This window comes from Saccopteryx leptura, chromosome 4, assembly GCF_036850995.1.
Source record: "Saccopteryx leptura isolate mSacLep1 chromosome 4, mSacLep1_pri_phased_curated, whole genome shotgun sequence".
NCBI lineage: Eukaryota > Metazoa > Chordata > Mammalia > Chiroptera > Emballonuridae > Saccopteryx > Saccopteryx leptura.
In genome coordinates, this window is record NC_089506.1 from 64,932,678 (window position 1) to 65,076,856 (window position 144,179).

Genomic DNA, 144,179 nt, shown 5'->3' on the forward strand with positions numbered 1-144,179 from the left:
AGAAGCACAGAGAGTCTCATTAAAGAGAACTCCAAGGAGGCTTACACCAACATACATCATAATTAAAATGCCAAAGTTAAGAAATAAATAATACTAAAAGCTGTAAGAAAAAGCTGTTAATTAACTACAGAGGAGCACCATAAGGATGAAGACATCTGACTTCTCAACAGAAACACTTGAGGCCAGAAGGGATTGGCAAGAAATATTTAAATTAATGCAAAATAAGAACCTACAATCAAGACTACATTATCCAGCAAGGCTATCATTTAAAATTGAAGAAATAAAAAGCTTCTCAGACACAAAAATAAACTCAAGGAATTTATTTCAAATAAACCAGTACTGCAAGAAATGTTAAGGGGCCTGCTCTAAAAAGAGGAAAGGAAAGAAAAGAATTTAAAAAAAAAAGGATTGTAGATTTAAAGAATAAAATGGCAATAAATAAATACATATCAAAAATAAACTTAAATGTAAATGGATTAAATTCTCCAATCAAAAAAACATAAGATAGCAACACAGATAAGGAAACAGGATATATACATAAGCTGTCAACAAAAGACCCACTTCGGAAAAAAAAGATACAAATAGACTGAAAGTGAACGGATGAAATAAAGTATTTCATGCAAGTGGAAATGAAAAAAAAAAAAGCTAGGGTAGCAATACTTACATCTGACAAAGTAGCTATTAAAACAAAGGCTATAGTAAGGGATAAAGAAGGTCACTACATAATGATAAAGGGAGCAATCTAAAAGGAAGATATAATGATTATAAATATTTATGTGCCTAACATAGGAGCACCTAAATATATAAAGCAGATTTTGATGAACATAAAAAATGAGACCAACAACAATACTGTAACAGTAGGGGATTTAATACCCCACTAGTATCAATGGATAGATCCTCCAGACAGAAAATTAACAAAGAAACAGCAGCCTTAAATGACACTCTAGATCAGGGGTCTCAAACTCGTGGCCCACGGGCCGCATGCGGCCCGCCGAACAATTTTGTGCGGCCCGCAGACTAATCCACGAAGTTCAAAATATTTTGGATAAAATTAAGTAAGCCTAGGGGCCTACTTGTATTTTTCATTTCTCTAGCATCCTAGCTAGATATTAGCTTAGTTAACAGCAGTTGTGATGCGAACTACAGTTTCTGGTCATTTTGTGACACTGAGTAAACTGCATGTACGATTGTGCTTGTTGTACTGATTTTTTTTTGTTTTCAACTGCAGTGAGAAAAGTGTTGCGTAACAGTTGCCTTTTGTAGACCTAGTGCGGCCTGCTGAACGGCTGTGATCTTGCTCTGCGGCTCACATGCTGAGTTGAGTTTGAGACCCCTGCTCTAGATCAACTGTGTTTAATTGATATCTTCAGAACCTTTTACCCCAAAGCAACAGAATATACATTTTTTACAAGTCCTCATGGCACATTTTCTAGGATAGACCAAATTTTAGAACTTTGAAATCATATCAAGTATCTTCTCTGATCACAATAGCATGATACTAGAAGTCAACAAAAATAGAAAAACTGAAAAACATACTAAAACTTGGAGGCTAAATAGTATGTTATTAAATAATAAATGGGTTAACAGTGAGATCGAGAAAGAAATAAAATATTTTTCGAAAGAACATACAACAAGAACATACAGCATGAAAATAAACATACAACCATTCAAAATTTATGGGACACACAGTTTTGAGAGAGAAGTTCATTGCATTACAGGCATACCTTTAGAAGATAGAAAAAGCTCAAGTAAACAACTTAACACTGCATCTAAAACAACTAGAAAAAGAACAACAAATAAAACCCAGAGGAAGTAGAAGAAAAGAAATAATAAAGATCAGAGTGGAAATATATGACATAGAGGCTAAAAAAACTATACAAAAGATCAATGAAACCAAGAGCCAGTTCTATGAAAAGGTAAACAAGCTAGAAAACCTTTAACTAGACATATCAAGAAAAAAAAAGAATGAGGACTCAAATAAATAAAATAAAAAGAAAAATGGTGAAGTAAAAACTGATACTGAAGAAATACAAAGATTGTAAGAAAATACTATGAAAATCTTTATGCTAAAAAATTGAACAACCTAGGTGAAATGGATATTTAGAAAAACACAATCTTCCAAAACTCATACTGAAAGAAACAGAAAACCGAAACAGACAGATTACAACAAATGAAACTGAAAAAGTTATCAAAACACTCCCAGCAAACAAAAGTCTTGGACCAGATGGTTTCACAGGCAAACTTTACCAGACTTTCAAACAAGAACTAACACCTATTCTTTTCAAGCTATTTCAAAAAATTCAAGAGGAAGGAAGACTTTCAAGCTCCTTTTGGGAGACAAGCATTATCCTCATTCCAAAACCAGGTAAAATCACTACAAAAAAAGAAAACTATAGGTCATTCCTGACGAATATAGATGCTAAATTTCTCAACAAAATATTAGCAAACCAAATCCAGCAATAAATTAAAAAATTCATATATCATTATCAAGTGAGATTTATTCAGGGAAGAAAAGTGGGTACAACATTTGCAAATCAATGAATATGACTCAACACATAAACAAAATAAAGGATAAAAAGCACATGATTATATCAATAGATGTAGAAAAAGCATTTGATAATATCCAATACCCACTTATGATCGAAACTGTCAGCAAAATGGAAATACAAGAAATATACTTCAACATAATAAAGGTGATCTATGACAAACCAACAGCCAAAATCATACTCAATTGGCAAAAATTAAGAAAAATTCCCTTAAGATGAAGAACAAGGCAGGGATGCTTCCTCTCTACAGTCTTATTCAACATAGTTCTGGAAGTCTTAGCCACAACCATCAGACAAGAAGATGAAATAAAAGGCATTCAAGTTGAAAAATAAGTAAAACTGCCATTATCTGCTGAAGACACGATACTGTACATAGAAAACCCTAAAGTCTCAGTCAGAAAACTACTAGTCCTGAAAAATTGTTATGCAAGGTAGCAGGATATAAAATTAATATTCAGAAATCAGTGGCATTTTTATATACTAACAATAAACTGCATGAAAGAGAAATTAAGGAAACAATGCCCTTCACTATTGGAACAAAAAACACACATAAATAATGTACTCGCAGTAAAGTTAAACAAAGATATAAAAAACTTGTACTCAGAAAAAGATAAGACATTGAAAAAAAAAACAAAACCAGGGAGGTACAACCAAGTGGAAGCAATATACCGTGTTCATGGATAGGAAGAAGAAACATCATTAAAATGACTATACTACTCAATGAAATCTATAAATTCAATGCAATTCCTATTAAAATACCAAAGGCATACTTCAAAGATATAGAAGAAATATTTCAAAAATGTATATGGAAACAAAAAAGAACATGAATAGCTTCTGCAATCATGAAAATAAAGAATAAAGTGGGAGGTATTACACTTCCTGATATCAAAATATACTACAAGGCCATTGTACTCAAAACAGCTTGGTACTAGCATAAGAACAGGCATACAGATCAATGGAACAGAACAGAGAACCCAGAAATAAACCCATGCCTGTATGATCAACTGATATTTGACAAAAGAGGTAAAAGTACTCAGTGGAGTAAAGACAGACTCTTTAATAAATGCTGTTGAAAAAAATGGACCAGTGCATGAAAGAAACTTAAACTAGACCACCAACTGACACCATTCATAAAAAATAAACTCAAAGTGGATAAAAGACTTAAATTTAAGTCACAAAACCATAAACATCTTGAAAGAAAACATAGGTATGGGGGTGCATTTCTTCTTTTTAATCATTTATGTGGTGTTCTTGAGATATATTCCAAAGAGTGGGATTGCTAGGTCAAAAGGCAATTCCATTTTTAATTTTTTGAGGAATCTCCATACTGTTTTCCACATGTTTATGTCAGCATTGTTTATAATAGCCAAGATCTGGAAACAGCCCAAGTGTCCATCAGTGGACAAGTGGATTAAAAGGCTGTGGTATATATATGCAATGGAATACTATGGGGCCATGAAAAAGAAGGAAATCTTACCTTTTCCGACAACATGGGTGGACATGGAAACTATTATGTTAAGTGAAATAAGCCAGGCAGAGAAAGAAAAATATCATATGACTGCACTCATTTGAGGAATCCAATGAACAATGTGAATTGAGGAATGGATTAGAGACATAGGCGGGATCAAAGGGACCAGAGGGAAAGCGAACAGAGGAAAAGGGGATGATAGGATGGGATCAGAAAAGGGAGATTGGTGAAATTATATACACATAACACAGCATTATATAGAGCAGGGGTCCCCAAACTACGGCCCATGGGCTGCATGTGGCCCCCTGAGGCCATTTTTCTGGCCCCCGCAGCACTTCCAGAAGGGGCACCTCTTTCATTGGTGGTCAGTGAGAGGAGCATAGTTCCCATTGAAATACTATACTGGTCAGTTTGTTGATTTAAATTTACTTGTTCTTTATTTTAAATATTGTATTTGTTCCCGTTTTGTTTTTTTACTTTAAAATAAGATATGTGCAGTGTGCATAGGGATTTGTTCATAGTTTTTTTTTGTTGTTGTTTTTTTTTTCATTTTTCCGAAGTTGGAAACGGGGAGGCAGTCAGACAGACTCCCGCATGCGCCCGACCTGGATCCACCTGGCATGCCCACCAGGGGGCGAAGTTCTACCCCTCTGGGGCATCGCTCTGTTGCATCCAGAGCCATTCTAGCACCTGAGGTAGAGGCCACAGAGCCATCCCCAGTGCCCGGGCCATCTTTGCTCCAATGGAGCCTCGGCTGCGGGAAGGGAAGAGAGAGACAGAGAGGAGGGGGAGGGGTGGAGAAGCAGATGGGCGCTTCTACTGTGTGCCCTTGCCGGGAATCGAACCCGGGACTCCTGCACACCAGGCTGATGCTCTACTGCTGAGCTAACCTGCCAGGGCCATAGATTTTTATAGTCTGGCCCTCCACTGGTCTGAGGGACAGTGTACTGGCCCCCTGGCTAAAAAGTTTGGGGACCCCTGATATAGAGAGAAAAGCACATCTTGGAGGGAATGGGGAAGGGTGCTATGAGGAGGGGGCTAGGGGTATGTTGAGGGGAATACAGGGAAGGGTGGGATGAATTCAGGGGGACACTGGAATCTATGTAAATACAATAAATTAAAATTAATAATAAAAAACATGTAGGCAATAAACTCTAATATTTCTCATAGCAATATTTTTGCCAATTTATCTCCATGGGCAAGTGAAATACAGGACAGGATGAACAAATTGGACTACGTCAATCTAAAAAGCTTTTGCACAGCGAAAGACACCATTAACAACAACAACAACAAAAAACCCTACACAATGGGAACACATATTTGCCAATGCATCTGATAAGGGATTAATAACCAAAATTTATAAAGAACTTCTAAAACTCAATACCAGGATGGTAAGCCATCCAATTAAAAGTGGGCAAAAGAACTGAATAGACACTTCTTCAAACAGCACATATGGATGGCCAATAGGCATATTAAAAAATATTCAATGTCATTAATCATCAGAGAAATGCAAATTAACACCACAATGAGATATCTCCTCACATCTGTCAGAATGGGGCTCATTAACAAATCAACACACAATAAGTGCTGATGAGGGTGTGGAGAAAAGGGAACCCTCCTGCACTGCTGGTGGGAATGCAGACTTGTGCAGCCACTGTGGAGAACAGTATGGTGTTTTCACCAAAAATTAAAAATGGAACTGCCTTTTGATCCAGCTATTCCACTTCTATAAATATGTCCTAAGAATTCAAAATCAATTATTTAAATAAAGATATGCACTCCTATGTTTATTGAAGCATGTTTTTTGCAATAACCAAGATCTGGAAACAGCCTAAGTGCTTATCAGTGGAAAAGAGTATTAAGTATACACAATGGAATACTATATAGCCACAAAAAAGAATAAAATCTTACATTTTGTGATGGGATGGATGGACCTGGAGATTATTATGCTAAGTAAAATAAGCCAGGCAGAGAAAACCTAATATCATATGATCTCACTTATATGTGGAATCTAATGAACAAAGTGAACTTAGAAACAGATTAGAGGCAGAGGCAGGGTCACAGAGAGCAGATGGACAGCTATCAGAAAGAAGGGGAATGAGGGGAAGGAATCAGAGAAGGTGAAGGGGTTAGTGAAATTATATATACTGTACATAACACATAGATATATATATAGATAACAGAATAGCAAATCTTAGAGGGAAGGGGGGAGGGAGTTAGGAGGAGGGTGCAATGGGAGTATAATGGAGGACACGGGGGTGGGGGGTGAGGGTGTTATTTTGAGTGGAACACCTGTATACATGTTAACGAAATAAATTAAAACTAATAAAAAATTTTAAAAAGCTAAACCTAAAAAAAATAATAATAATAAAACTCTTACACTACCACAAAAAAGTAATTAAGTTTACAAACTTTAAAATAATAGAATTATTATAAATTATCTGGGTGGGTGCCTTATAATCACCTAAGCCCTACAAACCAAGCACATTCCACCTGGAATTAGAGAGACATGGCATAAGAATAATTCAGAATGTCAGAAGCATAACAATGGCTCAACTTTGTGTTGCTGGAGTGATGATTTGGAAACTGTAAAGAATGAGTGCAGCCTCTAGGAGAAAAAAAACAAAAATTGCCTCCAACTAATAGCCAGCATGGAAACAGGGACTTCAGTCTTACAACTACAAAAACTGAATATGGTCTACACTCTGAATGACTTTGAATATGGATCCTTCCCCAGCATCTAGTAAGAACCCTGACCTGTGGTTACCTTGGTTTTGGTATTGTAAGATCTAGAATAGAAAAACTAGCTAAACTCACCTAGACTTCTGACATAAAGATCTCTAAAATAAAAAGCCTCTCTAAAAAATAAACATTACATCCTCTTTTTTTACACAACATGTTATATGTATATGTTTTTTTGTTTGGTTTTTTGTTTGTTTTTTGTGGCAGAGACAGAGAGAGTCAGAGAGAGGGACAGATAGGGATAGACAGAACAGGAGAGAGATGAGAAACATCAATTCTTCGTTGCGGTTCCTTAGTTGTTTATTGATTGATTTCTCATTTGTGCCTTGACGAGGGGGCTACAGCAGACCGAGTGAACCCTTGCTCAAGCCAGCGACCTTGGGCTCAATTTGGTGAGCCCGTGCTCAAGCTGGCGACCTCTGGGTCTCAAACCTGGGTCCTCGGCATCCCAGTCCGACACTCTATCCACTGGTCCCCTGCCTGGTCAGGCTGTATATGTTTTATTACAGTAATTTGTATATATTTTCTACTCTTGGGACATATAAATACTTTGGTAGTGAAGTTTTTAAAGTTAGTATTTTGATCTTCCTAAACTTACCAACATGGGATATATGGCAGATTTGTTTCCAAAGAGACCCATAACATTTCTCATTTCATATATGCTGCGATAGTGTGATCTGTGACTGCTCAAGTGGGAGATAGGGTGTAATTCTCTTACCACTCAAAACTGGGCGGAGTTGATGACTAAGAAAAAAACAAAGTGATGCTGTGCTGTTTTTAGGTGTACTCCTTAAATTGACTAGATGGCACCTACATCCTGCCTTTTGGAAAACAGACCCTATAAAAGAAATTTAACTTCCCTGAAACCACCAAGTTGTCAGAAAACTTAGAAATCCTAATTGCATGGAAAATCTCTGAATATATTTCTAAAAGTGGGATGGCTTGATTCTAAATCAGTTCCAATTTTAATTTTTTGAGGAATCTCCATATTGTTTTCCACAGTGGCTACACCAATCTGCATTCTCACCAGCAGTGCATAATGGTTCCCTTTACTTTGTATCATTGCCAACACTTATTTATTGATTTTGTTAATGGTAGCCATTATGACAGTGTGAGGTGATATCTCACTGTGGCTGTAATTTGCTTTTCTCTGATGAGTAGTGACATTGAGCATCTTTTCAAATGCCTATTAGAACCTCCTAGACTAAGAGGCTGCTTTCATTCTTTATGTCTTCCTTGGAGAAGTGCCTGTTCAGGCCTTTTGCAAATTTCTTAATTGGATTGTTTGTTGTTTTGGGGTTAAGTTTTATAAATTCTTTGTAAATTTTGAATATGAAGCCTTTATCAGATATATCAATGAATATGTTCTCCCATTCAGTGGGTTGTCTTTTAATTTTATTGATGGTTTACTTTGCTTTGCAAAAACATTTTAGTTTTATATAGTCCCATTTGTTTATTTTTTCTTTTACTTCTCTTTTTCTTTCCTTTTATTTCCCTTGACCTAGGTGATATATCAGGAAAAATATTGCTAGTGAGACATGACTGAGATTTTACTGCCTATGTTTTTTTTCTAGAATTTTTATTTTTTTGAGTCTAACATTTAAGTTTTTAATCCACTTGGAGTTCATTCTTGTCTATGCTGTAAGAGGGTGGTTCAGGTTCATTTTTTTCACTTATCTGTCTCATTTTCCCAACACCAATTATTGAATAGACTAGCTTTTATCTGTTGTATGTTCTTTCCGACTTTGTTAAATATTAATTGACTATAAATGTGTGGGTTTATTTCCGGTCTTTCACTGCTGTTCTATCGATCCAAATGTTAGTTTGTATGCTAGTATCATGCTGTTTTGATTACTATGGCTTTGTAATAGTATAGTTAGATATCAGGTAGTGTGATTCCTCTAACATTGTTCTTCTTTATCAAGATTACTTTTTTATCAAGGGTCTTTGCAGTTCCATATAAATTTTTGAAATATATGGTCTAGTTCTATGAAATATGCCATTGATATCTCAATAGAAATTACATTGGATCTATAGAATGCTTTGGGTAATATAGACATTTTAATGATGTTAATTCTTCTTATCCATGAACATGGCATGTGTTTCTAGCTATTTGTATATTCTTCAAATTTTTCTCCACTGTCACAGTTTTCCAAGTACAGGTCTTTAATTTTAAAGAATATATGCACACCTATGTTAATTTTAGCATTATTTACAATGGTCAAGATTGGAAACAGCCCAAGTGCCCATCAATAGACAAATGGAAAAAAATTGTTATATTTACACAATGGACACTACACTCAGTCATACAAATAAAAATGATTTACCTTTTGTCACAGATATATGGACATGAAGATTACTATGCTAAGTGAAATGGGAAAATCAGAGAAAGGCAAGTACCATATAATATCACTTATATGTGGAATCTAATGAACAAAATTAATTAACAAATAGAAACAGACTCAGATATAGAGAAAAGAGTAACAGCTGTCAGAGGGGAAGTGGAATGGGGCTTTGGTGAAAAAGGTGAAAGAATTAAGCAAAGAAAAGAATTGCCTGATCAGGGGGTAGCACAGTGGATAGAGCATCAAACTGGGATGCAGAGGAGCCAGGTTTGAAACCCTGAGGTCGCTGGCTTGAGCATGGGTTCATTCAGCTTGCGTCAGGGTCACTGGTTTGAGCTTGGGCTTATAAATATGACCTCATGGTCACTGGCTTGAGCCCAAGGTCGCTGGCTTGAACCAGGGGGCACTCGGTCTGCTGTAGCCCCCCAGTCAAGGCACATATGAGAAAGCAACCAATGAACAACTAAGGAGCCAAATAATTGATGCTTCTTATCACTCTCCATTTCTATCTGTCTCTCTCTTTGTCACAAAAAAAAAAAAAAGAAGAGAAAAAAAGAAAAGAAAAGAAAAAATGTATAGACACAATTCACAGGGTGAGGATTCCAGGAGTGAAAGTGTGCTGGGGTTAGGGTAGAAGGAGAATGGATGATGATGGAGGGAAACTTGACTTGGGGTGGTGAACACAATGCAATATATAGATGATGTGTTATAGAACTTTAGACATGACACATATAATTTTATTAACCAGTGTCACCCCAAATTCAATAAAAAGTTTTTTTTAAAAGCTCTGGAAGATAAGATACCATAACTATGGAATCAAATCTGGAGAAAAAGAGAGAGATTAATGAACACAGAAGCAACAGATGTGTGAACGGTGAAGCCATCCTTAGAGCACCTTTCAGACAATTATTACGCTGATACCACATTCCAACTAATCAAAAATAAACTGCTCAGTTTAACCCCTTGCAACTTTCTTATTTCCAAATTGTGAGCAAATAATAATTATCATTTAAGCTACTAAGATTTGGGTATTGTGTAATATAGCCATAGATAACTGAAATAGGTTGATTAAAAAAATAAAACAAAACAAAATGCCGGATATTTAAAAAAGAAAAAGAAACCCTTCAATTCTCTATTTCTAGTGTCAAAGCAGATATATTTTGGTCTTGTGAGTGTGTATTGAGAAGTTAAGTTGCTGGCCTGTGTTTTTTCAGGCGTGACTGTAGACAATTACAAGGTCTTTACTTGGCAGCCTCAGACAGAAAAGCTGCCCTCCCCACACCAGGCTTGATGAGAGTTTCAGACCAGGTCTCAGAACCTCTAACCTGCTATGCTTGAGCATGGGTTCGCAATTGCCTCATGTAGAGGCCTCTATATGTGGGGCCTTTGATAAGACAACCTCTACTGAAATCTAATAGAAGAAGGAAGACAAAAGACTTGAAGACACTTCTCTCCACTCTGACTCACTCCTTAGTGCTTTTCCACTCCTAGCCATTCCTTCTGTTTTCCTTCTGGCCTCTGGGTACATAAAACTGTAGAAGCCTTTTGTTCTAAGCACTGTCAGCAGCGATATCATCCCTACAACTAAGCTGCTGCGATTGACCTTTGACAGGGGAAGCTGGAACAGGGCTAGTCAGTGCTTTCTCTGGTCTGACCTTTTGCTTAAAGTATCATGGGAGTGATTAAAGGCTTGATGATTTCTGTCATTTTGGCTTGTTTTAATTGACAGTTGCCAGCTCAGCTCTTTCTCCCTGACATATGTTAATAGTGAAAATAGTTGATTGTATTTGTCAGGAAATGCTGTGTAATGATATTTTACAGTGAAATTTCAATTCCCAAATATCAGTAACCAAAACAACAAAAACATATTTTTCACCCAGTTAGCACATCTTTCAAGAAGTGACAGAAATCACTGCTAAATACAATTCCTAAGGGACCTTATCTGACCAACAGAACAGCTACCATTTTGGCTTTGCTGGCTACTATGGGAGAGGCAAAGAAAGTCCTGAAGGATGTTAACATTAGCAATTACATATTGTAAGCAGGAAATGGCACTGATCTTTTTTTCTCACATTCAGTCTTATTTAGTCATAAAGCCCATTCAACTCTAAAGGGGCCAAAGAGTACAGACATATTATGTTTCTGGAGTCCATGAATCTGGAATATTTGGCAGACATTTCTTAAGACTACCTCTCCAAGAATGACTTTCATGTTAACATTTATATGTTTTCCTTAACTGTAGTGCCTATTTCCAGACACTACACAGATTATTCAAAGTGAGGTTTCATGGGATTTAGTGAGTTAATTTCAGATTAGATGCAGAGTACAAAGCATCATTCCTATGTCTTAAACCTCACGTTAACGCTGTGTTATTAGCAAGATGTCATGATAATGGAGTTGAGACAGAAAGATTGCTCAAAGTTTCTTGTTTGGGAAGAATTAACTCTAAGCATTTCCTCTTTTTGTCCAGGGCTATCCTGTAAAATCCTTGGGTCCTTAGCTAGGCCATTTGATTGAATAAGCATTAATTATGGCTTGAGTGTAGAGGAAAAGATTGGGAAAAATTGATCCAAGAGAGGAACCTTCTAGGAACTACCCTAGGATTCTGCCCTGTAGGATAGGGACCCAGACTTACAATTCTATCAGGGTTATATGATTTGATGATTTGGGAAGCAATAATTCTCCAGAATGAAAGTAGAATTATAAATTAAAACTAAAAACAACAAATATCAACTATTGCTAGGGAAAAAAAGATTTTTTTCTCAATGCCAGGTTTTATTTACAAGTACAAAGTTGTCCTTAATTTATTTACTGAAAACAGTGTATTCTAAGACAAAACAAATTTAGCATGACCTATTTTCCTTTTCGCAAGGTGAATTGAACAAAGTGATACTCTACAGAAAATTCTCCAAATCCTTGGATGCAGAGACTGCCATGCTCATTTTGGAATATCCTCTATGACTTGCTCACTGACTAAATGCATGAGCCGAAGTCACTTCCTACAATGACAGCAAGTTATTGGCAAATCTCCACAGAAATATCTTCACATTGAGGTTGATACTAAATTAGAACAATGCTATTTGGCTTGATAAAGGTTAAGGTCATTATTCTGGCATACAATAAATTTCATATCTTCAAGAAACTGCCCCAAAAGCATCATCTATATTGTTCTTTCTAAAAACCTGATCAGAGAAAAGAACTCTAAAAGTAAAAGACAAACTTATTCTTTCATTTAAGACAAAATGTGAATCACATATTATTTTTTTAATGTTATTTTTTTTAAGTGAGAGGAAGGCAGATAAAGGGACAGACTTCAGCATGTGCCCTGACTGGGATCCACCCTGCAACTCCATTCTGGAGCTGATGCTCAAGTAAATCAAGCTATCCTTAGCACTTGAGGCTGACACACTCAGATCAATTGAGTCACTGGCTTTGAGAAAATAAAGAGAGACAAGGGGGAGAGAGAAGGGAAGAGAAGCAGATGATTGCTTCTCATGTGCTCTGACTGGAAATCAACCCCAAGAGGTCTACACACTGAGCCAATGCTCTATCTAGTGAGCCAACCCTCCAGAACCTTAAATGTTAGTTTGTTTGATGAAAATACCTTCTTACATTTGACAGAATCCATAATAAGCATAATTGGAAAGCATTAAAACCAGTATGTGGCTGAATATTGATTTAGGACACAGCAGCTAGGTCAGATGGGACTAAGAGTTCATAGCCCCTTGGACCCATAGACACATGTTGAAACTTAGTCTTTCATCATATAATAACCTGAGTGATTTTTAAGGAAGACACTGATTATTGGAGGATTCTGTAGCTTGAAAGAGAATTAGTCTTGACTCTTTCCAGGATAGTTCACATGCATTTTTATATCTGTGGTTGGTTCATTGATTTTTATTTAAAGGAAAAGAATACATTTTTTGTTAATAGCCAAATTTAAACAAAATTAACAGCATGAAGTCAGCCACACCACAGTGAATGGACTTAAATACAAATTTATTCTGATAAAGCAGATCTAGAGCAGACACCTGATTGAAAATTGTCACCTCTGTTATTTTTCCCAGATGCTTCAGTAAACTTCCAAAATGCCACAAAAAGTAAATAATAAACTCAGGATCTGAATGTAGATCTTCTAGAATCTAATCGGGAACCTCTAAATAAGTATAATTTGCAATAATGTATTGGAATAACTGCTTTGTAAAAATATTTATGGTATAAATTATGAGGATGGTACATTATATTTACAAAGACTAATAAAATTAAAGGAAAAAATAAAATTTTGAAACAGATAATCCGGTTACTTGACCTGATTAACTCTCAATTGCCTTCCTACTAAATTGAGCTTTGTGGTATGGAAAGAAATGGAATCATAGGTATTAAAGCATTTCCTTCTCTCTTTTCTTTGATATTTTTTTTCTTTTCTCTTCCTTTCCTGTTCTATTCCAACCTTTGTAAAATTTATATTCTTTACTCTCATTTCCATAGTTGTTACATTTAATTTCAATGACATAACGTACAGTTTAATACTTTAGAAAAAAAATACTTAATCACCTGATAAAAGGAGTAAATACTAAAATCTGACAAATTATATGAAAGTTTTAGTTTTAAAATTGTGTAGCTATTACTTTATACTGACATTTTGAAAGTTTTATTTTATTTATTCTCTGATTTAGTCTATCAACAAACATTTATTGGGGACCATTTTTGCACCAAAGAAACCCTGAATATGGTCCATTACTATATTATATAAACTGAAATTATTTTAATATAAACTTCAATGTGTCCTATTTGGTTCTAATCTACCTGAAAATACTTTCTCTGTTAATAATATTGGAAAGATTGCATGAGTCTTCAATGTTTTTTAAGTTCAAAATATCTCACAATTTAATGAAGTTTATTAAAATATCATACTGTTTACTAAGTTCATATTGACTATTCTACGTCATATTGTCTATACTAACAAAGAAATCTTCATTGAAGTTACCATACAAACATTAATATTTCTTGGATTTTACAACTGATGGAACTCTTATTTATCACTAGATGGCACTCTAAATTTAGACTCTGATATGTTTCCTCCACTGGAAAAACATTACTTATGTTTCATAAAAGAGAATTTATCATATGATATAAACAAATCATCCAGTCCTTCCTCATATACAAAGTTGAGATTTTCCCTATTAATAGCAACAACTAAGAAAATTTACAATACATAATAGAAAAAAAATTTAATGATTGAGAATACGAAAGGATAAAAAGGCTGACCTTTCAGAAAATATATTTTTAATGAGTCTAAAATTTTCAAGCTTTCTGTTTATTAACATTTTAAGACTTAATATGCATATCTAACATGTATATCTTTATTTCTGTAAATTTAAAATTAAAGATTTACTGACCTTTCAAAAACCTGTCTTATTTTAAAATATTTTTTATTCACAAATAGATATACAAATAAGATAGATACAGTAAAATAATTGTACTTCTTTTAAAATATACTTTTCTAATTAAATATAATTATAGGTGGACTGACTAAAGTAAAAAATGATAATTTGTACGATTTCTGTTCTACCAGATGCAAGTCCATTACATTATTGCTATAGCAATTTTTAGCTTAACAAAAAGGCTAAGCACTTTCTTGTCTTACTCTTACATGTAAATGATGACATTTCATATAAAATGGTAAGAATGAAACTTTAGAAACCTGATTATAATCATTTGAAAGTACCCAGTCAATGATCTTATGACTAAGATATAATTGAAACTATCAATGGTTCTCTGCTCAGAGACAGCAGCACAAATGGGATAGTTAGTATAAGAGGCGGTTTGGCTGGGCCTCACATTTAGACTCTCAGTTAGACCACATTACAAAACACTTCTTTTGGGTTAATGCTGCTGTTAGAAAAAAGCAGGCACTTAAAGATAGCCAGTAATTACTTAGAAAAATTATATATTAGAAATCAATATTTTTTTGTGTATGAAAGTCAATAGATTTAACTCTTATTCTATGCTAAATTCAGGATTCCTATTATTACGTAAAAACAAGTGAACCTGAATGGTTTTGACTTTGCTGATGACTACAGATTTTTTTTTTTTTGTTCTGACTGCACTCCAAAGATCGACTCTTTAACTCTCTGGTATAGATATGCAAGGATATGACTTATATTCTACCTTTCCACATCACAGAATGAGATCTTTGAATACATTCTTTGTGGACAAATAAAAAAATGTAGTCATGTTGCAGTGCAGCAGTTTCTTTTTTCACAGCATGAATCTCTTTACAATGTGAGCTGAAGGGAGAAATCCATCACTGTTAACAATGGTAAATAGATACAATTTTAGTATTTATATTTCTGATTCAGTTACTATTAGTGCAATGTAAAAGAAGGCCAAATATTATTGTACTGTAAGCTATGTAAAATATATATTGCTGATGGAAAATAAAATATTCTTAGAAAAAATTGTTGTTTTCTTCAAATGCTCCAAAAAATGTTTTACTGTATAATAAAACATAAAAAATGATAAGGTTTCACTTTGTTTGAAATTAAAAGGTTTTATTTGTCATACTAACTAAAAAAGGAGAACAAGTATTCAGGGAGGTTTATTATTATACATTGCTTGTAAGGACAAAATTTAAAATAAATAATTACTCATCAGTATTAAATTTAAAAACATTGGTAAAGAATAAAATATATTATTCAAATGATAAACAATTAAGAGAAATAAAGAGTTGTGTCAAAAGATAGAATTTTAAGAATTCCTAAAACAAGCACAAACTTTGGTCCCAAATTCCTCATGTAAATCAGATTGGAAACTACAAATACCTAACTTAAAACATCAATGCATCAGAAGTCTTTTCAATAACCTCAGGCACATTTGTTAAAAGAGTAAGGGACTGTGCATTAGCCAACCTGGATTTGAACACTGACTTTGTTTTTGATAGCTTTGGGAACTTGGACAAATAGCTTAATCACTTTAAGTCTCTAGTCTTCTTCCTCCTAAAATAAAAGGAAATAATGTCCAAATACTCCTGTCAATTGCTTATTTGGCAGAAGGACCTAGCTTTGAAATATTTGGAAACCATGAGCTAGAATTCATTATATAGATTAACTCTAGCTTCTTTTGGAATATAACTGGTTATATTTATGGTCCTTCTTCAAATTCCAACTCAGTTTTATACTAAATATTCCAAATTCTGTTCATTACAAAGTTTAAAACAACACCACCGACATTTTCTTTAAGTAGAATGAAAACATGCATTTGAATTTTTAAAAGTTTAGCAAGTAACTATTTATTAAATAGTATTCCAAATTGTGTTTGATGCAACTATATGTATCTTCTATTCTAAAATACACTTGGCTATCTGCTTGTGACTTGCTTTACTTACCATTAACTTTAGCAAACATTATCCAAGAGGTTACCAACTTGAGATGACAATTTTTTTTAAATCAAGAAGAATAAAAACAAGTGGTGTGTTAATTATTAAAAATAATAATTTGAATAAAATCAGAATTGCAGCCTGACTAGGCAGTGGCGCAGTGGATAGAGCGTCGAAATGGGATGCAGAGGACCCAGGTTCGAGACTTCAAGGTCGCCAGTTTGAGTGTAAGCTCATCTGATTTGAGCAAAGCTCACCAGCTTGGACCCAAGGTCACTGGCTTGAGCAAAGGATTACTTGGTCTGCTGAAGGCCCATGGTCAAGGCACATATGAGAAAGCAATCAATGAACAACTAAGGTGTTGCAACGAAAAACTAATGATTGATGCTTCTCATCTCTCTCTGTTCCTGTCTGTCTGTTCCTACCTATCCCTTTCTCTGACTCTGTCTCTGTTTTTCTCTCTCTCAAAAAAAAAAAAAAAAAAAAAAAAAAAGAATTTCTTTTTGTTTTAAGGATATGAATTGGAAAATCTGATTTTATCTCTTGATAGCTGCTAAACTGTAACTGAACAAAACTTTGGTTCTCAGACCTAGAGCATCTGCACACCATTTTCAGGTCCCAAAACAGATGTTGCTCCAACTGATTCACAAATACAAAGGATTGAGAAGTGCTGCTATTTGTATAATTTATATAGGTTTATAAACTAACAAACTATTCCTTTATTAGTTTACCCCCTTTCCTTCATTTGTTTATACCTTTATTATTATTTCATAGAGCAGTAACTTGTCAGTTGAAAATGTTTTGCCACAGTAACATTGGCTAACTTTTTTTCTCCGGTGTTGGTCAAAAAAGTTTCTAAAATGTGATTTTTATATTTGCTCGCTTATAGTTTGCATTAGGCATTGGGCAGCACCAGGTATATGTGCTCTGTGAAATTGCAAATTACCTCCCTGCTTTAGAAAGTCCATTGTTTTGTATGTTTGCTAGAGGAGAGGTTTTCACACCAGAAAATTTTGAAAATGGAGGTAGGAAGAAGAGGCAGAGAGTGAAGCCAGTTTTGCAGAGAGGGAAGCCATGTTTTATGGAAAGAATGCAGAGTCCTGAAGAAGAAGCCATTTTGTGTAGAGAGGAGAAGGGGTGCAGATGGGGAACCAGAGCTGAGGGGCTTTTGTGAGCTCCGCTGAGACTGGTGGGGCCTTTGATTCTAGGAGAAACCACAGAAAATTCTCCTGGTTGTAGAACCAGAGAATGTGTCAATGGCTTTGGAAGCCCTGTGTATTTGCTTATCAGCTGGCATGAGACTTTAATAAAGGAATGGACCACTGTTCTTTGACTCCACTGTTTTTTTACCATCTGTCCGAATTCAATGGGAACCTGCATTAGAATGGCCGCGATGGCTGTGACTACTGGCCATACATCCAGTAAAATGAAGGAGCTTATATAGTTCTATTTTTTTTAAGACAGTAATCATTGGGTAAGTTAAAAAGCTCCATTCCATATAAAGAAGAGTGAAAAATGTTCAATTACAGGTATTTCTGAAATGAAAATTCATTCAGTATATTCTACTTACAGCTCTATATATCATTCTGTTCCTTCATGAACCAGTGTGGTTTTTGACTGTATATAAAAACAATCATCTTTTCTCAGTTCCTTTTTAACTTTTGTTCCTTTCTTTTTATCCTCCAACATACAAATATATATAGAATGGTCAAGAAATTATAGTGGATAAAAAAAATTGCCTCCCAAATATGTTTAGTTTCTTTCTAGATCACATCATCTTTGGTCATATGCTTAGGCCAAATAAACATAATTTTTATAAATGCAAATACTTAGGTTTAAAGAAAAATGACATTTTTAATTGACTCCTTGGTTGTCTGTATTCTGATACACAGCTCAACTCTCAACATTTGATAATCATCTTCTTTGTCACTTACAGAAAAATTACATTTTTATGTTAAACTTAAATTTGTTTTCAATTAAGCACTCAGTTTTGAGAACAATAATAGCATAAGTTATAAAACACTTTTTTAAGTTATCAATTAATATTAGGCATTGTAATAATCAATTTGCTCCCCATAATATTATGAAATAGTTATAATTATATTTCTTATTTTATACATGAGAAAATAAAACTTTAAATAAGATATGGGACTTTCCTAAAACTTAAATCTTCCTAGCTGTCTCTAACTCTAAAAACTTTTGCTAAAAATTGCAAAGGTTGAAGTAATTATGCCTTACCTGAATCATAAAATTCAAATCTTAAAATAAAAAAAATATATAATTCTATATGTCTTTCAGTCTTAAACATAGAGAACATTTAACAACTATTTGTGATTCTTGAAAAAGTTCTGCCTCAAAATATATTACTTTAAAATTTATATGTTAAAAATATAAAGAAGTATTTTAATTAACTTTTAGTAATATAAATAAATAAATAAATAAGAATTGTTAGATAAATTATACATAAATGTTATAAAGTCCCTGTATGCATTTGTTGTTTCTCCAAATATTTGTTCTCTTTGAAGAGTCAAGTTCCCAAACAATCATTTATCCTTCTGCAAACAGCAAATTAATCCTTCTCTTTAGTCAATTTGATATAACACAATGAGCAGAACCAAGAACAAATAAATGGCTAATATAATGTAATTACCAAAATAAATCTTAAATAGCTTCCCTAAAGATTGCACTAGTTCTGCATGTTTAATGCTTCACTAGACTTGTCCTAAATATTTTGTTTCACCAGCAGAACTAGAAGAAAATATGTTACCTGATTTTTATTATCTTCTTCAAGTATCATTTTCAAAGGGAGCATTGATAAGCAATTTCTCTCATGACTGTATAGTTTAAGAATTATTCTTTTAAATATCATATTTTTATATATATTTATTTATTTAATTTATATTATGGGTTCATGTTTTTAATGATAAAATAGTGTCTGCTTCTAAAAACAAAGAACCAAAATTGATGACAGTTGTCCAGCAGTAAGATCTAATATGCTTTGGAGAATGACAGTTTTGTAGTTTCTTTCATGCATTTAAAATTAAGAAGGAAATGTAAGGAAGATTTTATGAAGGTGCAAGAAAGCAAAGCAGGGATTGTATTATAGTATAGGTAATAAGATAGTGATGTGCTCTCTTGAGAGTGGCCATGCCTTCGAGAGGGTTTACTTCTGGTATTTCAAAAGTGTGTTCACCTACATTCACAAGAACAGTGCATAGGAGTTAAAATTTTTTCACTAGGCCCTGGCCGGTTGGCTCAGCGGTAGAGCGTCGGCCTGGCGTGCGGGGAACCTGGGTTCGATTCCCGGCCAGGGCACATAGGAGAAGCGCCCATTTGCTTCTCCACCGCCCCCCTCCTTCCTCTCTGTCTCTCTCTTCCCCTCCCGCAGCGGAAGCTCCATTGGAGCAAGGATGGCCCGGGTGCTGGGGATGGCTCCTTGGCCTCTGCCCCAGGTGCTGGAGTGGTTCTGGTCTCGGCAGAGCGACGCCCCGGAGTCGGCCCCTGGTGGGTAGAGCGTCATCCCTGGTGGGCGTGCCGGGTGGATCCCGGTCGGGCGCATGCGGGAGTCTATCTGACTGTCTCTCTCCATTTCCAGCTTCAGAAAAATACAAAAAAAAAAAAAAATTTTCACTAAAATAGTATATAGTCTTGGGTGTTACTGCCCACCATGACCTTCTATGTTAAGAATTTATGATCAAATCACTCTGTGTGGCTACTTTCCGAAGAAATCCACAGTATTATGTTTGTTGCACCACAGCAATAATATAAAGCAAAGAAAATAACATAAATTTGATAGTTACATCAACTTGAAAAAAATTTATTCCTCATATATCCTAACTTTATGACTTGGAAAATTTGACTTACATGTTCAGTATTCCAGTTTCTAATTATGAAGTAGGCTTAATATATTCTAATTACATTTTTAGGATATAATAAGAATATATATTGCAAATTGTTCATGGTTTCTGCTATAGAGTAGGCAGTAAATAAATGTTAACGTTTCTTCTAAAAAGTATATTTGTGAAAATGCACAATATAGAAAATACTGTTTATTACTGGAAAGATGGTATATTTTGCTAAAGATTAAAAACAAAAAGATAATTGATTTAGATCTTTAAAGTACATATTTAGAAAAAAAGGAAGAAAGAAAATCCTGTTATCGCTTGTTTTCTAAATGCTATAGTTTGATGAGTGAATTCATATGGTCATGAGAAAAGTACAAAATTTTGCTTGCTAACATCTGAAATACATCAACTAATCTATCTTTTTTTTTTTTTAATACTAGATGTGCGGCCAGTAGTTGCAACCACCAGGGACATGCACATGCAGGTTCTCATGGGATTTGGATAGATGATAAAGAAATAGTGGAGCCAAAGAATGGTGGGCCATTCCTTTATTAAACTTTCGCACCAGCTGACAAGGAAACACCCAGGGAAAATACTCTCCTCCAGTTCCACAACCTGGAGAATCTTCTTAGGTTTCTCTTAGAACCAAGGCCGCACCAGTCTCAGCAGAGCTTGCAAAAGGCCCTCACCTCTGGTTCCCCATCTGCACACCTTCTCTTTCCCTGCCAACATGGCTTCTCTTCAGCACTACAGTCTCTCTGCTTCCCCTGCAAACATGGCTTCTTTTTTTTCTCTTCTTTTTTCAAAATTTTCTGACATGAAAAACTCTCCTCCAGCCTGGCTAGGCAGTGACACAGTGGATGGAGCATAGGATTAGGATGCGGAGGACCCAGGTTCGAGACCCTGAGGTCGCCAGCTTGAGCGTGGGCTCATCTGGTTTGAGCAAAGCTCACCAGCTTGGACCCAAGGTCGCTGGCTTGAGCAAGGGGTTACTCGGTCTGCTTAAGGCCCATGGTCAAGGCACATATGAGAAAGCAATCAATGAACAACTAAGGTGTTACAACAAAAAACTAGTGATTGATGCTTCTCATCTCTCTCTGTTCCTGTCTGTCTGTCTCTATCTATCCCTCTCTCTGACTCTCTCTGTCTCTGTAAAAAACAAAACAAAACAACTCTCCTTCAGCAAACAGTAGTAAAACAATGGCCCCTCCCAAGCAGGAAGGTAATTTGCAATTTCACGAACCACAATTACCTGGCGCTGTCCAACCCCCAAAGCAAAGTATAAGTGAGCAAACATAAAAAAATCACATTTTATAAACTTATTTGACTGACACTAATCAAAAATAAAATTAAAGGCTAATTACTTTAAAAAAAAAGTGTAAGAGGTGCCTTACTTGTGATGGTGCAGTGGATAAAATGTTGACCTTGGCCCTGGCCAGTTGGCTCAGCGGTAGAGCGTCGGCCTGGTGTGCGGGGCACCCGGGTTCGATTCCCGGCCAAGGCACATAGGAGAAGCGCCCATTTGCTTCTCCACGCCCTCCCCCTCCTTCCTCTCTGTCTCTCTCTTCCCCTCCCGCAGCCAAGGCTCCATTGGAGCAAAGATGGCCCAGGCTCTGGGGATGGCTCCTTGGCCTCTGCCCCAGGTGCTAGAGTGGCTCTGGTCGCAGCAGAGCGACGCCCTGGAGGGGCAGAGCATCACCCCCTGGTGGGCAGAGCATCGCCCTTGGTGGGCGTGCCGGGTGGATCCCGGTTGGGTACATGCGGGAGTCTGTCTAACTGTCTCTCCCCATTTCCAGCTTCAGAAAAATACAAAAAAAAAAAAAAAAAAATTAAATGTTGACCTTGAACTCTGAGGTAACCAGTTCAAAACCCCAGGCTTGCTTGGTCAAAGCATATATAGGAGTTGATGCTTTCTGCTCCTCCCCCACTTCTCTCTCTCTTTCTCCTCTCAGTCTCAAAATGAATAAATAAAATAAGTAAATAAAAATTTCTTTACTATTATAAAAAAGTGTAAGAGGTTTAACAAGCTTCAATTGAACTTTGCAAAACATTTTTAAAAAGCTCTATACAGAGCTTTTCTAAAGAATGAGTTGGCAGGTATGACAAAACAACTTATTTAAAGTGGGAATATACGTCCTTGGGCAAACCGTCTTGACACAGAAAATTTCAAAAGCATTAAACACAACATAAATATTTTTTACTCTGTTCAGTCACTTCATTCTACCGCCTTACCCAAGGAGTACTATTTGGAATTAATAAGAGTCACCATGTCTAAAGCCATAAAATAGCAAGTAAAAGAAACATAAAAAACAATCAACAATAGCAACAAAAATGAAGGGAAACCCCAAAGGAAATGTGACATCCCCTTCTTTTTCTAATGATAACTAAAGAAGTATTGTGATAGGCAGTTAGACAGACATGAGAAGAATAAGTCCAATGGGCCAGATACAGAAGGTCACCAGAAGGCCTAGTAACAGGCAAAACCGGTAAAACAAAACTTCAGCCCCAACGTGACCTTTCCTTTTCTGGCATATTGTTGGTCAGGCAGGTTAGATCACTTTTTAGGGAAAGGCAGGTTAGACCATCTTTTATGGGGAAACAAAGGGGCGGGAGGTTTTACCTTTAGCATTAAGCCCCTGGAAAATGAATTTCTGAACCACATCAAATGCATCTATGTCTCAGTATGCTCCAGTCCCAGGAGAGGAGCAAAACCAGACAAGTGACATGAAGACTTATCTTAAGATCAGCTGCACTGACTAATGACTCTCTGCCCTGTCTATGGAGACCATGAAGCTGAAAAGACACACCTGGAAAGCTGATAAATATTTTATTGAGATCTTCCCTTAGAATTGCGCTAAAATCTCCACTCTAAAAAAACCTTTGGAGGGAAAACCCAGTGTGCTCTCTCTTCCCTGAGAGGCCTGTGTGGTTTTTATAATAATTCTAGCCTAGTATATTTTATTAATTTGGAACAAACACCCAGAAATTTTAAAAGATTTTAAAATATAACCTATATCACCCTAACAAGAATGCAAGAAATATTAGAATTAAGCTATATTAATAAATCACAACTTTATAGTTTATAGACAAATATTATACATATATTATCTATCTATATCTATATCTATATCTATCATTATCTATTATATATATATATATATATATATATATATATATATATATGCACACATACATACAGACAGGCAGGGAGAAATGAAAAGAATTAATTCTTTGTTGCGGCACCTTAGTTGTTCATTGATTACTTTTTCTTATGTGTCTTGATGGGAGTGGGAAGGCTTCAGCCAAGCCAGTGACCCCTTGCTCAAAACAATGATCTTGAGCTCAAGCCAGCGACCTCGGGCTTCAAGCCAGTGAGCTTTGGGCTCAAGCCATGTGGTCATGTCTATGATCCTTTGCTTAAGCCAGGGACCCTGCACTCAATCTGGTGAGCCTATGCTTAAGCCAGATGAGCCTGTGGCCAAGCCCACAACCTCAGGGTTTTGAACCTGGGTCTTCTGCATCCCAAGCCAATGCTCTATCCACTGTGCCACTGCCTGGTCAAGCTGACAAATATTATATTTAATTATAGGATGTGGCAAAAATTTATTATAGAAACTCTGGGGATAGAAAAATTAATTGTTCTAAGTTACTATGGTTGGAATAATAATCAAATTAATGTGAGGCAAATTAGCAGAAAGAAATGACCAAAATTTATTACATTCACTGGGATAGGCAAAAGAAGGTTTACAGTTGTGCGTATGCCAAACAAAGTTTATTCTTATATTATTTATTTGTATTATAACTCTAAACCTACTTTTGCCAAACCTTGTATATACACTGAAAGGTCTGTAAGAATATGGGATCCGGAACAATTTCTCGGTGGATATTTATATGCCATACTGACCTAAAGAAAAAAGGAGAGAGGAGTTGTGGTTTAGAACTTCAAGGGCAGGGAAACTATTTACCTGGGGACAGAAACACAAATATTTGATAAATAAGTGTTTGTTGGGCCATATTTAAAAATGAGACACATAAGAGACTTCCAACAAATGGGCTGTCGTAGGTTCCTCCCACTTAGTTAATATTAAACTATAATTATCTATGATGATAACTCCCTTTCTGCAAGTCATCTACTTAAACATTTTTATGACACCAGGGGGTAGATAAAAGGTTTCTCCTGAGATTTTTTGTTTGTTTCTTAAAAATAACCAACTTAAAATAATCAGTATCCCAAAGAGGCCTAATTTGGGATGACAAACTCTGTTCCCCATAAAAACACTTGTGATGTTGGCCTTGGCAATAAGAGTCTTTAAATTATGAATGAGGGAATGATCCTTGACTTTTACATATTTCATTTTTCCATTTAAAAAAATCAAATAGATATTGAAGATAAATAGTTTAACTAAGTCAATGTAAACACTGGTTTAAATATTTTGTATTCATATAAGAAAAATGGTGGGAAAAAGAAAAAAATTTAAAAACCATAATTTTACACATATTTATGAAAGATGGCAAAAAGAAAGGGATATAAATAAAGTAAATATGGTATAAAAAGTCTTCTCTTTCTCCTTAATCCAAAGCAGTGAATTTCAGCAGTAATCAAATGTGCACTAGTTTAAATGATTTATATTGTATGAGCCATTAAATAATCAAGACAGCAGCACTGATTCCATTTAATCTCACATTGAATTGTTTTCCCATCACCTGTCTATGCTTTTCAATGCAGCATGAAAGGATTACCTTCAACCTCTGCTCAGCCTCTTAAAATTTACTTGTAAAATTAAATTTTATAAAATTTTGTCAGTTCTCTCTTTTGAAGTTTTACTTTTTTAAGAATGTTTGATGGACTCCATTGCATTTGTATTAGGTAGCTTGTGGCCAGTGAAAGAAGGAAGAAAGAAAAAAAGAAAGAAAGAAAGAAAGAGAGAAAGAGAGAGAGAGAGAGAGAGAGAGAGAGAGAGAGAGAAAGAAAGAAAGAAAGAAAGAAAGAAAGAAAGAAAGAAAGAAAGAAAGAAAGAAAGAAAGAAAGAAAGAAAGAAAGAGAAACTACTGATGAAACTGCTGAGCTAAACATTTTTTCACTGAGACTCAGAGGGCCATATTGGCACAAATACGTTTTCTATCCTAGCCTACCTCGGGTAGGCTTTACTGAGCCTTTTACTTGGTGTTTATTTGCTTTCCTTTCCTTGATTCACTCTGAACTATTTTTCACCCAGACGATAGGAAGTATTTTGAAGCTAAGCAAGGCCTTCAGTAAAATCGAAATGGTTTCTGTCCTTGGTGCTCTTTTCTGAGCCTCCCTAATAACTCACATTGCAAAGTTCTGCCATTTGGTGACTCTTCCGTCATTCAGGGCCAGTCAAGTGCATCAGGCTAAGTGCTTGTGTTAAAACAAATGTGCTGTATTTCCCCCTATTTCCTTCTGAGCTAAAGCTATTTGGCAAAGGGACTTCTCAACAGGAGAAATGCACAGAAATCAGAGCCTAAGGCTGCTGCTTTTGCATCCTAAGGAAGTTGTTTTTACATCAGAAGATGTGACTGACTAAAGGTTGTAGCTTCTACTGGAGTCTAAGTGTTTCACTGCTTCCAAATGTATTAAAAAAGAAAAAGAATGTAAATAATTATAATGACTAGACTAATAGAACATTGTGTTTACCATGCTTTTTAAACTATTCCAGAATAGTTAATAATGCAGATGTTCTGAGTAGGAAAATAAAACTTACAGTACATGATTCAATGAAAATTTTAAAACCACTAGATTGAAATTTGATATTTTTGATATATCAAAAAATATTTTTATTGGGAGGTGGGGAGGCAGAGAGACAGACACCCGCATGCACCCTGAACAGGATCCACCTGGAATGTTCCCTATGGGGTGATGCTCTGTCCATCTGGGACCACTGCTCCCTTGCTTGTCAACCAAGTTATTTTAGCACCTGAGGCAAGGTCATGGATATATCTTCTGTGCCCAGGGCCAACTTGCTTGAACAATTTGAGCCATGGTTATGAGAAGGGGGGGGGGGGGTTGAAAAGCAGATGGTCACTTCTCCTGTGTGCTCTGACTGGGTATCTAATGAGGGACTTCCACACACCAGGCTGATGCTTTACCACTGAGTCAACCAGCCAGGGTCTGTTTACTGTTTGGTATGCTTAAGATGCTGAACTTATATAATTAAAAAACAAATGGGTAATCATGTTAATGTGACTATTTAGGAACATGGGGAATATTTAAGGTTTTAAAAGCATAGCTTATTCTTCACATATCACAAACTAAGAGTTACAGGATGTCTACATTAACATATGTAATAACAATTATTCACGTTACTGAAAAACATTGGACTAATCAAATAAAAGTCCTAATCTAATATGAATTATATTTTTCTTACATAACCTTGGGATAATCATTTATCTTCATGAACCTAAATCTATCTTCCTATAAACTATTACATAATCTAAATGTTATACTTACTATAGAGTGTTGTTTAAAGACAAAATAAAAAAATGACTTCATCAATGCACCTTGAAATGAGCATTTCTGTGATGATGTATAAAAATCCATATAAAAGATAAAATTGAAGATTTTTCTTCCTTCTTTACATCCATATTTCTTTGTTTTTTTCATTGCTCATAATAATCTTAATGTAATATAAGACCATATATAGTAAGCTAGACTATTAAATCAAAGAATACAAATTGGCACTTATGTGATATAAAAATAAAAGAATATAATTTTTCATGGTTTTGTCATTGAAATGAAAGTTCTTATAATCACTAACAGTACCCAGAATTTGTCTAGAGTAAGAAATTTTACATAGATACATAAGATCTTCATTAAAACAATGAAAAATTGTTTCTAGTAATAAAGAAAATCATTTGCCAATTTAGGCTTAACACAGAACATTTGGCACTGAGTGAAAATTTTGAATTCTGCTTAGTCATTAATGTATTAGTGGGACTGATTCCCAAAATTAAAGCCAATCTACAAAAAGACACACTATGTAACTGAGTGTGCTATAAAGTGGGCTTTAATTTCACTGTCTGGGTAGGTAGAAAGAAAATCACGTGAACATATATAATGAAGGTCCATCTTTCTTATGTGGAAAACAAGTAAAAAATGATTTTCTAGAATATTTTTTAAACTATCAGCTTCTGTTTTTTTCATATTTTATTAACACTAAACCAGACTAGTGTTTTTGTTTGTTTGTATGTTTTATTGATTTTGTTGTTTTTCTTAACTAAATAAAGTATAAAACATTTAGATAAACTTATCATAAAAACTGAAAAAAGAGGACAGTGTCATTTGTTCAAATATAAATAATATTTATTAATACGTAAATTTAATTCTTTAAACTCAGATTCTGAACTATTACTTTCAAGTACCTTAACTGTCTTTTGCGTGATCACTGTTTTCTTTGGGTGTGGGGAAAGAATTTTGTCTCCTGGTTTTAAATAATACAAACAATTAATTGGTAAAACATGGCTGATTAATACATAGGTTTTACCTATTGCCTACTGAAATTTCAATAATGTAAGATAAAAGAAATAAAAATCAGAGGAAAACATTGGGGGGAGGGTAAAATTCACAAAGTCAGAGTCAAGAGAAAAAGTGAATAAAATGCTGGAAGCTGGTGATAAGTGTATAAGTGGTAACTGATTTATCAGACAAAAAAGCTGAGACTTAAGCTGGCAGGAAAACAGTGCTTAGGAACAAAACCAATTGTACAACTGTATCCCAGAAATCACAGGAATTTTGGCAGTGGTAATATTGACAGTGTGAACATATCTGGAGCTAAAATTTTCTTGTTTGGTGCACCCAGGCTGGAGATTTACCCTCTAGAGAGTTTAAAAAGGCATCAATCATGCTGACGCAGTGATCACAGCTGAGGGCAGTAACACATGCTGAAAGCAGGTACAGGAGGAGAAACCTGCACATTGAAAGGGGAGAGGCTCCAGCATCTGTGTGCTCAGCTTTACCTAAGAGGTTAAGACTCCCTTTTATCCTTGCCCAAGGGAAGGAGGATGAAGATATTCCCTTCAGGAAATAAATAGGATAATGATTTACAGATCCTTTTAGACAGGGGCCCAGCCAGATCAGTCTACAGAAATATTCCTACCTGAAACTTTGCCCACTCTTACAGGGATTCTGGTGGATTTTGAGTTCATAACTCTCAACCATAAAGAGAACCAAGAATCACTAAACAATTGAGGAAATCTTCTAATATGCAAGATTAAGATAGTGAAGGAACACTGCAAAAACAGACAATGTATGGAGCAGAAAAGATCTTTTAAAATGTCTCGGACTGAGTGGTGGCAATGTGAGTGAGAAGACATTCTAGCTATTTTGAAGGTGAAGTTCTCAGAATTTGCTGATGGCTGGGTGTAGACTATGTAAATAAGAAAGTTGTAAAGGATCATGCCAAAATTTTTAGCTTGAACAACTAAAATAATAGAGTTAAACTTTAGTGAAATAAAGATTACAAGCGGCACAAGTTTGTTGAGCCATTAAGATCTCCATATAAAAATGTTAAGTGTAAAATGCTTGATCACCATTAAAGAGAATATGTCAAGAATGTCATCATAAATGTAGATTTAGAATACAGAAGAGAAGTTTTGATTTTAGATATAAATTTGGAAGTAATAATCACGTACATGGTAGTTAAAGATGAGAAAAGCACCAAATGATTACATAGGAAATGAGCAAAGAAAGAAAAAATTCAAGGCCTAAGCTGAGCTGCATACTTATATATTGCAGAGATGAACCAGCTACTCAGACTGACAGCTAAAGGAATGGCCAGAAAAGTAGTAGAAAAACTAGATTAGGAGAATGTAATAAAGACAAGTGAGGAAAGTATTTCAGGAGAGTGATTCTCTCTGTCAAATGACACTGTTAACCAAGTAAAGGAAGATTGAAGTAAGTTCATTGCACTTGACAACAAGAAGTCATTGTTGATTTGATAAAGGAAGTTTATCAAATGGTAAACTTGAAGCAGTAGGTGCAGAAACCTAATTGAGAAGGGTTCAGAAAAGAATAAGCTGGTATAAATAAAATTTTAAATTATATAAGGAAGTTTTGCTATAAAGAATAGAAGAAAAATGAGTTAGTAGCTGAAAGGAGAGTGAGATCAGGACAATTTTTCTTTTAGATTGGAAAAATAATACCACGCCTGGATACTGACAAAAATGATCCAGAAGAGAGAGAAAAAAATGATGATGATAAAAAAAAAGATGAAAGAATTGATGGAGCAATATCTTTAAGAATTTGAGATGGTATGAGATTTAAGTTATAACAGGCAATTATGGATAGTTGAGCTTTTGTTTCGAACATGGACAATGTATCTTTAGTAATAGGAGAAAATTAACAGTATGCTGTTATTTGGGTTGATAGACATTGTATTAAAGAAGGTTCTTGAAAGTTTTTTCCTAATTGTTTCTTAATATTGTATGAGTCAAGGTTATGGTCATCTGAGATTAAGGATAAGTAATTGAAAGAGAGAGAACATAGTATGAAATAGAAAAAAAGTCATAAAAAAGAAGTCATTAGGAGAATGTAATAAAGACAAGTGAGGAAAGTATTTCAGAAGGAGAGTGATTCTGTCAAATGACACTGTTAACCAAGTAAAGGAAGATTCCAGATATTTGGATATCCCTTTTTTTTTCCTTCTCCTATTTTGTCAGAAAGACACTGGATATAAGCTTTACTAACATTAAGCAAAATAGGGAACATAAAAATCAAATACAGGCCCTGGCCGGTGGCTCAGTGGATAAAGGGTTGGGCCAGCATATAGACATCCCGGGTTTGATTCCCCTTCAGGGCACACAGGAGAAACAACCATTTGCTTCTCCCTTCCCCCTTTCTTCTTTCTCTCTCTCTCTTCCCCTACTGCAGCCAGTGGCTTGAATGGTTGGATTCTGGCCCTGGATGCTGAGATTGGCTCAGCCTCAGGTATTAAAGATAGCTTGGTACTGCAGCATTGGCCCTAGAGGGGGTTGCCGGGTAGATCCTGGTCAGGGCACATGCAGGAGTCTGTCTATCTTCCCTCCTCTAACTTAAAAAAAAATCAAATACAGGTGAGAGGCAAAGAAAATTGCAATATACATCTCACAAAATTAGCTCTGTATTTATCAACCAACCAGCTATGCTGAGGAGGCATAACCCAGAAGGGGTGAGAAGAAGAAAAAAGAAATTTTTATTGACCTAATCACTAAAATACTTCAGAAGGTGATATTATTTCTGGCAGAGAGTTGGAGAAAAAAACACTGAGTACACAAAAAACAATAAAATACCTTTAAAAATGGTTTACCTTCAAGTTAAATTACTTAGGTTTCACAGATTTGACATAATTATATCTTTTATTTGAATGTATTTACCTTTGCCCTTTTATGGATACATATGTTATTCAATTCTATAGGAAATTCATATCTGCACTTAGACCATTTGAATTATTAGTTGTAATATCTAGGGTGACTATGACTATCTTATTCAGGTTGATATTTTTATTTTAAATTTAATGACATAAAGATCTTATACACCTTATAAGTATTTGCCTAACTAAAATAAATTTTCTTTCTTATATTTTTCCATAGTCTGAAAGAATTTTCACAATCTTTATATCATATTACATTATGTACAGAGGCACATATTTTCTCTGTAGTAATGGAGAAAAGAAAAAAGCTACCCTTATTGATAAATTATGTTAATAATAATATAAATTTTTAGGCCACTATCAATCACTCAATATTATACATACTTAGTGGCACAAATCTTGTAATAAAGATGCATACATGGTTTTATGTTGGGTTTAGCATATTTTGGATGCTTAAGCAATTTTAAAATTTGATATACTAAATAAAATTTCAAAAAATATATAAATATTAAATTAAAAATATGTGAAATAGTCAATAGTTCTGAATAGAAACTGCCTATGTTATATTTTAAATATTGTAGCAACTTATATATTTCTTTCAAATGTATGACACTGTTTCCCTTGCCAACCTGGTTATCTTTGAATATTTTCACTTAAAAAGAACAAAATCTGGCCCTGGTTGGTTGCCTCAGTGATATGGCAATGACCCTGCATGTGGATGTCCCAGGTTTGATTCCCGCTCAGGGCACACAAGAGAAGCACCCATCTGCTTCTCCACCCCTTCCCTCTAACTTCTCTCTCTTTTTCACTCCCACAGCCCCATGGCTCGGTTGGAGCAAGTTGGCGCTGGGTTCTGAGGATGGCTCCATGCCATGGTCTCTGTCTCTAGTGCTAAGAAGAGCTCACAAAACAGAACAGCTGACCAATAGAGCAACACCCCAGATGGGCACAGCATTGCCTTCTTGTGGGCTTCCCAGGTGGATCCTGGTCAGGACACATGCAAAAGTCTGTTTCTGCCTCCCCTCCTCTCACTAAATTAAAATAATAAAAAAAAAGACTAATATCTGGTAAGGAAACACTCTCAATTTTTTCTTAATATTTTTTTCCAGTAAATGCTCAGCATTATTTTTATGATTACTCAGTGTGTGGTCTCTTCTACTTGTTTTGCTTATAAAAATTATAATTTCTTTTGTCAATTTGTATGAAATCTTCATAAATAGATACAATAAGGTTTAATTTAAAATGTCAATTGAACATAATTTCCCCAATTAATTGTTAACAGATTTGAAGTTAAAATAGAATGGAAAACAATCTGTTCAATGGACTTTGAATTAACCATGCAGATTGCGGTCAGTTTAAAGACATTAAGATTCTGATTATGTTAAAAGTAGAGTCATAGAATTACTTTTGCTCTCTTTTATATTCTCAGTAACTAAAGGCATTGCCTTTATATATGTATATATATTTGTAAGAGATAGATTTATATTATACAAAAATCTATATACACAATTTTAGAAGTGATTTAAAATTTCATTTATTTTCATAAATTAACAAAACTTCAGTCTAAGACATAAACTCCTGTGAAAAGAACGTAAAATACTCTAAAACATAATTCATTGCAGAAAATTCTATAAATTTAAACTACATAATTATAAATGGAATATAGTAGCACTAATAACTTCAAAGGAAGAAAATCACACTGTATTAGAAATAATTAAAATAATTTCATTGAAATTTTCTTACATAAAGATATGTTTAAAAAGCAGGACAACAGAACCAAAATGGAGATTCCTATGTTACTAAACCCCATATTACCAAATTGATACCCCACTTAAATTCAGTTTTGCCTTTCCCATAAATAGAATCTTAAAACCAGTCAATCTGAAATTGACTAATCAACACTAGTTAGGTCATCTGCCTGATAGACTCCTGCCATTTCCTTTAAAGAAAATAACCTTACAATAACCTGCTTTTTGTTTAATGTAAATTTCTTGTTTCTTCTTTCTTATGACTATAAAAGTTTTTTTAAATTTTTATTTTGTACAACCTCAGAGCTGTTTTCTACCTGTTACATTGGATGCTGCCCAATTTGAATCAAATTTTGCTCAAATTCTTATAATATTTAATATATTTCAGTATACCTCTTAATGGACATACTTTAAACTATTTTAATCTTAATACATGTTAACAAATACTAAAATATGATATAAAGCAAGAGTTATATATTTATGAAGTTTATGTCTATTCTTATAAAGCTATTTTTGATAGATTTTTCCTTTTTCTGAAAATTACTGTAGCCATTAATCATAGACTATATTATTCAATTTACGTAAGTGCAAAAAGTAGTACTAGATTTAAAAAGAGTGGAACATCAGGCAGCTATAAGAGTATTACTTCTTTATCCCAGAAAATAATAAGAAAAATAATATTTACTATTAAAAATTACTAAAATTACTAAGTGACTGAGTAGTATATATTTCATTTGATATGTATACCATATCTTCTTTATCCAGTCATTTATTGTAGGGTACTTTGGTTATTTGCATGTCTTGATTATTGTGAATAATACTGTAATAAATATAGGAGTGCATATATCTTTGTGATTTAAATTTTTAAGGTAGATACTCAAAAAAGAATTGCTCTTCTCTTAGTTGGTAACTCTATTATTAGTTTCTTGAGGGTCTTCCATACTGTTTCGTTCTGTTTTTATTTTATTTTTTTTGTATTTTTCTGAAGTGAGAAGTGAGGGAGGGGGAGGCAGAGAAACAGACACCCACATGAGCCCACCCAGGATCCACCCGGCACACCCACCAGGGGCCGATGTTCAGCCCATTTGGAGCATTGCTCTGCTGCAATCGGAGCCATTCTAGTCCTGAGGCGGAGGCCATGTAGCCATCCTTAGCACTCAGGCCAACTTTGCTCTAATGGAAGCCTTGGTTGCAAGAAAGGAAGAGAGAGATAGAGAGAAAAGAGAGAGGGAAGGGTAGAGAAGCAGATGGGCATTTCTCCTGTGTGCCCTGGCCGGGAATTGTACCCAGGACTCCCGCACACCAGGCCACCACTCTACCGCTGAGCCAACCGGCCAGGTCCCATACTGTTTTCTACAGTGTCTGTACCAGTTTACATTCCCAATGACAGGGAATGAGGGTTCCTTTTATTCCACAACCTCTCTATCACTTGTTATTACTTGTCTAGTTGATAACAGCCATTCTAACAAGTGTGTGGTGGCATTTCACTGTAACATTGATTTGCATGTCCTTAATAGTTAATTAGGTGAAACATCTTTTCATATATCTGTTGGCCATTTTTATGTCTTCTGGGAGAAGTGTCTGTTCAGATATTCTACCCATGTTTTTAATTTGCATCAGTTGTTTTTTTGTGTGTGTGTTTCTCTTTTGAATTTTATGAGTTTTCTTTAATATATATATATTAAAGAAATAATATATATATGTGATATTAACTCCTTTTTGGAGCTCTTATTTGCAAATATCTTCTTTTATTCTCTTGCTTGCCTTTTTTTTGTTGTTGGTGGTTTCTTTTGTTTTGCAGAGCTTTTTAGTTTAACATAGTCTCTTTCATACACTTTTGCTTTTAGAATGAAACACTACTGAGCAATAAGAAAATACAAAATACTGCCATTTATGATAATATGGATGTATCTTGTGACTATCATGCTAAATAAAATAAATCTGACAGAAAAATCAAGGACGATATGATTTACTCATATGTGGAATATAAAACTGGAAACAACAAATTAACAAACAAGACGAATAAACACTCATACACACAGAAAACATTATGGTGTTTACTGGAGGGAAGGAAAATGGGTGATAGTAAAGGATAAATATTTGACTTTGAGTGGTAGACACACAATGCAATTTTAAGGTGATATATCATAAGATTGAACAATTAAAGCAAATTTTATTAACCAGTGTCACATTAATAAATTTATTTAAAAAATTTTAAATTACTAAGTTACTAAGATAACATCCATCATTACTGATGCCCCTCTCTGTAGGGAATGGAAAGCCCTATAATATTAGATTAAAAATATTGGAAGAAAGTCAGAGATGAAATACAAATTAGATTATATTTTATCTTTTAAGATACAAAGAGGTGTAAAAATTAAAAACAAAATTGGACTTACATAAGAAGAAACCTGATTGAATAAAGTATATTTTAATAGGAAAGGGAATTCTTACAATAGGGAAGCGTTCAAAGTCTAAGTCAGAATGCTCCAAGAAAGGAAAGGGTAAGGTCAGGTTTTATGTGTTGAGACCTTGGGAATTTGATTGTTGATGGAAGAAGAAGGGTACTGAAAGCTATTGGTCCTTGAAAAATAATTAACTGTGTCAAATATTGCAATAACTGGAAAGATTGTGGTTAAACAAATGGGACTACGGGTAGGTCATGAAATGTAGCAAACAAATTATAGTGCAGGAAATTTACATAAACTTCAGGTCCTGGCTATTCTAGTCAAACCAGCCTAAAATTAGAGCAAGCGTAAGGATGGATCAGCCTCAACATTAAGCATTTAAAAATTTGGTAAAATAGCCTTGGCCAATTGGCTCAGTGGTAGAGCGTCGGCCTGGCATGCAGGAGTCCCGGGTTCGATTCCCAGCCAGGGCACACAGGAGAGGCACCCATCTGCTTCTCTACCCCTCCCCCTCTACTTCCTCTCTGTCTCTCTCTTCCCCTCCTGCAGCCGAGTCTCCACTGGAGCAAAAGATGGCCCAGGCGCTGAGGATGGCTCTATGGCTTCTGCCTCAGGCGCTAGAATGGCTCTGATTGCAGCAGAGCACGCCCCACATGGGCAGAGCATCGCCCCCTGGTGGGCATGCGGGAATCTGACTGCCTCCCCGTTTCCAACTTAAGAAAAATACAAACAAACAAAAAAAAACAAAACAAAAATTTGGTAAAATAATAAAAATGTACAAAAATGGATCAATAAATTTAGAAAGAATCATAAAATATAATAAATAAAAATATAACAAATTTTTATAAGCAAAATAGATAATGTTGAAAGAAATATTAACTAGAAAATGAAACATTAGAAAATAAAGCATGGCCTGACCTGTGGTGGCGCAGTGGGATGAAGCATCGACCTGGAACACTGAGGTCGCCGGTTCGAAACCTTGGACTTGCCTGGTCAAGGCACATATGAGAGTTGATGCTTCCTGCTCCTCTCCCTTCTCTCTCTCTCTGTCTCTCTCACTCCTCTCTCTCTAAAATATCAATAAATAAAATATTAAAAAAAAAAGAAAATAAAACATATTAAAAGAGTAAAAGCTGTAGTGGATAAAGTAAAAATTTCCACACATACTTAATTGGCATTCCAAAATGCAAATAAATAAATAAATAAATAAATAAATAAAATAAGAAGAGTGAATGAATTATAATATTTAAAAAGATAATATCTGAGAATTTTCTTCAAGTGATGAGTAGGACCAATCCTCTTATTCAGAAAGCACAACAATAACATAAATGTCAGTAAAAGAACAAAACTTTTAGATACACTTATGTATATCAGCTGAATACATAAGTCAAGTAGGAAATCATACAAACCCTTAGAAAGAAATAAAAGATTACATGAAAGAAAACACCAATTAGACTAACAGTGTTTTTTTTTCATAAAAACAACAGAAGAAGCCAGAAAATACTTAACAACCTATATTTTTATATTAAAATAAAAACAAAAGCAAAAACTACTAATAAGTACATTATTTAATGCATAAAATATAACAAAAATATGAGGTCTAAAATAAATAAATTAGTCCTAATATCTTGAATAACAGTTTATCTTTAAAAAGTATTAATGGTAAGATGAAATATGCATCACATTTAGACTTTTAAACAGATGTATATTCAAATTTCTAGAGTAATTAATTTGAGTGAATTTTACTTTTTTTAAGACTTTATTCATTTTAGAGAGGAGTGAGAGAGAAGAGAATGTAGGGGAGGAGCAGGAAGCATCAACTCCCATATGTGCTTTGACTATGCAAGTTGAAGGTTTTGAACTGGCAACCTCAGTGTTCCAGGTCAATGCTTTATCCACTGCGCCACCACAGGTCAGGCAACAAATACATTCTCAGTACAGAAAATGAATAAAGAATACAACTTTTAAATCTATGTAAAGGATGACAAGAGAACTAAAACAAAAAAATAATGTCAGAACAGTTTCAACACCAAAACTGAGATGATACACAGACTGGAGACTTCCGTTTAAAACCAGAGATTCACTGAACCAAAGCACAGTAAGTTTTTTTGTTTTTTTTTTGTTTTTTGTTTTGCTTTACTTTAAGTATATTGGATATATAACATAGTGTAAATATAAGGTGTACAGTGTGTTAATTTGATACATTTGCACCTTTTAATAATTGTCATTGTAGAAATAATTAGTACCTTTATCACATGACATGTTTATTTCTTTTTAATGGTTGTGATAATTAAGTCATAGCCTTTTAGGAAATTTGATGATTATAATAAGACATTGTTGTCTGTATTTACTATACTGCACATTATATCTCTAAGGTTTATTTCTGCTGGTTGCATGTTTAACCATTGGAATAGCATCTGTCTTATCCCATCATTCCTCTTCTGGTAACACATATATGGAAAAATCTAAAAAACATCTGGTTTTAAAAGTAAAGATATAAGACTTTTGGCAACTGCTATTTAAATCTAAATGGAATAAAAAAAAACTTGCTATTAGTTTATTTGAAATCTTCTTTCAGTTCAGTATGTGCTCAGACATTATTATAGTCTTTTGTCCTATTCCATCATAATCACAAAGTGACTTTATAGAATGTTGGTGATCTCTAAAATTGTTTATGTTCAAGAGAATATCATAACTTGTCTCTTAGAGTAAGGCCAGCTCTCTCTTAAAAAGCCAGATGCTGCTGTTATGTTTTTATTTCCTCAGTCTTACTCTTTATAGTGATAGTATAAAACTAAAATTAGTTCCTTTTGAGGTTTATTATTTGGGTCTAGTATTTTTTTAAAATGGCATAGAAAAATCTGGAAAAATAAAAAAAAACACAAAGTAAAAACATAAACTGGTAAATTAATATAAATATAGTATATTTTTGAAATAAAAGTTGATGAACATGTCACTTGAATTCAAAACCAAAATTATATGTTAGCCCTGGCTGGTTGGCTCAATGGTAGAGTGTCAGCCTGGCATGCAGGAGTCCTGGGTTCGATTTCTGGCCAGGGCACACAGGAGAAGCACCCATCTGCTTCTCCACCCCTCCCAATCTCCTTCCTCTCTGTCTCTCTCTTCCCCTCCTGCAGCCAAGGCTCCATTGGAGCAAAGTTGGCCCTGGGCACTGAGGATGGCTTTGCAGCCTCTGCCTCAAGGCACTAGAATGGCTCTGGTTGCAACAGAGCGCCCCAGATGGGCAGAACATCGCCCCCTGGTAGGCATGCCGGGTGGATCCTGGTCGGGTGCATGCGGGAGTCTGTCTTACTGCCTCTCCATTTCCAACTTCAGAAAAATACAAAAAAAATTATATGTTGTTGATAGCAAAACTGTTTGAATTATAAAGACACAGAGAGAAACAGTAAAATGTAAAAAAAAATAATAATTATACCAAGAAAACACTGATAGGCTTTAAAGTGAAAGCCCTACTAGAGACAGTAGTTATTTTCCTGTTGAAATTTCTAATTCAACCCTGATTGATTGGCTCAGGGGTAGAGTGCTGGCCTGGTATGTGGATGTCCTGGTTTCAATTTTCTGTCAGGGCACACAGGAGAAGCTCCCATCTGCTTCTCTGCCTCTCCCTTTTCACTTCTCTCTCTCTTTCTCTCTGTCTTTCTCTCTCTTCTCCTCTTGCAGGCATGGCTTGATTGGAGTGAGTTGGCACAGGGCACTGAGGATGGCTCCATGGCCTAAACCTCAGGTGCTAAGAAGACCTCGCTTGCTGAGCAATGAATCGATGCCTCAGATGGGTAAAGCATCGCACTCTTGTGGGCTTAACAGGTGGATTCCAGTTGTGGCACATGTGGGAGTCTGTCTCTGTCTCCCCTCCTCTCACTGAATTTAAAAAAAACAGCAAAAAAAACAAATAAAAAATCACTTTCAATTCAGCAGGAAAATATAGACATAACAAACTTGTAGATTTTAATAACATAGTTTTAAAATGTATAAAATAGACCTGGCTTGATAGCTCATTTGCTTAGAGTGTTACCTTGATATACCAAGTTGTGGGTTCCATCCTTGGTTATGGCACAAGATCAACCAATGAATGCGTAAATAAGTAGAACAACATACCAATGTTTCTCTTATTCTTTCTCATCCTTCTTCTCTCTACCTCAAATCAATAAGTAAAAAAATATTAAAGAATATGTATGAAATAAAAATCCCAGAAACACAGATTCCTCAAATATTTCTTTCAATCCTCATGGTATTTTCTACCTGAATAGATGTTTTTGTTTTAATGTTATTCTTAACACATGAATGAATTTATATAAACTATAACTTAAGGTGGGTTCTACCTTAACAACAACCTAATATAAGATGAGTTGGAAATATGAAGCAAAATCTTTGGTAAAACTATCACTGTAATAACTAGGAATGCATATCACATGTCTGTTTAGCCAGAAGCTCTGGGAAAATTGGTTGTGATAGACTAAGAAGTTAGACAAGCGTGAGTAGAGAAGGAAGAATAGATAAGCTGTTATAAAAATTCAACTTGTAACCTCCTTTGCATTGTAAGCTACCCAGGACTACCTTATACGTTTGATCTATAATGAAACAAAACTCCTTAGCCTCAGCATTTTACTATTTTTGTCCATTTTAGGGAAGTTATTATGCAGGCTCAACAGTCTACAAAAATGCAGACGTTGGGGGCCTGCAACTGACTTGTTAGGAAATTTGGACCACACAGCCCAGATTGCTTAAAGACAACCTTAGCTTAACGAGCCTGTTTTACTTCTGTAATCCCGCTTAGCTAAGTGCCTGTGTTCTGCTCATTTCCTCCCACCCAAAAGTGTAGTTTTCGCCTTTAAAATCGAACCCCTGAGCTTGTTCTGGGCGGCATGATTTGAGTCTGTGTTAAAGTCCATGCAGCTGCTGGCAATAAACTCCTCAAAATTCTTCTATAACTCTGGTGTCTCTTTGGAACTTGCTGGTCACTTTACAACAAAGCCAGGTATAGACTATCACCAGGGCAGAAAGTTCTGGTTGCCTAACAACAGTCAAAACTGTGAAAACAAATATGATTGTCCAATACCTGACCCTAAGGGTGACCTTTTCACCCATGACATGTTTCTACTCATGTAGTTTAGACCCCCTTAGAGGAGAAAAAAAAGGAGCTTGAGAGTAGTCTCATGCAACTCTCATCCAAGCCCTTGCATAAGCAGTCTCTTAGGCATTAACCCCAGAGGATAATGAGGTACTGGACCACATTTAATAATCTTAGGAACAAAGCCTTGGGTTGTTGTCCAAAGCCTCCGTTGACCACAGAGACAAAGTTTTGGTCAAACTAGAGATAACATGTAGGTCTCAGTTGTATAATATATTAGCTCCAGGCCCAGAAAAGCAGCAAGGTTATGACTGACATCAGGACCAGATGCAATGGCCAATGACCCTCTACCCTAGTGCTGTTACCAAAAGACCATGAACCTGAACTGACACAGCTGGAAAACTGATGAATATTCTATTGATATTCTCCCTGGATACCTTCCATAAAATTTCTGCCTTTGAAAACAAGATAAAACCACTTAAGATGATGAACACAGTGTGTCATCTCTCTCGCTTTCTCTCTCACTCTCTCCCATACCTTTTCCCACCCCCATCTTTCCTTTGGCTCAGTGTCTCTGCTGACTTCTGTTCCTTTCTCCCTCTTCTTCCCTCAGGTGCATACTTTGCTTTCCTTCTCTTAAGCTTCATGAGCCTTTCTTTTGCTTCTGTAACTTGTTTCCTGAATCCAACAGCCCAGCTGATTCACTTCTATGACATCTGTGACTTTCTAAATACACTTCTTGGGCCGTAATTCATGGCTTTAAATTATTTCTTATCCTAACTCAAGAACAAAGGTCTAACTCCTGACTCCACCATTAATAGAACACTGAACCTTAGTGTTGTATGTTGGCTTTGATTACTTTGGCCAGTTACATAATTAAAATAAACACAGTAAATAATTAACCAATTTTTAATTAGAAATTTTAAAAATAAGTATTTTATAAAACTATGGTTTTAGAATATAATTTTTCCAAGAATAAATGATTTAGAAACTGCTTTTAATTATTTAATTGAGCCAATGCTAAAAAATCTTTTAATGTGTTCTATTAATATTCTTTGAAGTATTTAAATTGAATTGAAATAAAAGACTAGACACCAAATAAATTTAATTTGTGAGGTCCTGTGGAAAGTACATCTTTAAGGTTAATAAACAATGGCAACAGCTATTAAATGATCTCTAACTTTATGTATTTTAAAAAATCTCTTCAACTTAAACTATTCTGTATAAGAAATTAGGATGGTTTCAATTTTTTTATTGTTCGTTTGGTTTTTTTTGTACTAGATAGAGACAGAGAGAGAGAGAGAGAGAGACAGATAGGGACAGACAGACAGGAAGGGAGAGAGATGAGCAGCATCATTTCTTTGTTGTAACACCTTAGTTGTTCATTGATTGCTTTCTCATATGTGCCTTGACCCAGTGGTTATAGCAGAGTGAGTGACCCCTTGCTCAAATCAGTGATCATGGGCTTCAAGTCAGTGACCTTTGGGTTCAAGCCAGTGACCATGAGGTCATGTCTATGATGTCATACTCAAACTGGTGAGCCCATGTTAAAGTTGATGACTTCGAGATTTCAAACCTAGGTCCTCTGTGTCCCAGTCCAATCCTCTATACACTGCACTACTGCCTGGTCAGGCAATTTTTTGAATTTTTGAGAGACAAATGAATGCAAGATGGATTATGTTAGACTTAAATATTTTCTATATAATATTTTTGAATTTGGATTTGTAAGACAATTCTAGTTTTTGTACATTTATTTTTCTCCAAACATGTCTTAATATAACAATATATTAACCAACTATGTGAATGGAATTATTATTTTTTATTCAGTACTTCTCATGATGTCATATTATTTCATTACATAATTTATAACAAGCCTTACAGAACAATTTAACTATAAATAATTTGGAAAACTTTCAATCTTAAGTAATGTATGATTTTGGTGTGGATTTAATTAATTGAATTACTTTTCTGAGCCATTACAATGATTTCTGGCTCTATAATTTATACAGCCTACCATTAGATTCTATTTTCTTCTTTTTTTCTCATTAATTTCTCCAAGTTATATAAAACAGTTAATTGGCATCTTGAGAGAAGGGTTGACAACAGTCTGCCGACATTTCTGAAATGAGCTAATTGAAGAATACACATAGGCATAGAAATTCAGTCCTTTCTCTTAGTTTTGCTCCCACCAAATCAATAAAAAGCATAGAAGTGGTTTTTCTATTTGTTTGTATTTTTATTCAGAATCATTTTACTTGAATGGGGTAGTATGTGTAGATGTTGGCATAATTAGAAAGATCTCAAGCCCAGTTGATACATCTAGTTGTGTGTTTCCATTTGGCTTTACCAGCCATAAAAATGATATTTTGGTGTTTTTTCTGCTAAATTTGCTATTTTTCCCCCAAGTTATTTATAAGCTTTAATACATAAAACAATGCTGTTTATTGGTCTCTCAAAAAACAATACACATTGTGAGCTTTAAATAATTATGTACATCTACTACCTTGAAATAATATCTTGGACTTGGCCAGTTAGCTCAGTAGTAGAGTGTCGACCTGGCATTTGGATGTCCTGGGTTCAATTCCCAGTCAAGGCACATAGGAGAAGTGACCAGCTGCTTCTCCACCTCCCCTACTTTATTTTCTCTCTCTCTATCTTTCTCTACCCCTGATGAAGCCATGGCTCAGTTGAAACAAGTCAGGCCCTGAGCACTGAGGATGGTTCCATGGCTTCACCTCAGGAATTAAAATAGCTCAGTTGCCAAGCAATGGAACAACGGCCCCAGATGGGCAGAGCATCCCCCAGCAGGGGGCTTGCTATATGTATCTCGGTCAAAGGGTGTGTGAGAGTCTATCTGCTTTCCCACTTTTCATTTAAGAAAAATTTAAAAAGAAAAGAAAGAGAGAAAATCTTTAGCCTGATGATTTTGATTTATATTTTTCTTGCCATTCTCTCTCTTCTGGTCTCTAACTGCATTTCTATAAGTACTTATGGGACATCCTCTACACAGATGTCTCATAACAGCTCAATCTTAATACTCTTAAAATTAAATGTATTCTTTAATATTTATTTTACTTTATTTTTGTTCATAATCTATAAAGCTTCTAATCTCACAGTTATGTAAGATATTAAGATGTAATGAAATAAGGGCTATTACAAGTGTAACCTTTCATAGAACTAGACTCTTTTAAAATTTCAAAAGCATGCAAAATTCCAAATTATGTAGGAAAATCTGGCATAACAATAAGTGGCGATTAATAAAATTGAAAGGATTTTCTTATGAACAGTGCCTTCCTCAATCTTTTCCAATAGGAATGAGTTTCAGGGTATAGAGGAGGCTACTTTCAGAATTGAGGGATGGTCAGGTCTCTCATTTTAAGAGGCTGATGCTTTGGGTAAGGAATGAAAATAAGGTCAGACTTTAGGAAGGCCAGGGAAAGAAAGTGTGCCAGAAAAGGTAAGAATATAGATATTTATGTTGGATGAAGAAATGAGGGAGACAAGAGAATACATCCTATAACATGGCGAGTTCTGGGTTTAACATAGACACACCATTTACTACGCAGTGTCACTGGCAAGACCATGGCCTAGCATATGAATGAATGATGTATTTAATCAATAAAAAACACAATATGCAAATCCTTAACTGACACTTAAAAGGAATTTCAATGGAATTTGTATTTCCATAATGTACCAACTGTTGAGTTTTGTTCTGTAGGAGGCAACAAAAGCCACACCCAGTTATTGATTCTCTTTGCCAGCAAATTATTCAGCACAGGTTTGAATTGTAAATTATAATAATTTCACAAAGCAATAGCATACAATATATTTTAATAAGCTAAAACAAAAACATATTTCAAATAGAAATTGAGAGATTAATTACACTACTCTTCCCAGCAACGGGAGATAAAGGAATAAACTTTAAATTTATTATGAGGTGTACCTTTTTATATGAGAATACACCCTCAAGAGAAGAAGACCAAGTGAGAGTTGATTTCCAATACTCTGAACAAAAGTAAAAGTCTCCTGTTGCTAGAGCATGTTGTCTCTAGGTAACAATAACACTGATGTTGGCAAGCAAGCTGCCTTTCTTCCTGGGGCATCTGAGCATTTTTTACTGAAGAGTAGCCCTTACCAAGGCAGGAGCTAGTGTCCAAGAGTCTTTGGAGAGTTTTTAGGTGAGAATGGGAAGAATCACCTCGCTCAAACAAAAACAAATACTTTACACACTCTCAGTATTTATAGTCTAAAGGTTGCCTTGCCATAATTGCTTCTCCACAGGTTCTTATCAATGAACCCCCAAGAGGTCTGTACACAGTTCAGTTGGTGACTGCTGATCAGCAACTGATGTAGAATGACTTCCATTCACAACTTAATTTATACTTAAATTAAAGCAATTTTCTTGTCTTTATCATAAACGAGTGAATTTAAACAACTTTACAACTTTATTTAAGTCATAAACAAGTTGATTTGATATTAACCAATAGACAGCACCAACATTTTATTCAATACTTACATCCTCAAAAGAATAAGACCTCTCCCAAATGTACAATCTAAAAGGCTCTTTCCTAAAAGCAGAGAATCAATTGTACATAGAGGCTTTTCTAATTCGTCTCAGAACCCTTCCCAGTATAGCAAATAAAATCATATTCCCCTTAATTTATTTTTTATTTCTTCTTTTTCAATGGATCTTTCTGATTTTCTAGAATGGCTCTCTCTTCACAGATATCACAGCAGACGCAATATTATAGGTTAATGCTTTCAGAACTTGATCTGATCTGAACAAGTAAAAGCTTTTTCAGCAGTATCAAAGCTTCCATTTAGCTCTCAGGTGTCCCCTGCTTCCATCAAAGGCTCCAGAGTATTAATAATATTGCCTTCTACCTTTGAAAACATATTTTCTTTAAAGGGATTCTCTTTCTTCATTGAAAGGCTAGATGATGTAACTGGTAGGAGTATAGACTTTGGGTGCCGATGCTTGAGTTGAAACCTGACTCTTCAATTCACTGGATGTTTGTCTTTTAGGAAGTTTTTAAACCCATTTTTCTTTTAGAAGGAGGAATTCTTTATTTCTGGCAGTAGATATTTTACAGTAACCAATCATTTTAGTTCTCTAAATAATTATGGCAAAAATATACATTTCTTAAAAATGTCAGGCTGACAATCTCACTAGACTATTTCAGGTTTAAGGTTACCACCTTCCTTATTGTATCTGCGTTTTTAAATCCTCAATGATATTACTGTGAGGTGAGGACAACCTCTACAGTTAATCATGTTATTGCTGGAACACTTCAAAACATTTGGAAGTAAAAGGCTATTTTTCTTCAGGAAAGTGACAGAAACGTAGGAAACTGATCAGTAGATTCAAAGCTCTTTAACAAAACAACCTTAATTATATTACAGCTCATGGAAAATTTGCTAGTGAGCACTGCATATTTATTTTCAAGTTCTGGTTATTAATACTATTAAAACTATGAGACAAAACATAATATACTAATAATACTGACTAGAAACTTTTCTCCTTTTATCAAAAGAGCAAGGTGATTACACAATAGAATTACTCAGGTTTGCTGTTAGTTTTGTTGTAAGGTACCAAAAGTTGAAAATTGATATTAATATTCTGGGAGGAAAGGTCAGGCTTTCCTATCAGGCTTTCCTGATCCGTCCCTCCTTTAGGAAGGGGATGGAGAAGAATGTAGAAGTTTCTGGCTTGCAAGAACATGGGTTATTCAGTTTTAAACCTAAAATTAAGGTTAACCTAAAAACTTCTTTTCTTTCAATAGGAGGCAGAATTTAGGTACCACCTTGCATTGACTGTAGTTCCTCCCCCTTCCTGGATCTTGACAGTAAAATACCTGTAGGCTAGTGAGGGAAAAGGAACCCTGAAAGATTTGTAAATGTATTTGATTGTGTTACCTTGAGAGTCTTAATGTTTCTGTGTATCCCCTAAACAAATGTTGCCAGCCTATACCATGAGGTCATTCTCTTCCCCACCTGCGTGTGATCAAGGGTATATAAGCAGCCCCTGAACTACTTTTGGGACTGCACGATTTGGGTCTGATGCCCCGTGTCAGCCATATGTGGCCGGCATATTTAATAAATCTCCTCCTCTAATAAATCTCTTCAAAATTTATCTGGACTGGGTGTCTCTATGTGGACTCATTGAAATGAGGTACAGTGCTTTTCAGAATCTGGGGTGCAGTACTTTATAACAGTTTTACCATTTGAACATCAAATTTACTTGTGAATAATATATAAATGCAAAAGAAATATTCAAATTCTATCCCACTGCAATTGGGCTTAAGAAGATAAATGTCACATGAATTTGGCATACTTCTGCCTAAGATAAAACTCTAGTCTTTTTTGTAAATTCTAAACCATGTTGTCTTCATAAGCACAGAGGGAAGAATGACTTTCAAAATTATTTTTAGAACAGAGAATGTCAAACTAGATAAATCACTAGTGTTATTCTAAATGACATCGTGTATATTCTCAAGTAACAAGGTAATAGTTGAATTTCTAGTGTTTTCACTAAGGAAAATAAGAAATAGTTAAAAAGACAGACAAAGTGTTTATTATTCTAGAAAGATGAATTAAAATATTAATGAAGCACAATTCACATACAGATGATTATTATAATATTTTATATTCTTACAGATTTATTTTATTTGTATTATTCTTTGAACCATTCTATGGTGCAATTCAACAGATGGTGATAAATTAATTACACAGTTATGTTTTTAAGGACTTTATTCAAATTGTACTATATATGATTGTATATTATATTCTTGAGCATATAAATATAATCACAATTTTAAATCACTAAAAACCTACTTTTTAAATTTATTGTTAGTTTTTATTTCCCATATATAACAATATCATTGTGTATTTTTATGAATATACTTCATAGAAAAAAATTGCACAGCCTTTACAAAAGCTATAACCAATTAGACTTTTAAAATTTATTTTATGGATTCAAAAGTATAACCCACAAGTAAAAATAACTACAAGAATATAAAAATTAACACATCGTGCTTTTTCCTTTTAAACAATATATCCTAATTTTTATTTCTTGTTAGTATGTATAGGACTCTTATTTTTTTACTAGTCTTATACAAATTTTTGTATTAATGCATAATTAATAATTAATAATTAACTAAACATTTCCTGACATATAAATGAACAGATACCAATGGATAGTGAAAGGTGGTGCATAGTAACTGCAAGGACTGATGCCAACTGTGCTGGTTTATCACTTACTCTTTTGTGTGCATTGTCTCCAAAGAGGAAAAAAAAGGGAAACAAAGACGTCATTTTATTGTTCTTTATTGGATAAAATATAGCTGTCAGACATAAAGCTTTCCACAATGGACACTATGGGTTCAGGTAGTTTAAACTCTATATCATCAATAAACAAAAGTAGTTTTTGGTTTTTGTGGGTTTTTTTGACAAGAGAAAAATTATAAAGGAGCATCAATGAAGACTAAAAAAGGAATAAGGAAGATAAATAGTTTTGCTTACTTCAAAAACTGAACTTTAAAAGTCCTAAGGATGTAGAATACATCGCATTGAGATTTTTGAGTTTTCTTTGAATCTTCTACCATATGTTTTCTTCTATATTGTCCCCAAACAGCCATGATTTTTTCCTAACTCAGTTCTATTGTCAGCATCTTCATCAATTTGCTTCCTCCACTTGTTCTTGGATTCCACAAAGAACATCGAAAGTCCCTTTTAGACTATCAGAAACTTTTCAAAGTGCTAAATAATGTCTCAATATTTTTTTCTTTTTTACAAGAAAAACTGGAAAATGGTAACATCAAATGAAGAGTTCCAGTTTTTTTGCTAAATTCTTCATTGGAAATGCAGTTACATATTTTTACTGGCACATTTAGTCAATAGCTATGCTGATCTGGTATATAAAGTATTGAAATTTTGAGTGGATTTATATACTAATATTTTTGCCCATCTTTTCATCAATGGAAAACATTGGATTTGTTCACAGGGTTGGTCTCTAACAACCGTGATGATAACCTGCCTTCCTGACTATAGCTGATGGGGAAGAAAAAGGTCGTATGACCAGAGCTAGATTATTCAGATTTTGTTTTCTAGCAACGTGAAGATTGAATGGATAAACAGTAAATAGTATTGGCTTTTAGCAGATTGTCTACTACTTCCAAAAAAATATTGCTATTTCCAAAAATGTATTGCTTTGTTATTAATCACCATTTTAGTTAGCTCAAAGTGGAGGGAAGAGAAAGCTTAATTAAAGAAAAATGGAAATAAAAAATAATACAAATTACTATCAAATCCAACAAAACTTAAAGCACTTATTCAAAACAAGATAAAAATAGTAACCACGTCGCACCATACACATTATACACACAGAGAAAATTTATTCTAAATTACTTTTTTATAGGTAACCTTAAAACTTAACGTTTTTAAGTTTTAACATTTTTTATTGATAAAAGTTAGATAGCAATAGTCTACTTGAGAGCACAGATATAGGTTGTGAGATTAGATAGAAAACGTACTTAACTTATGGTTCACAATTATACAGGGTCATAATTAAATCTTCAATAACTGTAAATTTAGAAAGAAAAATGTGACTTCTATATAATATTTTTTATCATCTTCACCATGATGCACCATTGTTCTAAGAGCATGCACTGGAAGATAGTGGGGCAACCAAAATTTATCAAGTGTTTTATTTTTTTTAAGTTCAATAGTTCTGTAATCATGTACTGATCAACTAATAATTAGTCAAAACCAAACACTATGATGCCCTAGAATTCTACAAATAAATGTCATGTTGTTCACCCTCATTTAGTTCAGTTGGTTAAGGATGACAAATAAAACAACAGCAAAGGCATGTAACATATTTAAGTTATGACATAGCATCTTTTAATGTGTTTTCTCCAGTTTGAACGTTTTCCTTCCTCACTTACAAACATTGCTTGTCTTCTTCATGTTGAATATAGTTATTATATTCTACTAGTGAAGGTATATTCAAGTTTTTATTGTACCGTATTATTTTTCTTGTCTCTGTTTCACCAATTCGTACATTCTTGAAGCCAGGGATTATGTATTTTTTCTTTTCAGTCTTCAGTGCTTGGCATATACATGGTCTAAATAATGAGCAATATATTATTATCTAGGATAATAATGAAATATGGAGAATTTAAAAAAACTTAGATTAACATAAAATCAAATAATTTCTATAAAAAGAGCAAAAAATAACATTTATAAGTAAATTAATTGGTTAAAATCAGAAGAAATAAATATAGAAATACCAAGGCTGCAATATATTTAAAAAGTAAAAAGCAGTAAAGCTCACAATTTTTTCTGATAATTTCTTTATTATTATTTATAACATAAATATGGTACTTTTTATATAGTACAACAGAAAATTTGAATTCATTACCTTTCTTTGATAAAATGGTTGCACCAAATTTATCTTTGTTTCTATAGTAAATCTTTTTTAAAATAATCTCTTTACTGGCTGAAAAATAAGTTTTCTGTGTTAGGTATGTACACTTCTTCAGAGAAATGGATCCTGAAAACTTTTCTCTATTATATTTATAAAAACCAATGACATTTCTCCAGCAACCCTTGACTGTTTTTCACATAGCAGAAATAAACAAATATCTTCTTTCTAACTGTGGAACTCATTAACATTTGGCTCCTGAAATATACCAAACACTGTGTTATGACCTGAGATTATCAAGATAAAACACTATAGCCTCTGTCTCAGGGAAAAAAAAAAATCTAATGTTTGTTCTCTTAAGTGGAAATAAATAAATAAATAAATAAACACTATTGTTAAAAAAACAGATTTCACAATAATATAAATTTTTGTTCGAAACATTTTTTTATATATTTGTCATTACATGACATGATTTAGTTCTAATTCCTCTGCACAAAATCCTATTTGGTCCATAATGTCCCTGATGGATTTTATTTTCCTTGTAAAAGCATTAAAACCATATAATTTTACTCACCAATAATTCTTTGAAAAAGTGCATTCAGAGCCTATCCTGGAACTCTACAAATAATCTCTTCAATACAATGCAAACACTCAAGATCATGGACTGTTTCATATGGGATTATACATTGATAGTTGTGTATAAATTGTTAGTTGATGGGAACTGGCAGGTTGGCTCAGTGGTAGAGCATTGGCCAGGCGTGTGAAAGTCCCAGGTTTGATTCCAGGCCAGGGCACACAAGAGAAATGTCCATGAGCTTCTCCACCACTCCTTCTCCCTTTCTCTTTCTCTTCCCCTCTTGCAGCCATGGCTTAAATGGTTTGAGCAAATTGGTTCTGGGCACTGAAAATGGCTCCATGCTCTATCACGGGTACTAAAAAAATGGCTTTAATTGCAATGAAGCAAGGGCTCCAGATAAGTAGAGTATTGCCTCCTAATGGGCTTGCCAGGAGGATTCCAGTCAGGGCACATGTGAGAGTCTGTCTCTGCCTCTCTTCCTCTCACTAAAAAAAAAAAAAAAAAAAAAAATTACTGAGATACCTCAGGTTTGCGGACCTTCCCGTGGAGTGGTTGATGGGCACCTTCTGTGTTTTTACAACCACTTAAGACTAACTCTGGATAATAGAATGCAAAATTAAATGAAGTGGATAACAGCACACCTCCCTTAGGCTCTTTCATCTTCTCAAGAGTCATTTGATCGCATATATCAAAGATGGTCAAATCACAAGTTGGAAAATACCTGAATTCCTGAATCATTATTTGGAGTAAAGCCAAGAACACCTAAAATGAACTTTGTAAAAGTAAAATATAAACTTTTGTTGTATTAAGCCACTTGGTATTTTGACTTACTTATTATAAACCCTGTAACAATAATCCTATCTAATATAGAGGTCAAAGAGAAGATATGAGTTGAGTGAATTGGCAAACAGAGACTAGAAGTAAACACATCCTGCTCTCCTCTATTTCCTCCTATTACAGTTTGCACAGTTTCTACATTTTGTCCTCATTATCTCTTTCAAAACTGGTGCTTGGGGTGAGCTTGATAGAATTGAAATAGAAAACAGAATGGGTATAAGGTCATAAGAGAAAAGCAAATGAAAACAGGACTTCTTCTTCTTTCACCTTTTCTCATGTTTTCAGTATTTCATATGGGAAGCAAGGATAGAAAGGTTGGGTTAGAGGCCATGTGTTTGATGTGATTAAAAATAACAATTAAATGTAATTTTCCATTATTTCTTTCTTTCTTCATATTTGGCTCCACAGTTACCAATAAGAAATAAAGTTGCAATTGTGAGGATGTCCATGGAAGAGTCAAGCAATGTACGAACGTTCTTGTAGAATCATCCTCCGTGGTTAAGGGAGCATAATTACATAGCACTGCTATATGAGTTGAAGAAATACAGGTACTAAGTAAGCCATTCTCATAGGTATTCTTCAAAATGACTGCTTATTTTAACACTAAGCCTTATAAAATTTTCTTAAAATGAATTAAACCCTTTTATGTTGACCACCCTTGCCAACATGTGGGGTTCTAGATCCTCTTTCTAATATCTATCTGTGCCACTGTATATAATCCTTGTACCCTAGAATAATATAACAGTTTCTCTAACAGTCTTTTCCAGATATAAAATGTAGAAATAATTCTGTGGGATTTTTTTATAAAAAGTCAAGATATACAATAAAAAGTTAAAGCAATACTTTTGGAGTAAATGTGTAAGAAAGGGGTTTTCTCTAGTTTAGAGCTGTGTCATGCTGGCAGGGTTCTGGAATATCCGAGAGTTAAAAGTTTTGTCCTTTCATGCACATGCCTTGGGTCCCAGCTGTTTATTTCTGAAAACTAGGTCTACAGGGAAAAAATAGGCTAAGGTGTCAATTTAACAAAAAAATAAAAACAGCACACAGCATGTGACTCTGAATATATGCTGCATCAATTTACAGACTGTGTCCCAAGACTTCTCCTCAGCTGCTGTCTGACCTGCCTCCAAGCAGAGAAGCTTGATATACCTAAGGTCCCCTGTCACTGCCACAAGTAAAGCAAGTGCTAATGAGAGTATCAGGACCAGAGAAATCATGAAAATGAATAGAGAAACTAACTAAGTGCAGGAGTGTGGAGAGGAGTGTGTACAACAGAAGTGTTTTTCTCAATATGCTACGGACCATAGTCTTAAGGCTACTCGTTGGGGAAATAAGACATAAGGCCAGAAATATATCTGTCTATTATATTGTAAAGTACTATTTTATGTTTATATCAATAAGAATATCAGCTATTTTATCTTTATGAGTATCTGTATCACAAAGTATAGAAAAAGCAAAGAATAGTGAGGCCATGAAGCAAGCATATGTGTACTCTTTGAGGAGTAACATTTTTCAAAATTTTCTGTTGTAAAGCATGCTTTTTCAAAATGAGAAGTATGACTTAATCCTTATTTTAGTCCATTTGCCTGCTATAAAAAATGTAACAGATTGTGTAACTTAGAAACAACAGATAGTTATTTCTCACAGCTCTAGGCACTGAAAGTCTAAGGTCAAGGTGTCAGCTTGGTCTCAGCCCTCTTCCTGGTTCATAGCCAGAGCCTTCTCAAAATGTCTTCACATGGTGAGAGGGGTGTGGGAACTCTGTAAGGGCTCTTTCATAAGAACACCAATCTTATTCATAAAGGTTACAGCCCAGTGACTTAAGCACTTCCCCAAAGCCCTACTTCCCAATACTGTCATCTTGGGGGGTAGAATTTCAACATATGAGTTTGGGAGATCACAAATATTTAGAACATTACAATCACCATCTTTTTTCACAATATAATTACCGATGCTATGAGATATATACCAAAAATCTTGATAACTTATTGACCAATTTATTGAAATATATCTTTGATTCTTTTTCTCTCCAAACTCTGGCATCATCAGATAATAGGACTATGTCTATCTCTATTGACCAATTTATTGAAATATATCTCTGATTCTTTTTCTCTCCAAACTCTGGCATCATCAGATAATAGGACTATGTCTATCTCTGACATAAATTTACTTTCTCTCAACTTTAGAAGTGATATGATCTTCCTAATACGGCCTGTGGATTTTACCCTTAAAAGTTACTAAATATTATTTATTCGGGATCTTTTAGTTTTGTTGTTAAGGTTGTCAGGGATAGATAGTCAATGTGTTAACATGCTTTTCAAAAAAAAATCTAGCCTTATTAATTGATATAATTATATGTCATAGTATGCTCTTAAAACAAGTCCAAATGAAACACTAAGAAACATAAAAGGATGCCTAACACAAATTCTCAAACATTTATAATAGGAAAAAAGATGTCTTATCTGCTAGCAGGGGATTTAAATAAAAGAGATTTTTTTGATAAATTTAAATAAGATAAAATAGGTTTCAATTTAATAAAATTTAGTTGGTAAAAATTAAGTAATCAGAGTACAAAGTTCACAATATGGTTTGCAGTGAGGTGGAAAGTATGGTACTATAATAATTTGATAATAATAAATATGTCCTTCTGTCCATTGGTTTCATTTATATAATTATATTTTTATTGAGTGAAATAGAGATGATTAAAGTTTGCCATGAATAAAGAAGAAATTAGATGACAGAGTGACAGAATAGGCTTTCATTTATGCTTCATAATTAGTTTAGTTTATACTTTATTATAAAAATTAAAGTTATTTTAATAGGTAATTCATATTCATAGAAACTATTGGAGGTCCTGGCCTGTTGGCTCAGCAGTAAAAACATTGGTCCTGCATGTGGAAGTCCCGGGTTTGATTCCCAGTCAGGTTATACAGAAGAAGTGACCATCTGCTTCTCCACCTGTCTCCCTCCCTCTTTTCTCTCTCTTCTTCTTCTGCAGCAATGGCTAGAATGCTTTGAGCAAGTTAGTCCTAAGCACTAAGAATGGCTCCATGGCCTTGTCTCAGGTGTTGAAATAGCTCGGTTGCTGAGCAACAGAGCAGCTGGTTCAGATGGGCAAAGCGTTTCTCTGTAGGGCTTGCTAGTGAATCCTGGTCTGGCACATGTGGGAGTTTGTCTCTGCCTCCCCCCATCTCCCTTAAAAATAAAGAAAGAAAAGAAGAAAGGAAGAAAGGAAGGAAGGAAGGAAGGAAGGAAGGAAGGAAGGAAGGAAGGAAGGAAGGAAGGAGGGAGGGAGGGAGGGAGGGAGGGAGGGAGGGAGGGAGGAAGGAAGGAAGGAAGGAAGGAAGGAAGGAAGGAAGGAAGGAAGGAAGGAAGGAAGGAAGGAAAAAAGAAAATTATTGGAAAAGCAGGACATGAATATAAAGAAAATTTGAAAGATTTAGGAACTTTAATTACATAAATGTAAAATATCAAAATTTATATAGGAATATGTAGGAATAAAATAAGTTGTATTCTATCTGTAAAATAGAGTAACTGAAGGTCTTTTTTTTAAATATCAGATCAGAAAACTGAAAGTCATTTTATATTTTTAAGTTTTATTTCTTAACTTTAATTGAGCTCCTGAATGCTTAAACAACAGAAAAGAATATAATTGATATTAGCCAAGAAAACATTGGCAGTGGATGCAAATAATTTGGAATTTTTATTTTGCTAATGTCTTTTGGTTCTAGAAGCAGTCAGGACAGCTCCCATGTTTATTCTAAAAAATTATTTACTACTATCAGCTTCTCCCTAAAAAAGCACTAGTTAGAGAAAAATAAATTGCTTAACATTGCAATATCCTTATTTACTAGTGCATTTTTAATTTTATTTATTGAGAACTGTATTTGAATTTGATTGGTCTATATATATGTAACTGAGATAATTTTATGTAGTTATTGTTATATATTATATATAGTTATATAAATAGTGTTACATAATTATAACTATTAATATTATGTTAGTCTAGTCATGTGTGATATAACATCAATATTTCCAAAATACTTCTAATAACAACTACTATTATCTGATTTTATTAAATGTTTTCTGATTTACAAAGTAGTCTCATTAGAGAGTTGTTATTACAAAACCATTTTTATTTGTATTAAAAATTTCTGTTTTTCATTTAAGTGATCATTTTCAGTAGCTATACAAATACTTATTATGCCCAGATAATATGACAAGATAAATTATGTAACTAGAAATAAATATAGAAATAGAGTGAGTTGAGATTGACATAAAAAAATGAACAAGGAGGCCCTGGTTGGTTGGCTCAGCGGTAGAGTGTTGGCTTGGTGTGTGGAAGTCTCAGGTTTGCTCCCCCACCAGGGCACACAGGAGAAGTGCCCATCTGCTTCTCCATCCTTCCCACTCTTCTTTCTCTTTGTCTCTCTCTTCCTTTCCTGCAGCCAAGGCTCCACTGAAGTAAAGTTGGCCTGGGTGCTGAGGATGACTCCATGGCCTCCACCTCAGGCACTAGAATGGCTCTGGTGGCTGCAGAGGAACACCCCAGATGAGCTGAGCATCACCTCTTGGTGGGCATGCCAGGTGGATCCCGGTAGGGTGCATGTGGGAATCTGTTTCGTCTGGCTTCCCACCTTTTCACCCCCCAGCTTTTCACTTTGGGAAAAAAAATGAACAAGGAACAGAAGCAAATATTAATGTCCAAAAACACCTATTGAGGACAGGCAATAAATAGCAGGATCTATTAAGAAAAAAAGAGAATAAAAAAGAATAAATTTTAAAGTATTGGAGAGTATAAGTGTATATAATTTTGGGGGTTGTCTGAAATCTATGGTTCTTTAAAGAGCATTCAATGCACAGCTAGCTTGTTTTTAATGAAAAACAAAACAGTATCTTGTTCAAATACGTAATTCCCCCCAAATCGCATCTTTTGTTAGTACAAATTTACGTTAGTTACAAATTTAATTGCATAGTGCTTAGATATGGTTTTACATATTTACTCACAGCAGCTGATTTTTAGAGCTACATTTATTTTACCACAAATGAGTCTTTCAAGTCTTCAATAAATGTTTCTTCAATATTTGATATGGTGCTATATATGCAGTTGCTGTCTTATCCTAAATTAAATGTTTATTTGAGACACTTCATTTAAAGTGTTTTCATTTTCTACTCATTTTAGTTGGAAAAGCAATCATGCAGTGTCATTCAAGCTATCTTTTTCTTTGGCATTCTCGTTCTTGTTAGTGGTGAAATAACCTGAAAAAGAGGGAAAAAAAAGTCAAAATGAAAAACACATGCACACAAATTGTTGCTTGTAGTCTTCACAGTTACATGTGCTGTGCTGCAAGCACACACACGAAAAAGGTTTAGCAGTAATCAATTCAGTAGACAAAGATATATTTGTTCATTTATAACAAACCAAACAACAAACAAACAACAAAGAGAAATCTACTGGTAGAAACTTCCTTACTTAATAAGCACAATGAAGGCATTTGCATTTTCATTTTCTTGCATTAGAATTTGGGACCAATGTGATTTCATTATAAATAATGAACTGTGGCTCTTTGAATGAAAGTAGCTGGATAGTAGAAAATATTTATATATTTCCTGTAGATTAAGATTAATGAAAAGATGTCACAGGGTCTATGTGCACAGCTGTACCTTTTCATTCATTTCCCTATTGACTGATGTCATTCACTATATTATTGTACATGCTGACCATACTCAATATTCACACCGTAGGCATAATTTTACTCCTCTTTCATATGTTATGTATAAAACCTCTAATTCCGTCTCTGTTTAATTTCCAGTATCATATTTAAGAATAGTTGAAGATTCATCTATAAAGGCATATTCATAAATTATGAACCAGTATATTTATTTCAGTTTGATATTGACACAAAAGTATAAATTTGAAATATAAAGAAGATCCCAGAGACTTCAGGAGTAAAGATGTCACAATTTAGCTAATAAAAATACAAGGTGTTTAATTAAGTTTGAATTTGGGAAAAATATATATAAAATAATTTCTATTGTAAATATTCTTCATAAAATGTGAAACATACTTATAATAAAAATGTAATTATATTATCAAAAATTTCAATGCAAATGAGCTTTGTTTTTTTTTCTTAAGTGAGAAGCAGCAGGGAGGCAGAGAGACAGACTTCCACATGGACCGCGATGGGTATTCACCTGGCAAGCGCCCTATGGGGTGATGCCCTGCCCATCTTGGGCCATTGCTCTGTTTTTCAACAATCAAGCTATTTTAGTGCCTGAGGCCAGGCCATGGAGCCATCCTCAACACCCGGGGCCAACTTGCTACAACTGAGCCATGGCTGCAGGAAAGGAAGAGAGAGATAGAGAGGAAAGGAGGATGGGCGGAGAAGAAAATGGTTGCTTCTCCTGTGTGTCCTGACCAGGAACCAAACCTGGAACATCCACACAATGAGTCAATGCTCTACCACTGAGCCACCTGGTCAGGGCGATAACTGGGCATTCTTTATTTCATTCAGAAGAGATGGTATAATATTGGTCATAGAGTATTCTGTACTAAACTTCTCTCTACATTTCAGCAGGAAGAAAGACCTAAATTACACCATTTCTTTTATTATTATGATGATAAATTACTAAAGAATAAAATAAAACAAAAAGTATATGATTAAAATTCACTAGTTTAATCACCATATTAAATTAACAAAATGTTAACCCATTCTCTTTGTTTCTTATGTGAATCTGATTAAAGCATCAATTATTCAGTAATAATTGATTTTTTTATTATTCCATATAAGTTCAAAATTTATGGTTTTATGTTGTGTGTTTCAAGTCATAGAACATTTCCAAAAAATACTATATATACTGTCTAAAATTTGTTTTATAATATAATAAGAAATTTACCTTCTGGATATGTGTGTATCTGAGAAACATTGCTGTTTGAGTCTTTTTTTTGTTTCCTCAATAGTGTCTGGGAAAGAATATAAGAAGAAAAATAAATACAATGAGAAAGAAAACAGTAAGATTCTTACTGGATAACATTTTATTTAAACTTTCTTTTAATAAACATCAATTTTTTTACAATATTTAAATACAATGATTTTATTTTTTTATTTTTTTTACAGAGTCAGAGAGAGAGTCAGAGAGAAGGATAGATAGGGACAGACAGACAGGAACAGAGAGAGATGAGAAGCATTAATCATCAATTTTTCGCTGCGACACCTTAGTTGTTCATTGATTGCTTTCTCATATGTGCCTTGACTGTGGGCCTTAAACAGACCAAATAATCTCTTGCTCAAGCCAGCAATTTTGGGTCCAAGCTAGTGAGCTTTGCTCAAACCAGATGAGCCCATGCTCAAGCTGGCAACCTCGAGGTCTCAAACCTGGGTCCTCCGCATCCAAGTCTAATGCTCTATCCACTGTGCCACTGCCTGGTCAGGCTAAGGACAATGATTTTAAATCTGCTTTAATTGCGTAAATCTCAAATACCCAGATTCTGTTTAACAAATGACTTGTTCCTTTCTCACATATCTATTCTCCTTTGTAACTTTGTAACAGAGTGGTACAGTGTAGGCAGAAGAAGTCTTTTCATTAAGATGGTATCATTTTCTATGGTCTCTAAAAGTACTATAAGCATTTATGAGTTAAATGTACTACAGTAAAAGAGACCCAAAAGTGCTCTGCTGTTACCGGCTTTTTTTCAATCTAAATATTTTCTCATTAAACTATAACTTGACTAAAGGGGTTCATTCACCTGAGCACATCAAGGCCCAATCAAATGTGAATAGGAGTTTGTAGCAAAGAATGTAGAAGTTTATTAGCTAAGAAAAATGGTGCCAAACTGGGAGTCATAGGTAAGCTAGTACTAAAAGATCTGGATCCCTGATGGGTTATATAAGTGAAAAATCATTAACCATGGTGGCTAAAGGAGTTGCAATCCTGGACTCTATTGATTGGTTGAGGCTAGGGTAGGGTGTAGTTGATCACTGTAGAAGGTCCTGATTCAGCAACTGCATTGTTCTGTCTGGTTTTATGAAGGTATGTTCCGCTATCATGGGCAGAGATGAAACACAACTTAAGTCAAGATGTTATTTTTAGCTTGATTGAAACTCTGTTTCTGTGGTCCATAGATCTGAGGTTTTGTTCTTAAAACGGGTTGATACTGACCAGAATCTGATGTCCTAAAGTCTTAATGATTAAGGAAGGGTATAGAGAAATAAAGAAAGGAGAAAGGGTTATGTTAAAGAAATGGAGCTTTTGTGTGATGAAAACACCGCAACTATCCATCTTAGTAACTTGAATTTCTCCTCATTGCATATATGTTTGAATTATCAAACATATTTTTGTAAAAATATTTTTTTCAGCTAAGATAAACAAAGTTTATATTGTTCCTTTACTATTTACCAACTATAAAAGTAGTAGTAATCTCCTTACTTATATTAAAATGTTGTTTAATATCATGAAATCTTTTCTTTCAAATTATAGACTCAGGTTCTTAGACATTAACACAGGGGTCCAGACCCAAGAAATGAATGTAGTCTTGTTGTAGGATCTCAAAGAAACCAAAAGGAGGACCAGATGGAGTAGACATAGCCTTTCTTACTTACATAAATTTGCAAAACCAATGGTGGCCTCTTGGTCAAAGTTCTATGCTTGAAGGGTGGGAGGCCCGTTTAAATAGCTAAACCTTGGGTGGTTACTCAAGCAAAATTTTTTTTCTACATGCAAGCAAGCAGATAAGCAAGGGGTAGAGAGATGCAAATGGCTCTTTTTCAATACATGTGTGGTGACTCAGTTTCATTATTCTAGGTAAAGTCTTAATTTCAGTTTGACTACCATTTATTTCATGGCCCAAGGTCAGGATCTCTGACCTCTATGCCATGTGGCTGGGAAGGGGAAAGGGCTATGCCTAGCATCGACCTTATTAGACCCTATGTGTAAGAGACTATATTGCACTTTCTTTTAATGAACCCCTTCTAGTTCTGTTGTTTGGCTTCTTTATTTCTACAGGTGGCAACAGTATTAAGTTTTGTGATTGCAAATGCTTCAGGAGACTCTTATTTTAAATTAACTTGTGTAAAAATCTTTAGAATTTATTGGCCCATTGCCTTCTTGAATTAGTAATCTTTAAAATGTGCAAAAAACAGTGACAAATGTCATAAAAATATTAGTTATTTTTACAAAAGTATATTAAGCTCAACTACTAAGATAATCACATTATAGAAATAATTTAATCAAGAGAAATAAATTTTACTGGCCCTATGGTGGCACGGTGGATAAAGCTTTGACCTATAGAACTGGGGTTGCAGCTTTGAAAACCTGACCTTGCTCAGTCAAGGCACATACAAGATGCAACTACTATGAGTTGATGCTTCCCACTCCTCTACTACCCTTTTTTCTCAATCCTTTCTCTCTAAAAATCAATAAATAAAATATTAAAAAAAGAAAAAGAAAAAAGAAATTCTTTAGAAGTCCTAGGTTGGTAATTATTAAGATTGTAATGAGGCAGCCTTTCTTACTGAAGTAAACTCCAATGAGAACAGAAAAGACAAAATCTATATTGTTTTCCAGTATGTCTGTGATCACAGTTTAATGCTTGATTCACATGGTGTAAAAAAAAAAAAAAATGTTGAATGAATGTATCCCCTTAAAAACTGTTTACTTGTTAAGAGTTTGCTGGATTATCCAAAAATCATAGCATAGCACATTATACTATCAGCAGGAGAAATAAAGATTCATATATTTTACAATGAGTAAACATTTAAGGGACTTTCTGAAGCTTTGGTTCATGCTATAAGATTAAATTACATCTGTAAATTAATGTGTTAATTTTAGAAACACAAACATTTTAAATCATTCTTTTATTCATGAGATATCTATCATTCATGAGATAAGAGATATCATGAATTATATTCACAGTCACAACACTTCAAATGCTGTCTGAAAAATGATGACATAACATGGTTTATTATGCTTATGTTATCACCTTCACCTTATGACATCACCTTTGGGTGTAACATCTATTATTGTCAGTATTATTATAAATATAAGTAGATCTTTGCATATGTGCTTTTACACTTGAGCCTTTTTTTTGTTTGCAGAGATTTAAAGTTTAGTATTTCAAAAATTGGGACACATAAGTACTTTTCAAAAAATTTCACCAAGTAAACAAATTACTTTTAATGGGTAAGCAAGTTCATTTAAGCAAATTATAATATATACTATGGTAATTATTTGTTGTAGAACTAGTTACATGAATCTTCCTTAAACTGAAGTGTTTCAAACTTCATTTACTTGTTATAATGCAACCAAACAGTGCTCTTTTTCTAGTTGAATTAACTGCTTTGTAGTAACCATTTTTAAATACTACTCTACATTCTGAAAATCTCCATTATTGCCAGACTGAGATTGGCCAGATGTGAATATAATTCAAGAAGAAACACAGAAGATGTGAACTCTAGAGTCTAGACCAGTGGTAGGATTCAGCCAGTTTGAACTAGTTCAGCAGAACTAATACCTAATTTTTTGTTGAGTTTGACAAACCAGTTGTTTAAATGGCACTTGTAGTCAGGGTTTTTTCTAAGGTGGATGCCTGGATAGCCTCCTAGTGTGGAAATGACAAATTTATATTCCTTTCTCTTTTTTAGTGTTCATCTGTGCAACAGCATATTCTAAGCACCTGTAGTAATGTTCATTCCTTCCATAGATGAAAAATATTGCAAGTGAGGATGACAATCAAGAAATAATATGGAAATATCTTAAATAACATTCTTATTGTTTTTTTGTCAATATTTAATATTTTTTCATTAATATTTTAAAATTCTTATACTCTGGTTTGTGTATCACTTTTATTGTTCTTATTTTAGTATTAAATACATGAAATAATGAAGTACCTTTCAGTATATCTTTTTTTATACGTAAAACAGTCACTAAGGCAGAGTACTGGTTGTTAAATTATTTTAATCCCACCACTGCTCTAGACCCAAAATAAGTCAATACTTAAAGTAGTTTATATTTTGTATAAATTACTTTTGTATCTGATGATGTCTCCTGAGAGAAATGCAAAAAGTTGTTTTTTGTAGGTGATAGGAAAATAAAATTTTTCTTATTTATGCAAAATATCATTTGGGAAAATACTAAGCATATACAGTCTGTCCATAAAGTCATGGTGCACTTTTGACCAGTCACAGGAAAGCAACAAAAGACGATAGAAATGTGAAATCTGCACCCAATAAAAGGAAAACTCTCTGGGTTTCATACCTATTCAGTGCAGTTCAATGTGGGCTCATGCACAGATTTTTTAGGGCTCCTTAGGTAGCTATCCTGTATAGCCTCTACAGAGTCGTCACTGACTGGTGGCCTACCAGAATGGGGTTTCTCTATCAAACTGCCGGTTTCCTTCAACTGCTTATCCCACCGAGTAATGTTATTCCTATGTGCTGGCTCTTCATTATAAACACGCTGATATTCACATTGCACTTTGGTCACAGATTCGATTTAATGAGCCACAGAACACACTGAACTTTCCTCTGTACCATCCACATCTCGACTGGCATGGCTGTGGGCTGCTCCGCTGTATACACGGTGTTACATCATCATCTGCGCATGCGCACATGCTGCCACATCATCCTACAGAAACTGGGAGGGTTTTTCTTTTATTTGGTGCAGATTTCACATTTCTATCGTCTTTTGTTGCTTTCCTGTGACTGGTCAAAGGTGCACCATGATTTTACAGACACACTGTATTATGATATTATCTGAATTAATAATTTTAGAGAATTTCCTATACTTTTTATGTTTTTAGAAATATTATTTCATAATATATGTTTGTCTTTTTGAAAAGTATAATAAAATAACTGTTCTCAGAACAACCCTACTATAATAAAATATTTGGACAGACATAAGGTTTTAGGTTCACTTTACACATTATTTGTGAAATAATTTACAACGAGTTATTTAACATGTCTATTCTTCAGTTGCTTCTTATGGATTAAAGGAATTCTATTAAAATTCTCCAAAATGTTTAAAGTTCAAAAACTCTATAATGTGACAACTCAACTATGTTTCTAGTATCACAAGACTATTTAACCCAGGGGTCCCCAAACTTTTTACACAGGGGGCCAGTTCACTGTCCCTCAGACCATTGGAGGGCCGTACTATAAAAAAAACTATGAACAAATCCCTATGCACACTGCACATATCTTATTTTAAAGTAAAAAAACAAAACGGGAACAAATACAATATTTAAAATAAAGAACAAGTAAATTTAAATCAACAAACTGACCTGTATTTAACCCTTATGATTTTTTAATACTTTCAAAATACAATTCTGTGAATATTTTGAAATTAGCATTCTAGAGATTAACTCATACAACTCTCTTTCTGATATGAAAAACATGTAATGTATTTTAAATTTTAGTCTGATAAATAAATAATCAGTAACAAAGATTGGTCACAATATTATATTTATTGGTCAATTTTATATCAATGTTACATGTACATTAAGTTTAGAAATAAAGACTTTAGTTCTTTAAATGATAAAATTAGATTCCGTAATTTGATTTTCCCATAGCTACCTTAGTGATAAGGTGTGGAAGTAAGAAAAAACAAAGAAAATGCAATAGAGGTGAAGGCAGATTTAAAAAAAAAGAATGATAAAAAAAAAGTAAAACCTTTTGATAGATAGTATCAGAGCCTGGAGCAAAGTCATTGCGGCAAACAGTATTGAAAGCTTCCTTTAGCCAAGCCAGTATAAATATTGTGATGAGATTAAATTCCTAGTGGATTTATATTGAATATTTTGATCTAACATAATTGTAAATGCACAATATGGTTAACACATACATAATTTAATTATTTTGATAGTTTAACATTGCAAATCTGATTGAAGTTCTTATTAGTTCTATAAATGCTTACTTATTATTTTCATTTTATTAGCATCAATACTAGTATTCTTTTATTTTTTATGTTATCTTGTTTTAAATACCATTAAATCCTACCAACTTATTTTAGCTTCTATAAAGATACTGGCAATGTGGGAGATAAGAGAAAGAAAATTATATTTTCCCATGTACAAGATGCACACATTTTCAAAAAATATGGGGACTAAAAACTGGGTGCATCTCATACAGTGGTTGTAGATTTTTTTTACTTTGCATTTTTCGTTTTTTTGACAGTGTTGAGGATTTGTATGAGTTTTATAATGAATAAAACTTGAGTTCAATAACTTTATGTAATATAATTTTTTTTCAAATTTTGGACCCCCAAATTAAGGTGCGTCTTATATATGGGATCAACTTATATATGGTGAGTATGGCTCTGTCAATAACTCGTGCAAGCTCATAGTATAGTATAGGGATGGGAAAATGGTTCAAAAAAATAATTATTGTAGGCTGAATTTTTAAAATAAATAGTGATTAAAACCTGAACTAATGTACAGAAGAAAGGAGGATATTAGCAAATAGGGAAGCAAAAATGGTTGCAGGATAGAAGCTACATTTTTTTTCCTGGGTCTTAAAAAAAGTAGTTTTTATTCAGATACATTGAATAAGTAAAGGTAACTTGTAAAATTAGATGGAAAATGTTGGATAGCATCAGTATTGTGAATTCATTACTACATAAGGCTTCCTGAAATTGACTAAAACCTGCAACATGATCTGCTGCTTTCAAACCTAATTTACATATTTTTTATTGCTAAGACATTTATTTTTCTTCTAAAACATTCTTTGACTTGTTTTGTGTGTGAATTACTGTTAGCACATAGCTGCTTTTGTGTTTATAGACATGGAATATAGGTTAAAGGTGTTGTGGGAAACAGCTTCTTATTGCTAACAAATGAGATGTCTTCAAGCAGCACTAAGGGAAACATTTTTACAAAATGTATGTTCTAAATATGCATGGAGATTGCTGGTTGTTAAAAAGTAATGTAGGTATGTACCCCTCTAAAATATATAAAATATTGATGTATGTAAAATTTACAGTTTAAACATAAATTCAGTCATTCATTTCCAAATACATATTGTTATACCTGCATTATACATATTTGGCCAATTAAACAGATGTTAAACCAGATTTCTTTCTCACACAAACACACAACAATATTGATTCATGTAGAAACAATGTGTTAATCATTTCCGACACAGTACTAGGTTCTGGGTTTATTGTTGAAAACATAATGGACAAGACACTTACTTTCCGCATTCCAAGAATGCTAGTTAAACTGGATGTACAGTGAAGCTACATTGAGTCAAGTTTGTAAGGTAATGAACTCCTACACAGTTAGTTTGGATCTATGTTCAGTATCTTCTCCGTAGCTCAATGAAACAAAATTTTAGGTAGCATGAACAGGGCATTGCATGCCCCTGAAATTTTGGTATCTTTCTCTCTTTAAAGAGAACACTTTCTCTAAAGCTCGAAAAATGAAAAAATCACTACAAGTAAAAGGTAGACAGAGTTAGTGCCCAACATTGCAGTCTGTTTTAGAGACAGGAATAGTCTTACTTCAAAGGAAGTATCTTTTAAATCCTTTTCCAAGATTTTATGTGGTAGCCAGATCAGAGAATATATATCTTTTCACATTTATGCCTCTCTGCTCTTAGTACACTTCTAAGGTTTTTTGTTGTGTTTTTTAAAAATTATTTACACTTTCAATAATTTTTAAGTTGGTCATTTAAAATTGAAATATGTATCGATTTCCCATCTCACATATATCAAAAGTGGAATCCTGACATTGATATTTGTGCATTCTACCTTGCCCACATCCTAGTTAGAACTTCCCCATTTATCTCTGAAACAGAAAAATGAAAAAGGCAAACTGACTGTAGGTAGACTACCACTGAAGAAAGAAAAGCACAGAGAGGGACATAACCATTACGTGCACAGAATCTTCTACATTAGTAAATTAATTTAAAAAACAAAAATCATTCTCACTCTCTTGTTGTTCCTGGGAAAGAAAGCAAAGAAGGCAGTAGGAAGGCAGGATCTCCCTCAAAGCAAAATATCAAGAGTGAAAAATAATCTCCCATCCTACACCAGTATCACATTTTGCTCACAGGTGATCTGGCTAATCTTAATTCTTGTAATTCTGCACCTTCAGCCACAATGAACTTTTGACACTCTCCAACACTCTAAGCACATTTTCATTTCAAAGAATTGTATTCCCATTAGTCAAGTTATATTTTCTCTTTTTAGGATTCCATGACAATTGTAATTCTGTTTCATTTGAGTCTCTTTTGAATTGTGAAGTTCTCTTAGAGTCCTGCCCGGACCACACTTTTTAAGATAGTCTGAGCATCATGGCTTAAGTTGGTTCTTATAACTATCTGGCATTTCATTCTATATTTAAGTTGTTTTTTATCATTTTCTATTTTTTCTACTGGAACGCAGTTTCTTTGAGGATGTTGTTCAATGTTCTTCCCGCACTGTGAAGTACAATGCCTAATAAATTATAGTTGTTCAATATTTGTTGAATGAAGAAAGGGAGTAAGTAGCGTCAGTATGTCTAATAGGAGAAATCACAAAATGCTTTACTCTCCTATGAAGCACATATATCCTAGATTTAAAATAATTACAAATCAAATAACTTTTTTTAAATCCAAGTTTAGTAAGAGATTTGGCTGTCTGTATTGTATCAAGAAATTAATTTTAACCCTTTTGAGTAACCTAAATATAGGCAGTTTTGATTTGCAATATATTTATTATATCTCAAAAAATGTAATAATTAAGGCAGATTGGAGGCAAGTCTAAGATTTTGGGATCAGACAGATTGGGGATAAAACTCTCTGCTTAGTTATGCCTTCTAGGACCTCAGACAAATGGGCCAATTTTTTGTCTCAGTTTTCTAAACTGTGAAATCAAGCAGGTGGTATTGACGCACTATGAACTGCTTACATGTGTTAAATTATTCACAATACTATATGAAAATAACATATAGCATTAAGTGAATATTAAATAAACAAATATTACACAGAAACAATAAAGATATAATAGTATGCGAGCATTCAACATGTTAATTTTACATGCAGTTATAGAGAAATGTGTCAATCAAAAGTATTGACTAATACCTAAAAATTTGTTGTCCCTGATGATCTAGATCAGGTATAAACTCAAATGTTTCTAGGAGTTAGGCAGGTAACATTTTCTGTTGAAATCTGGAGTAGATCTTAAACATTTGCATGTATATGGTGACTGAAATGGCATGCAGATAGATCTTGAATTTAATTAGAAATTCTTTTGTTGTAATTATGACATGGTGTCATTGGTGGATTATATCTCTGTTGTTTCCACTATAGTGTGAACACCTGGTGGTAAGGACTGTATCTTGATCATTTTTATATTGTATACTTGGTATAGTCCTAAATTCATATGAGTCGTTCTTTCTAAAGTATTAACACTAAATAAATACAGCTGGAAGGCTTGGTTGTTTACATAATTGTACCTGAAGTGATTAAAGATAATTGCAGCTCTCAGAAAAGTTATTGAAAAATTTTGGTCAGTGCAACTAAAAGAAAAAGCTCTGCCTTGGCCAGCTTGCTCAGTGGATAGAGTGTGGGCCTGCCATGCAGATGTCCTGGGTTTGATTCCTTGTCAGGGCACCCATGAGAAGTGAACACCTGCTTCTCTTTCCCTTCCTTTCCACCTTCTCTCTCCTTTCCCCTCTTGCAGCCAGTGGCTCAGTTGGTTCCAGTGTTGGCCTCAGGTGCTAAATTAGCTTGGTTGATTGAGCATTGGCCTCAGATGGGGTTGCTGGGTAGATCCCAGTCAGGGTGCTTGCAAGAGTCAGTCTCACTATCTCCCCTCCTCTCACTTAAAAAAAACAAAAAAACAAAAAGGAGGAGCTCTTACTAAGTGAAACAAGAGATAAAATTACTGAAATGAGAACATAGCATACCATTTGTATTTTACAATGCTTCTAGAATTTGGTAGGTGAGACAGTTCATTGTTAAAATACCCTCCCAATTTCAAGACACTTAGCATCTTTGTATGCTGCCCACTAATGCTATTAGATGTTATTACAGAAACTTTTTTTTTTTTTTTTTACAGAGACAGAGAGAGAGTCAGAAAGAAGGATAGGCAGACAAGAACGGAGAGAGATGAGAAACATCAATCATCAGTTTTTCGTTGCGACACCTTAGTTGTTCATTGATTGCTTTCTCATATGTGCCCTGACCATGGGCCTTCAGCAGACTGAGTAACCCCTTGCTCAAACCAGAGACCTTGGGTTTAGGCTGGTGAGCTTTGCTCAAACCAGATGAGCCCGTGCTCAAGCTGCCGACCTTAGGGTCTTGAACCTGGGTCCTCCACACCCCAGTCCGACGCTCTATCTACTGTGCCACCACCTGGTCAGGCTAGAGCACACTTATTTTTATAAGAATCTATAGTAAAATTTTATGCTCCCTGTTGAGAATTACTGGTTGAAGAGGGTAGAAATAAGAAGTCAGTAGAATTACTAGCAGATATAAATATAAATTCAGAACAGCATTTCTCTTTGATATTTGTCTATTCAACAGCATTGAGGACCTACACTTTCTGAATTCCATTCACATTAAGTAGAGTGTTCCAGGGCAAAAACCTGGTCAAGTCATGGTTCATTAAGGTGATAAAAATTCAAGATTTAGTCTTTTAGGGAAAGCTAAGTTTTAAATATCAAAAATAGCAACACCAAATGTGCTATCCAAATGGCTTTAAAAAAAAAAAGATCAATTTTAGAGCAGTCAAGATTGCAGTGTCATGAGAAAAATAAGCTAGGGACAAAAGTAGGTAAGGCATAAATAATTTAGTGAATTGCTTAAGAATTTAAGGATATCCACCTTTTGCCCTTACCTCTTTAAGTCATTTACGATTGACTGAGTTAAAGAGCTAGAGACAGAATTGCAATGCCAAAAGAATTACTCCATCTTCTGGCCACACACACATAACTTTTTATCTTAAATTACTTGGATATGTTGATTCTTAGGATCACAAAATAAACTTAAACTTTTGATTTCTAAAACTTTCTCAAGTTTTATTAATCTAAATTTTTGTTTCATTCATTCTAGTCTCCCTAATATCTATAAAAGCACTTAGCATGTAGAGAAGAACAAATGAATAGTCCTTGCATTACTGAGTGAGTGACTAGGCAGTCAATTCAATATTTTTTTCTTTTTTTAAATAATTAAAAATATTTAAATTAGTTGAAATACAATTTTATATTACTTCCAGGTATACAATATATTAATTAGATGTTTATGTAACTTACAAAACAATCACCCCAATAAGTCTAGTATCTGAAGCACACATGATTATAATGTTATTGACTATATTTTCTATACTGTACTTTACATCCCAGTTAATGTTTATATCTGAAATGTTAATTCTTTTGGGATTTATTTCTTATAGCATCATCTACTAGACTCCTGATTATGGTATTTAATATGTTAACTAGCCTCCCCAGGAGTTGAATTTACTGATTTAGGCACTACAGTTTCCAACAATACTTTGGAAACTGTTTTGTAGTATAATATTAGTTTACACACACAATTACAAACCACTTTGTTAATATCTAAGTATTTTCCAAGCAAAGTATAGACATTAAAACAGTTCTTCATGTAATAGTCAAAGTGTTCCATTTAAAATATAATTCTAATCTTATTATTTTGCTAATTAAAACCAATCAATAACTTTCTATGGCTCTGAGAATAAAATACGAATTTCTTAACAAGGTGTGTAAGGCACTCCATCATTTTCTCTCCTTACCTTTCCAACTATTTTCAAATGACTCTCTTTAATATGCTGCAAAAAAAATGGTTTGCTTTCAATGCCTAAAGCACTTAAACTTTTCTATTTTAGACCTTTGCATTTACTGTTCTCATTTTTTTTTCTACTCATGACTGGCTTTTCTTCATCTTTTGATTCTCATATATGTATATGTGCATGTGTGTATGTGTTTGTATATATATATAATCTATACTTATATAGATATATATACATACATATATACCATGTATGTATGGTTTTTTTTTTTCATTTAATTTCTATCTATCTTGATTACTCTAAGAAGCTCTGTTCTCTTTCACGCTATTAATCTCTACCTCAGCATCTTGAACTTTTAACCACAGAATTTATGTTAATTTTTCATTACATTCACTTGTACTGATATACATGATTTTTTTTTTTTTTTGTATTTTTCTGAAGTTGAAAACGGGGAGGCAGTCAGACAGACTCCTGCATGCGCCAGACCGGAATCCACCCAGCATGCCCACCAGGGAGCGATGCTCAGCAGTTGAATTATAAGTGTCTACTTAAGAAAAAGTTAATCTTGATTATGCTGGATATTTTATTAAAATAATACTCTGTTTAATGTCATTTCTATTATAGTCTTCTAAAGAACTGATTTATAATAAAAACATATTCAGATATAACTGAGTAGGCAATACAGATATATAAATATTAAGTCATATGTTGTTTGTCTAATTTTGTCTTGCCTTAAGATTATTTTACCCTAATTCAACATCTATTCTTTTGGTTAATAAAGTGACTGTGTTTTTTGAATTCTCATAGTGTAGTTAAATCTATCATATATAATACATTTGTATAACTTCATTAAATCTTTGACAAAGCCCTGACATAGATATTATTATCTCTGTTTTACCAAGGAGAAAATTGAGGGACAGAGAAGAAAGTAAATTGCAAAAGAATAAAGATGTAGATACTTGAGAAACTGGGGTTAAAAATCATGTATATTTGTATGTTAAAGGCTTGCAACTAAAACCTTGATAGAAATTTATTATACATTTAGTTTTATTTTCAAATTTAGAGAAAATTTATGTCACTTCAAAACACATGAGCATACTAAAACAAAGACTTTTGAACATTAGATACATTTTTTTAAAAGCACATCCTCAAAATATATATAATACTTATTTTATTGCTAGAGGCACCATCCTTGTAAGAAAAATATGAATTTTTATAGAGTAAAAGATTCTTGATTATATTTTTGATGGCAGAAAAATATTCTGCCAAGTTACCACTAAAAATGAGAAATAAAGAAAATACAGAACTGCAAATAAGAACACAGTACATAGAAAACAAAATAACTCTTGTTATAAAAGTCACTCAAGGTGTTTGCTGTGTGGAAACAAAGCTTGCATGCCATCCTTCATTTTTCATTTTGTTTGTTTCTTAGTTCAAGGTTAGAAATGGGAAATCTTATAGATTAAAAATTGTAATCCACCCCACCTACATGACAAGCACAAAAATATTGTCTTAATCCTTCATTTTCTTTTTACTATTGTATCCTGATTTTAAAACGTCTGATTACCACATTATGAAAATAATTTGAAATTATTATTGTGACCTCATTTATAAAGTTTTTAAATTCTACTGTATATGAGAAGAGTAGAAAATATATTTAACCCAATTATGTTTTTCTTTATGTGTGATCCTTTAAACTTTTCAATTTCATATAAATATCTATGTAATTATGTAAAATAAAATAAATTTGCATGATTGAGCTTTAATATAAACTAAATATCCTCTTTCTAATTTAACAGGTATACCAAAGATACAGCAGGCTTTGAAATGCATGTGAGCAGATTCCACAGCTGAGGGCAGAAAAAATGACAATGCCAATGTGCAATATGATGATATAAAAATGTAACTATTTTTAGTTAATAAAATTGTTCTCATTTGAAGACTTGGATTATTTTAAGTAATTGGTATTCTCTTTTTTTTGTTTGTGATAGAGACAGAGAGAAGGACAGATAGGGAAAAGCAGAAAGGGAGAGAGATGAAAAGCATCAATTCATTGCAGCACCTTAATTGTTCATTGATTGCTTTCTCATATGTGCCTTGACTGGGGTCTATAGCAGATGGAGTAACCCCTTCCTCAAACCAGTGACCTTGGGCTCAAGTTGGTGAGCCTTGCTCAAACCAGATGAGCCTGCACTCAAGCTGGCGACCTCAGGGTTTTGAATGTGAGTCCGCTGCCTCCCAGTCGGATGCTCTGCCAGGTGTCCCCAAACTACAGCCTGCAGGCCGCATGCAGCCCCCTGAGGCCATTTATCAGACCCCTCATGGCACTTCTGGAAGGGGCATCTCTTTCATTGGTGGTCAGTGAGAGGAGCACTGTATGTGGCGGCCCTCCAATGGTCTGAGAGACAATGAACTGGCCCCCTGTGTAAAAAGTTTGGGAACCTCTAAATCCACTGTGCCACTGCCTGGTCAGGTTTAAGCAATTGATATTCTAATGCAAATACAAAAATAGTGTTGCTAGTAACATAGAAATCTCACCAAAATTTCACAGTAAAAGAAGAAACTATCACTACAGAGCATATTTTCTCATTTTATGGAGGCAAAAATCTAGATAACTATTATATACACTGTGTATCTACACATTCAAAAACAGCTAAATTATTCATTAACTCCATAGAGGGAAAGACTTTACTGTTCTCTAAAGGCACATAAAAACCAGCAAAGTGCCTGGCTATAAATAGTTGCTTTTATAGTTTTGCTTTGTTCTTTGTTTTCTAAATTTATCAGCTGAAGAAATGATGCAAGATTCAGACACACATACTCAAATGTTTTTAGTAGTCTTCTATCTCTTCTGTTCTGCACCGAGAAACTTAGTTATTTAGCACATTCTCTAATGCCCTTTATACTTACTTCGAATAGTTTACAGAAGAGTTTCAAAATTTGCACTCATTTTTGTTGCTCTCGGTGTTGTTGCTATTGACTAGCAAATGAAACATTGGTCTCTCTCTTGTGAAAAATAATTTGAATTGTCTATCACAGTATCTTGAGATTATATTCACATAAATGAATCACATGTATTTCCAGCTCTTATTCTGTTTTTCTATTCCCATCTAGAAAAAATTCCCACAGAAGGTTTTCATACTTGCTCTCCTCCTTTTTTAAGTTTATATAATGTTTAGTTTGAACATTATCATGCAAAGTGATCAAATCAGAGGTGAATGCACCACACTCATTAAGTTCTTTTTCAATTTCTTACATTAGTTGTTTAAAGCTACCACACCAATTGGTTTCTCTCCTTTCATTGATGAAAGTCACTAGAAGCCTTATATTTTCAGATTGAGTACCATTACCACTTTTCTGGTCATCATACATGTACATCATACATGTACTAGCAAGGTTCTAGAACTACGAGCTCTTTTGGCAAGATTCATATAGCACCCACCACTCCTATATTTATAACTTATCAATGTTTTCAGCTTTAAGAACACTAGATTTTATCACATTGTTGTCCTTCATATTGGATTATGTAAATCACCACACAAAGCCTAAGACTCTCATCCCTCATCTAATGTACTCAAACACCTATCAAGGTCTACATTCTATTCCCTCTTTATGACCCTATCTCCCTCTTCTCTTAAATTGAAATCTATATGTTATACCTTTTGAAACTGATAATCAATTGTCTACAAAATCACCTCTATTAGGAAACTGTGTTCCAAATGTCCCTTTTGCCCTCTCTAATTAAAAATTAGTTCTTTCTTGGGAACATGGCTTCTCTTGTTTTCAAAACTTGTAACTACTTTCTCTTCATACTTTTCATATGATTAGACCAAAAACTGCAATGTATTCTCCTTGCTATTTTTTTTTTTGTATTTTTCTGACGCTGGAAACAGGAAGAGACAGACTCCCGCATGCGCCCGACCGGGATCCACCTGGCACGCCCACCAGGGAATGATGCTCTGCCCATCTGGGGCGTCGCTCTGCTGCCACCAGAGCCACTCTAGCGCCTGGGGCAGAGGCCAAGGAGCCATCCCCAGCGCCCAGGCCAACTTTGCTCCAATGGAGCCTTGGCTGCGGGAGGGGAAGAGAGAGACAGAGAGGAAGGGGGGTGTAGAGAAGCAAATGGGTGCTTCTCCTATGTGCCCTGGCCGGGAATCGAACCTGGGTCCCCTGCACGCCAGGCCGACGCTCTACCGCTGAGCCAACCAGCCAGGGCCTCTCCTTGCTATTTTCAAATCATATTTTCTCTTTCTCCATTACACTCTCATCATGTAGTCATATGTCAACAGGTCATAGTTCTCAATATGCCTGATTATTATAGTCAACTATAGACTCCCAGTTGTCTTCATTTAATCTATTTTAACTCCTAGTTCTCTGTTTACTCCCTAAAACCAGTTTTATCATATATCTGGTTGATGTCAATATCCATAAAGATGGCCTTGCTTCCAATACTATTGATTCTCCATTTCTTAAACTCACCATTCAATAGTTTTGTCTTTTATCTAACATTAGGTACTCATTCTCACGGTAGTAATATAAAATTGCAAATAACTTCAATCACTCTATTATTTAACATTTGCTCCAAAGAATACTGCAAATCAAGTAATCCTTAGATTTCTCCCCCAGATGAGAGGCTAAAATTCCTTTATCTCACAACTTTTCACTAATGATATCCCTCTTCATTTCTACATTTTAATCTTTATGTAGCTTATATTCTTTGTTAACATTTTATAATCAATCTTTTATACATAGTTTCAAATTAAGTGCTTTCTATCAATTTCTAGTGTATTAGGAATACCACAATGTTGTTTAAATACATATCTCTACTTGCTCTGATTCTATGCATACATAAGGATAAAAGACAAAAAAAGTTTAACTAATCTCACTTTATTTCCATGGTCATTGACTTAAAGGAAGTCCTAAACATATTTGTGTTTTGTAATCTATTTACTATCCAACTATTCTAGACCTATATGTTCTCTTTTCTTCCCAAGTTTCTTAACTACCTCTCACAATATTCATTGCTTTGTGTGACCACATATTCTTTTTTTGCTGAGTAACATTCTCTGTTTATTGAGAAAAATAATCCACTACTTTGCCAACATTAATAACTATATTCTGTTTCTTTCTTCCTGTAACTAAAGACAAACCATTCTCTTTTTCCGTATGTCCATTCTTTTTTCTTGTCATGCAATTTATCCATTTTTATCTATTCATATCACTCTGATAATTCAATTCCTTAATCTCTCTGTTTCTTTCCAACATTTTTCTTAAATTCAACTATCTCATTTCCTTCACATTTGAAATAACTTCAACTGAAGTTATTTCTTGTATGTTAAAAAGAACACTAACACATGTGCACACACATTAGCACTATGTTCACAATAACCTAAAACTTGGTAAATCCAAAGGTCAGTTCTTAGCCCACATTTTAACTGACCATCGGATTACTTTTTCTCTTTAATATTTTCTTTATTGACTTAATCTAAAAAAATGTGGTTTTCTTGACTATGTCTGTCCTGTGATGTCAGAAAAATGTGAGAGAATAAACTGTTAATTCAAAATATGCCTTTCAGGGAAAATCTGTTCAGGGTTTAGAAAAGAAAACTGTAAAACTGGGGAAAGTTGAAGCTAGAAGAAGCAAGACTTCTGATAGCAACATGCGGGAAGTGTAACATTTAAAAAAAGGAAAGAAGGGAAAGAAGAAAGAATGGATGAAGAACTGAAACAAGAAAGGAGGGAAGGAAAGACAGAAATAAGGGACATAGAGAAACAAGAAATAAAAATAAAGATGATTGTTAATTATTCAGGCATTTCCTGATAGTCTAATTCATTCTTCAACATAAATTAGAAGTTGACTCACAGTATGGTCTAGGGCAGGGGTAGTCAACCTTTTTACACCTACCGCCCACTTTTGTATCTCTGTTAGTAGTAAAATTTTCTAACCGCCCACCGGTTCCATAGTAATGGTGATTTATAAAGTAGGGAAGTAACTTTACTTTATAAAATTTATAAAGCAGAGTTACAGCAAGTTAAAGCATGTAATAATAATTACTTACTGTAAAGCCAGGAGCCACGGCCAGGGCCACTATCACAGCAGCCTTCTGGCCCATGCAGGTTCGCATTGGATTCGGACAGTCGGTAAAGAAACAACGGAGCCACAAACTGGTGGGCCATAGTCTTTAATTCTAGCTTGCACTCGGTGGGCAAGTAAAAAACTACACACTGGGCTCCAAAACCCAGTCACATTCAGTGCTCACAAAGCTACTGACTTATCTGAGTTTCCTAGAATCAAAGGTTTCTAGCTCACCAGCCTTATTCTCCTCAGTTCCCCATCTCCTTCCTTATCCCAGATACAAACACTACACAAACTGGCATCTTACTCAGCACTCCGCCATCTTGGCTGCTTCTCCTGACCTACTCCACGTGGCCTCCTTCTGCTGCTGGCTCTACTCTCTCCTCTAATGATAATCTCAGTAACCAAGAGCCAAGTCCCGTTCTGCCCCCCATTTTATAGTGTAGCTTCACAACCTTTAATCCAATATACAAAATAGGGAAGTCTAATACAAAGTCACTTCTCTGAGGCATGATTGGATTGTACCACCCCACATCAAAAAGAGTGGGAAAGGCCTAATCCCAAAACCAAGCCCCAGGCTACAAGGATTCTCAACACATTAATATCACCTGGGCGACGGCCTCCATCTTTAACAAAGTGAGCATAATACATTTTATCTGCCCAACACTTACCAAGTACTTTATGTGGGATTTTTGCCAAATTTGGCAGAATAAATCTTTATAAAACAACTTATTGTAGTTAAATATATCTTTTTATTTATATTTTGGTTCCTCTGCTACCGCCCACCATGAATGCTGGAATGCTCACTAGTAGGCGGTAGGGACCAGGTTGATTACCACTGGTCTAGGGTGTTTAGTGATAGAAAAAAAAATAGGGCTTTCGTCCTATTAATTACAGTATATAGTTCCAGTTTTTAAAACATCAATATTATTTGTATGACATCAGCAACCTTACCAGATATCCATAAACCTGATGGCACACTGATAAACAATGATGCATGCACATGGCAGAGATGAGTTCAGATAAAACAAGAGTTGTAGATCATGGCACATAAACTTCCACTGGAGCACTCAGATCTGACTCAGATTTTATATTGAGGTGACTGTTTTATAACTCTTCTGTAAGATAGAGGAAACTTGGGTAAATTCTTTAGTATTAATGCTCTCCACTCTTTACTAGAAAACTGATGAAGCATGGGAGAAGATAAATTATAAACATTAGGGAAAATCTTATAACAAATAACACAAATGGAAATGTTCTTTGTCATTGTTAAGAGCAGCATTCACAATGACCCTTACATGTCTCGGCAATTGTGAATAGACAATTCACAGTCTAGTTTGTTTGATCAGTGTCTACAATTTCTTAATGAACATTTATAACCATAGTCATGAAGCATCTAAAAACAGTACAATAATCTGAGTGATTTCTATTTAAAATAAGGACTTATTTTAATTTATATGCCTATTAACAAAGTCCTTTGTTTAGCTTCAACAACTGGCAATGAATTTCTATTTCTAAAGAGGTTCCAGATGTTATAATAAAACAGGTTATTTTTTTAACATAAAGATAAAGGTAGTCTTTTGCATGTTTGTGGCATGCCATAGTAATTATAATTAATTCCTTAGTGTACTTTTATCATTGTAATAACCTATTAGCCACCAAACATACACAAATACAATTATTTTGGATGAGTATAAAGTTCTAGATGATCTAGAATACATTATAAAATAACTATGGTAGTGCAGGGAGGATAAAATGTAAATTAATTATCTAAAGCAAGTATTAACTATACACATTATATTGTACTTACCTTAAGCTTCCTTGAGATTAATTTAAATTATCAGCCTGCTGCTTTTTACTCTTATTATCTTCTCTCTCATTTAAAAATATATTTGGTTTGGGGAAAAAAATTGTTTAATAGGTTTTGACCATTTTTTTAAACAAAGAATAATCATTTAATTTTTAATAATAATTAATTTTATCATTGTTTTCATGCAATACAGGCTTTGTACCTGTCAGCTTATTTCAGTTGCAAAAATTAAGAAAATTGAAGAAACAATGTGGTGGTTAGATTATACTATACATTTCTCATGCAGACATCTTTCAAAAGTAAAATAATCAAAAACAACATAAAATCTCTTTGAAAAAACTAATTTATAGAAACAGAATTCTAATAGGTTTTATGTGCAGTATATTTGTGGCATATTGAGAATACATAAAGTTTTAAATATAGGTAAATACATTCAGAACACCTCAGGCATTGTCACTGTATTTTGGAATAAATAAAATTATGTAATAAATGCCTCACTTGGAAATAGAAGATAACAATGTTATAAAAAATTGGTACACAGCAGGCAAAATGTATTCCTTGGTACTTCTTAGCATCAACTCATGCATATCATAAACCTCTTATTAATATTTAGAGTAATCTTGGTGAAATCAGTTTTAAAACTCACTAGAAATTCTTTGCTTATGCTTTAAAATTTAATTGTAAATACCTGCAATATACCCAGATTAAATATTCCTGTAATGCATTGTGAAAATTGTGGTTTACCATTTTTTAAATCTTGTTCACTGTGATTCATAAAACTTGACATGTTTTATACCATTTGCAAGGCAGTTAATTTATCTAGCAAATCTCATGATATTCTCTACAGTTGAAAAGCTTTACTATTTAGTAATAAACACTGTTTTAAAGAAGTAGAAATGATGTATATGTATTTTGTGACAGATATTAGATTGTGTTATTAACTGTAAAGTTACTCACTCTAGAATGCTAAATGTCAGTTTCCAGATAAACAAGGTACAAAACAACTAAAAATATTCACTATTTGGTATAGTATTTTTTAGTGTAGGTATAGCAGAGCTTCAGTGAAGAAATCTAATTTTTTCTTTGTATATAATTTTCTGTATAGTGTCTTTGCAGAAAAGATTGATACAGTAATAATAACATGAGCAAGGTATATATAATATATCTGTCTATAACTTTTACTCTAATTAAAGATAATCAAAATACATTATTTACACATTTGTGAAAACATCAAATTTGCTTCTCTAAAGGTTAAATGTTAAACACTTAGCACATCTAAAATGTAGGGAAAAGTAACAATTTATGACTTTTTAGTATTTTTGGAATTAACCTTGTTTCTAATTAACTCATAGTCTCAAAATAATGAATAATATGTAAAGGATATCATAGAAAATTAATACATTTTTTAAAAATGAAAATATTACCAGCCAATAATAAAATCCAAGTATATGTCAATATACTTAATAGTTGCTTGGTTACACATTCAAATTTTGACTATTCCCTACTCAAAAAAAATCATATCAAAAATTAATTTTGTAATTTTATTTTAAAAACAATGATAATTTTGTAAATGAAACCATGTAATAACTAAATTTCATTGTATTTTAGGTGATTCCAATATCTCTAGACAATGATAGGTTTATATATTACAGAGGTGTCCTTCAATTATCTGTAACTAAGAAACGCTATAAGTGATGCCTATTATTTTTATTTTATTTGGAAAATTAAGTTTAAAAGCATGACATTTATCAATAAGAGTATGCAGGTTTCAGGTAAACATTTCTATAGCATTTGAACTATTGATTATGTTGTGTGCCCATCACCCAAAGTTGAATAAATTTCTATCACTGCATATTTGTTTCTCTTTATCCCCCCACCCCCCTATCTCCCTGGTAACCACTTACTTCAATTTTATCTATGTCCTTTGAGTTTTATATCCCACTTCTGTGTAAAATCATATAGTTTTTTGCTTTTTCTGATTCACTATTTCACTCAGTATTATGCTCTCAAGGTCCATACATGTTGTTATAAATGGCAATATATCATCATTTCCTATGGCTGTGTAGTATTCCATAGAATATATGTACCACATCTTCTGTGTCCAATCTTCTACTAAAGGACACTTAAAATATATGATATATGAATAATAAAAATAATATCAGATGTTCTTCAGTAACAGAATTAATAAATAAACTATGTTATATCCAGACAATGAAATATGATTCAAAAAGCTTTGGTACATATATACTATGGAATACTACTGAGCCATAAGAAATGATGACATCGGATCATTTAGAACATGGATGGACCTTGATAACATTATACTGAGTGAAATAAGTAAATCAGAAAAAACTAAGAACTATATGATTCCATACATAGATGGGACATAAAAATGAGACTCAGAGAAATGGATAAAAGTGTGGTGGTTATAGGGGAGGAGGGTAGGGGTGGGGGGAGGGGAGAGGCAGAAAGAAAACCAGATAGAAGGTGACGGAAGAAAATTTGACTTTGGGTTATGGGTATGCAACATAATTAAATGTCAAAATAACCTGGAGATGTTTTCTCTGAACATATGTACCCTAATTTATCAATGTCACCCCATTATAATTAATAATTTAAAAATATATAAGATCAGAAAATATATATAAGATTTTCATAATAATTAAAAAATATATTTTTATATATAAAAATATAAAATAAGATCAGATGTTCTTCAGTAAGTGAATTAGTAAATAAACTATGGTATATCCAGACAATGAAATATGATTCAACACTAAAAAAAAATGAGATATCAAGCCATGAAAAGTTATACATGAAAGTTAAATGTATATGAGTAAGTGGAAGAGCCAACATGAAAAGGCTACTTACTGTATGATTCCAACTATAGACAAAACTATTGAGATGGTAAAATAATCAGTGGTTGCCAAGCACTGGGTGGTGGGTAGGAGATAAACTGATGGAGCATAGAGAATTTTCAGGGCAGTGAAAATACTGTGAATGATATCATAATGGTAGATACATTTATCCAAATGATAGAATGCAGTTATGGGGGTATATTCCCAGTAGAGGTATTGCTGGGTTATATGGTAGTTCTATTTTTAATTTTTTGAGAAACCATAATAACTTTTTTCATAGCAGTTTTGTACTACTTTAAATTTTCACCAACAGTGGATGAAGGTTCCTTTTATCCACAGCCTCTCCAAAACTTGCTATTACCTGCTTGTTGATAATAGCTAATCTAACAGGTGTGAGGTGGTATCTCATTGTAGTTTTGATTTGCATTTCTCTAATAGCTAATAAAGATGAGCATCTTTTTGTATATCTGTTGGCCATTTGCATTTCTTCCTGGGAGAAGTGATTGTTCATGTCCTCTTCCCATTATTTTACTGGATTGTTTGTTTGTTGTTGCGTTTTATGAGTTTTTTATATATTTTGGATATTAGGCCCTTATCTGTGCTGTTGTTTGAAAATATCATCTCCCATTTAGTTGGCTGTCTGTTTTATTGTCAGTTTCTTTTGCTGTGCAGAAGCTTCTTAGTCTGATGTAGTCCCATTCATTTATCTTTGCCTTCACTTCCCTTGCCTTTAGAATCAAATTCATAAAGTGCTCTTTGTAACCAAGGTCCATGAATATAGTACCTATGTTTTCTTCTATGTAATTTATTGTTTCAGGTCTTATATTTAGGCCTTTGATCCATTTTGAATTAATTTTAGTACAAGGGGACAAACTGTAGTTGAGTTTCATTCTTTTGCATGTGGCTTTCTAGTTTTCCCAGCATCATTTGTTGAAGAGGCTTTCTTTTCTCCATTGTGTGTTGTTGGCACCTTCATCAAAAATTATTTGACCATATACATGTGGTTTTATTTCTGGACTTTCTAGTATGTTCCATTGGTCTGAGTGTCTATTTTTCTGCCAATACCATGCTGTTTTGATTATTGTGTCTTTATAATAAAATTTGAAGTCAGATATTGTAATGCCCCCAACTGTGTTCTTTTTCCTTAGGATTGCTCTGACTATTCAAGGTTTTTTTATACTTCCATATAAACCTGATGATTTTTTCCTCCATCTCTTTAAAAAATGACATTAGAATTTTATGAGAATTGCATTAAATTTGTATATTGCTTTGGGTAATATAGTTATTTTGACTATATTTATTCTTCCTAACCAAGAACAGGGAATATTTTTCAATTTCATTGTATCCTTTTCGATTTCTCTTAACAATGCTTTGTAGTTTTCATTATATAGGTCCTTTACATTCTTTGTTATGTTTATTCCTAGGTATTTTATCTTTTTGTTGCAACCATGAAGAGGATTATTTTTTTAACTCGTTTTCTGATGTTTCATTGTTGGTATATAAGAAGGCAATGAACTTTTGCATATTAATTTTGTATCCTGTGACCTTACTGTATTGGTTTATTGTTTCTAGTAGTCTTTTTGTGGACTCTTTGGGGTTTTCAATGTACAGGATCATATCATCTGCAAAAAGTAAAACTTTTACTTCTTCTTTCCCAATATGAATGCCTTTTATTTCTTTCTTTTGTCTGATTGCTCTGGCTGGAACTTCCAGCACTACATTGAATAAGAGTGAAGAGAGTGGACAACCTTGTCTTGTTCCTGATTTTAGGGGAAAAGTCTTCAGTTTTATGCCATTTAATATGATGTTAACTGATGTTATATCATAGATGTCCATTATTATGTTGAGATATTTTCCTTCTATACCCATTTTGTTAAGTATCTTAAACATATAATGATTTATTTTATCAAATGCCTTTTCTGGATCTATTGATAAGATCATATGGTTTTTGTTCTTTTTTTTGTTGATATTGACGTTAACCATTTTACGTATGTTGGACCATCCTTGTGATTCTGGGAAAAATCCCACCTGATCATGATGGATTATTTCTTTTTATGTGTTATTGTATTCGATTTGCAAGTATTTTGTTTAGTATTTTGGCATCTGTATTCATTAGAGATATTGGTCTGTAGTTTTCTTTTTTTGTGTTGTCCTTGCCAGGTTTTGGTATGAGGGTTATTTATTGACCTCATAAATTCTGTTTGGCAGTATTGCTTCTTCTTCAATGTTAAGGAAGACTTTGAGTAGAATAGGAACCAAGTCCTTTTTGAATGTTTGATAGAATTCACTAGTATAGCCATCTGGCCCTGGACTTTTATTTTTGGGGAGGTTTTTCATAGTTGTTTCTATTTTCTCCATGCTTATGGGTCTGTTTTGGCTTTCTGCTTCTTCATGACTCAGCCTAGGCAGATTGTATTGTTCTAGGAATTTATACATTTCTTCTATATTGTTAAATTTGGTGGCATATAATTTTTCATATTATTCTATAATAATTCTTTGTGTATCTATGATATCTGTGGTGATTTCTCCTCTTTCATTTTGGATTTTGTTTTATGATTCCTTTCTCTTTTTTCCTTGCTGAGTTTTGGCAAAGGTTTGTCAATTTTATTGATCTTTGCAAAGAACCAGCTCCTTCTTTTATTAATTTTTTCTTTGGTTTTTCTGTTCTCTATTTCATTTATTTCTGTTCTGATTTTTATTATTTCCTTTCTTCTGCTGGTTTGGGTTGTTTTTGTTCTTCTTTTTCTAGTTCCTTAAGATGTGAAGTTAAGTGCTTTACTTGGGCTCCCTCTTGTTTGTTCATATAGGCCTGTAGTGATATGAACTTCCCTCTTATTACTGCTTTTGCTGCATCCCAGAGAGTCTGATATGTTGTATTTTTTATTTTTGTTTGTCTGTATGTATCTTTTAATCTCTACACTTATTTCTTCTTTGACCCAGTCATTTTTCTTTTATTTTTACAGAGACAGAGAGAGAGTCAGAGAGGGATAGATAAGGACAAATAGACAGGAACAAAGAGAGATGAGAACCATCAATTATTAGTTTTTTGTTGTGACACCTTAGTTGTTCATTGATTGCTTTCTCATATGTGCCTTGACTGTGGGGCTGCAGCACAAGCCAGCGACTTTGGATCAAAGCTGGTGAGCTTTTGCTCAAACCATAGGAGCCCATGCTCAAGCTGGCGACCTCAGGGTCTTGAACCTGGTTCCTCCACATCCCAATCTAATGCGCTATCCACTGCACCACTGCTAACTCATTTTTTAAAAGTATGTTGTTTATTTTCCACATTTTTGTGGGTTTGTTTACCTATTTTTTGCAGTTGAATTCTAGTTTCAAGGCTTTATGATCAGAAAATATTAGTATATTTCAATCTTTCTGAATTTGTTGCTGTTATTTCTATGGCCCAACATATGGTCAATTTTTGAGAATGTTTTATGAATACAAGAGAAAAATGTATACTCTGGCACTTTAGGATGAATTATCCTGTAGATGCCTATCATATACAATTGTTCTAGTGTTTAATTTAAGGCCAATGTTTCCTTACTGATTTTCTGTTTGAATGAATGGTCTAGAGACATCAGAGGTGTATTGAGGTCTCCAAGTATGATTGTATTTTTGTCAGATTTTGTTTTGAGGTCAGTCAGTAGCTGTCATATATTTTGGTGCTCCTTGGTTTGGTGCATATATATTAAGAAGTGTTATGTCTTCTTGATTCAATGTCCCATTTATCATTATGAAATGATTGTTTTTGTCTCTGATTACCTTTGTTGTCTTGTAGTCAGCATTGTTAGATATGAGTATTGTTACAACTGCTTTATTTTCTATGTTATTTGCTTGGAGTATTGTTTTTCAATCTTTCAGTTTGAATTTGTTTTTATTTTGTAGCTTGGATGTGTTTCCTGTAGGCAGCATACAGTTGGATTTTCATTTTTAATCCATTCTGCTATCCTGTGTCTTTTTACTGGTGAGTTCAATCTATTTATGTTTAGTGTAATTATTGACATTTGAGGGTTTCCTATTGCCATTTTATATATTGCTTTCTGATAGCTTTGTATCTTGTTTGGATCTTCTCTTTTATTTTTCTATCATTTTTTCTTGTTTGGTTGTAATCCATACTTCTTTTCTCTGTTACTTCTCTTTTCAAGTCATGTGCTTCTGTGGTGGTTTTTTCAGGAGGGGTTACCATTAAGAAATGAAAAGAATACATATCAGTTTCATTGTAGTACACTATCTCATGGGTGCTTCTGCACTCCATCATCTTTTGCTACTGTTAATATTTGTTCTCTCTCCTTTTTTGTTCCTTTGTCACTGATTAATCTTGTTTTTATTAAGATCTTGATGGAGCTTTTACCTGTAGTTTTGTTTTGTTCTTTGTGTCTGGTCGGAAAACCCCCCTTAGTATTTTCTGAAGTACAAGTTTTCTGATGATAATTTCCTTCATCTTTTCTTCATCTGTAAATGTTTTTATTTCTCCATTGTATTGAAGGATAGCTTTGATGGGTATAGTATTCTTGGCTGGAAGTTCCTCTCTTTCAGTACGTTAAATATTGAGGTCCGCTCTCTTCTAGCTTGTAGAGTTTCTGCTGAGAAATCTGTTGATAATCTAATGGACCTTCCTTTATATGTTGTATTCTTCTTTTCCCTGGCTGCCTTGAGAATTTTTTCTTTGTCATTGGTTTGTGCCATTTTTATTATGATGTGCCTTGGAGTAAGTATGTTTGGGTTAAAATAATTCAGTGTTCTGTTTGCTTCTTGAATTTGAGGCTTTAGTTCTTTCCACAGGATTGGGAAGTTCTCATCTATTATTTGTTTGAATATGTTCTCCATTCCATTTTCTCTCTCTTTTCCTTCTGATATACCCATTATTCTTATGTTGCTCTTTCTGACGGAGTCAGAAAATTCTTGTAGGGCTATCTCATTTTTTAAAATTTGTGAGTCTTTCTCATCTTCTCTCTGTAGTGCTTCTAGTTATCTGTCTTCTATGTCAATAATTTTCTCCTCTATCTGGCCTGTTATATTGGCTAAACTTATTACTTAGTTTTTCAGTTCATGAATTGAGTGTTTCATCTCTCTGTTTCCTTTTCATAGTTTTAATTTCCTTGGTGAAGTATTCTTTCTGTTCATTGAATTGTTTTTTGAGCTCCCTAAATTGCCTTTCTGTGCTTTCTTTTATATCCCTGAGTATTTTTAGGACTTCAATTTTAAATTCTGTTATTTAACTCCAAGGTTTCTAAGCTATCAAATTCTTTTTCTATAGATTTATCCTCATCTATCTGAGCTACATCTCTGTCTTTTGTATCCATGATATTTGATTTCTTTTTCTTTAATGACATTTGAGTTTGGTATTGTTAATAATACTAATAAGAGTTGATTAAATTTTTTTTTGAGAAAATTCAGTGAAAAACTTAAAATTCTATTGTGCTAAGTGGAACAAAAATACATAGATCTGAGGGCCTGGATTAGGAGGGAGTGACAAAGAGGCAAAATATGAAGCAAGATCTCATGAAATGCCAGAAGAATAAAATTTGGATCAAGAATAAAATAATTTGTTTGTAAATGATGGTCAAATGAGAAAAATAGTGTAAAAGAAAAGAAAAAAGAGAAAGAGAAAAAAATATCATAAAAAATAAAAATTCTATTGTACTAAGTGGCACAAAAACTATGGGATGGAGAACCAGAGTGCGGGAAATGCTAAAGAGATAAAATGTGAAATAAAAAGCAAACAAAATGCCACAAAGACAAAATTTGAGTCCAGAATAAAGTAACTTGTTTGTAGGTGAGATTTGAATGAATAAAAAGTGAAAGAGAAAAGAAGAAAAAAAAGAGAGATAAAAAGAAAAAAAATGAATTATGTTTTTTGGAATGTAACATTCAAAGAAAAAGAAGAATGAAAAATGTAATACCTACAGGTAATAAAGTTCAAACTGAAAAGAAAAGGATAAAATGGAAAGAAGGTAAAGTGACCAAAGTGGAAGGAAAAAAAAGATAAAAAATTCAAGAAAAAATGGAAAAAGTTATAAAGACTATGGATTTTTCCTGGTTTTGAAAGGTTATCTTCTTTCTTTTCTTTCTTTCTCTCTCTTTTTGACCTGCGGCATTGTACCCCAGGTTCTGCCCCTGCAGCACTCTTAGGCAGAGATTTACTGTTGTGTCATTATGGTGATGACATAAACTAGGACTCAGTCCCATTGATAGGTGGGGCTTGTTAGTTTTTGCAGACTCCGACAATGGGAGAGTCTGTTTTCCCAGAGCCTCTCCCCAAATCTCTTCTTCCTGAACCAGCAACCTGGGGACCCAGCTGTAAAGTTGCCTGAGACACTGCCTAGAGAACAAGAGGCTCAAAGAGCTGCCAAATTCCACCTCTATCCCCACTCAATGCAGGGTTCTGGGTAAGGCTTTGCCAGCCAGAGCCACCAGAGTAATCGAGCAGGGCTGGGCTGATTGCCTTTCTGGTGTCTTTCTATGAGCCTCTGGGCATGTCTAGTATGCCTCAGCACTCCACAGGTCTGCTCTTCAGAGGCTGTCTGCAAGCTACCTATGTGCCCTGTCCCCCACCACTTCCTCAGTTCTCTTCCCCAGGAATATGTTTTGTTAGTCTGTATGGCTGGTGGAGACACCGCGCCCATACAGGATCAGGCGCAGAGAAGATGGCTTTTGTGTACTTCCTGCATGCTGTTGTTTGGGAAGCTGGAATTATTCAGAAACTCTGCTCACAGCCCACGTAGAGGGCCACTACTGACAGTCTCCAACCCAGCCCCTCCATCCAGGAATGCAGGCACCCACACCCAAAGTGTCAGATGGATCCACTTGCACACTGCCTATGCTCACCTACCGGGATACTGGGAGTAAACAAGGCAACTGTTTGCCCACCTCTGTCGGGGTCTGCTGCTTGCATTAGCTCCGCATGGACTGAGCCATGGGCAGACTCTCTCCTCAGCTGAACGTCGCTTCTCTATCTCAGCTTTTTCTCTCAGACACAGCCCTCCCTTCCTCTCAGTTCCAAGTGAAAGCAGCCCTTCCTCAGAGCAGTAAGGAAAGTGTAATACTCCATTCTCCATCTTATTTCCTTCAGAGTGGATTATATATTCAGCAACTTTTTGCCAAATCATACCTTTGTTTGATGTATGTGTATTTCAAATGCTCCTGAGATTGTTTTTCTGTCTCTAGTTGTTGAATTTGTTGAAGTTTCAGGCAGAGGTATCAGGAGCACTCTTCATGGCACCATTTCTCTGATGTCTGTATTTACTTTTAAAACAAAATATCTGACTTAATCTCTAAAATTCCAATATCAGTCTCTTAAGAGAAACAAAGAAATAAAAACAGAAAGGAGGAAGACAATGATTCCCAAGAAGCTGCAATAAGAATGGGCAATAGTTAGGAGGGTTAGTATTTGAAAAGCAAAAAATGCCTTTACAGTTTAGAGCAAAGACGATTAGAATGTGAAATGAAAGAAAAAAAGAGTGAGAGTAGGGAAAGAAGTAAGGGGAGAGAAAGACAAAAGATCCAGGGATAGATGAAATATTACATCAGCAGCAGAGTGTGAAAATGACACAATGAGGAAACATTTTGAGAGTGATTTTACAGAAATGTTCACGCAATGTTTTTCATTCTAAAAAATACTCATTATTTTCTCCCTTAAAACAAAACAAAAAAATATTTAACATCGGATTTATTTTTATTTATTTATTTATTTATTTATTTATTTATTTTCTGTAGTGCTATCCTAGAAAAATTCCATTTTTTTTTATTTTTTTTATTTTTTATTTATTCATTTTAGAGAGGGGAGAGAGAGAGAGAGAGAGAGAGAGAGAGAGAAAGAGGGAGAGAGAGAATGGGGGAGGAGCAGGAAGCATCAACTCCCATATGTGCCTTGACCAGGCAAGTGCAGGGTTTTGAACCAGCGACCTCAGCATTTCAGGTCGACGCTTTATCCACTACGCCACCACAGGTCAGGCAAATCCCAGTTTTATGCAATACATTTTGAGGCTTTTTTTTTTTTTGCATTTTTAATTTTAAGTGTAATAAATTGTACCACAAATTAAACTGTTATCCACAAATTAAACTGTTATCCTAAGTTAAAATCATCTTATCCTGCTTTGACTACATTATTATTAGATGTCTGCCTTAATGGGCTGTCATTAGTCAGACTTATGCCTTAAAACTACTGAAAAACAGCAAGATACAATTGCGATTTGGGCAGAAGCTGATATTTGACAGTGCATGTGCTATAACGAGAAATAAATTTTATATTTCTAGGAAAGTATACTAAACTGATGAAGTAAAATAAAAAACACCATAATCTTGCATATCTGGAAATGTACTATTAGCTCATCTTCCAGAAATATCTACTGTATTAAGAAAAATGAAGTCTTTTTAATATATGAAATTGAAATTTTGCTAAGTTTTTGCTGTAGTCTATCTTGGACTTCACTCCAGTGAAACATTAGATTCTACTACAGGGCTGAAGTTTCACTTGCTTTAGAAATACTGGTATTGGACATATGCCATTAGAAACTGGAAAAATTATTGAGACACCTAAACACTGTTCCAAAGATTAGAAAGTAAAATATCTGTGAAAAGATGCTCAGCTATTTTGGTGAAGAGGCACTATTTTTATGGAATACACAATAAGGCAAGATAGCTAGATAAGACATGTCATACTAAACATTTTAATTTTCCTCAGACTCTGATGGGTTTGGATATTATCCCTGTAACCTGAGTAAATAAAGTGATTTTTGTTTAGCCAGTACTTTGCTGTGGATGGTAATCTGGAAGAGAAAAAGTAGTGGATCATGCCATAGCCTCCATCACTAACTGTTACAGGTACATTCTGTAACAATATGAACAATTGTGAACAAGCAAAGCCATTCCTAGAGATTAATTCACAAGATGAAAAATAAGACTATTTCTCCTTCTCATTTCAAAGACCCCTCATTCTCTTCTCCAATAGTCCTTTAGAAAAGAAGTCTTAAATATATATATAATAGTTAAATATATATATATTAAAAAAGAGAGTAAATATGTATTTCAAGTTACATAAGATATTTTTCTTTGTTTCAACTATTGTACTTAATTTCACATTTGTAACATGAAAGCAGGCATAAGCAATACATAACAGATGCATATGGGTGTTTCTAACACTCTATTCACAACAATAGAGATGGAGCTTGATTATGTCATGCCATAGCTTGCTGACCCTGATCTAGGTTAGAGAGTACAAATCTGCCTGACCTCTGGTGGCGCAGTGGATAAAGCATCGACCTGGAAATGCTGAGGTCGCTGGTTTGAAACCCTGGGCTTGCCTGGTCAAGGCACATATGGGAGTTGATGCTTCCTGCTCCTCCCCCCTTCTCTCTCTCTCTCTCTCTCCTCTCTCTCTCTCTCCCTCTCCTTTCTAAAATGAATAAATAAAAAAAATTAAAAATTAAAAAAAAAAAAAAGAGAGTACAAATCTTTGTGTATCTCTAGGGTATATCATAAAATTTCAGTTTGGTTGTTTGCCCTGTAGTTACATTCCTCTGTTTCTTAGAATGTATACCAAGGGACTGTTTTGTTTTTCAGTTTAAATAAAACAAACTGACACAAAGAAAATGCCAGTTCCTATAATCTCATGAGTTCATACCTAAAATAATTATTTCTCTCTTTTCTTCTTCCTCTTCTCTCTCTCCCTCCCTCCTTCCTTCTTTCTCTCCAATTGGCTTTGTATATATGAAAAGCATTAAAGAATATGTCAGTCAGGTAGTTGTGAAAGTTTAAAGTAATGGAAAAGATTGTACAGGGTGGAGTAAAAAACCCTCAAATATATGATCACATTCTAATCTACAGAACCTGTGACCATTACCGTACTTGAAAAGAGCCTTTTTTTTCCCAAATGTAATTAAGCAAAGGGAAGTGTCTAAAACTTTATTTAAAGAATAGCTTTTTTATAACATTTGAACCTAAATTTAGTTATTGTAGGAAATTTTAAAATTATTTTATTTAGATTTACTTAAATGATTTTTAATTGGTATAAGTCAAGCAAATGTTTTGTTTTTAATTAGAGACTTTATCATCTAAATTATTTTTTCAAGAAATAAGCAAAAATATTCCAATTTGTGTGTTCAGAATTTTTTTTTTTACAGAAACAGAGAGAGAGTCAGAGAGGGATAGATAGGGACAGACAGAACTGAAAAGAGAGATGAGAAACATCAATCATCAGTTTTTCGTTGCGACACCTTAGTTGTTCATTGATTGCTTTCTCATATGTGCCTTGACCACGGGCCTTCAGCAAACCGAGAAACCCCTTGTTCAAGCCAGCAACCTTGGGTCTAAGCTGGTGAGCTTTTTGTTCAAGCCAAATGATCCTACACTCAAGCTGGCGACCTCGGGGTTTCGAACCTGGGTCCTCTGCATCCCAGTCCGATGCTCTATCCACTGCGCCACCGCCTGGTCAGGTGAAAGGGAATTTATTTATTTTTTTGTTTGTTTTTACAACATTGGGGGAAAGGAGTAGCAAAATAAAATGTAGAGCACAAGATAAAAAATAGTATTCTATTGAATAAATTATTGGTGTCTCAGATACCTAGACATATGAGGCTCCTCAAGACAAATAAATATATAAGGATAATCAGATTTGATATTAAATACTATTTCAAAGAATTGTATTTTCTGCTATGTGATATACATGAAGTGATCATAAAACCTTTTTTATTTGCAATTGTGGGGGCAAAGAGAAACTGGCTACATCTATGCAAATAGAAATATAAATTTTTCACATATTGCCTTATATAAAATAATGAGAATTTGTTTGGTACGTGGAGAACAGTGTATCAGGTTTAAGTTTAGATAGTTATTAGATATCCAAATGCATATTCTAGTATGCACTTTGATTTATGATTCTGGAATACAAGTCTAGTTGAAATATAAATTGGTAAATAGTTAATTTATAGATGATGTTTAAAGCCTTGAGATTGGATGAGAAAAGAGGTCTTACAACTGTGGTTTTAAATGCTCTAATGCATAGAGACTGTGGATATAAAGAGAATCTAGCAAAGGAAACTGGAAAGGATTAACAAGTGAAGTAAAAAAAAAAAAAAAAGAGTATGTCCTAATGTCCTAGAAACTAGGAAAAAAAACAAGATTTCATGAAAAAATGAGTAATCAATTGTACCAAATATTGCTCATAAGTGATATTACATGAGGAGAGAGAATTAACCATTAGATGTAATACTTTCCAGATGAATGATATTCCTAACAAAGTCTCATTCGATCAACTTTTTTGTAAAAATGGTTTATTGGAATGATTTCAGATTAAAAAGAAAAATAATTATAGACCTCCTTTTCAAAGATTTTGCTGTAAAAAAATTCAGATATATAACTGAATTGCTAGAGAGAAACCTGTTATTGATATAGTTTTATTTCTTAAGGTAGATAAATTATAGCTTAATGATGCTATAGGTAAGGCAAAAATATTTGTGCAGTTTTTATCGTAATTCTTATAAGATCATTTACAAACCTTAACAGGTTAATTATAATAGTCTTTTCTAAGAGTGAAGCTTTGGACAGTTTTGAAGATGGAGAGAGGATTAATATTGGACTTACAAGAAATAAATATAAATATTTTCAAGAAATGGTGGAGTATTGACAAGTGATAGAGTTGAGAGAAAAGAAACAACATAGTAGTGGATTAGAAAAATCTAAAAAGACATAATTCTGTGTGTATCTGTGCATGTGTATTTCTTTGACTGTATGTGCAAGAAAGACTAAAAAATAGAGAGGTATCAGTAGTAAAGTCAAAATGGTGATTATGAATAAACATAGTCTGCATAATTGAATATCCAGTTTAATATAAGTAAAATTAAATCATTGCCTTATAAAATAGCTTTTAAAAACTCCAGTAAGATTAAAATTATCTCATGATTTTTAAATATTTTTATTTATTTTATTTTATTTTATTTTTTTCTGAAGCTGGAAACGGAGAGAGACAGTCAGACAGACTCCCGCATGCGCCCAACCGGGATCCACCCGGCATGCCCACCAGGGGGCGATGCTGTGCCCCTCCAGGGCGTCACTCTGTTGCGACCAGAGCCACTTTAGCGCCTGGGGCAGAGGCCAAGGAGCCATCCCCAGCGCCCGGGCCATCTTTGCTCCAATGGAGCCTCGGCTGAGGGAGGGGAAGAGAGAGACAGAGAGGAGGAAGGAGAGGGGGAGGGGTGGAGAAGCAGATGGGCGCTTCTCCTGTGTTCCCTGGCCGGGAATCGAACCCAGGACTTCTGCATGCCAGGCCGACGCTCTACAACTGAGCCAACCGGCCAGGGCAAAAATATTTTTAAAAATGGTGGGTGAACCATTTCATTAATTTATTTCAAATTAATTCTTTTCTTAATTAGAGGGTTTCTACATCTTTTATTTTATAATTTGTTTTAATTTTTTAATTAAATGAGGGACGGGGGGGAAGAGATAGACTCCTGTATGTGCTCCAACCAGGATCCACCTAACATGCCCCCTGTAAGATGATGCTCTGCCCATCTGGAGCCACAGCTCTGTTGCTCAACAACCGAGATACCTCAATGCCTGAGGCCGGCCATGGAGTCATCCTCATCACTTGGGGTCAACTTGCTCTGATGGAGCCATAGCTGTGGGAGGGGAAAAGAGAGAGAGAGAAAGAGAGAGATACGGGAGGGTTGGAGAAGCAGAGAGTCACTTCTTCTGTGTGCCCTGACTGGGAATTGAACCCAGGATTTTCACACACTGGGTCGACACTCTATGACTGAGCCAACTGGCCAGGGCCTTATAATTTTTAATAATTTCTTATAGACTTTGTTGTCAGTTATATGAATTGCAAATGCCTTTTTTATATACTGCTTACAAAAATTAGCGGATATTTTATCTCTTCATATTTATTTTGCAATATCCCCTAATTTTTGTGAACAGTATATATGATGTGTGGTTTGTCTTTTCACTTTGTTTAAATTCATACAGAATTTGTGTATTATAATGTGGCCACATTAATTTTATTTTGTGCTTTATGTATTTTCAAGTTTTGTTTAAGAAGTCATATTTTGTCATGACTTCCAAAAGATTTGCAAATCTACTTTCTTATATAAATTGCTTAACATTATGTTTTTCTCAATTAATTTTTAAATCTACATATATTAGAACCAACTTACATTCACATTAGAATAATAAGTCACTGGCTTTCACCTAGGTAATATTTTTTATATCATAATACATCTCATTTATGCATACATTCTATTATTAAATTCAATTTAAAGGAAGTTTTATTTACAGAATGAAAACACATTTAAAAGAAATATTTATTTAAAAGCTGTTCTCTTTCTATTACTACCAATAATAAGAATTAAGCAAATCATATTACTCTTTATATAAAAGTAGACATATAATCTACACATAAAAAATTTTATACACTTAGGTAATTTTATATGGTAATACTGCTTTTCTGTGTCATAAAATATGAATACTCAATGAAATGCATAAACAAAGCCTTCCGACTACAGAAACTTTTCATTGTTTGTTTTTTGTTTGCTTGTTTTGGTACATTTAGATAAGTAAGGAAAACCTTTTCTCACAAATGTGCCTATATTTTCTATTTGCAAGAGCTGTATGTAAGGCCAAGTGCCCATTTTACATGAAAAGGTGAACTCAGTGTTCTTATTGTGAGATAAATCAATACATAAAGCTCTTTATCTTGGCTTTCCATTGTTTAAAATAATCAATGCCACAAGGTGAGTATGTTGTGCTTCTAGTAAGTATATTTGAAACAATGGCAAAGTCAAATTTTAGATATTTAAGCTATTTAAACATCATTCAGTGGGACATGATTATTTTGTATATTAAGCTTAGAGAGCGTAAATGATCTTAAAAGGGGTCACAGATAACTTAGTCGTAGAGTTGGAATTCTGATTTTATCTTTCTAAAGAAATGCTTTAATTACCATATATCATTTCTACTTTAAACCAATTAATTTTAAACAATTACAAATATATATAAAATTTGTACAGTGTTATTTAAAGTTTCAAAATAAAGTTAATTTTGTTTTTAAGAATAACACAATTTTATAGCCTAACTATTTCTAAAGGCAGCAATAGCTATTGTTAGAATTTGAAATAAATTGAGATTTACATAATAGTGTCACACACATACCTATACTACAAATTTTAAGACAGTCACCTAACACTTTCTTGCAAACATCCTAATAGATGTCATCATTCTCTCTGAGTGAGGATTATCTTTCATATAGTAAAGTTACAAATATCTTCAGAAATTAAAATAATTATTTTCATGGTCTGACAGCTGAAATTGCAATTTACAATTTAAGAAATTATCGGCACTGTTGTATATTTAGATTTTAATAGTACAACATCTACATTGTAACCTGTTTATTTTTATTTGTTTATGCAGTAGCTCTTCAAGTTAATTGTACTACAATGCCAGTAGTTTAGTAATCAAAATAATAAATATGGGTTAAAAAGATAACAAGTGTACATCTGACAGTTTAATTGGTTTTCAGTAAGGAGACTAATCAAAAGCAATGAATCAATTTCAATATCTGCAAAGCAGAGCTTTTTTCCTAATAAGTGGGAAATTTGGTGTCATAAAACATAAGTGCTCTTGGCTTACCCCAGATAGAATTCAGAGGAAACCCTAGAGAAATATCCAGACAGATTGTTTCAGGCTTATGCACAAGGAAGGAAGCACAGGGGAAAGGAAGTTCTGTACTGGCCGAGGACGGGGTTGGGGAGGGCAGTTCTGCTCAGCTGCTTTTAGAAGCCGGGGGAAAGTGGGCTTGCGTAAGGCTTTTTGTAAAGGTCAGGCTTGTGGAATCTTCCGTTTCAAGGTTGGTTGTCTGGTAACTGTGTTTGCGCCTCTGATGTGGGGGGAAAAGGGGAGATTACTCTTTACCGCCACTTTAAAAATGTCACATAAGTGGTCAAACCTCGATCTCCTGTGTCTGCTGGTCAGTAGTTAAAGAAGGTAGTAGGGATATAAAATCAGCTACCTCTGTTTTTGAGTAGGGAGTGGAGCGGTGGTGATATTTTTGTGGTCAGCTTATTCTGTGTTCCTCCTGACCACCTGGATTCCAGATCACCTGGCATTTTTTATTCCTAGGCCTAAGTCTCTCAGCTGTTTCATAAGAACAGGCATCTATTGTTATAATCTAAATATTAAGGACAATAACATCTTATATTACCACTGTCCCAAATTCTAATGTTTATTTTTTCTTACAATTGATTTAGTCTGAAAAATCAGACTGTCACAAAATTCAGTGCCTTAAACTGACTTCTACTCTTTTTTTCTGCATCTCAGTCTATTAAATAACCATGTATATTGGAATGCTGGTGGCCAAGGCCACTGTGGGGCAGCTGTGTTAGACTTGCTCATGGGTTTACCAGCTGCAAGCACTTTGCTTGATTAGTGCATGAGCACGTGGCAGAAGCATGTGTGTGTAGCCTACATAAGGCTATGGGTGCTTTCTCTGGGAGAGATTATCCCAGATCGCTCTCCCACCTCGTGAGGTGCAGTTTTTCTTGCTCCCTTGCCCTTACTGCGATTAGCAGATTTTTTTTTGTTTATTAGCTCTTTCCCTTTTGCTGTTTATTTGCTCACCTGTCTGTGCGAGCCTCCAATAAACGGGTATTGCCTGACACTTTCCAGCTCCCCAGTTTCTCTCCTGTCTGCCCGAATCCAATGTGAACCTGCCTGGCCTCGTCCACTGGCATTACAGCCAGGCAGGTTCACACTAGATTTGGGCAGACGAACAGGAAACTGTGGAGCCAGAAAGTGTCGGCCCATTCCCTTTAATAAAGTCTCACAATGGTGTACAGGCACACAGGCAGGGCAAACTGCCTCTCAGGCAAACAAACAGTAAAATGGCTTCTCACGGGCAGACAATCTGCAATCCTCAGCTCCCCTGAGTGCAAGCACCAATGAATCTTATATAGCAGGGGTCCCCAAACTTTTTACACAGGGGCCAGTTCACTATCCCTCAGACTGTTGGAGGGCTGGACTATAAAAAAAAATGTATGGCCTCTGGCTGGTTGGCTCAGTGGCGGAGCATTGGGCTGGCATGCAGAAGTCCTGGGTTCGATTCCAGCCGGGGCACACAGGAGAAGCGCCCATCTGCTTCTCCACCCCTCCCCCTCTCCTTCCTCTCTGTCTCTCTATTCCCCTCCCACAGCGAGGCTCCATTGGAGCGGGGATGGCTCCTCGGCCTCTGCCCCAGGTGCTGGAGTGGCTCTGGTCGCGGCAGAGCGACACCCCGGAGGGACAGAGCATCGCCCCCTGGTGGGCATCCCGAGTGGATCCCGGTTGGGCGCATGCGGGAGTCTGTCTGCTGTCTCTCCCCGTTTCCGGCTTCAGAAAAATACCGAAAAAAAAAAAAGTATGAACAAATCCCTATGCACACTGCATATACCTTACTTATTTATTTATTTATTTTGGTATTTTTCCAAAGCTGGAAACAGGAGGCAGTCAGACAGACTCCGCATGCGCCCGAAAGGGATCCACCCGGCATGCCCACCAGGGAGCGATGCTCTGCCCATCTGCGACGTCGCTCTGTTGCAACCAGAGCCATTCTAGCACCTGAGGCAGAGGCCACAGAGCCATCCTCAGTGCCCGGGCCAACTTTTGCTCCAATGGAGCCTTGGCTGCGGAAGGGGAAGAGAGAGACAGAGAGGAAGGAGAGGGGGAGGGGTGGAGAAGCAGATGGGAGCTTCTCCTGTGTGCCCTGGCTGGAAATCAAACCCAGGACTCCTGCATGCCAGGCCGACACTCTACCACTGAGCCAACCAGCCAGGGCCTGCACATACCTTATTTTAAAGTAAAAAAAAACAAAACGGGAACAAATACAATATTTAAAATAAAGAACAAGTAAATTTAAATCAACAAACTGACGAGTATTTCAATGGGAACTATGCTCCTCTCACTGACCACTAATGAAAGAGGTGCCCCTTCCGGAAGTGCGGTGGGGGCCCGGTAAATGGCCTCAGGGAGCTGCATGTGGCCCGTGGGACATGGTTTGGGCACCCCTGTTATATAGGCTATACACACATGCCTCTGCCACATGCTCACACACTAATCAAGCAAAATGTTTGCAGCTAGTACACCAGCGAGCTAGCCTGACACAGCTTCCCCACATATATTTTCTTAAATATGCATATATATTTATGCATATATGTCTAGATAATATGTCCTTATATGTGTCAATGATGTATCCTTCTTACCTATTTGACACTGTCATTTTAACTCCCTGTGTGTTCAGCTCCCAAGAAAGACATGGATATCTGTAGTGCCAGTGGTCAAGATCAGGCGGGTTCACATTGGATTTGGGCAAATGGTAGAAAAACTGCAGAGCCTGAAAGCGTTGAGCTATTCCATTTAATAAAGTCTCACACCTGCAGACAAGCACATAGGCAGAGAAAACGGACTCTCAGGCAAACAAATTGCAAAATGGCCCCTCACAGTGGCAGGCAGGCAATCTGCACATCTGTGATCCCCCTGAAGCACAAGGACCCATAGCCTTATATTTGCCATACATACATGGTGTTGCCATGTGCTCATGCACTAGTCAAACGAAGTGCATATATCTGGTATCCCTGTGAGCAAGCCTAACACAGCTGCCCCACAATATTGTATTTTACTTAGCATAATGCACTCTAAATCCATCCATGTTGTTGTAAAGGATAAGATTTTCTTCTTTTTTATGGCTGAGTAGTATTCCATTGTGTAAATGTACCATAGCTTTTTTATCCACACATCTACCAATGGATACTTGGGCTGCTTCCAAACCTGGAATATTGTATATGACACTGCAATGAATGTAGGAGTGTATATATTCTTTCAAAATAAATTTCTTCAGATAAAAAAAAATAATTTCTGGGTCATAAGGCAGTTTGATTTTTAATTTTTTGAGTTAACTCTATACTGCTTTCCATGGTGGCTACACCAATCTGCATTTCCACCAAGAGTGCACAAGGCTTCCCTTTTCTCCACACCTCCACTGACCTTGTTGTTTGTTCAGTTCTGATAACCATTCTGACAGTTATGAGGTGATATCTCATTGTGGTTATAATTTGCATTCTCTGAAGACTAGTGATGTTGAACATCTTTTCACATATCAATTGGTCATCTGTATGTGTTCTTTATAGAAGTGTCTATTTAGGTCCTTTGCCCAGCAGAGAAAGACAAGTACCATATGACTTCACTCATATGTGTAATATGATGAACAAAATTAACTACAGCTAGTGCTCGACTTAAAACCATGATTGATTCCGACAGACCAGTCGTAATACAATTTGGTTGTAAGTTGAGTAGGCTATATGTACAGTACTGTGAAATGATGTTATAAAAATATTTAAGTCATATTTTATCATAATTTTCCTTCATTATTTTTACATATCATAATTTTCTTTGTTCATTTTATGCCATTTTTATCATCTCTAAACCATTTTGTTTCTTATTTTTACATTCATCAGGTTTAAGTAAAATACTGCATTACCAGTACAACTAGTTTAATATTTGCAAAACATACAAAATTACATAATACAGGTGCATACAAAAATACAAAATACAGGTATAAAAAATACCATAAGAAACATTTTCCCAATTGCAAAACATATAAAAATATATAAACATGTACAAAACATTTTATTGGCCACTGGTGCTTGGCTGCAGATGGTTGATGTCGTCATCTGAGGCAGCAGTTGGGGTTACTGAAGTTGGTTTTTTCATTAACATGTGTGATCACATTCACTTTCTTTCCTCCTTCTTATTTGTTCATTGATTGCTTTCTCATATGTGCCTTGACCAGGGGGTTGCAGCAGAGTGAGTGGCCCCTTGCTCAAGCCAATGACCTTGGGCTCAAACCAGTGACCATGGGATCATGTTTATGATCCCATGCTCAAGCAAGCACCACTGCACTCAAGCTGGTGAACCCATGCTCAAGTTGGATGAGCCTGTGCTCATTTTTGTGTTAAGATCGATGGCCTTTCTTTTCTTCTTGGCAGGCTGAGGTATAGACAAAGACAATTTCCTCTTGGTAGACATCTTGGGAGGGGTTTGATGAAAAATATCCAAGACACAAAACACAAATTGCTGTAACAAGTCTGGGATAACAGTTGAAATGTTGTACACGGAGATGGTAGTGCTGCCGGAAGCTGGTCCGCACTGTCGGACACCCAGCTGGGCAATGCTTGTTCTGCCAGATGCGGAGCAGTCGTGGCTAGCGATTGTGGTTGTACAGTTGAATGGTCATAAGTTGCATAGGTCATAAGTCAATCATATCTGTAATTAGAAACAGACTTATAGATAGAGAACAGACTGACAGCTGTCAGGGAGAACAGGGGTTGTGGGGCTGAGTGAAAAAGCTGAAGGGATTAAGCAAAAACAAAACAAACAAAAAAATCTCATAGACACAGACAACATTATGGTAATTACCAGAATGAAAGGGGTTGGTGGAGGTATAATAGGGTATGGGGTAGTAAATGGTAATAAAAGGAGACTTGATTTGGGATGGTGAAAACACAAGTAATTTATAGAAGTTGTATTATAGAATTGTACTAAACCTAAAACCTATATAATTGTATTATTCGATGTCACCCCCAAAGAAAAATATACAATATATAAAGACATGATGTCAAGAGTTCTTTTTCTTTTTCTTTTTTTAATTTGGGACAAATGCTGTATTTTGCAGAACCTGGCATTGTGATTGCCTGTTAAGCCCCAGGTCATCACAAAGCCTAAGTTGAACAAATTACTTCCTCTGTTTGCTGCACCACCATCTGATCCATGCAGTGTTCTTGCTTGTTACAGCTTTGTTGGGTTGTTGAAGTTCTGTTTGGACTAAGCTTTAAAAACATTTTTCTTTTTGCTTGCTGATTTATATACTCATTTGATTCAAAGGGGGTGATTCATGTCTATGGTGTAGGCAATACATTTTTGTCGAAAAAATCAGAATTGCCAATACTCTTGAGTGAATTATTTTGACTGGACCATAAATGGTTAGAATATACTTGTCACACATTTTGATTCATATATATGAAAAGTTGTCTGTTAGAATACATCTCTTTTATCTTCTTTCTACATTGTTCTCTTGTTCAGTAAAGAAGTGAGTTTAGAAATAAGTATTCTTAATTCACTTATCAGAATTGAAATGATTCCCAGTAGCTGGAATGCTCAGCACTGCTAGCAATGGTTGGGTCCAAAAGTTTTTTGTGTGTGGTAGGCAAACACCTAATTTCTCTTTACCCACTTCTCACCTCTTTCAAATGAGTAAAATAATAATGCTAATATTATATAATAATACCTCTAGAACAGTAAAGAATTCTTATTTAAACCATGTTATATAATGATTTTATTCATTTGGATATTTTGTATGATGAATTATAGCTATATAGTTATATGTTTGAATGTATTCATCCAAAAGTGAAAACTTGAATTTACAAAAATTACAGTCAAATGATTAAAAGGAGGTAATCATTTGCTTACTACATGAGCTAGTTATATTACTTAGATATTATGCTTGATTAATGTGTTTAGTATGAGTTTATCTAAAATATTATATTAAATTTGTATAAATATTAAAAACTTATTTTATTAAAATAGTCACAAGCATTTTTTTAGAAATTATATACATATCATTTAATTTAGACAATTTTGGCACAGTTTATTGAAACATTAGCATATATAGGAGTTTTAATAATTAATCTTTAAGATCACATGATATATAATTCCCTAGAACCATTATATGTATAAAAAATAAAATATTCCTGCCCTGGCCGGTTGGCTCAGCGGTAGAGTGTCGGCCTGGCATGTGGGGGACCCTGGTTCGATTCCCGGCCAGGGCACATAGGAGAAGTGCCCATTTGCTTCTCCACCCCCCCCCCTTCCTCTCTGTCTCTCTCTTCCCCTCCCGCAGCCAAGGCTCCATTGGAGCAAAGATGGCCCCGGGCGCTGGGGATGGCTCCTTGGCCTCTGCCCCAGGCGCTAGAGTGGCTCTGGTCGTGGCAGAGCGACGCCCCGGAGGGGCAGAGCATCGCCCCCTGGTGGGCGTGCCGGGTGGATCCCGGTCAGGCGTATGAGGGAGTCTGTCTGACTGTCTCTCCCCGTTTCCACCTTCAGAAAAATACAAAAAAAAAAAAATATTCCTGACATATGTATAGTGTCATATATGTAAAGGTAAGATTATTTAATTATACAAATAGTTATAAAATTGTGCTATATTTGGTTGCCACAGCCTAAGTAAAACCAAAGTTTACACAAGCATAAAAAAATTAAGGAAGTACACTGAGTTTATAACTTTTTATTATAACTCATAATTTTTTTAGATTTTTATTTATTGATTTTAGAGAGAGGAGAGAGAGAAAGGCAGAGGTAGAGCGGGAAGCATCAGCATGTAGCTACTTCTTATATATGCCTTGACTGAGCAAGCTTGGGGATTTGAGTCAATGACCTCAGCATTCCAGGTTGATGCTTTATTCATTGCACAACCACAGGTTAGGCAAAAAATCATGATTCTTGATGTATAAATATTTTATCTTCTCAAATTAAATATTCCAAACTTATAAAGATTATTAAAATTTTAATATTGTTACACCTGAAATGTTGTGAAGAAAACTAGGACAATTGAAATTCATTAAATATAATCAAAATATCTATTATGTTCATATTATCTACTGCCCTGTGCTAAGTATTGTGTAAACAAACATAGCCAGTGAAACCTGTGCCTTCCTAGCAGATAAGAAAATGTAGGAATGTAGACAAGCAATAAATAGTAAATGAATGCTTTTCTCTTTTGAATTCCCAGTGATACTATTTCTAGAACACTGATCTCCTATGTTACTTCAATTAAACACACAATAGTACTGAGAACTGTGCACATCTCAGCCAACGATGTTTGCACATTTTGTTCTATTTCAGGAGGGATTATTTTCAAGATGACTGACAATTGGCACTCTAGTAGATTCTGTGTCCAGGAAACAAACTTTCAATAAGTAATGCACACAAAGGTAAAATTAGACAGCTTCCTGATTGACAGGAAGAAAATAGTATGTCAAATGATCCACAAGGCCTATATGCTATTAGGAAACACAATTCGTTTATATATTGAAATCTAACAATGTCTCAGAATTGATAGAAAAGAATTGCAAGGACTTCTGTCACAATTCACTTTTTTCTTGGCTGTTCTAACTTCGTATTGCACCTTGTCAACATTTCCTGGATAGTTAAATTGTTCTAAAATTAGTATCCGGTCTTTCTTCCCTAGCCTAGAGAAGTAGAACATTGTTGTTTGAGAAAAGTAAAGGAATGGAACTAGAACAAGCCTTATAGAATAGCTTATGTAGCTGCAGAAATAAATGTACAAATGCAAATCTGAAACAGAACAACTTAAAGTAACTTCTTGAAAGTGTTGCTGATGGTTAGACAGAGGGGTAGTAAAATTACACTTTCTTTTCACTTTCACTCACTATCAGCAAATTATACAGTGTGCTCTTTCATTCTCTGCTCTTTGTTTACTCATCCTAAGAATTAGAAAATACATTCTGAAAAGATTACCTAGTTGAATTTGCAAGTTTTAACAGAGATAGATTTTTTTTAAGTCTGTTATACCTGAAGTTTCTGTGAATTTTCATGGTGTAACTGGTTTTGTAAATTTTGTAAGATCTACAGATTTATGTATTATGTTTTATGCATTTTTACTTTCCTATGACAAATGGATAAGTCTGATATAATTATCAAAGGAAAAATAGCCTAATGAGTTTGTGATTCTTGAAGTTTACCTGTTTTAGTTACCTATTCAATTTTTATGATTAAAAATTCCTCATTTTTATTTATTTATTTTATTTTAGTGAGAGGAAGGAGAGGCAGAGAGAGACAACTGCATGCACCCCGACCACAATCCATCTGGCAAGCCCACTAGGGGGCAATGCTCTGTCTATCTGGGGCCCTTGCTCCATTGCAACCAGAGCCATTATATAAAGCTGGAGGGAGAGACCATGGAGCCATCCTCAGCTCCTGGGACCAACTTGTTTCAATCAAGCCATGGTTGCATGAGTGAAGGAGAAAGAGTGAGAGAAAGAAGCAAGAGGAGGAGGGGTAGAGAAGCAGATGGGCGCTTCTCCTCTGTGCCCTGTCTGGGAATCAAACCCAGGACGTCCACACTCTGGGTGGAAGCTCTACCACTGAGCAAACCAGCCAGAGCCATAAATTACTTCTTTTTAAATACTTTTTTTATTGTCTGACCTGTGGTGGTGCAGTGGATAAAGCATCAATCTGGAAAGTTGAGATCACCAGTTCAAAATCCTGGGCTTGCCTGGTCAAGGCACATATGAGAGTTGATACCTCTTTCTCCTCCCCTTCCCCTTATCTCTCTCTTTCTATTTCTCTCTCTCTCTCTCTCTCTCTCAGAATGAATAAACAAAAAAAAATAAAAACTTTTTATTAATCAGAGATTATAGTACAAATTACTTAGGTTATCATGCAAGCTCCCACCTGAATTGACCCTTACCAACTTCTTTTTTTCTTCTGGATCTGCTGTAACAAATTAACACAAACATTATTGCTTAAAACAACAGCTATTATCTTAGAGTTTTGGGAGCCAGAAATTCAAAATCAATTCTCTTGGCCAAAACCAATGTGACAGACTGCAGAACTGTCTGGAAGCTCTGAGAACCCATTGCTTGACTCACTTACTTCCGTTAGCTATCACCATTCCTTGTTGGGCCTGCATTACTCCAGTCTCTGCCTCAGTAGCCAGACTGTCTTTTCCTCTTCTCTATGTATATCAGCTTTCTCTCTGCCACACTCTTATGAAGATATATGTGATTGCCTTAAGGGAAAGACCAAATAATCCAGTAAAATCTTCCTGTCTCAAGATTCTTAATTACCTCTGCAAAAATATTGTAAGGTAATATTCACAGGTTCCAAGAATTGGGGTATACAAATCTTTTAGGAATCGTTAGTAAGCCCACTTGTGCTAGTTCTTTTTGGCTAGTGTTTACTTTCTTACCAAGAGTACCTCCCATCTCAGCCATAGACTGGGAACCGCTTTCAGTACTTCCAATTTCTCATCTCTAATTCTCTTCTGTATCTTTGCATTTGTTCTTTCTTTGTCTTTAGTATTCTTTCTCATGACTTTTGACTTAATTATTTCATATCTTTAAGTTTATTTTGGGTTAAAACAAACAAACAAAAATTAAATATCATCAACAACAAAATACTCCTTGGTCAGGCTATGTTAAGACTGAACCATGACCCTCGTTCCCTGTGTATATTTTCATCATAGCCTTTTATTTCAGATAGGTATTTCATTGTTCCTTTTTTTATATATTTAGTAGTTACCTAATTGCCTGATATATAATAAGAGATCAGTATGTGTTTATTGACTGCATTATTATGTGAAGTATGTAGACTTCATTAGTAAGAATGGTAATTTCCTTTAAAATAGTATTCTGTCACTTAGGAAATAAGCTTAATTTTAATTAGAAAACTGAAACCACTAACTTATCTATAAAACACAAATTAGATTTTCTGTTATTACAGTAGGCATTTATAGCAAACCTTTCCAAAATTAAAATGCATAATATTAAAAAAAATTTTTTTGTTAATGGGTCATAGAATTTTTTTAGGTAATAACAAAACATTAATTCCTAGTTATAAACCTATTTAAAATGCAATGCATAATATGTCTTAAATAAGCATATATTTTTTATACATTTTTTTAAATTTAGAAATTAAATTTAATGGGGTGACAATGATCAATAAGAGTACATAGGTTTCAGGTAAACATTTCTATAGCATTTGAACTGTTGATTGTCCATCACCGAAAGTCAAATCATTTTCCATCACCATGTATTTGTGCCTCTTTATTTCCCTCTCTCCTCACTCTCCCCCTTATAGCCATTTCACTTTTATCTATGTCCATGAGTCTCAGTTTTATATTCTACCTATGTGTGACATCATGGAATTCTTAGCTTTTTCTATCTTATTATTTCATGTAGTATAATGCTCTCAAGTTCCATCCATGTTATAAATGACAATATATCATCATTTCTTATGGTTGTGTAGTATTCCAAAAGAGGAGTTTCTCAACATTTATTAACATTGAGAAGCAACAGCTCAGAGTACCCTGCTACAGTGCTTTATTTTAAAACAGAATAATATGAGTCATATGTTTACTTAGTTCAATTTTCAATCAAGAAAAGGTGCTCAGAGCTAGATAGTAGGCTGGAAAGGGAAGATAGAGAGCGGAGTCAGGCCTGACCAGGCTGTGGCACAGTGAATAGAGTGTTGGACTGGGATGCAGAAGACCCAGCTTCAAGACCCTGAGGTTGCCAGCTTGAGGACAGGCTCATCTGGTTTGAGCAAAGCTCACCAGCTTGGACCCAAGGATGCTGGCTCAAGCATGGGGTTACTTGGTCTGCTGAAGGCCCTTGGTCAAGGCACATATGAGAAAGCAATCAGTGAACAACTAAGGTGTCACAACAAATACTAATGATTGATGCTTCTCATCTCTCTATGTTTCTGTTTGTCTGTCCCTAACTATTCCTCTCTCTGACTCTTTCTCTGTCTCTGTAAAAGAGAGAGAGAGAGAGATAGAGAGAGAGAAAGAGCCAGATGCAGTTCTTTTTTCAAAAAAAATCTGAACATGAGAAAAAAGATTAACAAGTTAACATAACAAATAAAAGAGTATGTGAAATAGAAGTTAAAATATACAATACAAACACAGATTAGAAAGCAAAAATTGTGTGTGTGTTTGTGTGCGTTGGCCCACATGTCAACACAAACATAACTGGTGAATCATACAGATTGGGAGAAAGTGGATTTTAGCTTTTGTACTTTACCCAGAAGAAAGGCTAGGATTTCAGCAGACAGTCTAAGTGAGATGGGAATAACGAAGATAGGAAAAAACAGTAAGGAGTCAGATCAGTTCAGAGATATGCAAGTAGTCTAGATGAGTGGTTGTCAATTGCCAGTCTGCAGAAGATTATAGACCCAATGATTACAGAGTCTATAATCTTCATACAAAATCAGGGTGTTTAACTCTTTCATAGACTGCCTGGGAATTTCAGGTATACTGGCACTAGTCTGCAGATCCAATGTTGAAAACCAAAGGTCTAGATTATTCAGAGCGAAAATTCTCAAATTTGACTAATGTAAGAAACTGGAAACAGGAAAAGAAATCTTGCATAACTCTGATGTCTTCTAATTTGTATTTTTATCTACTATTTATAAAAATGGAATATAATTTGAAAATATTCATAAATTTACTATGAAATTAAATCTAATGTAAGTTTATAAATAGCATTTAATGAAAACTATAAAATTAATAGGAAAAAATGTTAAATATAGTGCTGTATTAACATCTGGTTCTGTGTTAAATTTTTTAACTTTAATTTTACTAATGAGAAAACATTTGTTCTCAGAAAAAATAGAAATGCATGGAATAACATCAAGATTTATTTTTGGCTAGATTCGCATAAGCAATCTGTCATGACTCAATATTACTTGAAGGCCAATTTTAAGTAGATGACATTTGAGCATCATATTTGTGATGATATTTTATTTGACCTAAATGATAAGTCAAGCAGTTATTGCTGAAACTGGAAAAAATAAGATTGTATCTTTGGTTCTTAGTTAATAGCAACTTGACCTATCTGATTCACAGCATTTTGAAAATAACCAATTTCTTTCCTTAGATTTTAACCTATGGGAGGATCAGACATTGTAGTCAGCAAGAGCTAAAAGTAGCCTCTTTATTTCCAGTAACAAAAAATTGGAAACATGGTTGGACCAGAGCCCTAATTTATTGCCTTACTATTATAACATTCCCATAATTGTAGACATTGTGAGATGAATATGAAGACTGTAAAGCTGACAATTATAATCAACCAGATTAAAGTTCATTTTCATCTGTAGCACAGATGAGAATAAAAAGCACTCAAGAACAGTAATTTATCAATCAATAGAACACATCATAACAGAATAGAAAACAAAACAATATGGTCATCTCAATAAAAGCAGAAGTATTTAGAAAAATTGAATAACATTTTATTATAAAAATAAAAGTAATAATAGAATGGGATTTGCTCAAACTGAGTGATGGTATCTACAAAAAAATCCATGGCTAACATTCTGAATAAATAATAAATGATTAAAAACTTTCTCCTTAAGATCAGAAACAAGACATGTTTGTCCATTTTCATTATTCAACATTTTGCTGGAGTTTGTGTCTAGAATAATTAGGCTCAAAGAGGAAATTAAAGGCATCCAGAATGGCTGTCATTAATAAGTCAAGAAAAACAAGTGTTGGTGAGGATGTAAAGAAAAGGTTACCTTTGTACACTGTTGGTGGGAATGTAGGCTGGTGCAGCCACTGTGGAAAGCAATATGGAGTTTTCTCAAAAATTAAAAATATAGCCTGACCTGTGGTGGTGCAGTGGATAAAGCGTCGACCTAGAAATGCTGATGTTGCCGGTTCGAAACCCTGGGCTTGCCTGGTCAAGGCACATATGGGAGTTGATGTTTCCAGCTCCTCCCCCTTCTCTCTCTCTGTCTCTGTCTCTCCCTCTCTCCTCTCTAAAAATGAATAAATAATTTTTTTAAAAAAAAAAGAAAAAGTAAACCTTAAAAAAAATAAAAAAAAATTAAAAATATAAACTGCCTTTTGACACAGTGATTCCACTTCTGGGAATATATCCTGAGAATCCTGAAAGAATTTGAAAGAATATTTGTACCCTTAAGTTTATTACACTGTTATTTACATAGCCAAGACCTGGAAAAAGCCCAAGTAATCAAGAGATGAGTGGATAAAAAGCTGCGAGACATTAACACAATGGAATATTCTTGGCTTAAAAAAAAAGAGAGAGAGAAAGAGAGAAAAATATTACTTTTTGCAACAGAATGAATGGACCTGGAGATTATTATTATGCTAAGTGAAACAAGCTAGTCAGAAAAAGACAAAAATCATACGATCTTACTTATATGTGAAATCTAATGAACAGAATACACTGATAGACGAAATAGAAACAGAAGCATGTAGTAGTCAGACAATGAAATATTAGTTCTAAAAAGAAATGAGCCATCAATAATTATGAAATGACATAGCTGAACCTTAAGTACATACATATTATTAAATAAAATAAGGCAATTTGAAAAGGCTGCATGTTGCATTATTCAAACTAGATGACATTCTGGATAAAGCAAAACTGTGGAGACATGATTTAGGGGGAAGAGAAGGACGAATAGGTGAAGCATAGAGGATTTTTTTAGGGCAGAGAAATTGATGCTATAATGGAAGGTACATGTCATTTTATGTTAGTACAAACCAATAGAATGTACAAAACCAACAGTGAACCCATATGTAAACTACGGACTTTGGATGATTATTATGTGTCAATATAGGTTCATCAGCTGTAATAAATATATCCCTCTGGTGGACGTTAATAATGGACAAAATTATGTAAAAGTGGGAAATCTTGTGCCTTCTTCCCAATTTTGCAATGAAGTTAAAACTTTTCTAAAATAAGTCTTTTAAAAAAACCTTCACTCTATATAATCATATAGTACTTTAAAAAATCTAGGTGAACTGAATTCTTAAGCAAAAAAGAAAAAATCTTATAGGAGAATAAATATTATGAAGTCATATACATTTTGGAAAAGAGATTGGCTACAGTAGACTGCCTAGAAGAGAAGGAACTGAGGTTTGGGAACTAATAAAAAACTGAGAAAACATAATAACAGATTGGGAGAATATGTCTGCATATGTTTAAAAAGCCTCACATATAAAAGTCTATTACCTTAATATGTCCATTTAATAGTCAGGTTCTGAGGCAAGTTACTAGATCTAAAGATTTTATTCAGTGCTAATAAAGGTTTCACCAGAAACTATCCAATAATCAAATTCATTTTTTGGAAGAACATCATATTCTTAAAAAATATATATGTTCACACATACATAAAATATGACCAGTATAAATAAATTTGAGGGAAAGGAATCAGTTTTAAATAACAGAATATAAGAAGCAATGCATTTTGAAAAATAAATATAGTTTAATTTCATCCTGACCTATTTGATAAATAAGATGTAACCAAGTAGAAGCCCTACTGGAGTTAATAGAGACAAAAGAATACATACAGTTTAAATATATCTGTTCATATACAATAAAGACCTCAAAAATACTGTTTTCCTTCAAATTAGGTACATAAGAAATGTTACTTATAATACTAATGTGCTTGGAAAGCATTTATGAAATGAACACAAATTTCATATTATCATAAATTACGCTGGGTAACAATTTTTTTTTTCATTTTCTGTTGCATGAGGTTTTAGAACTATTTCTATATATTTCTGCATCATTGATTCCAAATCTGAAATCCGTTTTTTGGTGCATGCTCTAGTTTTTATGAAATTTTAATTTCTTTTGTTAAAGTCAATGGCATATATTGGTTTTTACATTGGAGTTAAAGGGAAATGACTCTTGGATTGAACATAACCACAAGGCAATTAATGTTTTACAAACATCACTTTTATATAATTGTAGTTGTTTTTAAATGTAAAAGATTATTACCTGATAAAAACACCCTCTTATTTTGTTTTAAGATTGAATCATGGCTTCTTCAAGTAGGCATAAATGTAAGAATAGTCCTGACACCTTCTGTTGTATATGTGGTTGTTGTGTCTTTGACACTTCAACGTCAAAAGTGCAATATTTCATCATTTGTGACATGCACATATATTGCCTATGTTCAAGTTTCCCTTGGCAATCAAGACAAAAATTGGGCTCCTCATATTGTGTGTCAGAATTATAAGAAAATGCTTCATGATTGGACAAAAGGAAAACACAAAGGAATGTCTTTTGGTATTCCCATGGTTTGGCGTGAACCTAAGGACCACAGCAGTGACTGTTATTTCTATCTGATATATACAAAGGGCATCAGCAAGAGAAAAAACAGCATATGATTGCATATCCTAATATTCCTTCAGCAATATGACCTATCCCACACCCTGAGACACTCCTGGATCCAGTTTTTAATGGTTTTATTTCTTCTAAGGACGAAGAAAGTGAACATGGTGATCAAGTGTATTTTGATAAGATGTATAAGGAAATGGTTGTAGAATCTGAAGGGTCTCCTTCTGATTCCAAGAAGTCATTAACCCCTCAGCAGTTTAGTCAACCCGAATTGAATGACTTAGTAAGAATGACATAAAAATTTTCCTCGACAGGCCCTGGCCAGTTGGCTCAGTGGTAGAATATCAGCCTGGCATGCAGGAGTCTCAGGTTTGATTCCCAGCCAGGGCATACAGAAGAAGCGCCCATCTGCTTCTCTACCCCTCTCCCTCTCTTTCCTCTCTGTCTCTCTCTTCCCCTCCTACAGCCAAGGCTCCATTGAAGCAAAGTTGGCCTGGGCACTGAGGATGGCTCCATGGCCTCTGCCTCAGGTGCTAGAATGACTCTGGTTGCAACAGAGCAATGCCCCAGATGGGCAGAGCATCGCCCCCGGTGGGCATGCCAGGTGGATCCCAGTCAGGCGCATGCAGGAGTCTGTCTGACTTCCTCCCCGTTTCCAACTTCAGAAAAAAAATTTTTTTTTCCTTGACTTTCTGAAGTATGAGGAGCATAACTGGATCATTTGTATCGATCTTAAAATGGTCAATTTCCTGCTAGGACAACAGAGAGATTTCACGAAGTATCCCTGCTTTCTGTGTTTGTGGGACAGCCAAGCTTGGGAGAAACACTGGACATAGAAGGAGTGGATGAAACGTGAAGTTCTGGAAGTAGGGATGCAAAATATTGTGAATGAAACTGTAGTTAATCGAGACAAGATCATTTTCCCCCCACTTCACATCAAACTTGGCTTAATGAAGCAGTTTGTTCAGGCTTTGAATAGAGAAAGTGAATGCTTTCAACATATGTATTATTTCTGCTTTTCCTGCCTTGTCTTTTGAGAAGATAAAGGTAGGTATATTGGATGGACCTCAAATTCGAACCCTCATACGTGACAAAGAATTTTCCAGGAAGATGAATAAGGAGGAGAAAGCAGCATGGCAGTCTTTTGTGGCAGTTACAAAGAACTTCCTTGGCAACAAAAAAGCAGAAAACTATGAACTTCTGGTTCAAAGGATGCTATTGGCTTTTTGCGACATTAGACGTAACATGAACATTAAGATTCACTTCCTGAACAGTCACCTTGCTAAGTTTCCCAAAAATCTTGGAGTTGTTAGTGATGTGCAGACTACTGATGGAGCATCAAACGAGATTGTGCTCAACAAGTACACAAACACAAGAGCTAAAACACAAATTTTTGACTGAGTAGAATTTATATAAGTTTTGTGCAAATTTTATGATTAAAATAAGTGTTTTAATATGTTCTATTTTGAAACTGTAGACAAATTCTGATGCAATCGTATCTTTTAGTGTATTAGTGTTTTACTGCATTATATAAATTATTATATTTTCACAAAGATGATACCCAAGAAGACATTCTACTTCATTATGTTAATCTAAATGTTGAAAATTTTATAATAAAATGAAAACTTAAAATTTTGAATTGCAAAAACACTGTAGCTTACAGAGAAAATCTAATGTCAGATTTGAGATTAGCACACTTGAATTAGGTAAGAACAAGTGTTTTTGTGGATGCAACAAAAATTTTGTTCCCCAGTGTCACTTTTGGCTCTAACTATATATGTTTTTTACTATAGAAAATTAAAGCAGACCTTTTAAGAGTAGTCTAAATCATATTTTACAAATAACTATTAATGCTGTAAGTTTAGGAATGCTGTCAGGTTGATACATATTTCTAAAAAAATGTGAAGAAAAGGATAAATTGTTAATAGAATTATTATTCCTGTTAACACAGTGTATTTCTTAATTTAAATTTTATTGATTTTGTTGAATGCAAATTTTTACTTGTAATAACTGAAATGAATTAAGGATTTGTTCTGTAACACTGTGAATTCACATTGGATCTCTGCAAAATATATTTCCTGCCTGCTTATCTCTTCGGCATTGATTTATCTTTTCATAACTTGTAATATGCTTTTAGTTTCCATTCGCAAAATGAAAATCTCACATTTCAACATTTTCTATCAACTTCACTGAGTCCTTATTTTAACAACACATTTAAACCCTGATAAGCATTTGAATGATATATTTCAATGTGAGATATAAAAATTTCTAATATGCATATATAGTACTCTACTGTAACTGAAATTGATATATGTCCTTTATATTTTGACAAGATAAAAATATGTTTTTCCTTTTGAGTTTAGTTACAACAGAGTTGAATAAGAGAGGATAAAATCTAAGCCACAAACTTACATTTGGCTATACTCAGAAAACAAAAGTATTTTTCTTATTTTCTACTTCGTTAGACTGTTCATTTCTCTTTAAAATTCTCCAGGCAATGGTTCATCTATCTCCTCTTTGGGGAGACTATTCCATCATCTAATACAGTTCACTAGCTATGTCAAAGTCCAACTTTACAGGCTGGGACTCAGAGTAGAGTAAAATTTCCTTCTAACAGAGGGGTCATTTGACTCATTTTATTATTTTTATTACTGAACATCATTGTGAACTAGCCAGTTGACTGTGTGTTCAAAGACATAGACTTGCCCTAAGGACTCACATCTCAGCAAATGATCCCTTTCCTCTGCCTGACTTGCCCAGCAAAGAATAGAAAATGCAATCATCTTGATCAATGAACCTCAGTAAAAGCAGAGCAGAAAGGATACAAATCAAATAAGTGGATCTGCTGAGGCTAATCCTTCAACCTTAAACTTTGTTTCTTGAGGGCCCACAGGAGATCAGCAGAGAAAAGAATTCTAGACAATATGCTGTACTTGCATGCCTCAAATAGGTCCTCTGCAGTTACATTTCCATTTAGTCACCTTGAGGATACAGTGTAGTGTCAGAGACATAGAAATGCAGAGTCTGCTTCAGATACACATTCATATATAACTTTGCTGTTGTCTGCAGTCCTTAGGCTATAAAATATCACACATGTATTACAAGTATCATCACAGAAAGAGAAATAGGTAGAAATAGTCTTTATAAGGTTCTTCTCATAATATTTTTTATAGACTGTTAGAATTTAAAACATTCTAAACAAAGAATTAAGATTAAGATTTTAAATTTGACACTAAAACCTATACCAGTTGGAGAAAATTGTTTCATCTACCAGTGCTTCAAATGGATCTGTGAAGCAATAATAAATTCAATAGAGTGTTGTTATGAAGTGTATTTGAAATGGCTAACTTAAAAATGCCAATCATAGGATACAATTAACATATGTCGTATTAAAATTTGCTTTTGATTTTTAGAACAATTGCTAACATGAGAATTTTGATTGAAAAGTGTTATAGATGTCTATTTATGAGTTTGGAAACTAAAAAATAAAAATATTACTTTGTAAATATGATACCACAAGTTCTCACTGATGAAGTCATTTTTAAATAAATATTATAATTATTTAATGAAAGGGGGAAATATTATGCCAGGTAACATAAATGTTTATTTTATGTATTAAATTTAAAATATTAAGTGTGAAAGTTTTACTAGAAAAAAGACTTTGCCCTTTGGGTCAGCCCACGGCTGGCTGGTAGTGTGTGAGTTTTGACTTCATGCAGGAAAGATTGCACAACATGAGTCCAAGTAATTTTGAAAATATGTTTGTTAAAGCCGGGGGCAGTGAAACAAAAAAGGACCTAAAATAGAAGAAGTAGCCTGACTAGGTGATAATGCAGTGGATGGAGTATCAGACTGGGATGCGGAAGACCCAGGTTTGAAACCCCAAGGTTGCCGGCTTGAGCATTGACTCATCTGGTTTGATTGTAGGCTCATCAGCTTTTGTTGGCTTGAGGATGGGATCATAGATGTGACTCCATGGTCACTGGCTTGAGCCCAAAGGTCACTGACTTGAAGCCCAAGGTAGCTGGCTTAAGCAAGGGGTTACTTGGTCTGCTGTAGCTGCCTGGTCAACGCACATATAAAAAAGTAATCAATGAACAACTAAGGAGACTAAGAAGCCTCAACAAAGAATTGATGCCTTTCATCTCTCTCCCTTCCTGTTTGTCCCTATCAGTCCTACTCTCTGTCTCTGTCTCTGTCACACACACACACACACATGCACGCACGCGCGCGCGCGCAACAAGAGAATGACTAGGCAGGGATGCTTTGGTTTCTAAAATGTTATAAGAAAGAAGTAAGCCTACACTGGGAAGTCAAAGAAAAGAAAGCCTTGGAGATAGGTTCAGGGTATTAGCCTGGGAGGAGCAGATGCTGCCCATTGCTCAAGTTGCAAGTTTTGTGGGAACCCTTAGAGTTTAGGAGATGCAGGCCTGTTTGGGGAAATAGGAGGAGAGGAAGAAAAGGAGGAAAGGAAAGGCTTGTGCTTGCTCATGGGAGGGGGAGTGCTTGCTGGGTTCTTTGTTTTGAGGGGGTTTTTAAGGCTGGAAGTTTAGGGGCGATCTCAATAGAATATTCATAAGCTTTTCCAAGTATACCCTTTCAGGGTCATGGTCTTGACTAATTGATCAGTACTAGAGCAGGGTGTCATTAGTCATTAGGTCTTACTTTTGCTGTTTTTTCTGGGACTGGAGTTAAAATACAACCAAGCCTAGAACTTATCTCTAAAGGGTAGCATTCTGTATCTGGAAATAAATTGCTTGGCCAGTTTGTTCAGCTACCTGTCTCAGTTTCCCCAGTCTACTTACTATGGAATTTTCCTAGCTTCTTACTATCTTGCTTCAAAAGTATTTCTTTGAAATTGTTTTCCACCACTAGTCTAAACTTCTTTTGTCACATTCTTCTTTTCACTGGTAGCAGGTTCTTGGCTTTGAATTAAAATTTTTCTTTTACAATGTTCAGTAAAATCACTAGCCCTAGCATATTAAATATTTATAATATCATGTGTGTATGTAAATTTAGAGAATATTTGTTTTTTGTGGGTCGTTTACACCAGGTAAGAGAGGTAAAGAATGGACCTCAATGACAAAGCAGAATAAGAAATATTTGAAGAGCAAGATTATGTCAGAGGGAGAGTTTGAGAAGTTGAGTCACAGTAAGACTTTCTATATCAAAAATATATGGCTGAGGAACCATGTAATTATGTCTAAAGAACATAAACACACACACACACACATACACACACACACACACACACTCACACCCCTTTCATGAGATTCAGCATTGGGTGTGTGATGCAGAAGAGTGTCAGTATTGACCAGAGTGTTCTGACAGCCAGGGTCAAAGGAGTGTATAAAAAGTAAGTAATGTAGAGATGTATTTGTTTCTAGTCTCTCTCATCTTGCCAGTTTAATGCATTGAAACAGTCATGCCTTAAAGAAGATAAGTAAAAAAACAAAAACAAAAACAGGTAAGAAAGATATGTCTTACAGTATCCACCATCAACTCCAAATATTGGGCACGTATGAGGTGATGGAGACGCTCATGTCAGGTGCAAAATTTAAGAAGGGAAAATTTAGTATTCACCATAAATGATATTTTTATGTGTTTTTAAAATATCCAGTAATACAAAAAAAATTTATCCTGAAGAATATATTAAAATTTTAAATAAAGACAAATTTATTAAGGGTTCCAACTGTTAGCCTGTGATGTTGTGAAGGGAGTTTGGTTGCAATATCCAAAGATATTGCAGCATTTATATTTGTCATGAGTGTATTTGAAAAAATTTAATTTTAACATTTACACTTTAAAGAACACTCCACTAGATGAAAATACAATAGATAAGATTTACTTTAAATTCATACAGTTCAATAATCTGCTGGGCATTTGGGCAGGGAGAGAGTTAGCAGGACTGATCCTGCTGTCCTATAATAGCAGCTTCGTTTTTGTAATTGATCCACAAGCTTTCCTTCAATCTTACAAGTAAGATTTACTTCTCACTCCATTATATGTTGTCATTTGTCATTTTTATTACCGGTGTTTCAAAAGCTATCAGAAATATTTTAGAAAAGAAATGGACTACTTTTCAGTTACTCTAACACTCAGACATAATTATATAGTATTTATGTAATAAGTTTTAAAAGATAACTAATTCAACTGATTTTTTTTACATTCTTTATCCCAACTGATATCTTCTAAGATTTATTGGTTTAATTAATTATAGCTTGTACACAGTAAAATTATTTGGAGTTACAAGAAAGCTTGATTTCCTTAGAAACTCTGATAACCATGGGAAACTAATTATTATTAGATTTGTGTGTGCGTGCATATGTGTACACACATATATAGTTAATATATACTATGTAACTATATAATTATATATGTGGTTTATAAAACTATGAAATATAGTTTATACCAAAGGTTGAGTTTTTCTCTTTCATTCTAATCGGTCTCTTATATAACATTTGAAATGTGCTAGCTGGTTGTAGAAAAGACAGAAGAAGCTAAGCTATGGTATAAATTCCCAACACATGACTCTGTGAAATCCGTTGTGAATAAGCCAACCATCAATTAATCACAATGTCTGAGCATACTCTAACATCGAACCTACTATTTCCAGGCTTGACAACTGTAAAGACAGCCCTGGAGGGCAATTTCTTTTCTCTGTATCAACTCTTCTGAAGCCCTGACAAAAAAAAGAAGGTGATGGATGCTAAGACCTTTCAAGCTAATGGGCTTACTGCTCTGATTTCTGCCATAACAAACTATTTTTATATGACTCTCAATTAACTTAGATTAGTAGATATTTAAATATTTAGGAATTTAAAAAATGAAAACATCCTTTCCTTGGGGAAAAAAATGATGATTTTTTTCTTCAAAGAAATAACTTGTGTATGTTGCATTTCTCTGACTATTACTACAAAGGTGAGCTATAAATCTCTGGATATACTCACTATTAAATAAGCAAAGGCACAATTTTAAGTCATGCTTTTTTCTGAAAGGAAGTTTCCAATTCAACTAATATTACTATTTAACTATAAAGATTCAAACTAGAGGTAGACTCTCTAAGTGTCACTCTCTAATGCCATTTTTCTCAAGATATGACATCATCTATAGCTAAGAAAAAGCGTAAGAATTGGAAAATTAGAATTAATCATCTTCTTTGTTTTGAAGAAGTGAGTTATAGTTCTGTTTAATGGTGACCTTCTACAACTATACTTCCTTGAAGGTGTATAAAATTTAATTATAATGAATTATATTAAATATCTCACCAATATCATTACATATTTAATTATATTTTATATAATTATATGTTAAGTATATTCATATACATAATATATTTTATGTATATTCTTATATAAAGACTATAATTTACCACTGTATAACTTAATTTGATTTATTACCTCAAAACTTTTCTAGAAATAGCTAATAAAGCCAAAAAATTGTTTGATTTTTTTAAACAAAAAATGTATTCAGTAACATTTATGAGCACCATTAAGGAAATAGAGACCTATTCTATGATTTGTGTGTCAGAGAACATGGAATAGATTGACTCTTCCCTATTTCTTGCACTAAGTGCTGATAAAAATCCTGGCCATTTTACAAAAAACAAACATAGAAAGACCCTGAAATGTGAAGAGAAATGGACCATTTAAGGACCTTGATACTAAAGGAATAACATGATGGTGTGTTGTTCCCTCCTCCTTTCCTTAGGGAAAAACTTTTTTTTTCCTCAGTGAAACAAGTTGTATTTGTTGCATTTCTCTGATTTCTGATTTCTTTTTGCTTCATACTCCAGACATGGTGCTGAAGAAACTGGAGGCCCTGCGGTGCCAATGGCTATGCACCATATAAACCTGAACAAAAGCCTGCTCTGTCTAAACAAAAGCAAAGGAGAAAAAAAAAGCTTAGCAAGACAGAAAACTATTAGAAAACTGCTCTTTGACAGCTCAGAAACAGAAACAAAAACAAAAGCCTTAACCACTTATACTCACATGAGCTGAGTGTGAATCTAGATTTCTTAGGCTCTAAGTGGCCTCCCAGCATGCCATCAGGGTGGTGTCAGAGAAAACAACTGGGGACCTGAGATTGTCAGCCTCCACACTCTGCTGAATCAGAAGAGATTACATGGAGAGAGAGCCTCAATTGCCACCTCTTTCTGGCAGTAATAAGTCACATCCTCTCTGCACACTTAGGTGAGTCAAAAGTGTCTGAGTGGTGAATCAGAACCTTTACCCTATACTGTGATAGAAAAGACACTCCCACTGCAATGTCAGTGAAAACCACAGAGGAAACTAGAATGCCCGCCGCTACCCATCATTATAAATGAGCAACGTGCACCTTGGGTATTAGTGAAGGGTAGTGGGGAACCTGGACTTCTAACTTCTCCTGTCACTAATGACGTGTGCCCCTCCTTTTCCCTTGTGAGACTAGTGTCAGAGAGAGCTAGTTAAAACAAAAAGTCTAAATGAGACCCGGAGACTTATAACATAATTTCAAAAATATTTAGATTTCAATAAATAGCTCCTTGTCATACGAAGAACAAAGATCTCAAACAAAATTAAAAATTAAAAAAAATAATCAACAGATTTCATGACCAAGACAGCAGAGATGTTAAAATTAAGTGACACAGATTATAAATAAGCCAAGATAAAAATGTTTTCTAGAACAATTATGAACATATTAGAAACAAACACAAAAATACAAAGACCCAGCAGAGTAAAAGAAGACATGAAGATGAAACAAATGGAAATTTTAAAATAAAAATACAATTACCAAAATGTTTATTTTACTTTTTTTTTTTAATTTTATGAATGGGCTTAATTGTAGAACAGCAGACTGGAAGAGACACAAGAAACAATCAGTGAACTTAAAAATATATTAACAGAAATTATTAAACCTGAGTGACAGTAAGCAAAGAGACTGTAAAGAGAATCAGGAATGTTTAACAAAATCTAAAAATTCCTGTGAACCACTTTTGAAATACCCTGTCACTAAACCTGAAAGCTTGTCATAGAAACAATTTTAGTTTAGGTCGACACATTGTCAAATCATGTATTCTGCTTCCTGGTCCAAGAATTTCCCATGAATCCAACAAATCTATCCTAGAAAGAAAAATTTACTTAATTCAGTGCAAAAGTAAAATTATCAATTATCTACAATGGATCAGGCCTCTATATTTCACAAGCTGTTCTCCCTTCCTGGAATAGACTTTTTAAATCAGGCCCACCTGGAAAATTCCCACTCTTCTATCCAAATACAATCTTTACTGAGTCTCTCAAAATGAATGTGAGTTCTTTCAGCTTTGCTTATAATGTACTTGTCCATAAATCCATATGGTACTTCATACATCATGCGATGATTTTTTTCCTCTTGAAAACAAAACTGCATAAACTCAGAAGTTTAAGACTCTCTTCTAATCTTTGCTAATCCAAACTGCATTGAAATTACTTCTGTTGCAAAATGTGTTTCATAATTAGCTGTTGCATAAATAAATGAATTAATGTATTCAACTATGAACCAGACTGTGTTTTAATGACTATTGCCTATTCAGCATAGTAATAGACCCAGGTATATGTGGTGCATGGATTATTTAATTATTGACCTGAAGAATTTGAATTTTAGCAGAGAAGATACGAATATCATTAGAGTACAGAACTAATTATAGTAGAAGGCAATGAGCTATACAAAATTCTAATGCTTTTGGTAGATTTTAAGAGTATACATAATTTTGTGTCTTTATATCATAGGAAGACACATATGACACATAGTACCTTACTTGTGTAATATTTTATGTGATTAGAAAATGAAAGCCTAAACATTTTTGCTGTGATAGTAATAGAATGACTCATATCACCTTTCAACCAATGACACAAGTCGTATTTTAACTACTTGACTAAATCATATTGCTAAGAATAGATATTTTATTGAAAAACATGGTTAAAGAAATGGTCTAAATAGTGGTCTTTAAACTTTTATGTTGCAATAATTCTTTCTGAATATATGTGTATTTTAAATTTATAATAAACCTGTCCTACTAAAATAATGCATATATTACCTTTAAAAGGTGCAAAAAATAAAAAAGAATAAAAGATTTAGACAAAGATAAAAAAATGTCTATATAGTATTTCATAAATATTTACTATTAATAATAATCAAGCAATTTAAAAGTCTGTTTGTTAATTTATATCAAACCTTAAAGTATTATTTAGATACTTATATTAGGTTATATGCAATTAGAAACATTCTCACACAAATAAGCTTTATTTTATCTTGTTTTAAGAAATATACAGCTAGGAAACCCAGAGCTATTGCATCTATTCAAAGACATTTTTAAAGACTACTGGCCTTCTATCTTTCGATTCTGTTGTTTCTATCACATAACTTTTATCTTCATGTTCACACAATGGCTGCTTTATCTTTCACGTTATGCCTGTCTAGGCAAAAGGTGAAATCATGGTGAAAGAGCACAAAAGCCAATGCTGTAAAGTCATGTTCTTAAATTTATTTTCTAGCACAGCTACAGCATATATTTCGGTGGCTGGAACTAGGTCACAAGTCACCCCCAAGTTACAGGTTAGACTGAAAAAAAACATTGTGGCTTAACCTGTTACAATAGAGAAAGAAAATGAGAAAAAGGTACTAAATGCTTTTGTCTAAATATTCTGTTGTGTCTAGCTTGCAGATCATAGCTGAAAATGTCACTAATGGCGGAGAAATCAGCAGATTGAGAAATAAACAATCTGCATTAATTTATTATCTGTGGAAGAAAAATTCATTTTTCTGAGTAATTCTTCTGAAAACCATTTGAAAGAGATAATTTTTAAAATATCATGATATAGGTTTAAAATCAACTGAAAGTTCCATTTTAAAATTTTGAAACAAGAGAAAAATGTCTCTAAATTTGCTATGCAGGTAATATGAGATTTTATACATAAAAATTTATGTAACAAATTCATATAATTATGCAAACATTTCCAAACTTTTGAAGTATCAATGTTCTTTCTATAGTATAGTACAGTGCTCCCCAATCTTTTTTGGACCACGGACCGGTTTAATGTCAGAAAATATTTTCACAGACCGGCCTTTAGGGTGGAATGGATAAATGTATCACGTGACCAAGACAAGCGTCAAGAGTGACTTTTAGATGGATGTAACAGAGGGAATCTGGTCATTTTTTAAAAATAAAACATCATTCAGACTTAAATATAAATAAAACGGAAATAATGTAAGTTATTTATTCTTTCTCTGTGGACCGGTACCAAATGGCCCACGGACCGATAATGGTCCGCAGCCCAGGGGGTTGGAGACCACTGGTATACTACACTAAAAATGAACAAAGACTTTGGTGGCACTGTCTTCATACCTTCTATATTGCAAACTCCCACTATTTTCTCAGGATACTTCACTCAGTGGAGTTGTCTTGTAACCTAGGGAGCAAGGCAGATTAACTCTATGTAGTAAATGTTGGAAAAATGAATTTTCTTTTTGGTAAAATTGCATATAAATAGAAGCTTAATAGGTTCTTGGTAAGTCCTAATTGTAAAATTTTTAAATCTGAAATTGTCATAGATATTCTTTAGCAAGCACTACCGTAGTAAAGTTTATTTTATTCTTTTATTGTCAGCACACTTCTATGACAGACTATCCCAGGAGATAAATTTATTTGAATTACACTGAAGGTAAAATTATAATCACTGGTTTTCAAATTCAGAATCTGGTACCAGGGTTCAATTCTTCTCTAATACTGCTTCTCTTTTGCACTATTTTGTTTCATAGTCTTCTATATACCGACATATCATAATTCAAAGAAAATACTTTAATTTTCTCACTTATGGAAAGACTACCTTGAACAGGTCAGTGTCAGACTAGCTTTATGTTACAGCATGTTTCAACAGGTAATACTTTGAGTGAAAATTTAGTGCCAAATATGTTCAGCTACATGTTTACTTTTCCAAAGGAAGGAGATAAATTTCACATCCTTCAGAGTTTAGATTTACACAGGAATGATTTTTTTCTAAATAATTTCTTTCTACATTTGTGGGGATTTTTTCTCATCTAGAATGTTAAATTACCTTTCTAGATACACAATACACAAATATACATCTAGATTTTTTTAATTAAGGAAAAAGCTAGCTAATTACACATTTTTACATAAATCTCTGTACTTGTCTTTATTTGAAAGTAAAATTTCCTGTTCAAAGATGGATCTAAGTTTATAAATTCTTACTTTTCACATTTTTAGCACATTTGTTTAAAAATATTACCTTAATTACTAAAGGTACATTTTCAGCTTCTCAGTTCTAAGTGTAACAAAACAATACACACACACACACACACACACACACATACACACATACTTTTTCTCAGAAGAATATAGCATAAACACTTTGCATCAATTTATTAACTATGAAAGAAAATTTTCTTTCATATAGTTGTCTTGAGAACTTGACAACTCTATTCTTTGAGAGGACCGTGTATTTCCTTGTCTTTATGCAACAATACTTAACACAGCTTTTACCATGTAATAATTATCTATAGTTACTGAACTAAATTTACATTTAATCTTATAAAGTTAATTTTGTATTCCATTGACCATTTACTTAATATGATTTATTTTATTTTATTTTTTTGAGATTTTATTTATTGAATTTTAGAGATGAAAGAGAGAGAGAATGGGGAGATAGAGGAGCAGGAAGCATTGACTCATTGTAGTTGCCTTAAGCAGAGAAGCCCAGGGTTTCAAACTGGCAATCTCAGCATTCTAGGTCAATGCTTTATCCACTGGGCCACCACAGGTCAGGCTTATTTTATTTTAAAAGGGCAATATTAAAAAGTTTTGTAAGTGACCCTCCACAGGGTTTTTCATTATTCATAAGTCTTGGGATGAACTTGGTTTATGTAGTCAGCAAGATGACCCTTGTGCAATTAAAGCAAATATTATATTATCTCATATTAGAGTTTAGTTAGCAATAACTTTGAAAGTTATTTATTTATACATGCTCAAGGCTACTGCTACTAATCACCCTTGCTTTTACAGTGTGTCAAACACTTCCCCTGTAGAGAAGAAATAAAAGACAATTATGAATTTGAATCTCCTAGTACATTAATTAATTATAAAGTTTTTTTAAAATATAAATATATATTACAATATATTAAGTATGTGTATATGTAATATATTACATATATTAAGTATGTGTTCTTTGATCACATACTTAAGCTTATATATGCAGCCATGAAAGCATGTGTTATAAGAAAAGCTGCCCAATATTTTATATTTGTTCCTTTGTTGTTGTTTTTGTTGTTAATTTTGCTTCAGTCAATTTAACCTTGAGCACAGATCAATGGAGGAGGTGACTATCTTGGATGGGATGCAAGCGACCCTTTACCAAAGGAAATGTCTGCTCTGTCAAGGGATTGATCTTGAGGCCAGCTGGGTTTGTTTCTGTTATAGTAATATAATGTTATTGTAATTAAATATATAGAAATATAAAAAATATAGAATATATATAGAAATAAGTTAGAATATAATATTAAAAGCCATTAAAGTAAGTGAAGAAGGCTACACCCTCTGGGTGGGAACTAATCTAGTGTGTACAGATATGATAGGCAAGAACGTGCCTTTTGTGTAGGGCCCGGTTAGTGTGTCTATAAATTATACATGGATAAAAAGAGTTCCCTGGAAGGAACTCCCTAAAAGTGGTTTGACATGACAACTCTGTATATTAACATAAAAAAAGAGTTCCCTGTGAGGAACTCTCAAAAGCGGCTTGATGTGATAACCCTGTAGATTGTCACCTATTAGAATGCTCATGCCAGAAAAGGGTACTAAATCCAAGGGACCCCAGCTGCAGTTAGTTGTCCAGACTCCAGGGTTGAACCTGGACTGTCTCCACACAGCTCTGACCAAGTACAGCTGAGAGGAGCACAACAACGGGGCCTCATTTAAGCTGTACAGTGGCACACTGTAGAATCTGTGAGTAGTAAACTGCCTGTGTGATTCTAGCAACTAACTTGTGTGTCGGTTGTGTCTTTCCTCTGGTTGCAACTGGTCTTGGTACCAATGAATAGAACCCTCATAGCAGCCTCAAGAGGAGTCTCCACGAGGCTGCCAGCCTTGCTGTTAAGCAGTGTTCCACTGCATGGGGAAGTCAAGTTGACATAGAACTCAAGTTCTTCTAGGACAATTTCTAGCCATAAAAAATCAATTTAAAAATAGCCTACCATATGCTTACTTAGTGACCAGATATTAAGGATCAAAAGAAAAATATAAACAGTCAGTTTTCAAAACCCTTATATTGTGTATCACCAACATTTCTGCATTCTTGACTATGTTCTGACATGTATTAAATTTGTCATTTCACAAGTAATCTCCTTTTAATAAACAGATATTCTAAATTACTTCCCCATCCACTTTCTTTCTTTCTTTTTTTTTTTTTTTTTTTCATTTTTCCGAAGCTGGAAACAAGGAGGCAGTCAAGACAGACTCCCGCATGCGCCCGACCGGGATCCACCCGGCATGCCCACCAGGGGGCGATGCTTTGCCCCTCTGGGGCGTCGCTCTGTTGCGTCCAGAGCCATTCTAGCGCCTGAGGCAGAGGCCACAGAGCCATCCCAGTGCCCGGGACCATCTTTTGCTCCAATGGAGCCTCGCTGTGGGAGGGGAAGAGAGAGACAGAGAGGAAGGAGAGGGGGAGGGGTGGAGAAGCAAATGGGTGCCTCTCCTGTGTGCCCTGGCCGGGAATCAAACCCGGGACTCCTGCACGCCAGGCCGACGCTCTACCGCTGAGCCAACCGGCCAGGGCCTCACTTTCTTATTGTTAGCTAATAATACAAACTGTTAGTCAAATAAATTTGTAAATATGATATATATGTTTGCTCACTTATTGTTTGCATTAGGTGTGGGAGACAGGCTGTAATCTGGAAAGGTCCTTATATCCTAAGACTTGGTTTTAAGGCTAAGCCTGTTGTAATGTAACGTTCTGCCAGGTTTACATAGAGACACTAAGTCCAAATAAATTTTTAAGGAGTTTTATTAAAGGAGGAGATTTATTAATACGCCGACCACATATGACAAACAAAGGGTATAGCTGAACCCAGATTGTGCATTCAGCATATAACCCTGAGGCAGGTTATATACCTTTGATCACACACAGGTTGGCGGGAAAAGGAGGAGTGGGGGAAGATGACACAATTCATTAGCAAGCTTATAACATTTGTCTGTTAAGATTTATAAAAAATATTTCTACATATTAAAACTTACAAGGTAACATAATAACGAAAAATGTTGTTTTACATATTAACAGGCATTCCCAAATTTTTTAGTGTTCATTTGCTATCCCTTTGTCTAGAGGTATATACATTAACTATATGCCTTCAGGGTGGGAGGCGGAGCCTGGATGGAGCTAGGGGACAAGCGTCTGTGAATGGTCCATTAAAGAAAGAAGAGGAGAAGGAAAGGCCCGCCTCGTCCTCCCTTTCCCCTCTTCATCTACTATAGAATGTCATTGGTCATCCTGACCTGGAGTTAATCACACACAAGTATAAAAATCATATTTATGAAATCTCTCTGTATGCTTAGCCTAAATTATAATATGTCCTTTAAGCTTCCTAGTAAAAGGGGGTTTTCTACACAGTATGTCTCTGCATGCCAGGAAATTCCCACATTCCTTTTTCCTCATTCCCTACAGAAAGGAGAGGACAAGAAACCTGACTTTTTCTCCTAAAATATCAATATTAATTTTTCAATTCTCTGATACCTTACCACAAGCCTTTCCCACCATTTTAATACTAAGATCTCAAAACTGAGCTTTTCCCCACACCCTTGACTGTTGCATGATTTAGGGTGGTGTACTTTTATGAAGAATCCCATTTATGCCTCAGATAAGTAGCTTTGTATCAGAGACTTCATTATTTGTATATTGACTTAAAGGCTTTAATTTATACACTATAAAATGAGGCAGACTCGGGGCACTTTCAATCATATCCTGCCATCAGCATTGCAGAGGAGAGGCAGTCAAGATAGCAGAGTGCTGAAGGAGGAGCCAGTTTGTGCAGAGTTTGTGCAGAGAGAAGGAGATGGGAAACAGAGGTGAATAATGCTGGTGGGGCTTTTTATTCTAGGAATGCTCTGATGAGTCAGTGGCTTTGGGAGCCCTGAATGGAAAGGAAAATATTTTCCCACTGTGTGTATTTTCTCACCCACAGGGTGTGAGCTAGGATTAAATGTAATGGCCCACCAGTTCTTGGCTTCATTCTTTCATTTCCATCTGTCCAAATCAACTGCAAACCTGCATGGGTCAGGTGGCTGTGGTGGTGGTGGCGACTACTGGCCTTACACAAACATTAACATAATTAGTTACATGCTTTACATACATTATTATTTAATCTAAAGAAAAACTCTATGAAGTAAATCCTCATTATTCACTTTTCATAAATGATGACATTATGACTGTGAAGGACGAAGAAATTTATGCAAGGCCTCACTACTAATATCCTGCTCTGCAATCACATGGACAGTGTTCTGACCCTATTGTCTAATTTTTAGTCAAGGAGGCAAAAAAAATTTATTACAATTTCTATTTCTTAGAGCAAAAATGTTTAAACCAAAACTCTTTGCAAATTGTTAGCACTAAACATGGATGTTGGTCAAATAAGTTTGTCAATATGATATATATGTTTGCTCGTTTGTGATTTATATTGTGTGTGGGGGACAGGCTATAAGCAGGCAGGGTCGTTGTAACCTAGGGTTTGGTTTTGGGACTAAGCTTTTCCCCACACCCTTGACTGATTGTATGATCTGGGTGGTGTACTCTCATGAGGAATCCCATTATGCCTCAGATAAGTAACTTTGTATCAGAGACTTCCTTATTTGTATATTGGATTAAGGGTTTTTGGTTTTCTACACTATAAAGTGGGACAGACCGGGAGCTTGCTCACACAGTTCCTGCTATCACGATTGCAGAGGCTTCCCTGATCACTTGCCCTTTGTTAAGCCAGTGGCCAGGGCTGAAATCACAGCAGCCCGGCCCACGCAGGTTCGCATTGGATTCGGACAGTCAGTAAAGAAACAATGGAGCCACAAACTGGTGGGCCATAGTCTTTAATTCTAGCTTGCACCCGGCGGGCAAGTAGAAACACACTCTGGGCTCCAAAACCCACTCACATGCAGTGCTCACAAAGCCACTGACTTATCCGAGTTTCCTAGAATCAAAGGTTTCTAGCTCACCAGCCTTATTCTCCTCAGTTCCCCATCTCCTTCCTTCTCCAGCATCAAACTGCACAAACTGGCCTCTCACTCAATACTCTGCCATCTTGGCTGCTTCTCCTGGCAACATGGCCTCTTTCTGCTCTCTGCTCTGCTCTCTCTGCTCTCTCATGCTAATCATCCCAGGAAACAAGAGAGCAAGCTCCTGCTCCGTCCCCATTTTATAGTGTAGAAATCCAAACCCTTAATCCAATATACAAAATAGGGAAGTCTCTAACACAAAGTCACTTCTCTGAGGCATGATTGGATTGTACCACCCCACATCAGAATGGGTGGGGAAGGCTTAATCCCAAAACCAAGCCCCAGGCTACAAGGATTCTGCCTTCCCACAGAGACACACATTAATATCACCTGGGCAACGGCCTCCACATGGGCAGTGCCACTTTAACAAAGTGAGTATAATACATTTTATCTACCCAACACCCTTCATGGGAAAAGCTGGTTTTCTGCTTTTCCCTTGGATTTCTTTTGGCTTGCTGTCTTGGTGAGACACCAATAAATAGGATGGCCCACCATCCTCCGACTCCGTCATTTCTTTACTGTCTGCCCGAATCCAATGGGAACCTGCATGTGAATGGCCACGATGGCGGCTCCTGGCCTTACAATGGGATAAAGAAATAGCTACTTTTCCATTATCTACAACATTTATGTGTAACCTAATTTCCAACTATATAATCTAATTGAGTTCTTTTTAAGATTCATGCATTTTTTTTTATAGAGACAGAGAGAGAGATAGGGACAGACAAAACCTAAGACAGAGATGAGAAGCATCAATCATCAGTTTTTTGTTGTGACACCTTAGTTTTCATTTATTGCTTTCTCATATGTGCCTTGACCGTGGGCCTTCAGCAGATCAAGTAAGCTCTTGCTCAAGCAAGAGACCTTGGGTCCACGCTGGTGAGCTTTGCTCAAACCAGGTGAGCCCATGCTCAAGCTGGCAACCTCGGGGTCTCAAACCTGGGTCCTCTGCATCCCGGTTCTATCCACTGTGCCACCTCCTGGTCAGGCCCAATTGAGTTCTTGAGACTAATCTTGTGTGGCAGGTAGCACTATGCACCAATTTAAAATGATGACAACTTGGCTTAGAAACTTTAGGATCTTTGCATAAAATCACACACCCAATAAGTGTGCCTGATTATTGTTTGTGTGTGTGTGTGTATTAGTTCATTTATTCTGCTTCTTCCATAGCCCAAGTACAGTTCTTACAAATTTTAATGAAATCTAGGAAATGTGTTCTATCACTAAACATATAACTTGGCTTAGTCCAACAATATATATAAATAAACTTGTCAAAAAATAATAAATGAAATGGAAATGATTGGGGCAACTATATTATATCCAACAGCAAGAATAAAAAAATAGAATAGGAGTGTGTCAGGATAAGAAAATACAGTTTTTCTCAAGATACCTGACATCATAGTACAGAGCAAAACATATATACTCCCTCACCCCCCATTTCAGGTTTCAGTTACCTGTGGTCAAACAAGGTTATGACAATATTAAATGAAAATTTTAAAATGAGCAAGACATGCCTGACCAGGCGGTAGTGCAGTGGATAGAGTGTCGGACTGGGATGCTGAGGACCCAGGTTCGAGAACCCGAGGTCGCCAGCTTGAGCACGGGCTTATCTGGTCTGAGCAAAAGCTCATCAGCTTGGACCCAAGGTTGCTGGTTCGAGTAAGGGGTTACTCAGTCTGCTGAAGACCTGCGATAAAGGCATATATGAGAAAGCAATCAATGAACAACTAAGGTGTTGCAATATGCAACGAAAAACTAATCATAGATGCTTCTCATCCCTTCGTTCCTGTCTGTCTGTCTGTCTCTCTATCCCTTTCTCTGGCTTTCTCTCTGTCTCTGTAAAAAATAAAAAAATTAAAAAAAAATAAAATGAGCAAATCATGTCATAAATTATGTACCATTCTAAATAAAGTGATGAGCTTTCCTACCATCTAGCTTTGTCCAACCTGAGTTGTTAATTATCCCTTTGTCTAGTGTGTCTATGTTGTATATTCTCTGTTGGGCAGATAAAATATATTATGCTCACTTTGTTCAAGATAGTGATGCCCACGTGGAGGCCCAAAGCCCAGGTGATATTAATATGTGTTGGGGGCAGGCTGTGGGCAGGCTGATCCTTGTATCCTGGGGCTTGATTTTAAGACTAAGCCTTCCCCACCCTTTTTGATGTGGGGTAGTACAATCCCATCATGCCTCAGATAAGTGACTTTGTATTAGAGACTTCTCTATTTTGTATATTGGATTAAAGGTTTTGATTTCTGCACTATAAAGTGGGGCAGACTGGGACTTGCTCTCTCAGTTTCTGAGATTAGCATTAGAGAGCAGAGCAGAGAAAGGCCACTTGGAGGAGGCTGGGAGAAGCAGTCAAAATGGCGGAGTGCTGAGTGAGAGGCCAGTTTGTGCAGAGTTTGTGCAGGGAGAAGGAAGGAGATGGGGAACAGAGGTGAATAAGGCTGGTGAGCTAGAAACCTTTGATTCTAGGAAACTCAGATAAGTCAGTAGCTTTGTGAGAACTGAATGAGTGAGTTTTGGAGCCCAGTGTGTGTTTTTACTTGCCCGCCAGGTGCAAGCTAGGATTAAAGCTAATGGCCCACCAGTTCTTGCTCCATTGTTTCATTACCATCTGTCCGAATTCAATGCGAACCTGCATGGGCCAGGCAGCTGTGATGGTGGCCGTGTATAATGGCTTTACATTCTCCCTGCTTATTAGTATCAATCTCTGTTGTCAGACAGACTGTCATAGTATGGAACAGCTTGTGTTTGAGTGACCTTTATTTTGCTTAATAATGGCACCAAAGGGTAAAAATAGTGATGCTGAAAATTAGAATATGTATAAAATAAGTCATAAAGTGCTTCCTTTAAGTGAAAAGGTGAAAGTTCTCAAATCAATGAAGACAGAAAATAAAATTGTATGCTGAAGTTGCTAGTATCTATGGTAAGGATGAATCTGCTACTTGTGAAATTGCTTGATTTATAAATTTAAGTTTATCATAGGTATGTATGTATTAGGAGAGACCATGCATGAAGGTTTCAGTGCTCTCCATGGTATCAGGCAGGCACCGGGAGTCCTGGAATGTTTGTTCCATGGATAAGGGGGACTACTGTATTTAAATCAACTTACCGTCAAGAAAAAAAGCCCTCACAAAGGAATTCACACCTCATCATTAGGAGTTACAAGCCAGATCCCAATACATCACCAAAATCTCTGCTAAAAAATTTCTTATTCTTTTCTCAACTACACAGGTTGTATGATGCCAAAGTAAACAAACAAACGAACAAACAAAAAGAAGTCTTCCAAGAACAAAATCCTGGACAACAAGGTTTCTTTCTGAAGTAGAAAAAAGAAAAAATAAATTTTGTTATTAGATCATAGCACTTTGCATGGTTGATAAGATAAAATATAATCTGTTCTCTCTCACTAGCATTTTGAAGTTTTGTTTCCTACTACAACTTTTTTTAAGAACAAAGACATTCTCACTGTCATGAATATTCCCTTTACACAGAAGTACAATGGTGTGTATGTTGTCCTTCTACCTGAATATGCATTCCATGCTCCATGTATTCCTTCAACTAGCATATTGTGATTCTTCAGGATTATCTAGTTCAGATTTTTCTGTCTATGAGTACCATCCTGACTATAGCAGGCAATGGGTCTGCTGTTATTTATCCCTACAATAATCTGCTTATATTCCTATACCTACTGTATATTTGTCTCTACTTAAGTATAATGAAGAAAAATTATTTCCTTCTCCCCTTATGGATTCTTTGTTTGGTTGAATAATTAAATTGACATAAGACAGATTAATAGGAAAATAACAAATTTAATTTTTTGTATGTGTAAAGCCAGTAGCCATGGCCACCATTACAGCTGCCTGGCCCATGCTGGTTACCATAAAATTCAGACAGACAGTAATGAAACAACAGAACAAAGAGCTGGTGGGCCATTACATTTAATCCTCTTGCACCCAGCAGGCAAGTAAAAACACACATTGGGCTCCAAAACCCACTCATTCAGTGCTCACAAAGCTACTGACTTATCCGAGTTTCCTAGAATAAAATGTTTCTAATCTCACCAGCTTTATTCACCTCTGTTTCTCATCTCCTTCTCTCTGTGCAAACTATGCACAAACTAGCTTCTCCTTCAGCATTCTGCCATCTTGGCTGCCTCTCCTTTCCTCCACATGGCCTTTCTCTGCTCTCCCCTCTAATGCTAATCTTAGGAACTGAGAGAGAGCAAGCTTCTGGTCTGCCCCACTTTATAGGATAGAAACCAAAACCCTTAATCCAGGGGTCAAGAACCTATGGCTCGTGATCCAGGTGTGGCTTTTTTGATGGATGCATCTGGCTCGCAGACAAATCTTTAATAAAAAAATAATAACGTTAAAATATAAAACATTCTCATGTATTACAATCCTTTCATTTTCTACCGCTCACGTTCATGGTTGGACAGCTGGAACCAATCACAGCTGTCCTCTAGGATAACACCAAATTTTTTTGGATAATGCATAACGTACATGGGTCATTGTATGGCTCTCATGGAATTAAATTTTAAAATATGTGGAGTTCAAGGCTCTCAGACAAAAACGTTCCCGACCCCTGCTTTAATCCAATATACAAACAAGGAAGTCTCTGAAAAAGAGTCACTTATCTGAGGCATAATGGAATTCCTCATGAGAGTGCCCCAACCCACATCAAAAAGTGTGGGAAAGGCTTAGTTCCAAAACCAAGCCCTAGGCTACAAGGATCCTGCCTGCCCACAGCTCACCCCCAACACACATTAATATAATCATGCCAGGCCCTGGCTGGTTGGCTCAGTGGTAGAGCGTCGGCCTGGTGTGCAGGAGTCCTGGGTTCGATTCCCGGCCAGGGCACACAGGAGAAGCACCCATCTGCTTCTCCACCCCTCCTCTCTGTCTCTCTCTTCCCCATCCGCAGCCAAGGCTCCATTGGAGCAAAAATGGTCCAGGTGCAGAGGATGGCTCTGTGGCCTCTGCCTCAGGTGCTAGGATGGCTCTGGATGCAACAGAGTGACGCCCCAGAGGGGCAGAGCATCGCCCCCTGGTGGGCATGCCGGGTGGATCCTGGTCGGGTGCATGCGGGAGTCTGTCTTACTGTCTCCCCGTTTCCAGCTTCGGAAAAATGCAAAAAAAAAAAAAAAATTAAAAAAAAATATATAATCATGCCAGTCCCAAGCAAGAAGGGTAACCAATATCATCACCTGGGCAATGGGCTTTCCATGGGGGCAGCACCATCTTTAACAAGGTAAGTATAATATATTTTATCTTCCCAACAATCCATCCCTATGCTCACTTTACTACCCACAATCTACACCACCGGTATTCCTGTGCAAGGAAATTAGGCACATTACACAAATTACAAATACATGACAAATCATACAATTTCAACTATTACAAAGGTACATTTTACCAGTCTATGAGCACTTTGCCAAAAGTGCAAAATGTCCTCTGACTTCTTTCTAGCCATGGGAAAAGCTTCCCGGGGTAGGGGATGGCCTCCAGCTAGGCCACCCTCCACCCCCATTAAGGTATTTCACATTGTCCAAAATCCATAAGTCCATCCAACAAAGGAGCCAATGCCCACTCCTGTCATGGTCCTGGAATCAGTCCAAGCACATGGGGCCTTAGCCACCCCCTCATCCCTGCCATTTTTTGCAGGTCTTACACTGTCCCAAGAAGAAGCACATGGCAATGGCAGTCAGCATTTCTCTGCTCTGGAGAGCATGATGGCAGCCATGCCTATGTCCCAAAATCACAGATGTAACAAAGGCATAGCAGGTACTCCTTGCTGCTGGGCTCTCACCTTCTGGAGACTGTGGATCACAACTCCAGACCAATTATCCTCATCCTCCAAAGAGGAACTGAAAACACCAGCTCCTGCCACCGGGCTCAAGCCCCAGGCTACTACTGCCTTCTGCTCTGTGAGCCTTATATCCACAGTTCCAGCCTCAGCCCCAGCCTTCTGCTGCTGCTGGCTTTCCACAATGTCCAGGGCAATCGGCAACTCATGAACCCGTGATTTCTTCTCCAGTGACTGCTCCATTTCCACGCAAATCTTGCAAACCTGGTCGGCATCCTCCAGCTCCAGGGTAAGCATCTATTTCTCTCAAATTTTCTCCAGTTCCTTCCATTGCTCAGTTTGCAGGTCCTGGGAAGCCTCTTCCACAGAACTCTTGATTTCCTCATGCATGGCATGTAAAAGTCAGCCAGCCTATGGTCCCCAAAAGGACAACCATGGGAAACCATAACAGCAGCCAGTCCTCTACTCCACTGCTCAAAGGTGGTTGTGGCTCCATACCAAACTGTATTGAATCCTGCCACAGACTATGCCAAATGTAAAGCCAGTATACATGGCCACCATCACAGCAGCCAGGCCCATGCAGGTTTGTATTAGATTTGACAGATGGTAATAAAACAATGGAGCCAAGAGCTGGTGGGCCATTACATTTAATCCTAGCTTGCACCCAGCAGGCAAGTAAAAACACACACTGGGCTCCCAAACCTTCTCATTCAGTGCTCACAAAGCTACTGACTTATCCAAGTTTCCTAGAATCAAATGTTTCTAACCTGACCAGCCATATTCACCTCCGTTTTCCATTTCTTTCTCTCTGCACAAACTGTGCACAAACTGGCTTTTACTTCAGCACTCCCCCATCTTGGCTGTCTCTACTTTTTTCCACATGGCCTTTCTCTGCTCTTCCCTCTAATGCTAATCTCAGGAACTGAGATAGAGCAAGCTCCTGGTCTGCCCCACTTTATAGTGTAGAACCCAAAACCTTCAATCCAATATACAAACAAGGAAGTCTCTGATACAAAGTCATTTATCTGAGGCATAATGGGATTCCTCATGAGAGTGCAACACCTCACATCAAAAAGGGTGGGAAAGGCTTAGTCTCAAAAGCAAGCCCTAGGCTACAAGGATCCTGCTTGCCCACAGCCCACCCACAACACACATTAATATAATCATGCCCATCCCAAGCAAGAAGAGCAACTAATACCATCACCTGGGTGATGGGCGTCCGCTGTGGGCAGCACTATCTTTAACAAAGTGAGCATAATATATTTTATCTGCCCAAAGTGAGCATAATATATTTTATCTGCCCAACAGTATGTATGGGTGATGGGCAGATAAAATATATTATGCTCACTTTGTTAAAGATAGCACTGCCCAAGTGGGAGCCTGTTGCCCAGGTGATATTAATGTGTGTTGGGGGCGGGGTGTGTCAAGGCAGAATCCTTGTAGCCTGGGGCTGGGTTTTAGGACTAAGCCTTTCCCACCTTTTTTGATGTGGGGTGGTGCAATCCTATCATGCCCCAAATAAGTGACTTTGTATTGGAGACTTTCCTATTTTGTATATTGGATTAAAGGTTTTGATTTCTGCACTATAAAGTGGGGCAGACCAGGAGCATGCTCTCTTGGTGCCTGTAGGGCCAGGAGCCGCCATCGTGGCCATTCACATGCAGGTTCCCATTGGATTCGGGCAGATGATAAAGAAATGGCGGAGTCAGAGGACGGGGGGCCATCCTATTTATTGGTGTCTCACCAAGACAGGCAAACCACAAAAGAAGACAAGGGAAAAGCAGAAAACCAGCTCTTCCCATGAAGGGCAAGGGATCAGGGAAGCCCCTGCAATTGTGATAGCAGGAACTGTGTGTCCAAGCTCCTGGTCTGTCCCACTTTATAGTGTAGAAAACCAAAATCCCTTAATCCAATATACAAACAAGGAAGTCCCCGATACAAAGGCATAATTGGATTCCTCATGAGAGCCACCACCTGGTCAGTATTAAATTTATTGATATTTTAATTTTATTATAGCAATAAAGTCTCTTCTTTTGATTTTTAATAGCATAATCGTTGTCTTGGATCTTTAAAAAATTTGAAGAAATCCAATATTCAGTAAGAAAGTGTTATCTAAAAAATGAATACATATGTATTATAAGATGTCTGTAAAAAATCATGGTACATGCTCAAGTATTTTTTTTTTTGTGAGAGAGAGATGAGAAGTTGCATCACTTCAGTTGTTCACTGATTGCTTTTCATACACATCTTGAGGGGGCAGAAGAATGGGTGGCTCTAACTGACCCAGTGACCCCTTGCTCAAACCAGAAACCTCAGGGTTTCGAACCTGTGTTTTCAGTGTCCTGGGTCAATGCTTTATCTACTGTGTGACCACTAGCCAGGCTCGGTATTCTTTATTTGATTATGTAGAAAATAACCCCTAAGCCATTGGTTTTCAAATTCTAATGTGTATATAAATCACCTGGGAATCTGGTTAAAATGCATATTTGGATTCAGTTAGTCTGGCATGGGGCCTTTCTAACAAGCACACTGAGTTTTTCAAATACACATGGAGGTTGAAACACAAATTGAATGGATGTTTGATTTTGTCTCTAGCTACTTAAAAAATATAAAGCAGAAATGTTGCATAGACTTTCTTTTTTCTGCTTAACTCATTACCTATCTTGAACAAGACACTTAAATAGAAGGCTAAGGAGCCTCTGAAATTAACTGGAACAACAACAGTGTTCAGACATGTAAAAGGATTTCAGGCAGTCACATGCAGAGGATATACTTTTAAAGTCAAAATCAAGGATAGATTTTGCACTCCGTGAAACAATTCATCTGAAGCAAAAAAAGTATTGAGCTATTTAACTAGAAAGATATTCCTATACAGTCTGAAGACAGAGGAGACTGACCTTGGGTTCTAACTGGAACCACTGCTATAGCTTGTGGTTAACTTGAATATGCCGCATCTAGACTATACTGATAAAGTGTACATTCTGAAAAAAATTAGTGAGCCAAATGTTCAAATATGAACAAATAATTACAAAACAAAACTCCTAAAAATCTGTGCTGTCACCTTCAATCAACTGAGTAGCAATTAGATGAGGCTGCCACGTGTAACAAATACTACCAAAGGGAGAACTGATCACCTGGTAGGGAGGTGAAGGTGATATTTAGGTAACAGATTTTTTAAAAATTGTGCTTTCTCTGTCATTTTGGTCCACATAACAATTTTAACAGCTAAACAGTATAATTTAAAACTTAAAATAGCATTATTATTATTCTGAATATTATAAAAGTTTAGCTATTTTGAGGGATTTTCTTTTTAATATGCTAAAACATGTCAGCTGTTTGAGGATGATAGCTGTAACAATCAGATTTGAGTATGCTAAATGTTTCTATTTGGAATTTTAATAAGATAAGTAATTATTATAAAATATGTTGATTTCTCATTGTCAGTGAAGATTGTAAAGCAACACAAAGCAAGATTTTAGCTGAGTGAAAATAGTTTTTATAGTGTCAGTTTATGGCATGCCATAAGTAATTGTCTAGGCAACCAATCATATTTTTATCAAAAACACATATGGTGAAACAAAAATAATCATGTAAAATTTTATATTGCTTAATTTTTTTATGGTTTGTGGTATATTTATATATTAGTTCTGCCAAGTTCAAATGTATTGCTATATTGAGTTCCAAAGAGGAACATTTTAACTTTCAAGTATAAAGTAATTATATTGACTTCACAATCCACTATGTTTATAATTTTTTAACAAATATGTTTTATTATACTTTCAAATGTTTATTGCAGAATGCAATGGCACAATGAAATTACAGAAATCACATGAAACATGAAAATTCCTATGAGTTAAAACCACAGATTTTAAAATTGTATGAAGCTTGCAAAAGAATTAGGAAAATATCTGATTGCCAATTCAATGCACTTTAGACTACAAACTGTGAACTTTCTTAAAATTCCAAGTCCTGGGAGGTGACAATGTTCTCAGAGCCACAAGTGAGACCTTGGGATGCTCACAGGTCTCAAGAAAAGTGACTGATTTGACCTCTCCCATAGCTTGCTCATTGTCAATGTGTTATTGCTTTCATCCTCAGACATTCTTGAGCTCACTTGGCTTGCTCTGCCCCTCAGTTGGTATCTCAGTACCTCTGACTATGTCCTCCTTTGAATTCTGAGCTGTTGTCCGGTACATTGGTCAATTAGCCTGACTCAATGGATTCATTGATTATGTCTGAAATTTTTAAGATATGCTCAGTATATAGGATGACCATTAATGTGTGTGTATGTGTGAAAGAAAGAGAGAGAGAGAGATTAACATACACCTTGGGATGGTTATAGAACATTTGTAAGACCCTAATTAGAAATACACAATTCCAAGATGGTTAATTAGCATTTGAAGATGTTATTTAAGAATGTATATTTCAGAGCTTCTATATAATCTCATTATACATTACTAAAATATAAAATGAAAGGTTCATAATTAATATAATAAACATTAAAAATGTTTTATTTAGGGGAAATAAATGATGTGCGTGATATGTAGTTGTCTATGAAGATTGTATAGTATATCACTACATCCCTTTCTCTTGATCTCTTTCTTAACCAAAGACTGACTCTTTACCCAAGTAGAAGGCTGGCTGACCTGCTGTCAGTTTATCAACTTAACCTCCTTAGAGTGAACTGAAAATTTAAGTGTTTGCCTGAGTGCCTAGAAAACAACAGGTATCAATGTAATGAAATTGTTATAAAGAACCCGTACCTCACATCTGTGGGTTTACATAGAGACACCAAGTCCAGATGAATTTTAAAGGGTTTTATTAAAGGAGGAAATTTATTAAATATGCCGGCCACATATGGCTAACACGGGGCATTGCAGACCCAAATTGTACGTGCCAGGCATAGCCCTTGCAATAGGTTATATACCTTTGCTCACACTCAGGTTGGCGGGAAAAGGAGAAGGGAGATGGGACACAATTCATTAGCAAACTTATAACATTTGTCCATAGGATCCATAAAAATATCCCTATATATCAAAACTTACAAGGTAATACAATAGCAAAAATGTTATTCTACATATTAAAAGATATTTCTAAATTTTCTAGTGTTCATTTGCCATTCCTTTGTTTAGAGGTATATCCATTAATTACATGCTTTCAGGAGGGGAGGGGTAGTTTCCATGGCACCAAGGGATAAATGCCTGTGAATGGCTCATCAAATAGGAAAAGGTTTTTTCAATCTCTCTCTTCCTGAACCTGGCTAGCTATTTACTTGCTTCCTTACAGGTGTGGGGGTAAGGGAGGGAAACTAAATCTCCTTCCCCTCTTCTTTTACAATACAAGGCTATCAGCCATCCTGAGATGGTGTAAATCACACAAGTATAGGAATCATATTTACAAAATCTCTCTGTATGCCTAGCCCAAATTAATAACATGCCCTTTAAGCTTCCTAGTAGAAGGGAGTTTCCTACACAGTATGTTTCTGCAAGCTAGGAAACTTTTATTTTTCCTTTCCCTCCCCTCCCCAAAGGAAGGACAGGACAGGAAAGCCTGACCTTTCCTCCTAAAATATCAATATTAATTTTGTAGCTTTTTGGTACCTTATCACAGAATAAGTTACATAGTTATTTTGTACCTGCTTGGTAATAATATTTCTATGTTTATCAGAATACAGTCTGAGGCTAACTCTCATTGAAAACTGTTCTATAATGGCAAGATTAGAAATGAGTTGTATACATCTACTACCTGCTTTTGTAGTAAAAATCTCCAACAGTTATCAAAAAAACTGACAATGGTTGACTGCAAACAGTTTCTAAGGTCAACTTAAGGTTGCAAACACTTTGATATACATTACCATCAGTATGGTCAGTGAAATATTTGAGTTGCAAATGGAACATTCATTTTATATATTTCAGATTGAAAGTACTTCCTAATATCAAACACTAAAAACAAAAGGTATATTTAAAGGCAAGCAATATAAGGTAACAGTATTTACAGAAGTACTGAGCCTTTAATTAGAAGTTTCATATATGATAAACATGGAGATATAAGTGGTACTTTTAGAAACATTGCTTTATTCAAAATATTATAATATTAAATAGTACATTATTATGTGTGTAACTAATTACTACTCAATATTAATTGAAAACCACTCGATAGTCATAGTGTTTAGAGAGATTTGCAATTCAATGATTATGTAGAATACTTTATGTATTTTTCTTTATTGGTATCCTCATAAATTCAAATCACATATACATTTATTGTGGCTGACCATGTTTGATACATACTCAATACTACATCCTTATTACTAAAATCCTGATTTTGTTTAAGGTAGCAAAGTGCCCAAATGAAAAGCTATTTCCCAATCCTTTGTGGGTTCATTCTGGCCCAGTACAGTTTTAGCCAATGAATTTTCTGCTGTTCAGCATCAATTCATTCTCTTTGTTTCTTATTTATCTCTGTACTTATTCTGGCATGTGTTATAAACCTTAAATCACACATAAAACACTATTTTGAGACCATAATGTGACTTGGTAAAGATAGTAAAGTAGAAAGGAAGGAGCCTGAAACATCACCTACACCTCTGAGCTTCTGTTGTCGCTCTAGAATGTCTACCTTAGTGACGATGTCTCCTTATGTCAGGAATCACTGAGGATCACATTTTATCACATGCATCAAAACACAATCACAAACTGTTCTAAATCATAATAGTCAATCATTGTGCATTAGAATACATTTCCAATAAAATAAAGTTTTACATATATTTATATTTTTATAAGTAAAAAAACAGGCTTCTAATAATATGCAGAGGGGTTTCAAAAGGTAACAGTTCACATTTTGACCCATGATAACTCTTAATTTTCAGTTTGTTCTCATTTCTTGGGTGGAGAAGAGATCAACCATACCTAATTAGTCTCAGTTTATACTTTGAATATCTGTGTTTACTTTTTATGGATACTGATGATGATGATATGGATTAAAAAAATATCTAATATTTGGAAACAATACAGGGTGCATAGTATTTTGACATGTTATACAGTGTGTCCGTAAAGTCATGGTGCACTTTTGACCGGTCACAGGAGAGCAACAAAAGATGATAGAAATGTAAAATCTGCACCAAATAAAAGGAAAACCCTCCCAGTTTATGTAGGATGATGTGGCAGCATATGCACATGTGCAGATGATGACGTAACACCATGTATACAGCGGAGCAGCCCACAGCCATGCCAGTCGAGATGTGGATGGTACAGAGGAAAGTTCAATGTGTTCTGTGGCTTGCTAAATTTGATTCTGTGACCAAAGTGCAACGTGAATATCAGCATGTTTATAATGAAGCACCACCACATAGGAATAACATTACTCGATGGGATAAGCAGTTGAAGGAAACCGGCAGTTTGGTGGAGAAACCCCGTTCTGGTAGGCCATCAGTCAGTGACGAGTCTGTAGAGGCTATACAGGATAGCTACCTAAGGAGCCCTAAAAAATCTGTGTATGAGCTCACATCGAACTACACTGAATAGGTATGAAACCGGGAGAGTTTTCTTTTATTTGGTGCAGATTTCACATTTCTTTTGTTTTTTGTTGCTTTCCTGTGACCGGTCAAAAGTGCACCATGACTTTATGAACACACTGTATAACTTCAATCTTACAATAATAAATATTTATTATCACATTTTCAAAGTTAAAATAGTTGAAACTAAGAGAAACTAATCACTTGCTAAATATGGCTAACATGTTTCATATGCTGTCCAGTACAGTGGACAATTAGTCTGTGACCAGATGTGGAAATGGCAATCCTTTCTTCAGAATCCTACCCCCATTTCCTTTATGGACTCAGAACACACACTCTATCAATAGTCACCAATTCTTTCTGGACATTTACTTTATATATATGTACATACATACATGCTTATCAGAATTAAATCTGAAGCTATATATGTTCTTACATATGTATATGTATAGTCAGGCCACCACTTCCTACTTATATTTCAATGTGGTGGAATATTTTGGCTATAATCACTCACAGGACTATCTCTAAGAAAGTTATTAATATGGTCACACTTCCCAAATTCTATAGACCAGTTTCAATTAACTTGATACTTTTTCTTTGACACTCATTAGAATTCTGCATAGCTACTGATTCTCTTCTTTCTTTTTTTGTGTGACAGAGACAGAAAGAGAGTTAGAGAGAGAGACAGATAGGGACAGACAGACAGAAAGAGAGATGAAAAACATCAATTCTTTGTTGCAGTATTTTAGTTGTTCATTGATTACTTTCTTTTTTTTAAAGACTCTGTGCTTCATGCCTTTTATTTTTTTATAAACTTTTATTAATTTTAATGGGGTGACATCAGTAAATCAGAGTACATATGTTCAAAGAAAACATGTCCAGGTTATCTTGTCAATCAATTATGTTGCATACCCATCACCCAAAGTCAGATTGTCCTCCGTCACCTTCTATCTAGTTTTCATTGTGCCCCTTCCCCTCCCCTTCCCTTCTCCCTCCCCCTCCTGTAACCACCACACTCTTGTCAATGTCTCTTAGTCTTGTTTTTATGTCCCACCTACGTATGGAATAATGCAGTTCTTGTTTTTTTCTGATTTACTTATTTCACTCCATATAATGTTATCAAGATCCCACCATTTTGCTGTAAATGATCCGATGTCATCATTTCTTATGGCTGAGTAGTATTCCATAGTGTATATGTGCCACATCTTCTTTATCCAGTCTTCTATTGAAGGTCTTTTGGTTGTTTCCATGTCTTGGCCACTGTGAACAATGCTGCATTGAACATGGGGCTGCATGTGTCTTTACGTATCAATGTTTCTGAGTTTTTAGGGTATATACCCAGTAGAGGGATTGCTGGGTCATAAGGTAGTTCTATTTTCAGTTTTTTGAGGAACCACCATACTTTCTTCCATAATTGTTGTACTACTTTACATTCCCACCAACAGTGAATGAATGAGGGTTCCTTTTTCTCCACAGCCTCTCCAACATTTGCTATTACCTGTCTTGTTAATAATAGCTCATTGATTACTTTCTCACATGTGCCTTGACCAGAGGGTTACAGCCAGAGTGAGCTACCCCTTCCTCAAGCCAATGATGTTGGGCTCAAGCCAGCGACAATAGGCTTCAAGCCAGCAACCTTTGGGCTCAAGCCAGCAACCATGGGGTCATGTCTATGATCCCATACTCAAGCCAGTGACCCCTTACTCAAGCTGGTGAGCCCACATTCAAGCGACCTCAGGGTTTCAAACCTAGGTCCTCCACATCCCAGTCTGATGCTCTATCCACTGTGCCACCACCTGGTCAGGCTGACTTTCTCCTTCTTGATACTCTCTGCTTTTCATGGTTGTCATGTTGCCACACTTTTCTAGTTCCCTTTGTCTTTGGTTGCTTTAGAGTTGTGAAAAAAAATTGCTCTTCTGCTATTCCTTGATAAGTTATTATTTTTCCATAACTACCCCTGCTTCTAATATTATTCTCAAAATCTCATTCTTATATGCTTCTTTAACTCCAATGCATTTTTCCCACATAAATATAAAGCCACTCCATTCTTACCAAAAATTTTTAAATAATATCCTAAATTATTATCTTTTTAAATATTTTTTTTAAGTGAGAGAGACGGAGAGAGGATCAGAGAAACATACAAACAGAAAGGTAGAGATGAGAAGCATCAATTCTTCATTGTGGCACCTTAGTTGTTCATTGATTGCTTTCTTTTATGTGTCTTGACTCGGGGGCTTCAGCAGAGTGAGTGATGTCTTTTTCAAGCCAGTGATCTTGGGCTCAAGCCAACAACCATGAGGTCATGTTTATGAACCCATGATCAAGCCAATGACCTCGTGCTCAAGCTGGCAACCTCTAGGTTTTGAACCCAGATCTTCTTTGTCTTGGGCTGATGCTGAATCTACTTTGCCACTGCCTGGTCAGGCTTAAATTATTATCTCAATACTTTTATTCTTGATACCTACTTCCTACAATACAATTTTCCTACAAAGTGATATTCTGTCAGGCATCCCCAAACTATGGCCCGCGGGCCACATGCGGCCCCGAGGCCATTTATCTGGCCCCTGCCACACTTCTGGAAAGGGCACCTCTTTCATTTCAAGGGTCAGTGAGAGGAGCACTGTATGTGGCGGCCCTCCAACGGTCTGAGGGACAGTGAACTGGCCCCCTGTGTAAAAAGTTTGGGGACCCCCAAAATAGTAAAAGCTATGGTAAAAAAAACAAAAAACTTAACTTGAAACAGTCCTTTCTGATCAGATCCCGAGAAAGAATGTCTAGCATCATTTATAAAAGCTTACCCCATGAGACTTTGGTTTCAGCTATACATAATAACTTCCAATTTTCAAAATGTGTCATTCTTGGCACACTTATTTTGTAGCAAATGCTGTTCTCTTCCTGGACTGCTCATTCTCTGGTCTGCCAATCAGGTTAATTCTCACTCTTTCTCGAATAGTCATCTCAATAACTACTTTTCTCAGGAGGCTCAGTCTAAAAGAGGGTTAAGGCCTCCTTCATCATTTATACAGTGTGATGTCTACTAATATTAAACCAGTTAATTATACTGGCTTGCACTTTTCTAACAATATTAATAAAAGCTAACATTTAATGCATGCAAACATTCATTTGTTCATTTTTTAAAATGACAACTCTGCCTGACCTGTGGTGGTGCAGTGGATAAAGCGTCGACCTGGAAATGCTGAGGTCACTGGTTTGAAACCCTGGGCTTGCCTGGTCAAGGCACATATGGGAGTTGATGCTTCCAGCTCCTCCCCCCTGTCTCTCTCTCCTCTCTGTCTCTCTCTGTCTCTCTCTCTCTCCTCTCTAAAATAAATAAATAAAATAAAATGATAACTCTGAGAAATAGGTTCGTTAATGTCCTAGTATTACAAATAGGAAAACTGAAGCACACAAAAAAGAGCAAGGTGCACAAGGT